The sequence below is a fragment of the Tachypleus tridentatus genome, chromosome 9 (assembly GCF_004210375.1).
Source record: "Tachypleus tridentatus isolate NWPU-2018 chromosome 9, ASM421037v1, whole genome shotgun sequence".
Lineage (NCBI taxonomy): Eukaryota > Metazoa > Arthropoda > Merostomata > Xiphosura > Limulidae > Tachypleus > Tachypleus tridentatus.
Window position 1 is genome coordinate 146,807,694 of NC_134833.1, and position 144,179 is coordinate 146,951,872.

At 35.2% G+C, this 144,179-nt stretch overlaps 1 protein-coding gene across 1 annotated transcript; it reads right to left on the reverse strand.

The window, feature by feature from the left end:
* Positions 1-10,403: 10,403 nt before the first annotated feature.
* LOC143226616 (uncharacterized) lies at positions 10,404-95,947 on the reverse strand. The gene is made up of 4 exons (XM_076457824.1): positions 95,833-95,947; positions 57,081-57,390; positions 12,934-13,102; positions 10,404-12,606 (listed from the first exon to the last, which is right to left on the reverse strand). Exons 2-4 carry the CDS (start codon positions 57,371-57,373, stop codon positions 11,437-11,439), a joined length of 1,632 nt encoding a protein of 543 aa, XP_076313939.1. The 5' UTR covers positions 57,374-57,390; positions 95,833-95,947; the 3' UTR covers positions 10,404-11,436.
* Between the last annotated feature and the right edge of the window lie 48,232 nt (positions 95,948-144,179).

A 144,179-nucleotide genomic window follows, 5' to 3' on the forward strand; every position in this document is an offset into this window, starting at 1 on the left:
GGGGGTTTGAAACGCTTTTCTATCTTTTCATTTAACGGGTAGTTCCACTTGAGTGAAGTTCTGAAACCTAAAATTACATACCCCCTAGTAACACCTTCTAATTAGAACTTGTTCGTTGGATGAAGTTTTCATTCAGCGGAAGATGAATGAACTCTAAGAAAAAAGGAAGCACTCTTAATTCGTAACGTGCAACCTAAAGTGCAACTAAAAAACTGAAAATCTTATACAACAAACCTTCTTATTATACATATGTAGCAACTGTACGTGTGCTACACAATCTAAATAACTGTCTAAAAACAACACTTTTAGAGCAACTGTACGTGTGTTACACAATCTAAATAACTATGTCTAAAACAACACTTTTAGAGTAACTGTTCGTGAGCTACACATTCTAAACAACTGTGTCTACAGACAACACTTTCAGAGTAATTGTACGTGTGCTACACAATCTAAATAACTGTGTCTAAAAAACAACACTTTTAGAGTAACTGTAGTAGACTACACAATCTAAATAACTGTGTCTAAAAACAACACTTTTAGAGTAACTGTTCGTGAGCTACACATTCTAAACAACTGTGTCTACAGACAACACTTTCAGAGTAATTGTACGTGTGCTGCACAATCTAAATATATGTGTCTAGAAACAACGCTTTTAGAGTAACTGTAGTGAGCTACACATTCTAAACAACTGTGTCTATTGACAGCACTTTCAGAGTAACTGTTCGTGAGCTACACATTCTAAACAACTGTGTCTATAGACAACACTTTCAGAGTAACTGTTCGTGAGCTACACATTCTAAACAACTGTGCCTATAGACAACACCTTCAGAGTAACTGTAGTGAGCTACACATTCTAAACAACTGTGTCTATAGACAACACTTTCAGAGTAACTGTTCGTGAGCTACACATTCTAAACAACTGTGTCTATAGACAACACCTTCAGAGTAACTGTAGTGAGCTACACATTCTAAACAACTGTGTCTATAGACAACACCTTCAGAGTAACTGTAGTGAGCTACACATTCTAACTGTGTCTGTAGATGATACCTTCAGAGCAACTGTACGTTAGTCACACATTCTAAATAACGATTTCTATAGCAACACTCTCAGAGTAACTGTAAGTGAGATACACATTATAAACAACTGTGTCTATAGACAACACTTTCAGAGTAACTGTACATCAGCTATAACTTTGAAATAGTTATGTACTTCCTACATAGTAAATGGAGAGACTGAAAAGTCAGTAAACATAAAAATAGGACTACTGTATTGTAATTACTGAGTGTATTATAATAGAGTTAGACAAAATGTGGACTGCTGTGTCAAGGTGATTTTGTTTTTTCTACTTTATTAGCGCTGCTAAATAACACGAAATTTCTATTTTAACTTAACCTGTAAATAAACACAAGTCTGAAGTACTAGAATGTTTCTACCGTTACGAAGTTTCCAAAGCGAATAAACCAGTGTATTTTAATATAAGTACCGGCCAGATAGCGAACGACAAGCAGACTAGGTTCACCATGAGAATCAAATATATTTAGAGGAATGTTCCAGTTGCACTTGGTGAGAATAATACCGTTCTAATATTTCCCACTTATGTGTTGTTTATTTTGTACCATCCAGTAAAACAAATATTTTAAAATCCTGTACATTTAGCGACAAGGAAAGCGTTATATTCCATCGACTTCAAGTTTCACAAGTTAGCTCAAGTTGTGTTCACTGACGGACCGAGGTTTACAGTAGAAGGTAATACAATATTGTTGTTATTTGCGAGCAGATTTTTGAATAATCATCAGTCTTAACTAACAGTAGTATATAAGTTCCTAAACATTCAAGTTCCTTATCATTCGGCCACGCCCATCGCATGACGTGTAAACTTTCTTCGGCTAAACAAATATACAAACGTCTAAATTAGACAAAAGTAGTCTAAAACAGTATTTACTTATTTATTGGACATTAATACTTAGATCCTGGTATATCTTCGTTTAGTCCTGAACTCTTAAATTCTATTTTATCTTAGTTTAGTTTTCAACGCTTATCCTACTTTATGTTCTGGCCTAGGTTCTTGGACTGTATTTTCTGCTCTTCACTTCTGGACATATTTTAATTCAGACGTGAGTAAACGAAGATCACAATCAAATGTTTAGAATTTCAATGGAAATTCGATGGTATTTGATTTATTAAACAGATATACTGTTTACTTACTTAGTACTGATTTTTGAAGACGAAACAGGAAGAAGTGATTGAAAATATTACGAGTACTTTTTTATCTTTCACCCAACGTTTCCTTTTGAGTACACGCAGTTCTGTTCATCTAAGAAAATTATTCTAAACTACCAAACGAAAATAAACAGTAACAAACAATTACTGAGCGTTAGGCACGAGCTTCAACAGAACTTAAATGGTAATAAAATGAAACGAGCCGTAACTAACTCGTGATTTTTGTTACAAATTCTTTAATTAAAGAACTTAAGCCTGTTACTGATTCACAGACGTTGCACGTGAAAGAATGAACACCGAGATATTTAACTAATGAAATCTTGGAAGTGAGACACGCTTTAAATAAGACAGGCGAATCACGAGCAAAAATGGAACTAATTAGCTCTGAATCGAGCAACCGTGGATTAATTTGATGTCGAAATTAGGAGTTCAGAAATTCCTGTCACCTCTTGCACTGACGTTAAAAAAACAGAGACAAAAACAAAAGATCAGAGAATTAATTAATGTGTCAGATATGCTGGCTGTAGATAGTCATGTGAAACATTGAACAATGTAATTAGAAACGAATAGTCGTTTAACAAACGAGAATGTAGTGAAAAAAAATATCCACTCACACGAAGAGCATTCAAGGAAGTAAAGTATGTCTTTTTAATTTTTCACATATATTAAAATAATCAGAGACATTTGCTTCTAATAAAATACAATATAAAACTCTTCTGTGAAACAGCGTGTGATAATTCATCATAGGTCTTACTTCAGGAAAACATATGATATAACATCAGAGATATAATTTTTTTTTCTGTGGGAAAGCGTGTTTGGTTTCGTTTGTTTTGAATTTCGCGCAAAGCCGCTCGAGGACTATCTGCGCTAGCCGTCCCTAATTTAGAGCAGCTACACTTTTACCAACGAATAGTGGGATTGACCGTCACATTATAATGCCCCCCTCGGCTGAAAGGGCGAGCATATTTGATGCGACTGGGATTCGAATCGCTGACCCTCAGATCAGGGCCAGGATAGCATGTAATATAAAGTTTGTCTCTAGAAAGAGTGTGGTAGAAATGTTTGTGTAGAAAAATATGTGGACAAATTTCCAATCTAGGAGAGCATGTGATATAAAGTTACTCTTTACGAAAGTATTTGGTTGAAAATTTCACACTAAGACAATATGCAATAGATAGTTTTACACTAAGACAACACGTGATAAGAAAGTTTCACACTAATTCTAAATGTGATAAGAAAGTTTCACACGAAGATAACATGTGATAGATAGTTTTACATAAAAACAACACGTGATCGAAAGTTTCACAGTAAAATAGGTGTACAAAGTTTCACACCACGAAAACATGTGATATAAAGTTTCACACTAAGACAACATGTGATACAAAGTTTTGTTGTAAAATTATGTGATATACACTTTTGATATACAGTTTCACTCTAGATCATGTGATATACAGTTTTCTTATAAATTATATGATATACAGTTTCACTTTAGACCGTATGATATACAGTTTCACGTTAGACCATGTGATATAAAGTTTCACTCTAGCTCACGTGATATAGTTTTGTTGTAAAATTACATGATATACAGCTTCACTCAAGATCATGTGATACAAAGTTTGTTTGAATTGTATTTCTTGGGTTTCAAATCGATAATGTGTTATATTGCCAATCAAATGTTATACGTGTAATAGAAAGAAGTTGTTGAATGGCTTAAAAGAAATCATATGAAAACAATTCTTACATGTTTAATCATATATTATTTAAACTCCTGTTATTGTGAACAGCCAGTGGCTAATACTATGATATTCTCATTGGTGGTTATTCCCATATAAGTACTAAACTAACATAATCCACAATACAGTGTAACACGTTTTATCTACCTGATTGTTTTCATGTTTTCTTTATGTTCTATTTACAGTTTAGTTTGTTGTTAAACACAAAGATACATAACAATATACTAATATTGTACCTTCCATGTGTATCTAAACCCAGTTTTTAGCGTCACTGATCACCCACTATTGTTTGTTCTTATTGTTTATATATCAGTGATAATTCTATTTGATGTATTTTGGAAGAATTCGGTATTATTATGAAATGTATCAAACTGACGATGCAAATAAAGTCAAAAGAAAAACCTTTTTAACGATTTTTAAAAGTTCTTTTGTTTTTCTATTATTTTTTTATAGAGTTGGTATCGCTGTTATCAGACCTTTCCCACATGAACCAGAGCTAAAGTGAAGGCTTAGACACTAAAGTTCGGGTTTCATTACCCGAAATAATCAGAACACAGGTAACCCGTGTTTAGCCTAACGCTGTAACGAGAAACAAATATTGCCATTATTAGCGAAATAAACCATGTTTTTTGTTTGTGTGCATTTTAGGAATACTTAAACTGGTGTATACGTAACTATAAGTCTTTAGACATTTTTCGGGTTTCGTGATTGGACGGTGAGACTTGGAAAAAGTTGAGATACTTACGACTGGCTCGATGTAAACCAGAGAGAAAGAAAAAGACCCACAGCTTCAGTGACGTCATTGATAGTAAGAGCCAATTCTAAACACAGGCTCTTTCAAACCATTCTAGACACTTTTTTTTTTAAATCACGACAGAAACCACATGAGCAAAGAAGTGCATTTTGCTAAGGTAATAGTGAATCGACAAACAACGATTTATAAACGTAGAGAATTGGTTAATTTTTGAAAATATATCAGTCACTTCAATAGATCCTTAGTCTGTATTCTTCACTAATAGATCAGGGCAATAGGTTTTGTCAAATATATCTGCTGGAAGGAGTTAGCTTGTACCCAGTGAGAGGCCAGCCAAGAAAAAGACAGCGTTAGCTTATGTGAGGCGAAACAGTATTAACTCAGAATTAATTTGTTCGTCGTGGACTTGGACCACTGATAAAATATTCAGTTCTAGCCCAGATATAAGATTCAGTGTCGTTTGTAAGTTTGAAAACTCTTGTATATAAATCATCATCTGTAATAACTATTAGTAATAACCGTTATTATAAATTGTATTGTTTGTATATTCAAATATATTTGTGTTAATGCAGTAAATAATGTGTATCAGTCTTGTTGGCAAATATCATATATTTGACACAGATTAATATTTAATTAACTACAAAATTCAGTTAATATTTCGATTATTTGAAATAGTAATACGTAACGTACGTAACATAATAAATCGGAGACTCATCCGAAATAAAGTATAACACGTAATGTTGCAGCAACACAAATCATTTATTGATACATTTGACAAACATTTGTTGTATATATAGTGTTTCTCTCATCTATCAATGGTTAATATAGCTACCCAAGTCATTTATTGATACATTTGACAAACGACATATATGCATGAAATGTTTGTCAAATGTATCAATAAATGACTATTGTAACTATAGCAACCATTAATACATGAGAGAAACTCTCTATATATATATACATATACATCAATTGTTTGTCAAATGTATCAATAAATGACTGTTGTAACTACAGCAATCATTACTACATGAGAGAAACACCATACACACATCAGTTGTTTGTCAAGCGTATCATTAAATGACAGGTGTAACTATATTAGCCATCAATAGATAAGAGGAACATCCTTTGTCAGGCAACCATGTATCACTTCCTATGTAAGGATGGCTTGGTTTGTTAATCAAATGTAATTTTAACCATCTTCTCAACAGGTCATCAGAACTTCACAATGCTATATAGTGTTTCCTTTTATAACAACATCTGTGTAATGACTCAGTCACAGGTTCTGGAAATGTCTGTAAGTATCACACCAACAAGTTTGATTTTTGAGTTATGTAGCAACAAAGAAGAAATAATAATAAAAAAATCAAACTTGTTGGTGTGATATTGACACCACTGAGGTGACAAAATGAACGTAGGATATTTCTGTGTTTTTTTTTATCTGGATGATCCTCTCGTGATTGTTGGAATTATCTGCAGAGGTCAATAGTGATTTAATAATGTATCAATACAGTAAAGTTTGTTACAAGGAGATTATCAGATTTATTTGAGTTAAAATCTCCGGTCTGAACAAACCCGACGGCTGTTCTTTCTCACTGACGTTTACAGTAACCAATAAAACTAGAGAGACGTAAACCATCTTTCCTTCGTTGATGACATGAAGGAGATAATTTGTTATGACGGATCTACGTTAATTCTGAACTGCAATTTTTACAATCCAACCTTAGAATCCTTTCTGGATAATTCCCGGTACATCAATACTAAAAAGGTAATTCGTTCATCGTGGTAAAGAATTATTATATTTATAAATGATTCATTTTATGTTATAACTAGAGATTGTGTCACATAGATGAAGGATGGGTTTGTTATCGTAGTAATATCGTTGGAGATTCTCGATAGTAAAACTGTGTTTCAATTGGACAAAGAATGTTTAAGATATTTTCGTTTTCAACATGTGTTCCTTTGTTATCACCCTGTTCATAAAATATTCAGATTCAGTTTTATATGTTAGAAGGTGTTTCATAGTGATTCTTGCTACAACTCTAATATAAGCCTAATTTACTGATAAGAATATTCCGTTGTAGGGTTACAATTTCAGTCTTAGATTAATTTAAAACGGGCAATAAAAGAATTATGTTTTTCTCTGCTATTAGAAGAAATGTATCGAAGAACATTTTAAAATAATACATGATAACAGTACAAGTTTGTATAAAGTAATGGGTATAATAAGATTATATACTGAAACTACAGTCAGTCTATGTTCAAATATTTAATATGGTATTAGCTTTATTTCCTACTTGATTTATACACCTTTTTGTGTATGTTCTCAGTTTCACGCTGTGAAAAACAACAGTAATCTCCCGTCATCGTAGATCGCCATCGTTCTTGATGTCACTGTTCCATTGTAAAACTATCTTGATGTGCTTGTGGAAGCACTCACCACATCACTCACTACCTCTAGATCATTTGCAAATGATTTTAAATGAGAGTATAAGAAGAACACATTTGGTGACATCTTATACCCCATTTTCCTGTAGTTTTTGAGCATGTAATCAATATCACACCACAGTTTTCATCTGTGATTTTTTAAAGAAAATTTTGACAACCGATGTGAATGGTTTCCATTTCTTTTTGACTGAATACTGTTTCAAAATAATAGTCTATCAGCACTTATTGAATGTGTGACAACAAAGACACCTCCTTTAATTTTTGTTGCATTGATTTTTGGAAACCTTTCAGAAAGATACCTGAAACCATTATCATCTCTGTTCATTCATTTAACAAAACTCTTCATGAGTTCCAGTTTAATATGAAGTGGAGGCAGAAACATATTTTTAGGATTCACTAAAGTTGTGGCTCTATTCTGCTTCCCTGGTATCTTATTTTATATTTCACTGGCTATTCGTTCTTTCTGAAACTATTTTTATGATCTCAATTGTCCCAGAGACGCACAAAACAACATTGTTTGGTATGCCCACTTGCAGGCCTAACAGGAGTATAATAACCTTTAGATAACCACATATGATGATCATATTTGATGTCCTCAAGTATAATCTTTGGTCTTTGATAAGTTTCTTTCATTTTCATAGCATGAGCAACAATAATTGATGGTTTAATGTTCCTGTCGTGTTGAAATACAGCTTTCAGAGTAAATTTAAATCAGTTGATAAAGGTCTTCACTGTTGAGGACGATGTTCAGTTCCCAGTTCCTCAATTAGTACATCAGCAGTTGTTCAGAGTACCTTACATGCTGTAGTGAGAATCAAGACTTTGATGGTGATTTCTGTAAATTTAAACTCTTGTTCTTGTAGATAATACATTCCATTACTGTTAATAACAACCAAGAGTTCCTCATGTTGCTTTGGTAAACAAATCACGAACCACAAGAGTCAGTTTATGTTGTGGTGTCACAGGAATGGGATTCGTAGAAGAAAAAGATGAAGATGGTTCATTGTCTTCACAGGATGACTCTTTTGTTTCCCAACTTGCTGATACCTGTTTCATTACAGACACAATATCTGGTTATTTAATGTATTGTTTAGTTGTGCCTAAATATCCAGAAACATTAGTAATACAAAAATAACAGTCAGATGATATTTGGACTCGCACCACGTCATGGGAACAACAAGTGACATACTTGTTCTCTTCATATTCAGCCAGATGTACAAACTGTACAACACATGTGGAGCACAATGTTTTTCTTGGTCACAAATTTTACACCCAAAATATTGATAGTAAGCTACCTTTACTTTGTGTGTGATGTTTGTACTTCATGAAACTGCGCTATATTTCCCACGAGTGTAGCAACTTTACTTGAACTGGAAGCAGCCAGCATTTCAAATGATTTTCTAAGAAAAGCATAAAAGAATTTATGTTTAAAGAAGTAGAGAGTGAAAGATTTAAAAGAGCAACAAACTTTTTGCAGAAGTTCATTATTTTATGTGTATGATGCAAGGAATAATATCAAACGTTATTTTGACTGTGCGAGGAGCGAGAAGAAGTGACCAACTGAGTGAGTGAGAGGCAACTCATAGAAAGGCCTCTGACTTCGCTCCTTTTATTCTCAGTCGAGGGACTTCTCGAATGTTCTAGCAAACTGAGCACGTGAGGATTTCGTGATTCCTAGGTAAAGCAGGTGAATTTGGGAATGAAACTAAAGTGTAGTATTTCACCACAGTTATATTGAGAACTATTATATCCGTAAACTATTTATCTTTCTTTTGTTTCATTTCAACTATCCTGATTAGACATGTATTTTATGGCGTTATTATTTGCTCTAAGTGACACTTACTTATCATAACCAGAAGACCGGTATCCGTGATCATAACCAGTACCATTGCCTTCAGTTTTCTGTAACAATAAAACATTCAGGTGATAATATTACAAGCGTAGCGAGTGGGGAACATTTACAGTTTGAAAAATCAACCTAGAGTAAGTTATTTGATAGTTGAACTGCCCCACTTCCATCTCATGTAGTATCGTTGTTAACGATACTGATCAAGTTAGGGTTGGTAGTTTTCTGTTTTAAACCAACAAACGCGTCCACCATCCTCAGACATCCAGTTGGAAGTGAACACGCAATTCTGCAATTATTCTGCATATCTCTGCCACCTAGTGGCAAACAAAATAATCTGAGAAAAACATTATCATAAATCTCTTTAAGAAAAAAAAAAAGATAGAACTAATGTCTTTGTAATGTTACCATAACGACTGTTTCTTCAGGGTCCTGTTAACGCTTTCTGTGACGCTAGTATGGCCGACGATAGTCGTCTTAAAAAATAATGGTTTTTAATTTAAGTTTGTTTGTTTTTGAATTTCGCGCAAAGCTACACGAAGGCTATCTGCGCTAGCCGTCCCTAATTTAGCAGTGTAAGACTAGAAGAAAGGCAGCTAGTCATCACCACCCACCGCCAACTCTTGGGCTACTCTTTTACCAACGAATAGTGGGATTGACTGTCACATTATAACGCATCCACGGCTGAAAGGGCGAGCATGTTTGGCGCGACGGGGATGCGAACCCGCGACCCTCAGATTACGAGTCGAGTGCCTTAACTACCTGGCCTTGCCAAGCCTACAACGTGTAAAGGTTCAGTTATGACATACAAAATAAATGTTAATTTTATTTGTATCTAATTTTATTACATAACTATAAAACTGCTGTTGTATTCGCTAGGACTATCGGAAACCGATTTTTAACGTCGTAAGCCTTCAGAAGTAATGAAAATAACCGATACGACTGGCAGCTCGAGACATTGATAAACGGGTTCTCATGGCCATAGTATGATTTCTCACAATATGACAAGTCACTGTTCGACATTAATTATTATTTTTCTCATATAAAACATTTTGATTGAAAGCCGTTAGATGGGGCACAAAACACTGACGAAAGCAGAACTATAACCCGAGTCGATAACTATTGAAATTGTTCTAGAAACGGAGTAATATACTGTGTTTTATTCATGTAAAATTATGATCGTGTGTAATACAGAGAAAACTGTGTTATCCATGTGGTTACCTCTGACGAAAATCAGAAAATACAGCCATTACTGTTGGAACTTAGACTCACGTGTTGTTTCGTGTTAAATTAGTTGATGTACGAGTTTGGTGTTATCCGTGAGGTTAGAGTTCGTAATGATGGTTTCTATAATTCTCTTACCAATGAGGAAAACTAGAACTAATATATTATCATACACGACGTTTTAAGTACGTTTTATTTACAAAATACACCATACTTCAAATACATTTACTTATTTACTTTCCTAATTTTTTTCCAGAGTGGCAGATATTGATGAAGAACCAATAAAAGTTTGAACAGTGATACGTCACTAAACTGAATGTTTCCAGTAGTTCACACATATTACACGAAGGGATGGATTTTCATAATTTGACCAATCACAGGAGGCTCACGTTATTTACGCAATGTTTAATTCACACACCTTACACGAGAGGCTACATGTAGAGGATTTGACCAATCATTGGAGGTTCACGCCATTTACGTAATGTTGTTAAAACGTATATAATTTTATAATGAAAATTATAATAACAGTAATATTAGATGCATTTAGGCTGATCTTTAAATTACATTTCAAATTTCAGCCACGGAAACAGGTCCATCTTCTGAAAAATGAAATACAATATGAGCTCCATTGGCATTCTAATAACTTATACGGATAATTGACACGAACAGACACATACGTTGAAAATACAAAGAAGTGTTAAGCAACGCTGCTAACAACAGATGAAAAACGAGACTAGTCCCCAACCCCCGTGTCTTGTACTTTAAATAATATTGGAATACTTCTTCAAAATTGAGCATTAATTCCGGTACAAAAATACAACCACGTGGTTTATGTTTCGCTTCCTAGAGTGTTTAGGGACTATAATTACAATAGAGAACATACACAATAATAAAGTATATTCCCACATGAACCGTCACCATCACAACACTTGCCCTACAAGAACTAATATTAATCACTCTAGGGCTTAAGCAAATAATACAATTAATTATCACAGTGCTTACTACGTTAGTGACAAATATAGTGGATTGTGTCGGGAATTTCCGCCTAAAGCTAGAGGGCAGTCTATAAAGTTGAGTCACTATGGAGCTAAAGGGATTCGTATCTGTGTACAAAAACAACGGATTATTTTTTTCACACCTACATATACTATCACAAGAATCACAACGAACAGTGGTGTTACATTACGAAGGAGGAACCCCTTCCTGCTGAGGGTCACGTACATAAGGTAATGGAATCAAAGACGGGCCTCATATCACCGTAGGATCCACTATCTTCTATACTGTGGAACACTGGAATGTTGGATTTTGGCACAGGATGTTTCTCGGTTTTATCCAAGTTGCGGACTGTGTCGTCCGGCACACGACTAGTTTGATCACAACGGTTTCGATTTCCATCTATTGTAAAAAGTCCTTTGTCCTCCGTAGAAGAATAAACATTCTTATGGACTGGAGAGGTAGAGGGCCGCCCTCTGCTTAGTGGGTAAAAAGTACAGAATTCTAATGGACTAATTTCTACCTGGCTTCCAAACCCAGGATCTAAAGGATATGCATCTTCAGGACCAATGGTAAAGACAGGCCCACAGTGATTGTAATCTTCTGATTGGATATCTTTGCCATTCACTTGATACAATAAACCTTCTGGTAGAAGACCTGATCTTTGAGTTGTCGCGTGTTGAACCGCGTGAGGGTTGTAAACGGATGGTAAAGTTCCAGTTTCTAACCCGGTTGAATATGGAGGGGACGATAAGGGACGAGTCTGTAACAGGACAGGTGATCCTACTGAAGTGAAGTAAAGTCCAGGAACCCTCCCCTTTTCCCGGTGTGAAGCCCCACGCGGACTGTGATGACCAACAAACCGGCGATGCGTTAGATCTACACCTGTACTATCGTCAGAGAAAGCCAGGTTTGGTTCCAGCATGTTTTTTCCTTTGTAGTAGTTCTGTTTTTTCTCAAATCCCTCATTAGGATATCCATCTTTGTTTCGTTCCAAAGATTGGGAATTATGTTTTCGCCCCACGACGCCATCATCGCAAAACATCCGTTGGATACCTTTATTTTCAACACTAGAGGTTGACTCCACGTCATGACAGAGGTCTCCTCCGGTGGACCCCAGAAGACTATTAGTTCCTGAACAGGGATGACTAGGTTGTCGGGGGAATTCCCCCAAGCTCAACTCATCTTCAGCAAACTCATCATCACTAGCCACAGTCCGAGGTTCTATTTCACTGTCATCAATGTCCGAGTCATAAGTTCGAGCTCCATCTGAGTTGAACTGTTCTTTGTTTTTAGCGGACCGTATGCTATCAGCTTCTCTACCAGAGAAAGAGAAATTTGTCTGGCTCACGTGTTGACGCCCATATTGCCCGAATTTCACGTCAAACAGCTGGAAAAAAAGAAACATGGGTTGAGAGTAGAAGTACCGATATAAAAAACTATGAACATCTTACGAACAAAAGACGTCGAAGTTCGTAATTGAAGAGCCCTATTGTTAAAAATTTTCAAAGCCAACAAGGAATTGAATCGATGACTAGGAAGTCATATTTCAAATACGTACCGAGACAAGCGCCTTTGTTTAGATCCTTTTAAAAACCATCGTTAATAGAACAATAACTTGCACTTATTTTTTCTTCTACCAGTCACTATGTGGCACTGAAGTTCCTCTAAGATTATCTTGAGAATTCATATATTGAAAAGAAAGCAGTACACCAACCTCAATGGGAGTGAGTGTCTGGGCAAGGGGTCCACGTTGATTGGGCAGTCTCGTCGGGTGGTGACTGATTAGCATGTCATCGTAAGGAACTCTGTCTGGTCTACTGACATCGCACCTGGTCTGGTGGTCACTCTTGCAAGGAAGAAAGTTCTGAACTTTCCTCTTGTGCCTACAAAAATAAACCACATCAGAACTCATCAAAACGTAAAATAGTGTTCAAGTAACTACATTAAACAGACGTGAGTGTGAAGTGAAACTTGAAATGGTATTCAGTGACAGTTCTTTACTGTATCAACGTTTCACCTTAAGACATTGCCAATAGGTAGATAGACACCTTGCTAAGCACCAACATACCCAGTCCGTGTTTAAAGTTCAGTGTGCATTGCACTATCTCTATTCTTGAAGATCTCGTTAAAAAACCACGGACTTCAACTCAATAGATTTATTCTTACCTTACATCTTACACTCACTTGTAAAATAACATGAAAAGATGATGAAAGATGATGTAAAATAACATGAAAAATGATGTAAAATAACATGAAAAGATGATGTAAAATAACATGAAAAGATGATGAAAGATGATGTAAAATAACATGAAGAGATGATGAAAGATGATGTAAAATAACATGAAAAGACGATGAAAGATGATGTAAAATAACATGAAGAGATGATGAAAGATGATGTAAAATAACATGAAAAGATGATGAAAGATGATGTAAAATAACATGAAATGATGATGAAAGATGATGTAAAATAACATGAAGAGATGATGAAGATGATGTAAAATAACATGAAGAGATGATGAAGATGATGTAAAATAACATGAAAAGATGATGAAAGATGATGTAAAATAACATGAAAAGATGATGAAAGATGATGTAAAATAACATGAAGAGATGATGAAAGATGATGTAAAATAACATGAAAAGATGATGAAAGATGATGTAAAATAACATGAAGAGATGATGAAAGATGATGTAAAATAACATGAAGAGATGATGAAAGATGATGTAAAATAACATGAAATGATGATGAAAGATGATGTAAAATAACATGAAAAGATGATGAAAGATGATGTAAAATAACATGAAGAGATGATGAAGATGATGTAAAATAACATGAAAAGATGATGTAAAATAACATGAAAAGATGATGAAATGGGCCAGAGATGCTCGTCCAACCTCGGAACTGAACGTGTTCATCACCTTGGTATACAGATGTTCTAATCAAACTCTGTAATGTATAAGTACGAAGAAAAAAATCCTAAATAATTTGTAGAAACACTCGTACGACTTGTTGAAGAAAAGTGGGAATCCGAACAACAATACGCGTGTAAACTGGTAACAAAAAGTTGACAGGCACTTACCTGAACAGAACGGAAACAAAAGGGAGTCCTCAATAGCAGCGAAACTTGAAATTCTTTTAGATAGAAATTACAGTACATTAATCTATGAGATCTCTTGTTCCCGTTTTTATTATCTGTAATTTTGTGCGTTAGTAATAACTAAGCGTGGAGCAGATACTATTGCTCATCGTGATGTCTATTAGCCTGACCTGAAACTGAAATTACTTCAGACATAATTAGAGTTAATTAATATATCAGGCCATGGACGTCGATGAGAAAGGGTTTGATCTTCTGAGCATAAAACTGTAATTAGATATTAAATGTCGCAAATTAAAAGTTTGTACTTGAAGAAAACAAAATCTCAGAGCCGTTTTATGAGTCGCTTTGGCGCGAATAGAAATGTAATTAGTTTGTTGAGGCGCTAATAACCGAACTAAGAAAAGGAAAAACATTTCACATATACTTCTCCACGCATGCCATGTTTAAATGTTCCTAAAACTTGTATCTCTTATTAAAGACAAAATTATAAATATTACTTTAATTGTGTCCAATCAACATGTAGCTAAACATGTTGCTTAACTACACCTGTTAAACGTCTACATGAGTGAAATATATTTTTTTGGCATTCTCTCCGCGTTGTTAATCTTTGTATGGATCTTTAAATAACATAATTTCTAAGTATTCAGGAAACATTCATTGATTAAATGTTTCTCTGTATGTTTAATTCTTTAACGTGGCCTGAATACGTAGCAATTACGTTATTTAAAGATCCACACACACACATGCACTGTGTATATTCTGAACGATACTTCATATATATTTCAACTTGTAAGAGTTTCATTATTCATCTAAAAACCCATATCTACCTCTTACAGTAGTGACTTAAAACCAGTCTCCACTGGTTACAGTAGTGACCTAAAAATCAGTCTCCACTGGTTACAGTAGTGACCTAAAAATCAGTCTCCACTGGTTACAGTAGTGACCTAAAAATCAGTCTCCACTGGTTACAATAGTGACCTAAAATCAGTCGTCACTAGTTACATTAGTAATATAAGAACCAGTCTCTATTGGTTACAGTAGTGACCTAAGAACCAGTCTCCACTGATTACAGTAGTAACATGAGAACCAGTCTCCAGTATTTACAGTAGTGACCTAAGAACCAGTCTCTACTCGTTACAGTAGTGACCTTAGAACCAGTCTCTACTCGTTACAGTGGTGACCTAAGAATCAGTTTTCACTGGTTGCAACAGTAATCTAAGAACCAGTCTCTACTGGTTACATATCACTGACGAAAACGTGTGTAGAGTACGGTGAAATGTACACGTCCTCACTAATATGGAAACTCACTGAACACATTTTCTGCAGCTACGTTTTTGAAAATGTATTCACATATTTTACCACACAAATATTTTTTCACCTCCATTAATGTAAGTTACTGAAAACTGTGGTATTGACTTACATAATTTAATACTTTGATATAACCGAAATCATATTGAGGAACTATGGGAATAGAAATACATTATCTGACGTGGCACACAACCATTGGCTAACCTACTTAATAACCTAAAATTTGTAACAGATACGCTGGTAAGTGGAGATAAAAACACTGATTCTTTGACTAGCCATTGGTTTACAGCTTTTGTGACAGAGCTGAGAAAAAAGAAAAAAGTATGATTACCATACACTGCCCAACTAATCACCAGGACGGTGGTGTTATCTTCTGTCTGTATATATTTAAAATCAGTGTGAAAGTCGGTCCCATCACTTTGATCATCGACTACAGATGTGTTTCTTTGTATGTGCACGAGACCCTAATTCTTAAATGGATGTTGCTCTATCAACGTTGACGGCTTATTTCACAAATAGAATGGCTTCTCACAAAAGTACGAAACTCCCTGAACTTCACTACTATTAATATCTCGACTATATATTATAGGCTGGCTCCATCTGCAATCGAGAAATAAGAATCCATCTTTTCTCCTCATAATTACACCATTTTTAAGTGACACTAGTTAAGTGTTTTATCAAACTATAAGATCTTGTCCTTTAACGCATGTGCAACACTCTAATACATCAGTAGAATAGAAAGGCTGAATTACAGAACTTTAGTGGTGGTGATTAGTGTATTTTCAATACTAAGTATGCATGCATACAAAGGTGCATAAAATTATGACTAAAGCAATCATGTTCATAAATATATACAGAAAACAAAACGTGTACACAGGCATATAAAGACAGGCAAAAAGTCACGTACGTGCACTCACATACATATACACATACACAGATGGACAAATCCACATACATAGAAATGGTTGTAAAAGTTCAACCTAACAATGTATTATGTTTATTTCTCTGAGGTCGTTTATGGATATATACTCTTCAAAACAAGAAACGCAAAAGGGATATTTTTTGTTATTTTAAAGAGAAATATATGTAATAACGTTACAAGCTCAGAGTATGTGATGTTACACGTGTTAAGACACTGATTGTCAGACCAAAATGACAATAAAAGTTGTGCACTTTGAAAACGGAGGAAAACATCGCATGCGTGTTCAATAAATTTGTTTGAGAGATCTGCATGTTCTGCAAGTGCAACATGTGCTAAGTCCCTATAAAAGTGACGGGTTCTCGGTTTCCATAGCTTAGTGTCAAGCCACTGACACGCAATACAGTTACGCCGAGACTGACTGAAGCACAACGCAACAACGCCATTGGTCGATTGGAAGCAGGCGAATCTCGATCAGATGTTGCCAGAGCTGTGAATGTCCACCAAAGCACCATCACAAGGCTATGGAATCGTCACCAACAACATGGATCAACTCGTGACCGTCCACGATCTAGCAGACCTCGTGTGACCACGTCCACACAAGATCGCAACATCCGGTTACGTCACCTTCGGGATAGGACCACCACTGCGACGTCTACTGCCTCAAACATACCAGGGCTGCGTAGGATTTCCGATCAGACCGTACGCAACCGTCTACGAGATGCAGGAATCCGACCTCGACGACCATCCTCACCCAGCAACATCGTCAAACACGGCTGCAGTGGACTCGGGCACATCGGGTATGGCCTCATCGACGATGGAGGCATGTTTGGTTCAGCGATGAATCACATTTTATGCTTCGTAGGCAGGATGGAAGGACCCGTGTTTACCGTCGCCGAGGTGAACGTTTTGCAGCAAACTGTGTGCAGGATGTTGACAGATATGGTGGTGGCAGCGTCATGATGTGGGCTGACATCGCCTACAATGCCAGAACAGACCTTTTGCACATTCGAGGGAATCTTACGGCTCAACGATACGTCGACGAGATTCTTAGGCTCCATGTGCAACACATCATGGTGAAAGTCAACGACATTTTTCAACATGACAACGCCCGTCCTCACACAGCCCGACTCACTACTGTCTTCTTGAGACACCACAACATCAACGTTCTTCCCTGGCCCTCCAGATCACCAGATTTAAACCCCATCGAACATCTTTGGGACGAGTTGGACCGACGTCTGCGACGGCGACAACCTCAACCGCAGACTCTACCTCAGCTTGCAGCAACTTTGCAGGCTGATTGGACAGTCATTCCACAGGATGTGATTCGTCATCTCATCGCTTCCATGGGCAGGAGATGCCAAGCAGTTATTGATGCTCACGAGGGGCATACTCGTTATTGACGTTGAGTGACGTTAAACTTCAACTAGTGAGCATGGACTTCGCCTTTGCAGACTTTGGATGTTCAGCAGTGAATGTGCAAAGTTTCACACATGTCATACAGAACTACCCGGAATAACCTTGTTAACAATTTGTCTCATATTTTGCCTTTTGCGTTTCATTTTTTGAAGAGTATAATTTAAGAAGCGAAACTGTATCTTACTTCTCTCTCCGCCTGAGTGTATGCATATATTGAGTTTTGCTAGATTCTGACAACACAAGTTGGGTGGTCACAGCGACACCTTACTTCCTTCGCACTTGCAAGTATAAATATTCAAGTGTCAGTAATAGACATAGAAAATATAAACTCGTTTGACTTATAAAAACGTCCAGATGTTGTACCTTGATATAAGCGTGCGAAAAAACAAACAAACTCATTCATAAAGGGGTGACCATTTTTGGAAAACACGATTAGATCCAATGAAATTCACGATGTGAAAGTATAGAAACAAAATCCCTTCAAGATTCACCTTGCAGTGGAGATTAGATCTAATGACAGACAATTTCACACCCTTTTCTATCATCCTTCGAGTAATAAAATTTATGTTTGCTAACAAAAAGTGGAAATTACTTGAATGAATAGCGTAGATTACAACCTTATTTAAAATAAAATAATAACCTTTGAGAGATGTTAGGAGAAGCTCCTATCTAGGAGTTTATAACAGTAATTAGGAGCCCTTAATTTTTTTTTTTTTTTTTGTAATTTCGCACAAAGGTACTCGAGGGCTATCTGTGCTAGCCGTCCCTAATTTAGCAGTGTAAGACAAGAGGGAAGGCAGCTAGTTATCACCACCCACCGCAAACTCTTGGACTACTATCTTACGAATAGTGGAATTGACCGTCACATTATAACGCCCCCACGGCTGAAAGGGCGAGCATGTTTGTTGCGACTGGGATTCGACCCCGCGACCCTTGGATTACGAGTCACACGGCTTAACACGCTTGGCCATGCCGAGCCCCCGGAGCCCTTAAAACAGATATCTTGTGTCTACACTCTGTAAACTTTTCATGAATTATTCGGTGATACCTATATTTCATGAATGACAGTGGTTTGGCCCGGCGTGGCCAAGCGTGTTAAGGCGTGCGACTCGTAATCTGAGGATCGCGGGTTCGCATCCCCGTCGCGCCAAACATGCTCGCCCTTTCAGCCGTGTGGGCCTCATAATGTGACAGTCAATCCCACTATTCGTTGGTAAAAGAGTAGCCCAAGAGTTGGCGGTGGGTGATGATGACTAGTTGCCTTCCCTCTAGTCTTACACTGCTAAATTAGGGATGGATAGCACAGATAGCCCTCGAGTAGCTTTGTGCGAAATTCAGAAACAAACAAGCAAAACAGACAGTGGTTCATCGAACACTAGCCAATTAACTGGACATCTGACGATACCCCAGTGACGCTTACGTCAGCTTAACTGCTATGTAATAATTTAATAACAAAACATCTTTGCTTTCTCATCATGGAAGAGCGATACGGATTAGCTTAGCATCTTGTGACGTGGTTGAAATGCATGTAATTGAACTGGCACACTTCGTCGGTTTAGTAAACACAGTGGTTTTCCTGGTGACACCACAGAGTCGAGGAGATATACTTCGTAAAGAACTACCAAACTTGTCCATGAATAAAAATGGACTTCATCACGCTCGTGTTGGAAGACCCATGTCAGGTCGCCTACCCTCACACAGAGATTATTTCTCCATTATTTTGATAATTATGGAAAGGAAATTAAAGCATAATGAACTGTTTGCTTAATTACGTACCGAATTATATTATAAGAGGTCTACAAGTTGGCGAAGGTGCTTAATTTAGAGTAACTTAATGACATATTTTCCGATTATCTTGCTTGTGCTTTATTAGCATGCCTCGACGGTAATGGCTTAGACAGTATTTGTAAAACATTTAAACAGCAACCTTTTTATTTTGACAGTTAGAAATGAAATCGAAATGACAAAAGCGTTTCGCTTAATACTTTAGGCCTAAACGTAACCTATAATAATAATGGTACATGTAGTACAAAGCTTTGTTCACAGGACTTGGTGGCTCGTAACAAACACGTGCTAGTTGGGGTTACCGTCTTCATCTGCGTTGGAACGCAAATCAGGAATAACATGTAATTACCTTCTTTCATTTTACTTCTACTAAAAACTAGCCGGTACATACTGAGAAATATTAAACTATCAGTGTTACAGCCGGTACATACTGAGAAATATTAAACTGTCACTCTTACAGCCGGTACATACTGAGAAATATTAAACTGTCAGTCTTGTAGCCGGTACATACTGAGAAATATTAAACTGTCAGTCTTACAGCCGGTACATACTGAGAAATATTAGACTGTCAGTCTTGTAGTCGGTACATACTGAGAAATATTAAACTATCAGTCTTGTAGCCGGTACATACTGAGAAATATTAAACTTTCCATCTCGTATACACTGATGTTTGTTCGTTCAGTTACGTAGGGTTTATTGTTGGGTGTTCATTCGTCAGAAATTGTCTAACAGGACGGTATAGGCTATAAACTGAACTGAGAAGGAAAGATATAATAAGACGGTACAGACTTTAGTGAATAGGAATAATCTAACAGGTCAGTACAGACTACAGACTTAAGACAGTAAGAATGATCTAACAGGTCAGTAAAGACTACAGACTTAAGACAGTAAGAATGATCTAACAGGTCAGTACAGACTACAGACTTAAGTCGGTAAGAATGATCTAACAGATCAATACAGAATACAGACTTAAGACAGTAAGAATGATCTAACAGGTCAGTACAGACTACAGACTTAAGACAGTAAGAATGATCTAATAGGTCAATACAGAATACAGACTTAAGACAGTAAGAATGATTTAACAGGACAGCACAGACTACAGACTTAAGTCAATAAGAATGATCTAATAGGATAGTACAGACTACTGATTTAAGTCAGTACAGACTACAAATTTAGAAAGCAGACTTCTTCATTCAGTAAAAATATCAGTTTCAAAAGAACAAAAATAACCGAATAATCTATATAAAAAATACGCTTGTATTTATCTGTCCAGAACTTTAGTCGCAATTTCCTCAATAAAACGATCCACATCTCATAGAATGGTCATTGTCCGAAAGGTCCAGCTTGTATATTGGTTTTTCTACTCAGAATTACCTTACCTCTTTTTTTTTTTGCTTAGTCAAACTAGTAAACTATGTGAAGCCACAGTGTCGTCAACTTTTGCTTTTTTTTTGTTTTTCTTTCACAGCGTTTCACACAAAGAACATTTATCCTTCATGTGATTTTCTATAGAACTACGTTACACTAAATACAATCGCTGTAAACTTTCTTGACTTAGTAGGTTCTGAAATACGAATGCGCAGCTCGTTCAAAACCATATACTTGTAACCTTAGGAACATTCATTCAGGTGTTTCTGCATTATCAGCTAAGTTTGCCTTCATTACAACTTTAGATGTATTTCACTATACAATAATTTAATTTTCATTCGTTTTATAAACTACTTTTAACACCTTTTCGTTACTACTGCTTTTATTCTTCGTTTTTCTGGATTCTTTGTTTCAACTTGTAAAATCGTATCATAAACTGACCACTCATAAATGTTTCATATTTCGTAACTATAATAAATACCATGACCTTATTCTTTGATAGATTGTTTAGGCAGAGTTTTCATGATGAAACTTTGTAGAATGGACGACAACTGTCTGTTGTGGAAACACAAGTGTAGAAGATGACGTTTCGAAATGCCGTCCATTCTACAAAGTTTCACCATTACCTTATTTTTTACTTTACGTTTCACTAAGTTACATGTTGTTCTTTTCTTTTCTGAGAAGACCATAATTATTTATTACAATAATTCCAGGGTCAGAAAGATCCACAAAACGTGGACCTCTTTAGGAGGTAATTTCAGGGTTGTTTTTAAAATCCTCGCTGAACTAATACACAGTCCTTGTTGTCCACAATGTCCACAAGAAATTTCTTCACTAAGATAATGAATGCTTTCTACTGAGTATTAATTAATGTGGATAAACTAGAATTATGCTACTTTTCAGGTTTAGTTATGTTAAATATTTTCCTATACTACAAAGTACAGCGTGCAGAAAGGTAAGAAATGTTTATAGTGAATCATATGATGCAGATTTAGGGCAAAATTACACGTTATAATACATTATACGAAGTTTGGTACTCTGATATCATTTATCTTGTAGCGATTTGCATGAATAAATTAGTATCTCATGATACTTATCATACAGAAGGAAGCATCTCAAGATACTTATCAGAAAGAAGGAAGTATCTCAAGATACTTATCACACAGAAGAAAGTATTTCACAATGCTTGTGGTGAAGAAAAGCCTGTCTTGTTGTGTTTATCATACGGAAGTCGTCCAGTAGGTCAGAGGTAAGTTTACAGATTTGCAGTAGTAAAATTTGTGACTTGTTTCCTCACGCTGGACATCAGATAGTCCACTGTGTAGCTTTGCTCTAAAACAACAATACCAAGTCTATTTACCTTGGTAGTTGTGATAAAGTTTGACCCTATGAATGTTAGCATGAAAAATAATTATCTACTGAGCCCATCGCGGAGAAACGAGCCCTGGATTTTAACAGTTTAAGTCAACAGAATCAGTGCTGTTCCATCGAGAGACTAGTAGATCTAACAGCTGTATTTATGTATTGGCCGAAAATAAATTTTAAAAATTCTACTTGTTTCTTTAGTAAAACGTTTCTCGTCTTATGTATCAACATTGTGCCGTCAGACTTTATTTATTTTGAATTTCTCGCAAAGCTACACGACGACTATCTGCGCTAGCCGTCCTTAATTTAGCAGTGTAAGACTAGAGGTAAGGCAGCTAGTCGTCACCACCCACTGCCGACTCTTGAGCTACTCATTTACTAACGAATAGTGGGATTGACCGCCACATTATAACGCCTCCACGGCTAAAAGAGTGAGCATGTTTGGTGTGATAGGGGTTTGAACCCACGACCCGCCTTAACCACCTGGCCATGCCGGGCCGACTTTATTTTAAAAAGTCGAATGTTATAGCTACATATTGTAACATTCCTTTCGTTTTTATAGCAACACGTCAAATGTTATAATTTAAAGATATAACCTTTTGTGCTTTAACCATCAAATATGTCACAGTTCAAAGATTAACTTCCACCTGCCTTCGTCAAATAAATGGAAAAGTTATGACGTTACCTCACACCTTTATTCAGTTCGTAATAAGAGGTGATAGGTTGTGGTGGCTTAACTTATATTTTAATTTATATACGTGAAAGGTCAACTTATATATTTCACGAAATACAAAGTACCAAAGCTTTAGAGACAACAGAATAAAAGGACCCTGGGTATATTAATTCAAAAACAATATAAGTTTTAGACTGAATCGATATTTTTACATTTGACTCTAGGTTAGGTGATCACACACTATGTCTTTATTTTAGGCTTATTTATTAATTTATTCATACAATAGAATAAACCATCCACTAATACTACTGTTTAATTTGCATACTAGTGATATCAACTTTAACCTAACTACCAGTGATATGGGCTTCATACTAGATACCAGTAATATCAACTTTATCCTAAATACCAGTGCTATTAACTTAACCTAGATACCAGTGATATCAGATTTAAACCTACATTCCAGTGACCTAAAGTTCAACCTAGATACCAGTGACATCAACTTTTAGCCTACATTCTAGCGAGGCCCCCGCTAGTACAGCTGTATGTCTCCGGATTTACAACGCTAAAATCAGGGGTTCGATTCCCCTGGGTGGGCTCCGCAGATAACCCGCTGTGGTTTTTGCTATAAAAAACACATATTCTAGTGAGCTAAAAGAGTAACCGAGATACTAGTGATATCAACTTTTAACCTACATTCCAGTGACTTAAAGTGTGACCTAGATATTAGTAAGTAAGTAAATATTACACCATACCCACTTCCATAGAGTCTTCACTTGTAAATAAAACCAAAATTAATAGTAACAAATATTTTTATTCATTTTCTTTTGAAGTTCCTATCTCATGCTATATTGTAGTCTGCAGATTGCAAAATTCTTCTTATGATTCATAGCATGCGCATATTTTACTGACATCACGACGGTACAAGTTTCAACCTTAAGCAGCGTCCCGTATATGACGTCCTTTTAGTGTCTGCTGAATAACCAACTGAACGACAACACACTACTGTATAATGGTGAGGGTGTTTAAAACAGATGACGGCCCGGCATGGCCAAGCGTGTTAAGGCGTGCGTCTCGTAATCTGAGGGTCGCGGGTTCGAATCCCCGTCGCGCCAAACATGCTCGCCCTTTCAGCCGTGGAGGCGTTATAATGTGACGGTTAATCCAATTATTCGTTGGTAAAATAGTAGCCCAAGAGTTGGCGATGGGTGGTGATGACTAGCTGCCTTCCCTTTAGTCTTACACTGCTAAATTAGGGACGGCTAACACAGATAGCCCTCGAGTAGCTTTGTGCGAAATTCAAAAACAAACAAACAAAACAGATGACCTCCTACAAGTGGCTTTCGGCATCCTTTCTGTGAACTATTCATTTAATGTTAGCCAATTCATTCAATATTACTACTGCTAAATGACTAGGTACATTGGTTGGCTGATTGTTTAGTGTTTTATGGTGAAAAACAGCTAGTCTATTTGCACCGACTACGTAGAATTATCAAGGTGTTGGTGACAAAGACTTATTTTCCGGAAAGCCTAAGAGTAGATACGGATATATTTAATGTGTTGTATTGTAAATGGTACTTTACTTCTATTTCCCGAATGATATCACGTGCTTATGAACAATATATTTTTAAATTCAATCACCTACAGAACAGAGTAAACCCTAAACATTTACACAGAAAAAATGGTTAACATAAACGTCAGAGAACGACTTCATACAATTTAGTGTTACATTGACAGATATCAACATTTTCCAAGTTACATAACAGAAGTGTAAAGGTTCGTGACTCGTGATGACGACAAATCCACTTGAGGTAACAATATATCTCAGGACTGCTGGTACGGGTTATGTTAACCTGAAGATGGCCCGGGTTAAAGTAACCTGAAGATGACTCGGGTTATGTCAACCTGAAGATGGCCCGGGTTATGTTAACCCGAAGATGACACGGTTTATATTAACCTGAAGATGGCCAGGGTTATGTTAACCTGAAGATGACCTAAGAAGATCAAAACGTTGTTCTCTGCTTTAGTAATGGAAGTGTTAACCATACCAGTCGTCCTGAAATATATATAAAAAGCGTAAAGGGCTCCGCAAAAGAAAAATCTTACAATTCCAACCAGTAATAATTCGTTGACCAGGTGGTTAAGGCACTCGACTCGTAATCCGAGGGTCGCGGGTTCAAATCCTCGTCACAACAAACAGCTCACTCTTTCAGCCGTGGGGGCGTTATAATGTCACGACCAATCCCACTATTTGTTGGTTTGTGTAGGTGTGTATTTTCACATCGGGCTATCTACTGAGTCCACCAAGGGGAATCGAACCCCTGATTTTAGCGTTGTAAATCCGTATATTTACCACTATACCAGCGGGGAACTATTCGTTGGTAAAAGAGTAACCAAAGAGTTGGCGGTGGGTGGTGATGACTACCTGCCTTCCCTCTAGTCTCACACTTCTAAATTAGGGACGGCTAGCGCAGATAGTCCTCGTGTAGCATTGCGCGAAATTCAAATGAAACAAACAAACAATAACTCATCGACAGAGACCCTACAATAGCAGTTATAACTTGAATTTGTCACGTCTAAACATACGTCATTTGTAATAATACATCACGTGCCTTCAGAAACCACGTGCTGTAGAGAACGTTTCGGAAACTGAACCAGCTCTTTCTTTACACGTTATTTTCAAACGGCATGACGTAAGGTTTTATACACTGTTTAGAAGTTCACACGTATAATCAACAAATAACTGACCTTTAAGGTTGTTGTTTATTTAAAAATTAATAGTACGTTCATTATGCTTAGAAACTTAAAATAATATTCATTCTCAGTTTTATAAGTAGCACAGTGGTTGTTTGTTATTAATCACAAAGCTACACAATAGGCTGTTCGCTGCCTACTGCGGGCATCTACATCTTCAACCACAATGTGGGGGAACAGATTAGAAATACACTCCAAGAACTTACTGATTTTTGAACTAAAGTAGGGCTGTTAAATCAGTGTTAATAATATTATACGAAAATATCCTGGCTTTCAGTTTTATTTACCTCCATTGTCCTTCAAAGAGGCAAAGTTTTCGTATCAAAAGTATAATTTTTAAACATCAAAATTATTTAAAGGAAAACTTTAAAAATGAGACTGAGATAGAGAAAAAAATGACATTCGACATGTTGGTTAACTCTCTGTTAAAATAACAACAGATTTCTCCGACTGTTGGTTAACTCTCTGTTAAAATAGCATTTCTCTGACTGTTGGTCAACTCTCTGTTAAAATAACAATACATTTCTCTGACATGCTGGTTAACTTTCTGTTAAAATAACATATTTCTCTGACTGTTGGTTAACTCTCTGTTAAAATAACAGATTTCTCTGACTGTTTGTTAACTCTGTTGAAATAACAACACATTTCTATGACATGCTGGTTAACTCTCTGTTAAAATAGCATTTCTCTGACATGCTGGTTAACTCTCTGTTAAAATAACAACACATTTCTCTGACATGTTAGTTAACCCTCTGTTAAAATAACATTTCTGACATGCTGGTCAACTCTCTATTAAAATAACAACACACTTCTCTGACATTCGATTAACTTTGTTAAAATAATTTGCTTTTATTGAATATTAAGTAGCCTTTTCTTAATATAAAAGTAGATGTTTCTAGAACTTTAGGTAGCCCTCTGTGAGAACAACAGATTTTTCTAAGGTAACCTTTAGTTAGAACAGCACTAGGTGTCTCTAGAACATAAGGCAACTCTTTGTGAGAACAACAACAGATTTTTTAGAACAAAAGGTAATCCTTCTTTAGAACAACATAGACCCCTCCAGTTCGTCTGGGGGAAAAACAGGTTTAAAAAGTATGTAAAGATACATAAATGTCTTCACCCCAACCTAAGATCACTTTCAGATATAACGAAAGACATTCATCGAACAACCTTTGCTTCTATTTAATTCAGTTGCATTCACTAAAGTATTACTGTTTCCGATAGATGGCGCGCATTTAAAGTTTATGACTACGAAGGCGAGGTGGAGCAGCAAACACTACATTCGACGTGCGACAAAACAAGCACGTCGTGATGACACATTTACTCTCAATTAACAAACTATGTCGTTTAATTTGGACAAATACTTTACTAACAAGCTACATTAAAGGACGATGACTTAATAATGCTGGTAAGAACTAATTTATCTACACAACGATAAAGGTTAATGTTAGCTTAGTGCTACTGAGAATTAATTAGCTATATTAAAAGGTCAGCGTAATTTTAGCGCAAATGATAAACATCTATATGTAATATCCAAAATAATAGTGTTGTAATAGTAAATAACACGAACAAATTATTAAGACCATTAGGAATTTCAGCGCTAAAAATCGTAAACCACGCTATCAAAAGTTTTACACAGAAGGGATTAAACAGTTATTTCACTGAACAAAGTTTCAAGAGAGGGCTAAAGTTGAAGAATTATTAGGTACACATATGTTACGTCACAGTAACCATCAGTTGGTTTATATGAAACTAACAGTGCCACGTCATGGTAATCATCAGCTTGTTTATATGAAACTAACAGTGTGACGTCACAGTAACCATAAGTTTGTTTACATGAAACTAACATTGTCACGTCACAGTAACCATCAGCTTGTTTATATGAAACTAACATTGTCACGTCACAGTAACCATTAGCTAGTTTACATGAAACTAACAGTGTCACGTCACAGTAACCATTAGCTAGTTTACATGAAACTAACAGTGTCACGTCACAGTAACCATTAGCTAGTTTACATGAAACTAACAGTGTCACGTCACAGTAACCATTAGCTAGTTTACATGAAACTAATAGTGTCACGTCACAGTAACCATCAGTTTGTTTACATAAAACTAACATTGATACGTCGCAGTAACCACTAGCTTGTTTACATAAAACTAAGAGTGTAACATCACAGTAACCACCAGCTTCTTTACATAAAACTAAGAGTGTCACATCATAATATCCAGTAACTTGTAACATAAAACTGTGTCACGTCAATACGACCTAATTTAAACAACGAGATCACTTGAGGAATTAGAAGGCCAACTTGGCTTTAATTAAACCTACATATTTAAGCCATTAGGGAAACAAAGTTAACCAGTGTGAAAGTGAAGCTAGCCAGTCTACACTAGACATTTGTAACAGTGCTTCTCAAATAATACAAATATTTTGAAGACCGATGTCGCCATGGTGTTATTTTAGAGAATCAATAATTTAACTGGTTGTTTTTTTATTAAACTTTCATGTGGAATTTCGCATTCTAGACACAGAATGCGGTCATTTTTGTACGCAACAAAGAAAACAGATGAAGATCAGTTTTTCAAACATTACCTTTTTAACAGGTTAAAAAATAAACAAAGAAACCGAACTAACAGAACGTTCGTAAAATATATGCACCAGTTTAAATTCATTCAAGTCCACTTTTGGAAAATTCACTAAGATTAATGGATTTATTAATCACGTCCAGAAAACTAACTTTGAAATTCACCAGAATCGAAAGTAACGTTAGAAGTGAAATCTAGATTGAATATTTTGTTGGTTTTTTTATTCGTTTTTTTATGCCCCACAAAAAACTTCCCAGTTATTTAGTAGAAATATCGTTACGGACATCAAATAATAATCTTTGAAGAACAACTTTGTTAGGTTTGTATGTTTTAAAGTTAAGCAGAAAGCAATACAATGGGCTCTCTGTGCTCTGCCCAACATCGGTATCGAAACCCGGAGTCAAGCGATACGAGTCCGCAGACATACCGCTGTTCCACCGAAGAGAAGGGACACTTTGTTTGTAGAAACCGTCTCTGTGACAATAGAAAACGTGCTGTCCAACAGTGTTTTAATGTTGTATTAACTTTAGAATAAACTTACTGGCTGAACGTATATATATATAAGGTTTTAATAACTAAGATCTTCGGGTTTTTTTTAAATAACCTGCTGTCAGCTAGAATTACAACACTAACAGATAAACGTGTTATTTCAGTCTGCAAATTTCTTACAAATGAACGTAAAGTTCGCTAATAAATAAAGCGTTGTTTTGAAGCTCCGTTGTTGTGACAAGATCTAGAATTGCCAAGAAAGATTTAAAACTGGACGGGCTTTCCCGTAGGAACTGTCTCTTATAAACATTTAGACATTAGTTTGGTTTGAATCTCGCGCAAAGCTACACAAGGACTATCTGCGCTAGCCATCCCTAATTTAGTAATGTAAGTCATCACTACCCACTACTCTTGGGATTCCCTTTTACCAACGAATAATGGGATTGACTGTCACATTATAACACCTCCACGGCTGAACATGTTTGGTGTGACGGGGATTCGACGTCAGACAAAGACTTCTAGAAACCTGGCTGTGTTCTTATTTTTAGCTAGGGCCTGGCATGGCCAAGCGCGTAAGGCGTGCGACTCGTAATCCGAGGGTCGCGGGTTCGCGCCCGCGTCGCGCTAAACATGCTCGCCCTCTCAGTCGTGGGGGCGTATAATGTGACGGTCAATCCCACTATTCGTTGGTAAAAGAGTAGCCCAAGAGTTGGCGGTGGGTGGTGATGACTAGCTGCCTTCCCTCTAGTCTTACACTGCTAAATTAGGGACGGCTAGCGGAGATAACCCTCGTGTAGCTTTGCGCGAAATTCCAAAAAAAACCAAAAAAAAACACATTTTTAGCTAAGTTGAGAAACAAAAAAAAAAAGAAGTGGACCTTTTAAAACTTGCAAGGAGATAAGATTTCTTACGAAACAAGGAAGATGAATACAGTTTTGTTATTTCCAACAATATTAACATCTAATCAGCTACATCTTTGTTTGTTTCGTTGCCGAACCCATCAAACAAAGGCAAGTTCTAAGTATCCAAACCTAGCTTTAGGAAATGATTGTTTTATTTCTAGAAATGGGTAAGTTAAAAATATATATATATTTTAATTAATAAGAGAAAAATCGAGTTAATTATAAACTGGTTTTGTTTTTCTATTAATGTCCTAACTATCCCTAACGTGGTCAATGCTTAACTAAACTTTGTAATTTGTCAACATGTGTTTCCTTTTGTAACATTGGTTGTTGGATTTAGTACATGGTTTAAAATTTTTAAAAGCCAAGTTTGAACCATAGTCAACGACATATTCACCCCTGAGTGTGTGTGTGTGTTTTTGTCAGCAGGATTTGTCGAAGACGGTTGAGTGGATTTGGATGAAAGTTTGTATATAAATTTATAGTAGGAACCTTATTAGAATTAATTAGTTTTGGAGGTCACAGCAAGGTCACGAAAATTCAAAACATTTCTACCTGTTAACACCAAGACTACGTTTATTCATTATTTTTATTCTATAACTTAGTCAAAAATGACCTAATTTTGATGAAACTTGGTGGACACATGCAGAACATTATTCCTTATTGTCCCGTAGAAAATAAACCGTGTCCACTGATAACGACGAAGATGTGGACACATTTTCGTATTGTTGAGAGCTGAATAGAATCAATGCTGCGTGGCAGTGATGCGCGCTCTAGTGGGTGCCTCTCTTGTTCATTACTTGATTAAGCTAATATAACAGCCAACACAGTAGGCCTTGATTAATTGGGTTGATAGTTCATAAAACTTCTGACTCATTATCAAAATAAAATATTAAAATCCCATCTTAGTTTCATTCTCAGTATTTTTAAAAACGACTATCTTTAATACCATTTAAACGTTAGATTTAAGATCACGCTAGTCCATACCCAAGTGATGATTATAACCGTCGGATACAGAATTACATTTGAACAAACACCGATGAAAATTATTTTATAACATTAAAGGCAAGATACGAACTCAGTACGTTCAACACCTCAGCCTGGAAAGTGAACAAAGTAAACTATATTTTGTTACCATTACACCACATTCTCCCAAAGTTCGGTTAGAATGATTGTCATGTTAATGAGACCAGCATAGAGACACATTCGTGATCGAATCGTATTTTTTCTTCATTCGACACAAATCGTATTAGAACTGTACAGGTAACTCATCGTCCTACTGGAACTGTACAAGTAGCTAGCTGATAGTCCTACTGGAACTGTACAGGTTACTGATAATCATATTGGAACTGTACAAGTAGCTGATCATTCAAATGGAACTGTACAAGTAGCTGATCATTCAAATGGAACTGTACAGGTAGCTGATCATCCAAATGGAACTGTACAATTAGTTGACCGTCTAACTTAAATTGTATAGTTAGCTAAGTTTAGAAGATCATGATAAGTCAATTGCACCTCCATTTTATCTATAATAATTCAATAATCCAGTGTGTCTTGCTTACATTTTTTATAGGAGAGAATTCTTTATATAAAAGAAAAATAATTATAAAATTGCTGTTTTCTTATTCCATAAATTTGAAAACAACAAAAGTGTGTTAATATACATTCTAAAACGACGGCTAACCAAGGTTGAGTTATCAACTGCCTTTCAGAAAAAGTCTAATACATTCAGACATCGGAAATTGTTAACAGAGAACAGATAAAACAAAATAGAGACGATTCTTTTTATCGCGACAGGAATCGCAAAGTCCTCTGAACAGACTGATCGAAGAAAGATTAGTTTAAGCTTGAAAATCCAGTGCAGCGATGATTAAGCGAGATCTCTGAGTGTGGATAATCAGTGATAACCGAGCTGTGGCCTTGTCTGTTTTCAGCCTTGAAACCCGTATGTGGTATTTCTCGTTCCTTTATTTGCCCTTCCCTTCTTGTGTATTACACCTCTTGTTATCCTAATGGCGAAGGGAAAATCCTTGGGTATTTGATGAAACGATAAGAAAACAATAGTAAGAGAAATCTGTTCCGCCACTGTTTACTAAAAACGATCGCCATCTCCCATCGAGCACTGACCAGAACGATTGAAGACACCTGACCTGACGGACTCACAACAGGTTTATCGAGATTTACTGAAAGAAAGAAAAGCTGAAAGAAAATCGTTCCAGCACAGGACATGAAAACAGAGAAGACAGCTGTTTCTTAAACTTGTTCCTCAACGGAAAACACCGGATTACAAAAAATATCCTACTGATGGTTAATACTTCCATTTTCAGTTCTACTGAGAATAAAGCACTAGATCTGTAGATAGTTTCACTTGACCTTTGGCCCCAAGTATCTAAGACCAGGATTTTGGATTCCTCAGACACCTAACGAGTGATAGCTGTACGTGTAACTTTACAAAAACTTGCAGCACCAAACATCTAACAAGTGATAACTGTATGTTGATCAATGACTGCTTCCAAGTTCGATCGCATTGTTTCTACACGATCTATCTGTAAACATCACTTCCCAAAGCGGCCATTTTTTTTTTTTTTTTTTCCAATTTCCTTCTCCTAACTTTCCAGACAGAATTCCATGCTATCAGCTCCGTATAACACAGTCACATTTTACGTTTCGTCATTATTTTACCCAAGTAAAAATGTTTTAGTTTTTAGTTTCATTGTGAGACTATCTATTTTACAACTTCGGTTCTGCATAGAAATATCCATAAACAAGAAGTGACTACATGATATGTAATAAAACGATGTATATTCTATTTCCAAAATACTAGTTGATCTAATACACCGGAAGGGTTACCATGCCCGGACTTAAAATAGTCCATGTACACTTGCCGCAAATATGTCATTCGCATTATGGGCTGATGGATATGTCATAAGAGTAACAGACAAATCCCACTATTCGACCGGTCAATTATGACCTAAGTGTAAGGGTGGGTACATCTTGATGACGAGAAACTAACTTGAAATAAAAATGTATCTCAGAACGGCTGGTATGGATATTAACACTTTTATTGATAAGGTGAGAACAACGTTTCGATCTTCCTATGTCATCTTCAGGTTAAGAAAGATAGAGCGTTTGAATATGACCGTTGACAAACACATGTCTTAGGGATGAGAGTACAAACAGCTACAGAATTGTAGGGGGCGTTGCAGGTGGATGTTAGGTTATTAATTAGTGTGTGTTCAGATGTGTTTTCTCACAGCAAAGCCACATCGGCCTATCTGCTGAGCCCACCGAGGGGAATCAAACCCCTGATTTGAGCGTTGTAAATCCGAAGACTGGCCGCTGTACTAGCGGGGGACTTAAACCTTTTGTGAACCTGACGATGACCGAAGAAGGTCGAAACGTTGTTCGCTCTTCTACGTAAAATATTTTCTCAATCCAAACAAGCCGTTTTTGCATATATATAGTTATGTTGTGTTTATTTGACTTGCAATGTTCAAAACGTGTGAATGTGTGTTTTTGTGTTCTTTCAATCTAGTTTCCATTTTTCTGCCTGTTTCTCCGATATAGAAATCGTGGCAGTTGTTGCATTGTGTTTTATAAATTATGTTGGTGTTGTGTTTGTTAGTGTAGTTTCTACATGGTATGGACTTTAGTTTTATACCTGGTTTTTGAATAAATTTGGTGTTTACTGGAATATTTTGTTAAGGTTTTTTCCAAGTGTTGGTTATTACAAGGATGGGTAATATTCACTAGCTAGCTACTTTACCTTTAGTCCATCAGTTCAAAATTAGAGACGTTTTACGCATGAAGCTGTTACGTAACTATTACAAACAATGAAATAACTCAGTTACAAAATTACCATCAAATGAAACAATAGAACTACCATCTAAAACTAAGTAAAACATACAATAACTGATATAAGCAAAAAAGCCAATCAGTCAATAGCACACACCGCCTAAGCAGATGCTATGAATCTTAATAGGAAATATGCAAGGCAAAATTATATCAAAGCTGAGCCGTAAATGCAAATGCGTTCAGCAGGATGTCAGAGATAGAATTTGATTATTACAACCCTCAGCCCGGAAGAACAACCACCAGGTCGAATCCGGACCTCCTACCATTTAGCAAAACAAGGAAGGAAGTAACTATTGTATAACTGAAAATATTTATAATTATTTTCTCTTTAAGATTACAAACCATCATATTTAAAGTTATTTACTGCTAAATAACCTTTCATTTTTAAAAACAACTAGTAATAACCGTTGATACCTTAATAACAACCTATCTCTGTTTGTTATAAATATTAAGAACGACCCACGTCTGTAAAAGATAAATATAAACATATATGAATGTTAGTTAATCATATGAAAAGATCTGAATTAATATCGTGAAAGTAGTAAACACAAAATACCACACAACACATTCATTGTAGAGGGTTTCTTAAGGTCTATCGCACATTATACCGTTATGGCAAATAAATAAATATTACTATAGCCCTAACATGTGGTATCTATATCACTTCATACATAACATATATACAATCACTCTGTTATCTGTATATCACTTGTTAATTAACCTATATACAACAACTGTATTATCTATATATCACTTAATAATTAAACTATATACAACCACTATGTTATCTGTATATCACTTTATATATGACATATATACAACCACTGTGTGATCTGTATATCACTTGTTAATTCAACTATATACAACAACTGTGCTATCTGTATATCACTTCATATGATATATATACAATCACTGTGTGATCTGTATATCACTTGTTAATTAAACTATATACAGCCATTGTGTAATCTGTAAATCATTTGTTAATTAAACTATATACAGCCACTGTGTTATCTGTATATCACTTGTTAATAAACCTACATACAGCCACTATATGATCTATAAATCATTTGTTAATTAACCTATATACAACCACTGAATAATCTGTATATCACTTGTTAATTAAACTATATACAACAATTGTGTTACCTGTATATCACGTGTTAATTTAACTATATACATCCATTGTGTGGTCTGGATATCAAGTGTTAATTCAACTATATACATCCATTTATGGTCTGTATATCACTTGTTAATTAAACTATATACATCCATTGTATGGTCTATATAGCACTTGTTAATTAAACTATATACAACAACTGTGTCATCTGTATATCACTTCATATGACATATATACAACCACTATGTGATCTGTAAATCACTTGTTAATTAAACTATACAGAGCCACTGGGTGATCAGTAAATCATTTGTTAATTAACCAACATACAGCCACTGTGTTATCTGCATATCACTTGTTAATTAAACTATATACAGCCACTGGGTGATTTATAAATCATTTGTTAATTAACCTACAAACAACCACTCTGTTATCTGTATATCACTTCATATATGACATATATATACACCTGTTGTGTGATCTATATATCATTTGTTAATTAAACTACATACAACTGTGTGATCTTTATATCATTTGTTAATTAACCTATATACAACCACTGTGTGCTCTCTAAATCATCTGTTAATTAAACTATATACAGCCACTGTGTGATCAATAAATCATTTATTAATTATCCTATATTAAACTGTATACAAGAATTTTGTGATCTGTATATCATTTGTTAATTAACACAGCCACTGTGTTATGTGCATATCACTTGTTAATTAAGCTATATACAGCCACTGTGTGATCAGTAAATCATTTGATAATTAACCTATATACAGCCACTGTATGCTCTGTAAATCATTTGTTAATTAACCTGTATACAGCCACTGTGTGATCTGTAAATCATTTGTCAATTAACCTGTATACAGCCACTGTGTGGTCTGTAAATCATTTTTAATTAACCTATATACAGCCACTGTGTGATCTTCAAATCACTTGTAAATTAATATACACACAGCCACTGTGTTATCTGCATATCTTTTGTTAATTAAACTATATACATCAATTGTGTCATCTATAAATCATTTATTAATTAACCTATATAAAGCCAATGTGTAATCTATAAATCATTTGTAAATTAACCGATACACAGCCACTATGTGATCTGTAAATCATTTGTTAATTAACCTACATACAACTACTGTTATCTGTATATCCCTTCATATATGACATATATATATATATATATATATACACTTACTGTGCGATCTGTAAATCATTTGTTAATTAACCTATATACAGCCACTGTGTTATCTGTAAATCATTTGTTAATTAACCCATATACAGTCTGTAAATCATTTGTTAAATAACCTATATACAGCCACTGTGTGATCTGTAAATCATTTGATAATTAACCTATATACAGCCCCTGTGTGATCTGTAAACCATTTGTTAATTACCTTTATACAGCCACTGTGTGATCTGTAAATCATTTGTTAATTAACCTATATACAGTAACTATGTGATCTGTAAATCATTTGTTAATTAACCTATATACAGCCACTGTGTGATCTGTAAATCATTTGATAATTAACCTACTATAACCTGCCATTGTGTGGTGAGTACATACTTTCTTAATTGACCTATATACAGATAGAGTGTGGCCTGTACATCATTTGTAACTAACCTATGTAACTATACATTTCTTAACTTCTACTGTGTTTCCAAGCTGTTTATCAGCGCAGATCAATAAATTAGTTACATACGCCGCCCATGGCTACAGAGCAGCGAGATTGTAAGAGTTTTAAACTAAAGAATGTAGCGTACTAACTAGCACGTTACAGATCGACTACTTTAACCACAAGCCCTCTACTGGTGTTCATTAATTGTAGCATCATAATTACAATGTATTTAGTTTGTTACTACAGTGATTCAGTTTGTGGTTTATTTACAACATTTTATTTGTTGTCAGGCTGACATTCCTGGCGACATACTGTTTTCCAGAAACTCTTACTCAAGTTGTGAGAACTTTCGGATTTTCCTCCGGTTAGCTCCGTTCCGTTTTGAATTCAATCTCTTATTCTACACGATCATAACGTGTTGAGATTCGGTTTTGTCGTGTTTTCCTAATCCATTCGGTTACACTGTATAAAGTCAGGTTTTCCTAATTCACACGGTTACACTGTATGAACTCAGGGTTTCTTTGCGTTTCCCTTATCCACACGGTTACACTGCATAAAGTCAAGTTTTCCTAATCCAGACGGTTACATTGTATAAAGTCAAGCTTTCCTCGTGTTTCCATAATCCACACTGTTACATTCTATGAAGTCAGGCTTTCCTCGTGTTTCCATAATCCACACGGTTACATTCTATGAAGTCAGGCTTTCCTCGTGTTTCCATAATCCACACGATTACATTCTATGAAGTTAGGCTTTCCTCGTGTTTCTATAATCCACACGATTACATTCTATGAAGTCAGGCTTTCCTCGTGTTTCCATAATCCACACGGTTACATTGTATAAAGTCAAGCTTTCCTCGTGTTTCCATAATCCACACGGTTACATTCTATGAAGTTAGGCTTTCCTCGTGTTTCTATAATCCACACGATTACATTCTATGAAGTCAGGCTTTCCTCGTGTTTCTATAATCCACACGATTTAACTGGATAATGTCAGGTTCTCCTCATATTTTCTTTATCCACACGGTTACATGTATAAAGTCAGGTATTCCTCGTGTTTCCTAATACATGCGGTTACATTATATAAATTCAGGTATTACTCGTGTTTCCTAATACATACGGTTACATTGTCAGTTTTCCACAAAACATGTTATAAAGCTATATTTTGTGTTATTTTGTAGTTTCCCACTCTGGAGCAGCTCTTACTGGTAACCAACTATCAAGGTAAACCCAGAAATAACATTTAACAATAAAATAAATTGTTCCACAAAATCCATTTACGGTACTCCTCGGTCATTACGAGACACGAATAAACTAGTTATACATAATATAAAAAGGAAATTCTTGTTTCCAATTTCGCGCAAAGCTTTACGAGAGCTACCCACCGCCAACTCTTTGGCTACTCTTTTATCAACGAATATTGGGATTGGCTCTCATATTTTCACGCCTCCACGGATGAAAGCGTGAGCATGTTTGGTGTGATGAGGATTCGAACCAAGGACCTTCAGATTAAGAGTAGCTTGCTTTAACCACCTGGCCACACCGGAAACTGTACCGAAAGATAATTCAAGTAATGAGTTACAGACTATAATTTGAAAGGAGAACTGAAGCCACGTATTAGCACAATGTTCAACAACAAAAACCATTTCTAAACAGTTTCAAGAAGTGTCCAAAGACTACCAGGTCTTCTTCGGATTTATAGAGCTAAAATCAGGGGTTCGATTCTCTTTGGTGAACAAAGCAGATACCCGATCTGGTTTTGCTATAAAATCTCACATACACACATTAAGTAGCAGTACTTATCACCATATGTTAATAATAGTACTCACCGACTAGCAGTATTATCACCATGTGTTAATATTGTACTCACCAACTAGAAATACTTTTCACAATGTATTAATATAATACTAACCGACTACCAGCATTTGTCACTATGTGTTAATACAATACTCACCAACTAACAGAACCTATTACCATGGACCCGGCATAGCCAAGTGGGTTGAGGCGTTCGACTTATAATCCGCCGGTTCGAATCCCCGTCGCACCAAATATGCTCGCTCTTTCAGTTGTGGGGGCGTTATAATGTAACGGTCAATCCCACTATTCGTTGGTAAAAGAACGGCCCAAGAGTTAGCAGTGGGTGGTGATGACTAGCTGCCTTCCCTCTAGTTTTACACTGCTAAATTATGGACTGCTAGCGCAGATAGCCCTCGAGTAGCTTTGCGCGAAATTTAAAAAAAAACAAACAAACAAACAAACAGACTATCACCGTGTGTTAATATAGTACTCACCGACTAGAAGTACGTGTCACCAGGTGTTATTATAGCCCTAAACGACTACAGGTGCTTGTCACTATATTAAGGCTTCAATGGAACATTAACCCAGTCTATTAGACGTAACTTTGTTCGTGAATTTAGCTGCTAAATCGACACTCCTTGTTTTACTAAAATTGTCTGAACTACATTTTATCAATATTCACAAAGGACCTCGTACAGAAATAACCATATCTGATGATATAGAGTTTTTCATAGAGATGACAACAAGGAGAAACACAGACAAAAACTCGTATTTTTTTCACTTCAAGAAACATTAACATCCACAAACACAACTCGTACTTGTCGTGTCTTTCTCTCTTCTTGTAGACAACGATTACCAAACACTTTGACAATAAAAAAATAGATATCTGCTAAACTAAACTACGATGATAAAAATGATAATTTCGAAACGTTTATTTTGTGGGAAGTGGTGTTGTTACGTAATATTTAAAAAAATGTTTGAAATAAATTAGAATAGTTCAATGGTTCCATTAATTCTTTAAAGTTATATATCAGTCCAAAAATGTTACAAATCAGTTGATCACTGCGACAATAGAATACTTTAGAACTAATCCATATCCTAACGTTTGTTTGCTTCTTAGGTTTAGGAAAGCACGTTACGTAAGGTCATATCTTTGTTGACCTTCGTATTTGGTTAAGGAAAATAGTCCTAATAACTTATTCATTTCGGTTACTATTCTAACAATATTAACAAGTAATCGATCGATCAATCAATACTCGACGATTTTTTTTCTTCATTGGATATAAGTTTTTTTATGTATATAACTAATTATTTACTTAAAGCCCTCGGTATCGCCACCTAGTGGCACAGCTGCATATCTGCAAACTCACATCGCCTTGTGTTTAATTTGAAATGAACAAACAAAATCCTCGGAAACATAGTTTGACGACTGAAGGCATAACCTGACATACGTTTATATTAATTGAAGTTATAAAATACAAATATAAAAAACATATTAAAAGAGTTTTTAACCCATTAACTCTCCTTAAAAGTGCTCATCAGTTCTGTACTGAAGAAAAAATAGAAAGAAACCACGTTTAAAACTATTATAATAATGGATGGAATGTCCTAATAAAACATAGCTCCCTCAGTGGATTTACTGCACGTCAGGCAAACATAGATTCATACACTGCACATGAGCCACATACATTAAACTTCTTTATATATACTCGAATAAAGTCAAAAGGAATGCGGTTTGAAAAAGAGCACACCAGCTGTGACTCAATAGATTTAAGATCAAAAACATTTTAAAACTTGGAAATACAAACGACTGAAAATCCACATATCGGAATTTCTTGTAGTTTTATTTCTTGTTAACACATTGTGAAATCTGTGTGTATTACACTACGCTACAAGAAATAATCCCTCTAAACGTGATAAGGTATTGTTATAACCGTTTGTGCTTGCTGTGTTTATAACGTGCCTCGTTATCTGCTTTTGAAATAATATAATGTTCATTTTGTAACGAAAAGAAAGACAGTAGTGTGGTACTAGTATCAACATTTTGTAACTAAAAAAGAGACAGTAGTGTGGTACTAGTATCAACATTTTGTAACTAAAAAAAAGACAGTAGTGTGGTACTAGTATCAACATTTTGTAACTAAAAAAAGACAGTAGTGTGGTACTAGTATCAACATTTTGTAACTAAAAAAAAGACAGTAGTGTGGTACTAGTATCAACATTTTGTAACTAAAACAGAGACAGTAGTGTGGTACTAGTATCAACATTTTGTAACTAAAAAAGAGACAGTAGTGTGGTACTAGTATCAACATTTTGTAACTAAAAGAGAAACAGTAGTGTGGTACTAGTACCAACATTTTGTAACTAAAACAGAGACAGTAGTGTGGTACTAGTATCAACATTTTGTAACTAAAAAAGAGACAGTAGTGTGGTACTAGTATCAACATTTTGTAACTAAAAGAAAACAGTAGTGTGGTACTAGTACCAACATTTTGTAACTAAAACAGAGACAGTAGTGTGGTACTAGTATCAACATTTTGTAACTAAAACAGAGACAGTAGTGTGGTACTAGTATCAACATTTTGTAACTAAAAAAAAGACAGTAGTGTGGTACTAGTATCAACATTTTGTAACTAAAAAAAGAATAGTGTGGTACTAGTATCAACATTTTGTAACTAAAAAAAGACAGTAGTGTGGTACTAGTATCAACATTTTGTAACTAAAAAAAAGACAGTAGTGTGGTACTAGTATCAACATTTTGTAACTAAAAAAAGACAGTAGTGTGGTACTAGTATCAACATTTTGTAACTAAAACAGAGACAGTGGTGTGGTACTAGTACCAACATTTTGTAACTAAAAAAGAGACAGTAGTGTGGTACTAGTATCATAAAAACAATAGAATTAGCTCAGTTTAATTATGATGTAATGTCACCATTATCTCAACAATAACAGATTGTTTGCTACAGTTTCGTTTGAGTTTATTTACTGGTTATAAGAACGAACTTTTATTTTACAAGTTACAGATTTTACAGTGAGAATGAACGTTTCTAACCGACTACAACGTTTCGATCACCCGTGCGATAATTTATTTCAACACGAAAACCTTTTTTACTGTTGTAACTTGTGTAGTTGAGAATTATCGCACGAGTAACCGAAAGAAAAACCGTAGCTGTTTAAAAGTATATTTTTCTTGCTCTCAGTTATGTAACTTGCAAGATATTTTAAATGTGTTTATATCGCTTGAACTTGCGAGACTTTGTTCATTTCACATCATTCAAGAAAGAAGCGATAACCGCGGCTTCCTCGCCCATTGCTTCTTCGTTAGATCAAATACGTTACACGCGCAAAGCTACCGAAGTATCTAGGCTTAGCTGTTCTGACACTTACGTACCCCTAAGTAAAGGCCAAACAACAATAAAAATGCAAACAGTCAGTACATGTGCTACAAACCTTACGCCTATTATAAACATAATGTATTTGATAATACAAGTTAAGCCTAATTCGTGCATCAACAGATACAGAAAAACAGTAAATCGAGTTTGAAGAAAACGTAATTGCTATTTATTTCACCGAAAGGGGATCAAAGGTCGTACGAAAGGATGACTTGTTGTCTGAAGGCATATTAAAACAGTTACAGAAAATCTGGTCAGAATGCACATGCGGTATAATAAAGAACAACATGAGGACAGTTGTCACGGTGAACCACGAGTTTTCCGTATTTTAAACGTAGATAAAATTTGTTGTTTGTTTTACAGCAAAGCCATTTGAGCTACCTGCTGTGTTCACCGCGGGGAATCGAACCCCGAATTTTAGGATTGTAATCCCATACGTTTAGCGCAATCCCACCGGGGAAGGACATATGAAAAGTTCATGATTTCACCAAGACTTACAAAAGTATACCTTGAACAACTAAAATAAACACTTGTTGACAGATGGCGTTTTTTTTAGTTCGTGCCGCCACATGAAGAGTAGGTAGATCAGCAGCTATAAAAGTTAAGTTAAAACTAAAACTTAAATCATAAGCTGACTGATTGCTACTTTTATAAAAAGTTAAGCCTATACCATAAACTGAAAGATTCCTGTTTTTACAAAAGTTAACCCTAAAACGTAAGTCATAAGGTAACTGATTGCTATTTGTATCAAAAGTTTAGCCTAAAACATAAGCTGAAAGATTCCTATTTTTATCAAAATTAAGCTTAAAGAATAAATCATAAGATGACTGATTCACACCTTTATGAAAGTTAAGCCTAAAACCTAAATGATAAATTGAATTTTTTTATTTTGAATTAAATATCGTAAATAACTAAGGTAGCTTTCAGAACAGTCGTCTAACAACGCTACAGTTATTATATCGTAGCCATAAATCTCAGCCTTAGGGAACTGTGTATCATTTAAAGTTACAACTTGTTTAGAAGCTAGAACGTGTCAGTTTCACCTCCACGCGTTTTCAGAATAACATAGCAGTACGTGGCTAACTCGCTTATTGCTCCTTGCTTAAATCAAATACGTTACACGCGCAAAGCACCACAAGGAGACAGGTGCGCTAGCCGTCCCTAGTTTTAAACTGATATCCCTGAGGATATAGCATCCACCGCCAACTCTTGGGTAGTACTATAACGCGCCCATCGCACCAAAGTGCGGAGAGTGAGTTTTGACCAACGGGACTCTGATCAGGGACAATATAATTTAATCTTGTTGGGTGGCCTGGCATGGTCAGGTGGTTAAGGCGCTCGACTTATAATCTTAGGTTTGAATCCCTGTCACACAAAACATGCTCGCCCTTTCAGACGTGAAGACGTTATAATGTGACGGTCAATCCCACTATTCGCTGGAAAACGAACAACCCAAGAATCGGCGGTGAGTGGTGATGACTAACTGCCTTCTCTCTAATTCTTCACTGCTAATTTAGGAACGGCTAGTGCAGATAGCCCTCTTATAGCTTTGCGCGAAATTCAAAAACAAACAGACAAAAAACATTGCTAGCAGGCTAGCCACTAGACCATGCCCATTTCTAAGTGTGTCATGATACATTAGCAATATCTTAGGTAGTAAAAACTCACCCAAAGGGCAAGATGTACGGGTTCGATCCCGAACCCAGTGGGTGAAGCAATGGTATTAACATGTTTATTTATTGTTGTTGAAATTTGGTAACTATAGAGACACCAGCTGATGATCAGAACGTTGCCTACAACTTCAGACATGAGTAAATCACAATAGAGCACGTGCTCACTCGAGCAAGATGCCTTAGCACAGCAAAAACTCGATAAATGTCGTTCAGGAACACGCAATAAAGACAAAGCTAATATGCTTTCAAAATAGGAAACTAAAAATTTAAGATAAGATTTGATTCATACATATAGTACAGGTTCAAGGGTTTGCATGTATAAACGTTACGGAATGAGAAGGTAGAGTCGATTCGGGTGGAAAGTAAAAGACTTAATTATATCCCGTATTTTCTGCTGATTATTTAGATATTAAGCGAAGTTTTTTCTTATAGGTCTTACATGCATGATTTTCCATTTAGGCTTGTTACATTCTACAATACAGGCCCGGCATGGTCAGATGGTTAAGGGTTTTGACTCGCAATTTGCACGTCGCGAGTTCGAATCCCCGTCACACCAAACATGCTCGTCCTTCTAGCCATTGTGACGGTCAGTCCCACTATTCGCTGGTAAAAAAAGTAGCCCAAGAGTTGGCGGTGGGTAACGATGACTAGCTGCCTTCCCTCTAGTCTTTTACTACTAATGTAGGGCTAGCGCAGATAGCTCTCGTGTAGCTTTCGCAAAATTCAAAAAAATATCCACAGTATAATGTTTTAAGTACTTTTCTCATGTTTTCCCCTCCGTGGACTCAGCAGATAGCACGACATGGCTTTGCTATAAGAAAGCACCCACACTCTTATGTTTTCAGGACGTTATAAGTGATCTTTAGTAATACAGAGTAAAACAAACTTTACCTAAGTTTACTACGTTTTGATAAGCAAAGCTAGCTAATTTATTAAAACATTGATAGTTTGTTATAAGTTTTATTTACAGTTCGTTTTGTTTATTCAGTTTCTGATGGTATCGAATGATTAATTATGTGTGTACAAGAACGCTTCAGCATTTTTTAAACTATCGGCGTTTACTGTTTGTTCTATAATTCAGCGCTCGCGTTCGCCAAACTAGGTTCCACGTACGTACACACTAGCACTGGTGCCAGACCGTTTTACAAATGAGAAGAAACCATGGTCTCACCTTGAAGTGCTTTCCTTACACGTGTTCTTAACAATTTCGACACGCCAAGCAGTTGGGATTGCTCCACAATAGCCGGAAATGGGCTAAGAAAATCGTAGATGAAAACATATCAATGTGTTTCAGTCACGTTTTCATATAAACTGCGTGGGAAAACTACAAATGTTTACACTTTGTTTTATGAAAAAAACGTCGCCCCATAGTGGCTCAGCAGTAAGGCTTATAGCAGTGAAAATCGGGCTTCGACGCCCGTGATGGGCATAGCACAGATAGCCCGCTATGTAGCTTTAATAGTATAACAAATGTAAAGACCACGATTATATTTTCTTCTTTCAAATACAAGACAATGCTCGTGTTTTTGTATGGTATCTTCTGTCATCATTTCCTTATAGCTCTAATACTTCGTGTGTTTTTTCCATAAAACTAACCAAATTTAGAGTTTTAGTATGATAATTTCCTAAGCGATGGCGCTGGTTAGTACGTGAATAGCGTGAAAAACGACAATATTGTAAACTAAGCTAATTAACCGTGTAAAACTAAACAAGTGGGAAGTCTCAATAGCCGAAGCACCCGAAATTATTTTAAGCAGGATTAGACAAATTAATCCGTAAGATCCCACCCACTTTTTATCAGCTATATTTTTGTGCACTAGCAATACCAAGCGTGGTCGGGCCTGTTACCTAATACATCAGGATCTCTACCAGCCTACCCTTAAATTTAAACTATTTCAGGCAATATTAGAATAAATTAATCTACAAGACCTTGGACGTGGTCTAACAGGTCAATCAAAAGAGTTTGACCTCGTTAGTCCAAAACTACGATTAGACCTCAAAACGTTCAAGAGATGATGGAACTACTAGATAAAAGTTTGTACTTAGAATAACTCAGAGCCATACTACGAGAGCCCCGGCATGGTCAGGTGGGTTATGGCGTTCGACTCGTTATCTGAAGGTCGCGGGTTCGAATTATCCTCGCACCAAACATGCACCAAACTTTCAGCAGTGGGGGCGTTATAATGTGGCAATACCACTATTCAGTGATGTCGAGAAAACCCACTTGTAGAAAAATTTATAAAAACTGCTCGTTTGGGTTGAGAAAATTTTTTACGTACAGGAGTGAACAACGTTTCGACCTTCTTCGGTCATCGTCAGGTTCCACCACTATTCGTTGGTAAAAGAGCAGCTCAAGAGGTGGCGGTGGGTGGTGAGGACTAGCTGCCCTCCCTCTAATCTTACACTGCTAAATTAGGGACGACTAGCGCAGATATCCCTCGTGTAGCTTTGCGCGAGATTCCAAACAAACAAAGCCATACTACGAGCCGTTGTGTTGCGGCTAAAAATGTAACACTGCTCTAGAACGTTAACAGTTCACATTTCAGAATGCTTTCAATTTATTACATCACTTTCTGTTATGACTCTCTTAAAAGAATTTTCGTTTCTTTCGCTCTGTCCACCATATTAAAAACAAATTTCATGCCGTTACTCCATCGTGGGGCAATTTCTTATGAAGATTTTACACAAATCGAATGTGTGAAATATTCAAACTGTTTTTAACACGTTAATTTTCGTCTACTTTATCATTTCAACATCACACATGCAGTGAAAAGAGAAACTTCCTCCAGTGGCTCATCCGTAAACTGAAGGTTTGTATTTCTAAAATCTGAAGTTCCGATTTTCAGTGGTAGGCACAGCGCAGGTAGCCCATTGTGTGAATTTGATCTCAACAACAATGGGCGACAAAAAGAAAATAAAGTACGGAACTTTTGATAGAACAAGAGAAACGAATATTAAAAATATTTACAGAAGCATCTTATGATTATTTTTAAAAACGGTCAAACAATTCTTTAGTCACGTGGTCGTTCTTCAAACAACCACGTACTACTCAATTAAGCAGTCTGCGGGAAACACTGGTTACATAAAACGGTTTTAACCTGCAATTCAGCGCCCTCACTGCAAACCAGAGAATAAGTAAGACTCATTAGCGCGTGACGGTATGATAAACAGTGCTAACAGCACACATATTTCACGCTCTTACTGTCGGCCTAGTTTTTTTATCATCTTTCTTTTCTCGAAATAATATCGCTAAAATTACAGCTTCGTTTATGAAAACAGATTACAGACAGATGGCGGTAGATACACTTTTTTGTCTGAAAGATAAAAACCGTAGCGGGTAGAGAGCCACCTAAACCCAATAAAGGGTTTTCTGTTGTGTACTAAGGAAGAAATAATTACCGGATACCTACGTCCAGCTAGGTTAACAAGTTACACTGCAAAATCACTCAGAAAAACTGGCGACAAACCATTTATAGGGAACGTTCAAAAGGACTATTTTTCTTCATGCGTAACTGTTTACTGAATCAAACTTCAATCATTCTCGTGTACTACCACTTTAAATATCACTGCTTTAGGTCAATGTACATAAATATATATAAGTGCCACTCTTAACAACCTTTTTTTTTTATTTTATTTTCTGCTTTAAACAAGTGATTCTAGACACCAGATACCAAGTCAGTTACCGCCTCTAGTAAGTAACACATTGCAATGCAACGAGACATTTCACTGTGTACTAGCTGAGACATTCTTTGCTACTTAATCGATAATGGGCTCATTCAGCGTTAACTTCATATCTTGATTTATGGAAGGTAAGAGATGAGTAAAAAAAAAAATGGAAATCTATTTTATTTCAGGGGGATTTATCCCCCTTCTTGGGCAAAAATTTGAAACAAAGTACTCCATGTACACTGTTGGAAGGTTTCCAGTTAACATACAACTCAGGATAACAGTGGCTCATGAATGTTGACACACACAGTGGACCTGGGTAATGAATGTTGACACACACAATGGACCTGGGTAATGAATGTTGACACACACAATGGACCTGGATGTTGAATGTTGACACACACAATGAACCTGTGTGATGGATTTTGACACACACAGTGGACCTGTTTGATGAATGTTGACACACACAGTGGACCTGTTTGATGAATGTTGACACACACAGTGGACCTGGGTGATGAATGTTGACACACACAATGAACCTGTGTGGTGAATGTTGACACACACAATGAACGTGGGTGATGAATGTTGACACACACAATGAACCTGTGTGATGAATGTTGACACACAATGAACCTGGGTGATGAATGTTGACACACACAATGAACCTGTGTGATGAATGTTGACACACACAATGTATAATATTTGTGACAAGATGGCGATTCATTCACCACCATGAACCTATATTCACAGACATGATGAATATACAACAGTGGTGACATTAATTTGGTTCTTCTGCATTACACACCAGTCGACTTAATTGAAATAAACATGAAAGCCACTCTTCCATTCGATATACCACTTCTCACTGAGTTATGTCGGTTTCATTCTTCATCAGTAACCCTCGCCAAAGACAAATCGATAAAAAACAAGAATAGGTTTCAGCTTCTTTACGTTCAATTACAATATGATATTTAGTTCTGTTTCTTTTTTTTCAATTTGATAGGAGGTGGGATTTCCCGAAACCGGTATAAATCGAAGAATAATACCTGATCGTATTTCTCTGTGTAATCTTCTAATGTTGGTTTATTCGTTCTTTTTAACCAAGACTCTACACTATTTAAAGATGCCAATAAAAATTCTTGTTAAAGTGTAATGCCTTATTTGATCACCATAATTTTTACACTACAATAAAAGCTGGTTATAGAACATATCATGTCACTGTTTTAAATTTATAAGCTTGGAATATTTCCCCTTTTCTCCACTAGGGTGTATGTTCTTATTACTTATAACAAAGTAAGTAAAGAAACTACAGTGACGACAAGTACAGGTAAAAAAAAATCTTTAAATACTTTAAGGGGAAGAAGTATTTTGCCAAATAAAGGAAAAGAACCGGAACCTAATTTGTACGTGGGCTAAACGGCCTAATCACAGGTCCCTGCGGGTAAAGCACAGCAATAACTAATAACCAGACAACTGTCAGCAGTACCCGACAACCAGGGCTTGTACGACACTTTGCACAAAGATAACAGAATGCAGTGGAATGGGTCCACAGAAAAACTGGTCATCAAATCTCGAGTCTTAACCCTTAAATCGGTATCTTAAGATCTAGGTGGCAAATAAAGACAAATAAAGCACGACGGGGTTCCGGCTTAGAAAAAATGTATTAGTAGACAGGCATGAGATTAGTGGGGGGGTTGAAGTTCAAAGGTTAAATGAATTGGGCAAATAAATGGTGCGTTACATGTTCAAATGACGTCACACCTCACTACCAATGACAACTAACATGTAAAAATTAATCACTCATCACAGCAGTTAGTCAATGTATACCAAATGTGTTATAACGAGGAAATAGTAATCACAGCTAATCAATAGGTGTTATATGTGTTTTAACACAGCCAGAGAGACGCTGTATATTGAAAGTGTGTTACGTTCATTCGAAAATAGCAGAACACCACAGACCCAATAATACAACTACAACTAATAACTTCAGTTAACACTAGACATCCAATAACATAACTACAACTAATAACTTCAGTTAACACTAGACACCCAATAACACAACTACAACTAATAACTTCAGTTAATGTTAAACACCCAATAATACAACTACAACTAATAACATGAGTGAACACTAGAAATTTAATAATACAATTACAACTGTTAATATCAGCGAAAACTAGAGATCTAATTATAATAATACAACTACAAGTATTAAAACCAGTTAACACTAGAGATCTAATAATACAACTACAATTACTGAAGCCAGTTGACAGCTTGTCAGTCCTACACTTTTTTAACATCTGACTTAGTTTGCATTCTTAAGCTACGAGAAATGTTACAACGTTCAGATCAAACAATAACCCCATTGTAATGATGGCAGCTTACTACATCTGTATAGCTTTTAGGCACCTCTAGTTCATGTTAATAGGTCGTCCCCAATAGAAAAGTTCTCGGTTTGAATTACAAGCGTTTCTTATCACAGACTCTTCTCAAGGAGCTATCAGCTCAGAGTGTTTTTCTGGAGAAGCCTCTCCAGATTACATTCCCGTCCTGTTGTTTTCACGCTCAGCTGATTTGATGACTAGCCGATAGGACGTGAAAAGAGCCAGTTCTCTGTCGATCAATAGTCTACGGTTGCGAACCTCACACAAGAGTAATAAAAAACAGAAAACAAACAAGACGAACAGAAGGGCCATCTTGAAATGAGGTCAATAAGGCAAGTTGGATATTCTTAGTCTGTGTTTCAAGAGCTGTTAGTTCCTCCTGCCTGTTTGTATGTTAAACTAAAGGCCATTGGTTAATTCAGTCGGTCGAATATCGACGGAACGGGAGAGGAAGACTCGTTAGGTCTCGTCGTATAAAGATTAGTTATCCACAGTTCTGTTTGTCAATCGTCTAACTACACTCATTGTACCACGATATTGATTTGATGTTAGGGTACGTAAAAATAAATACTTGGAAAGAATGATCATAAAACATTGGTGATACACAAATCGAGGTATAACAGAAGATATTCGTATCAAATTGAAATACATTCTAAGATACGAGGAAAAATATTCATATCAAACAGAATTGCTGAGATACAACAGAAGATATATAAACGGAAGTTCAACAAGAGATATTCATATCAAACGGATATAAAAAAGTTACTTCTGAAGATAATTAGATCAAACGGAAATACAAAGAAACAGTTTATTTATTACTATTTGTTCTTCATGGTCTATAATTTGTATGTCGAAGATTCTGAATTGTGTTATACCGCCTTTGAGAGCAGAGAACGATCCAATTAGACAGCAAAGTTTCCTTCTGTTGTGAGAACAAACCAAGCGCCACAAATGAAAGCTTAAATGTATCAGAAGCGAATCACAGAAAGAGAGAAGTCCTGGTCACATTTCATTAGTTGTTACTATCAGTTAAACACTGAGAACGTTATTTATTGTGGTTGACCTCTAAAATTCATAACTCTTCCACAGCATAAAGCAATATACCACAATAAGAAACCATCAGCTAAATTATTCTAAATGTGAATGATCAGTGGTGTAGATAAGATCTTAACTTTGTTGGTACACCACCAGAGGCGCTCGTGTTGCAACTAATACTTTGGTCTCGCGCCCTTGTAAGTTGGCATGCAGAACTTGTCCGAGTCTGTCTGTGATAAAAAAGATGTACAACGTTTTGATATTTCGTTGTATGTAATTACATCAAAACAACAACGTTTTGTATAATAAAATAATGGCCAAGTTACTCTTTCTACACAGGGCGTATCTTTCAACTCATAAATTAAATGGTATGGGTAATTATATACTAATAAATGATTATCTCTACCCCCCTCTTCATAATAACAGTTTCATTTGGCCCAGCATAGCCAAGCGCGTTAAGGCGTGCGACTCGTAATCTGAGGGTCGCGGGTTTGAATCCCTGTCGCGCCAAACATGCTCGCCCTTTCAACCGTGGGGGCGTTATAATGTGACGGTCAATCCTACTATTCGTTGGTAAAACAGTAGCCCAAGAGTTGGCGGTGGGTGGTGATGACTAGCTGCCTTCCCTCTCGTCTTACACTGCTAAATTAGGGACGGTTAGCACAGATAGCCTTCGAGTAGCTTTGTGCGAAATTCAAAAACAAACAAACAAAACCCCCTCTTCACACTTCGTACCACCCCTATTACTATAAATTAAACCTTTCCTTCTCGATTCATTTATAGATTTCTTCTCGATCATCGGGATTCGTTCCATGTTTTGGACCAGGGAGGGTGGGGTTCAGCGTTGACCCCTTCCTCCTTCTCAGGAACTGATATCCTGTTCGCACTGCTACAGGCGTTAATAACCCTTGTTACGTTGTGGCATTACTCACAGTTCGTTTAATTTTGTTCACTGACTGCAGTTTTTTATTAACATCTTTTTCGCGCCAAATCCAACTTCAATTATGTATGATCGTACTATTAGTTTGTGCTGTCAATGAGGTTCCTATTTTTACATAGAAAAACTTTTAAAACAGAGTTACGTTGGCATCTAGGTCTCAGATAACCTAGCACTGTTTGACCTGTGACATTTATGATGTTTAGAGAGGAGAGAAACTTAGCACTTGGTTCATCGTGTGTTACGTAACTCTGTAGTTCACTAATCAGTTAATTGTTATTAAAATTATTATAAATTGAAACAACTTATCCAGCAATCTGTCTGATAGCGATAGCATATTTTAATGATTGTGAAGAAATATTAAGTTTGTTGACTGTGAGACTCTCGTCATGATGTAGTTCTGTATTTGGCTCTGGTTTGTTGATGTGTGTTTTTGATACATTTATCCATGTTATACAAACATATATTCGGTTGTTGGTTTTATGTACGTTCTGTAAATGTTTAATGTTTCCTGGTGAAGCTCCTTGTTTGTTACCAGTCAGACTGCTTTTCTTTTTATGGTTTTTATACCATTAATGTTTAGTATTAAGTTTAATTTTGAATCAAATATAATATTTATAGATGTTGCTACCTGTAGGAGATTCCTGTCTAGATATAAATATGATACTAATTTTTACTTGTTTTGTAAAAAATACAACTTGTGTTTTGTGTCCCTTTAATTCTCTACTTACTACAGTACAGTTATATTTCGTTTACTCGTGGTCGTATATTGTACGTTACTGTTTATAGGTTTCATGCACTATTCCAGATTTAAACATTATCTGTGAACTGTGAACACAAACTGTAGTTAAGGTCTTTGAGAGGCATGTCGCTGACATATAATAAACAATGTAGGGCTAAGTACTCCTATTTGAGGGGCTCCTGTTTCCGAAATGTAGCAGAGTGGTTGCTCTCAGCTTTCACTCTAGTGTTCCTATCTTCCAGGAAGTTAGAAACCCAGATAATAATTTCACTAGAGGTCTCTGTTTGGTCAGTTTCTATGAGTCCACTATTCCATACCTTATGCTTTTCTCCAACATCTGGGTTTGGTTTGGTTTGAATTTCACGCAAAAATACACGAGGGCTATCTGCGCTAGCCGTCCCTAATTTAGCTGTGTAAGACTAGAAGGAAGGCAGCTAGTCATCACCACCCACCGCCAACTCTTGGGTTACTCTTTTACCAACGAATAGTGGGATTGACCGTTAATTACATAACGCCCCCACAGCTGAAAGGACGAGCATGTTTGATATGACGGAGATTTGAACCCGCAACCCTCAGATTACGAGTCGAGTGCATTAACCACCTGGCCATGCCGAGCCCAACATCTAGGAAGCATGCGACTGTTTTTTGTTAAAGCCATTTTTCTTCCGTTAATCTTAAGAGATGATCTATTTGTATTATTTTCGGAAGTATTGACCAAGTTTCAAGATAATTTATGAGTCTACCAACCACGACTTTTTCAAGTAATTTTTCTGGACTAGTTAAATTTACGGATCTGTAATTTTCAATGTTATTATCTGACTCTCCTTCCTTCTGGAACATATGAACATTGGCCCCTTTTCAAGCGGTTGGTATGTATCCTGTTACGATAAGATGTTCTAACGACCTCAGAGGGCCTTTCCTGAGTAATATGTTTTGTACTATGTCTTGTTTTGGTGCTTTGTTTCTAAAGTTTTATGTTTTCTTCTGTTACTGTGATTGGTTTGATAAGTTTTATTATGTAGTCATGTCTCACTTCTATTGTTGTGTTATTTTGTTGAGTGTCCTCAGTGAAGTGTGATGTAGAGACACTACGATCGGCTGAGACATAATTATTCACCATATTCACGAAGTGGTCCTTCATGTTTGATTCAGCTAGTGTTTTGGTTGTTTTTCAGTCTTTCTTTCTAAAACGTGTTCTTTCTGTTTATTCGAGTGTGTTAGTTTATTATTATGTTTAAGTGTAAGGGCAGGTGGTGATATTTGTGTTATTTGACGTCAAGCATTAGTCGGGTACGGATCCAATCAGACACGGTGTAGGCCACCGAACCTTTTTATCTTTTGAAACTTGTAAACCAATCAGAAAGAAGTACTAAAAGTGTACGCTAATCAGAGAGAACGTTGAAGATCAAGAATTATTTTTTTAAATATTTGTTAGTCGAGCATTCAGTCAGCAACTGAAGCAATCTCATTAAAGCTATGAATCGGGAATAGCGTGATTACTATTTTTAAACTTAAATTAGCCTAACTACTTTAAAATATATATATTTAGATAACAAGACATAATCAGTAATGTAGCTAATGATTTCAGTGATGTCGAGAAAACCCACTTGTAGAGAAATATATATATATATAGCCCCCCGCTAGTACAGTGGTATGTCTCCGGATTTACAACGCTAAATTCAGGGGTTCGAGTCCCCTCGGTGGGCTCAGTAGATAGCCCGATGTAACTTTTCTCTAAGAAAACACACACACATAGAAATATATATGTAAAAACGACTCGTTTGGGTTCCACGTAAAATATTTTCTCAACCCAAACGAGCCATTTTAACATGTATATTTAGCTAATGTTTTGAAACCAAATCATTTAACAGTAAGAGATCGAACTAAACTTATTATTGACAGGTTTTAGGTCTCATTTAAATGTTACTCGGGCCTAACCTAATTTTGTGATCAGAACGAGTCTTTACTAGACTAGTAAAATTTTAAGTTTGAGTTTAATTATGAGTTAAACATCAAAGGATGTTCCAGTAGCGTCTAGAACCATATCTTATAAAAATTTAGAAAGATTTGTTAAGGAAACACACTTAAACCTAACCAGAACCTAACAGATTTGGAGCTCCTTCATAGGGCCGCGTTAATACTTTTCAGATTCACCAAGTTACGCCATTCTTTTTTAACGTTCTCTCAGAACAACGCTACTGTTTGGACACACACACACACACATAATCCTTCTTAATTAACTTATAACACATGATGAAGGCCTTGGCACAAAGTCTGAAACATCTTGGACAGAAGGCACGACCGTATGATACATGAATTAAACAATGTAATCTCAGAACAGATACTGTTCAAAACACCATTCTTAGATTATGGTGTCTGATTTTGTTTGTTTATCCAGGACAAGCTCTTCTTAAGCAGGAAACATGATAGGCTGGTAAGAAAATCTGACGCTTCAGTATTAACAAATCAAATCATATTTACAGAATTAAATCGTGCTAGTAAATCGTGTTTGGTTGATAGATTGCTGTTGTTATCATCAAAAGAGTTTAACGAAAAGAAACGTATCAAAATATTTAATTAACTTTGTTTTTTATTCAGAATAACTTCTTTGATAAACAATTCAGCTTGAACCTTCACCCGTAAATTATGCTTTAAAATTGCATATATTACGTTCGATTACACAATATTAGGAGTTATTTAATAGTTTCAACATCACAGTAGTCATAGTTAGGAAAAACCCGCTAACCCTAAATCACAAAAGAGAAACCTGATAACCCAAAATCATACTAAGTAAATATCTATAATAAAAAATCAGTTTGAGAAACCCGACAACCTAAATCAGAGCACGAAAGACATGATAACCCTAAATCAAAGTATGGTAAACCAAATAAACCCAGCCCACGGTAACAAAATTCTGATAATCCAGACTCATAAACGAGAAACCCGACAACAGAAATTCGTATTATAATAGTCCAGATTACATAAGTAATATTACGACATTAAGTTCGTAATTCGTATGTCTATCACGTAATTAAACTAAAGAGTTTATTACTTGATAGCTAATTAATTGAGTTTCTGATGTTCATGGCCCGGCATGAGACGTTCGACTCGTAAGCCAGACATGCTCGCCCTTTCAGCCGTGGGGCGTTATAATGTGACGGTCAATCCCACTGTTCGTTGGTAAAAGAGCAGCCCAAGAGTTGGCGGTGGGTGATGATGACTAGCTGCTTTCCCTCTAGTCTTACACTGCTAAATTAGGGACGGCTAGCACAGACAGCCCTCGAGTAGCTTTGTGCGAAATTCAAAAAACAAACGTAATCTGAGGGTCGCGGGCTCGAATCCCCGTCGCACTAAACATGTTCGCCCTTTCAACTGTGACCGTCAATCCCACTATTCGTTGGTAAAAGAGTAGCCCAAGAGTTGGCGGTGGGTGGTTATGACTAGCTGCTTTCCCCTAGTCTTACACTGCTAAATTAGGGACGGCTAGCGCAGATAACCCTCGTGTAGCTTTGCGCGAAATTAAAAAACAAACAACCGATGTTCATAGCTAATCCTAATATATAAATTGGAAATTATTAATATTACAAATGAAGCAAAACTTCAAGGCATAAGAATATATATTTCTTGAATTACATTTAAGCGCCAATAGATTATAATATTTTATATCAAAGAAAGTACTCAGTAAACATGACATTTTAATGGGACATCAGGAGCACCTATCTCATTAGCCTATTCTCCCTTCTTAAAGTGTCACCGCCCAGAGCAACATCATGAAACTTCATTCCAATTGTAAATTTGCTTTTGTTATGCTTCCAATTTGGGTGGGCAAAACTGGCACTTAAACTAAAGTTAATTATGCTAATAAAAGAGCAATTTTTCTCTCTTAGATTTCGTTTTCGTCGTTTTGTTAAGGACGACAGCATTTTCGACAACTGAGGTATAAATGTTAGCGAGTGGGTGGTCCTGAGTTGCTACTCAAAGGATTTATTATTCTATTATAAAGTCTGACAAACTAATGTCTATAACATCTGAAATAACATGCTTCTTTTAAGTTTCAGTTTTCGTTGGAAGAAACTTGACATCCCTCAATCGTAGCAACAAAACATGAAGTTTTACGAGGATTACACATATCAAATGCTCCTTAAAAATTACGTTTTATGTAAACAGAAATTAGTCGAGCAAAACTCTTTATAGAGACGGAGTTGCACTCAAAAAACGAAACTACTGAACACGTTGATGTCAACTACACTTAGTTTTGTTTATTATCTTATTGTATTCACCAAGTCCACTACACTTAGTTTTGTTTAATAGCTTATTGTATTCACCAAGTCAACTACACTTGTTTCTGTTTAACACCTTATTGTATTCACCTATTCAACTACACTTTGTTCTGTTTATTATCTTATTGTATTCACCAAGTCAACTACACTTAGTTCTGTTTAATAGCTTATTGTATTCACCAAGTCCACTACACTTGTTTCTGTTTAATACCTTATTGTATTCACCTATTCAACTACACTTAGTTCTGTTTAATAGCTCATTGTATTCACCAAGTCAATTACACTTGTTTCTGTTTAACACCTTATTGTATTCACTAAGTCAACTACACTTAGCTCTGTTTAATACGTTATTAAACCACAATAAGCTGAAATCACCTAATCTAAACGTATATTTGACACTTACCCAGTCGTATGCGTTACAACAAACCAAAAGTAACATTGCAACAATATCAGTTCTGCTCAGTGTAAACATATCAAAAACACGCAAACACCTTATACTGCACTGCAGTACATTTCACGAACCCGATATTGTAAAGACAAATGCAAGATTATTCAGCTGTTCCGTTTGCTTCTGGTGAAGTGTTTGTTCACATTTTGACTCGTGTTTCTCTAAAATAAAAAAAAAAAATCTACTGTCTTGCAAGGAGCAAAATAGTTTATGACCTTCATTTAAAGTTAACCCTAACTGTCAATACTCACTTCCAAAGAAGAAAAGAAGAAACCAAGATGGCGACCAGCACCACTGAAGAGACTACAGCAATAACTGGCAGGGAATAAAAAGATGGATGGGTATATTCTGCTTCCAAAGCTTTCATTTCACAGTACTGCAGACCTGAGTGTTCTCCTCGGCACAGATCAAGAGACGGAGGAGGGGAAGGGGGAGGGATCACAAACTGAGGGGGTGGACCAGGACAGTCACAATAGTTATAATCCTCGTTCTCAGCCTCCCAGAGTGGGCTTAGATCCATGTGTCTATTTGGTTCTGAATCCATCGCTCCCAATGGCAAGCCTAAAGTATGGAAAGATAAAAATAATTCGTTAATTTGATAACATAATAATGGATTTAAAGGTTTTAATCGATTAATAATCTCGAATTAATAATAAGACAAAAACTTTAACGACTTCAGTGGTAGATAAATTGTAGATGGAGTTTACTGTTTTGAAATTCTAATTATTACAATATGTCGATGAATAGAAACACATATGAACGATGTAATTAAATTCACAAATTATATAAACAGAAAATATGTAACGACAAAAACGAAAGATTGAAAAACAGATTTGCAAAGACGTGCGTCACGCAAGAGGTAAAACAGTTTTAAAATATAAACAAAATGTTATAAAAATAAGCACATGTGATATGCTTCTTCTAATTTCACCAATTTCACCAAAAAGAAAATTGTTTTTTTATAAGGTTGAATAATGTGATAAAACATCACACGACTGAAAGATGTTCTTGTGGATTTCTCTTAACTAACCACTTCGGATCTCATACCATAAAGGGTGCAATTAAGACCAAACTTTCCTCTAGCACAGGTCATAACCCATGATTTTTTTGCGTTTAATACCACTACTCTTAAAAAATTTCGAACCCACGATAGTTAATGTGAAATTTTATTCTCACGAAACGTACAAGAAATTCAAATGTGTTGTGTGTTATTTAACTCGCCAACAACTCAAGTTTACAATATAAAAACTATTAAATTAAAGTCTCGTTTGAGGCAAATGTTTCACTACATTCTCTTCAATTACGTCATTGGAAAAGTTCTAGTCAGATAATTTGGAGGTAACAAAATCCATAGCTTTGTATAACCTTACAAATGTCATTAGACAGTGTGTATGTGAAGGTACTAAAGTCCATGCCTATCCATAACCTTAACACTGTCACGACCTTACCCTACGCACAGATCCATGCTGTTACGACCTCACACTAACGACGAATGCATGTTTTCACGACCTTACCCTAAGCACGGATCCATGTTGTCACGACCTTACCCTAAATATGAATCCATGTTGTTACGTTCCTAACATTAACCTTTGATTAAAGGAAACTACCTAAATATTTCGTCAAACAAAGGTCATTACGTCATTATACACTAGCCACAAGAGGCTCTGTTTCCAAATCACCCGACAAGTTCAATACGTGAAAAGTTAGTAGACTGTAGATTTATCCTTTTAAGTAGAAGTGTAGTTAGAGTAATAATGAACACCTTCCAAATGGACATTCAGTTCAAAGAGATCGCTAGGAGTCGCTGCAAGCAAGTAATGTTTGTTTGTTGAAGAGTGTATAGCTAGCTACACAATGGTATCGAAACACAATTTTTGGCATTATAAGCCTGTAGAACTATCTCTGAGCCACTAGTGAGTTCAGGTTAGAGAAGAGTTTCTATTTTTTGTGAAACACTCCTAAACTAAAAGTTGAAATTCTGGTCACAGAAAGAAAATCGTATATGTAAATTCTGCAAGTCATACCTGATTAAACAAACAGCTAATTTCACAAACATAATTTTTATTCTGAATAAAAAAAAGACAATTACTGAACATTATTCCAGAAATAAGTTTCTGAAACATCAATCGATATGTTTTGATTTAAGAATGAAATTCTCAAACGAAAAAACGGGGCATATTTTTGTTCGTGAAATAATGTTCTGACAAGAGATTGGATGATACTCCATTGTTCGCAAAATAAGGTTCTAAAAAATAATCATAAGTAATGCTTCAACTATTGAAAGAACGATCTGACATTCCCGTATGTGGTCAGCATCCTTGATAATACCAGGAAGCAACACAATCACAGCTCGAAGCCATCTTTCTGGGTAAGAAGGAACATTTCAAGGAGGGAGAGGATGGGCCCTAAAATTATACAGAGTGAAATGCCCATTCAAAGTAAAAAGAGATAAAACACGTTGTTAGTTTAATGGTTATTCTTATAGAATGTTTAACGTCAGATCTTCATGGCACAGCCTGATGTGTGTGAGGCAGAACGTTTTCAATGATATATGTTCAGTACACGAAACTTGGGAAAAGAGATGTATAAAAAATATTTATACTACATATCACAGTACGACAGACAAAAATACAGTATGAATAAAAATACGTAAAACTATGAATGTGATTCTCCGAAATCAAAAATAAATATCCAGCATCAGTGAATCAGAGATATAAATGTACGAACACATACAATAAGTATAAATATGTATATAAAGGAATATCACACCATTAAACAAATACACACCCTTCTAGTAAATACGAAGTTATAAAAATAACAATGTCACACCATTAAACAAATACACACCCTTCTAGTAAATACGAAGTTATAAATATAACAATGTCACACCATTAAACAAATACACACCCTTCTAGTAAATACGAAGTTATAAATATGTCAACAAAACAAATACACACCCTTCTAGTAAATACACAATGTCACACCATTAAACAAATACACACCCTTCTAGTAAATACGAAGTTATAAATATAACAATGTCACACCATTAAACAAATACACACCCTTCTAGTAAATGTCACACCATTAAACAAATACACACCCTTCTAGTAAATACGAGTTATAAATATAACAATGTCACACCATTAAACAAATACACACCCTTCTAGTAAATACGAAGTTATAAATATAACAATGTCACACCATTAAACAAATACACACCCTTCTAGTAAATACGAAGTTATAAATATAACAATGTCACACCATTAAACAAATACACACCCTTCTAGTAAATACGAAGTTATAAAATGTCACACCATTAAACAAATACACAATGTCACACCATTAAACAAATACACACCCTTCTAGTAAATACGAAGTTATAAATATAACAATGTCACACCATTAAACAAATACACACCCTTCTAGTAAATACACAATTTCACACCATTAAACAAATACACACCCTTCTAGTAAATACGAAGTTTAAACAAATACACACCCTTCTAGTAAATACGAAGTTATGAATATAACAATGTCACACCACGAAACAAATACAGTTAAGTATGCAACAAAGATATGAACTCGTGATCACGAGTTAAACACATCTGTCTTAAGAGATTATCAAACAATCACACACAACAGAATTCCCAGATGGAACGTTTCAAAATTATGAAAGGGGAAACGTTAACTTCAGTACCAGCGAAACGTTTGTATGAGATCTACAAAAAGAAATAGAAAAATTAAATGAGTTTGTTTGTAATTAGGTAATTAAAACCCCTGAAAAGTGATTACTCAGTAAGGTCAGTCAATACGAAAAAGGTGTACTCAACTTATTGAGTGAAGTCAAAGTGAATAGTGAAGGAAAAAGATAATTTCTTACACGATTACTAACTGCTCAAAACAATAACGAGAAATAAATTGTTTATTTGGATGTCACGATCTGTCAACATTGTATATTTGGAGGTCACGATCTGTGAACTTTGTATATTTGTAGGTCACAGTATGTCAACAAGGTGCCCAGACATTTAATGTATCTTAAATTATTCACAAGAATTAACACTATTAGTACTCACGAGTCAGCACTTTTCGACTTTCTGTTTATCGAACACTCTCAACCAGAAAGCTGTATTATACGATGTCACCTTGTAATGAGACAAGGAAATGTTCAGTTCTGAACGTGGTAATTCAATTAGGTGCGTTGACTGATGTGAGTTAGACAGTACAAATTAAACATGTCTTGAAGTCATGACTAAACGAAAAACATTGTGACACTAATCCAACAAAGGCGAGTTCTTTCGTTAGTAGTGATAACCTTGGAGATACAGAACCAACAACAGAACAATGGATATAGCCAGATCACTCAAGTCACTGACACAAAACATCGAAGACATTTAAAACACGTGTTAGGGGAATATATGCAGTTTATTCTTTATATCACCAAATAGTTTATATTCAGTTTATAAGGTTTATTTTGTTTATAATTTCGCGCAAAGCTCCTCGAGGGCTAGCAGCGCTAGTTTATAAGGAATACTTATAATAACAAGTCACCCTGAACTAACGTTTTTTTTTTTTACTAAAATACAAACACGTATTAGTTGAATAATAAAATGTTACTCTAAATAAAAACATATATTAGAATAATAATAAAATGTTTCTATAAATAGAAATATGTGTTATTAGAATAATAAAATGTTACCCCTAAGTAAAAATAGGCTTACACGTGTTTTCTAGTCAACCAAGTTGTCAAATGTCACAAGTCAACGGAGATGGATCGCATATTTAATTAATAAAAAAGTATTAATAACTAATTTAAGGAACTACAGACTTAAGTCACTTAAATAACTAAATCTGTAGTTAAATATTTACAGGATTACCATTTTAAAACGTAAGAATCACATTAAAACGTAGGTATGCAGATTCGTGGTATCACTGTGTTAACAGTGTCACGAATGTAAACCCGAGTCTGGAGGAACCCGCGCTACCCGAGCACTGTTTTCTCCCTTCATCCTTCTGTCTGCGAGAAACCTAAAGCAATAACTTAAGGTCAGAATCTTAAACGTTGTTTTATTACAGAAAAACAAGAAATCGTCTTGAACAAAGTGTATTCCCATACAATTATAAGTAGAAGACATGACAAAAGATATTTTTTGAAAAACCAAACCATAAAATCCATAATTTTGTTGTTGTTTTTTTTTTTATTCAAACGGAGACTTCGAGGATTGGATGTTGATGATAAGAACTTGTCTCTCGTGAGCTGAATGTTCTAGGATAAATTGTTAGGTCTACAACTAACGGTAAATACACTTGCAAAACTTGGTGTAGGTCATACACGACACTGACCAATTAAACTTTATTTGTTTGTTTTTTAATCGCTAGGTTCGTACCTAACAAGACATTTATTTGCTTGTTTGTTTTTTAATAACAAAACCACGTTGGTCTATCTGCTGTGTTCACTGTAGGGGATCGAGTCGCGGAAAAGCGTAGTAAGACCCCAGACCTACAGTGTCCTACCAGAAAACTTGACAAAGCTATAAGTTACTTCTTCTAAGCATAGAAGAATTTAACCCCAACATTTTTGTTTTCCTGTTAGCTTGCCCCCCTCGCTAGTACAGTGGTGAGTCTACAGGGGTTCGATTCCTCTCGGTGGGCTCAGCAGATAGCCCGATGTGGCTTTGCTATAAGAGAAGCACGAAACCCTCCTGTTAACTTTAAATCACACAGAGCAAGAAGAAGCAGTTGTGATTTCAAATGCCAAATGATCAGCTGTAAAAAAAATATATCGGTTCTTACTTTGTTTGAAATGCTGCGTTGTGAGATCCAATAGGCTGAACTATATTATAAACTCTGCTTATATGTTATACTGTGCAAATTATTATTTTCTCCACATACTTTACTTGCAAGTTTATTCGTGCACAGATTCAAGTCGAAAATGGACTGCTAACAGGCGCGTGAATGTGATATTGATCACGTCACGAGGTAGAGAGACAGGAGACTAGGCCACATCATCTATAGCAGCTTAGAGGACTCCCCACTGGATGATCTGTCATGGCACGTGCACTTATATTAGCTGATGATGAAAAGCGGAACGAGTGATTATTTCGTCGGTGGATCGTCCTATCGTAAGGAGCTTTGTGGATATTCCAGTGTCAGGAGATACGTGTATCTCAAATATCCTTTTGTTAAGACGATACAAAACTCCATACAAGTCGCAGGGGGTATGAGCTAACACTGATTTGATGGCTGGAGGAATCGACTACAGTTTATGAATATTTCGATAGAATAAAGCACGCGATATCCCGGTGTGAGGGCATAACTAACAGCCACTGAAATACATACGGTTCAGCTAATGAATAAATAAATGTGCTCTAAAAACACAACTTTCTTCATCCGTTAGCGTAATTTACGCTGTAGAAATAATCACACTGAAAATAGCAAACATTGTTTCTACGGCTTCCACCATTGTAAAGCTAAGCCTACATTTTACATTTTCTATTTTGAATAACAATTCTAACCATGCCCATTCAGCGGTTCATTCTGTTATTACTTAAATTATATCTAAGTAAGAGTAAAAAGCCGCTTTACACCTTAACGAAACAAAATAATGTTTTAAAACTAGTGCATCTCCACTAGGTTGTGTCTTTAATGTCTACAGTCGCCTCTAGATATTAATCTGATTTCACATCTTTAAATTATCCTCTTATCAGAAAAAAATCAAACTTCAAATCTCAAGACCAAAAATTTCTGTCAGAGGTAAACCGTGTTGAATAACCCGATTCAATATTCCATATCTAAAACATTGGTACAGTACTACGTGTTTAGTATTCCGGTTCAATATTCCATATTTAAAACATTGGTACAGTACTACGTGTTTAGTATTCCGGTTCAATATTCCATATTTAAAACATTGTTCAATATTCCATATTTAAAACATTGGTACAGTATACTACGTGTTTAGTATTCCGGTTCAATATTCCAGATTTAAAATATTAGTACAGTATTACGTGTTTAGTATTCCGGTTCAACATAATCTTAAGCAGAAGCTAAAGAACTTCTGAAACATTCATATCGTCCCTACAATGTTGTCACGTGACAGCTTCTTTGTCCTTTAGAGCATCATCTTTATCAATACTTGATGTCAAAACGTTCAAAGAATAAAGGCACTTATTTCCATGACTTCGTATCTTGTTTAATGTAATTTCCTAAAGAATGCTGGGATTAATTTGTTCTTATTAGTCCTTTAAATATTCACTGATTGGAAATTTGAGTAAGAACTAAATAATCAGAGTAAGAAAAGATTTGGTAAGAAGGTAACTAATTAATATATTGTTTGTTTTGTGTTTTTGAATTTCGCACAAAGCTACTCGAGGGCTATCTGCGCTAGCCGTCCTTAATTTAGCAGTGTAAGGATAGAGGGAAGGCAGCTAGTCATCACCACCCACCGCCAACTCTTGGGCTACTCTTTTATCAACGAATAGTGGGATTGACCGTAACTTATAACGCCCTCCACAGCTGAAAGGGCGAGCATATTTAGTGCGACAGGGATTCGAACCGCGACCCTCAGATTACGAGACGAACGCCTTAACACACCTGGCCATGCTGGGCCCTAATTAATAGAAGACTAAATACAAACAGAGTAAAATAACCAAGTAAAATAAGCAGGTAAAAGTGATAGTTAAAAGAAACCAAATAACAAGTGACCAAATAAAGACTTAATTAAAAGTGACTCATAAGAAACGATTACTTACTTTATTCACTCATAAAGCAAAAGGTGTACAATAATAATAAAGTAACGGGACATTCGTATGTTTTAAATCAGTTTATCAAACTTACTTTCAAAATAAAAAATAATAAAGACAATAACATGGACAAGATTGATTTGCATTAGTCAGGTTTAACTAGAGGAAACTTACAAGAAAGAATCATAACACCATATGGTGTATGAATTGTAACCACACATGAAGCTGAATGGAGGTAACCATATGCTTCAATATTAGTCTTTCAGCCGCACGCGACATGACAAAACTGGATTCGAGCCACGTCCCCTGGAGTATCCACCTTGATTGATCGCCTGGAAACATCAATGAAATTTACATCATGCATGAGCAAGGCAGCAGTCTCGCGACACACACGTGGTTTGTTTGTAACAGCCTAGCTAGCATGTGTGCACGCATCTCTCTCTCCGCAGATACCAGCAAAAGCTTTTCTTATTGCACTAAGTCAATATTCCATTGAGTCTAAAAAAAATTGAGACACTTACAACGTTTATGTTGCTTAAACGTATATTGTTTAAGCTACACTGTTAAAGTTTCTATTTTATGTGGCGTAATAATGACGTTAACATCGAACACTTTGAAGACAGAAACAAAGTTTTAAATATCTGACGTCAAGTCTTCTAGTAATTTCGAAATTAGATTATAAATACGACGTTCAGAGAGTTCTATGAAAAAGGTTAAGATAGTTCTAGCCTGTGGGGGTGAATCAGTTAAGAGTATTTTTTGTTTCAGCCAGGGTTTGTTTTCAATAAAGGATTTTGTAAGTTATCGATTTGTTTGATCGACCTGTCGAGAAGTTCAACTAAGTTTACCTTTCACCTTACTTAGTGTTGAGCGATTAGGTTCATTTGTAATCATAGAAATTACAAGTGTGAGGGCCCGGCATGGCCGAGCGTGTGAAGGCGTGCAACTCGTAATCTGAGGGTCGCGGGTTCGAATCCCGATCGCACCAAACATGCTCGCCCTCCCAACCGTGGGGGCGTTATAATGTGACGGTCAGTCCTACTATTCGTTAGTAAAAGAGTAGCCCAAGAGTTGGCGGTGGGTGGTGATGACTAGCTACTTGCCTTCCCTCTAGTTTTACACTGCTAAATTAGGGACGGCTAGCACAGATAGCCCTCGAGTAGTTTTGTGCGAAATTAAAAAAAAAAAAAAAAAACATGTGTGAGTGTAGAAATGTTGGTGAAGGAAATACACAATAACGTTACGTGAACTCCACGTTAAATTATTTTCAACAGAAAATTTTTAAAAAACAAAATAATTTAACAACAATATAAACACGTACATTGATACTCCGGAACGTCTATGAATGTTGTAATATATTCTATTACTGTTATATTTCTCATAAAACATTAATATTAGGCTTAATAAATTTCTAACAACTACATTCTTAACCATTTCTGTCATATCCACTGCCGACAACACGTTTCGTTCAATCCAGAACTCTTCAGGCTGGATGGGATACAACAAATACAGCAGCGGCAAAAGGGGACCGAGGGCCGCTTGGAAGGTTTACCTGTTGAAACCACTCGCACCGCTGCACAACAGTATACTGTCTGCCAGTCAATCAGTAGACACTAAAATGACGTCACATAAGAGACCCTTTATGTTGCAATTTGTACCTTCGTGGCGTCAGTAAAATGCGCTCTTGCCATGAACCGTAAAAAGCATTATGTGCTCTGTAGACTACAACACATCATGGCACAGAAAGTTCAAAAGCAAGAAATAAAATATTTGTTACTCTTAATTTAGGTTTATTACTCTTTAAAGAAATCATTTTCGGGGACCTTGCACAAAAACATATAGTTATATAAGCCATTTGATACAACAAGTAGTACTGTTAGAAGCCGTCAAATAATAACTACATATATATCTGTCTTGAAACATTAGTATTAAACCTATAACACTTTTAGATACTTCTTCTATCGCTCGATAGGTTTGTCAGGGTTTGTATATGTGCTGGGATTCTTCTACATTAGGTGTCTGTGATTTGTTGGCGATAAATTTGGGCAATAAACGAACAGTACACAATCCATGGGTTTTAAAATAATATATACATTCAAAACATGTCAAACGTATGTAAAAATATTCTTTACACTATATGAAATCACAATTTTAGCTAAAACTCTTGAATAATTTTATTTTCTTGTCAAAAATTCACACAGGCGGGTTCAATTACATTAGAACGCCCTTTCATATGAAAAATTATTTCACTTATTTTTGTTAAACTGTGTGTGTGTGTGTTTTCGTATAGCAAAGCTACATCGAGCTATCTGCTGAGTCCACCGATCGAACACCTGATTTTAGCGTTGTAAATCCGTAGAATTGCCACCGTAACAACAGGGGACTGTTAAACTGTAAAACTCGTTTTAAAATATCGCTCATTATAACGAAAGTGACAATTACGCCGGTTAACTGAATGTTTTATTTCATGAATTAACTTTCGTTGGTTATCACAGTTGTATCCAGTTTTACATCATTGTCTCTTTTTCTTCGTCAAAAGTTCAAACAGGTTAGTCCAGTTATTTTAGAACACAACTGATAAAACAAATTATCTTTTCCATATTTCTGTTGTTACAACGCATTACAGAAATAACATGTTAAGTATTATCACTCACACACCGGCTAACTTCATAAGTTCTTTCACTAACTAACGTTTCTGACTGAACTCCACTTAGCTTGCACTCCCTTAGTCGCGTACCCCGCTGGTACAGAGGTAAGTCTACGTATTTAAAACGCTAAAATCAGGAGTTTGATTCTCCTCGGTGGACTCAGCAGATAGCCCGATGTGGCTGTGCTATAAGAAAACACACACACACCTTTGTCGCCTATATTTATACATTTTCCAATTGAGGCCTAGACGTTTTTACAAATTAGGTGACACTATAATGTAACAATACTCACATAGTGAGAAACTTAAGAGGTTTGAGTAACACTCAAAACCACACACACAAAACACGACATTTAGTGAGTTCGATAACGAAATCTGTCATAACAATCGCTTTTAAAACAATTAACTTTTAAATCTCTTGTTATGAAAACTAAATATTCATTAAGTATTAAAAAATGCCTCCCAGTGGCTCAGTGGTATGTCTACAGACGTACAATGCTAAAAACCGGGTTTCGATACCCGTGGTGGGCAGAGCACAGATAGTCCATTGTGCAGCTTTGTGCTTAATTCAAAACAACAACAACAATTAAATATTATATCACTGAATAAAATAACAAGAGTAAGCTAAGCAGTCTTGTATGTCTGACAAGTTTCGTTTAGATTTCTTGTGAAAAAAAAATGCGGTGTACAGTCCACGTAACAATAACAAATTAGTCTATTTATCTTCTAACGTTTCTCTAGGTTGTGCTCTCCCATAGTATCTGGGGTTCCGCGAGAAAATTTTAGAATGTTAATATTTTTTTCCTAAACTATAAAATTGAATCAGAATATGCTGTACAAAAAAAAGTAAAATATATCTTTAATATAACACGTTTATCGCGTATTGGGTTTTTTACTATTTTATTCTGCCTAACGCCAGACGATTTTATTTAGCTTAGGGGAAGTTCTCGCGGTGAAAGTGTTAATACGATCTCAACTTCGACAGTAGCGCTACTGGTTGCTAGCAGATATTGCACCATCTCAAGATCGCATGCGTCATTGGAGATGCAAGATAGCCTTGTAATATTCGTATAAAACATCGGTCAACCATGGATACTGATGCCAACTGTCTTTTAAAAGCCAAATCTGGATTAGCAGCTAAATCTCGAACGAAATGTAACATGACGTCATAGCTGAAACTTGTCCAGATATGAAACATTGTGATGCAATTAGATACGGTATCAATTGTTTTAATTTCAAAGTATATTTATATGAAGTATAATTATATTTATGACAATTATAATTGATAATTGCTAGGTTAAGTAAGATTAGTTGTAGTTTAATTAAACAAACTTGGTACCAATGAGCTCTATGACGTCAAACGTCCGCGTGACGTCATGTTTCATTTTGTTTCCTTTCGTTCAAAATTTAGACGCACGACAGATCTGGCTTAATATTTTGTAATTTGGCTTAAATTTTCTATTAAAATTGTAAAAATAATAGGTTATCCTCCTTTTCCTTTAAAATTAAATTAAATTATATTATATTCTAGTAGCTGAGACTTTTTACCACAAATCTATTTCTGACTTCGTTATAGCAACACCAGTCTTATGTCAGCATGTCATTGTATGATGAAAAAACTCAAGTGCTTGAACGAGTTTTCATTAAGCTGTTTTGTGTCCGTGTAAATACTTTTGAAGTGCTAAAGATATAAGAATAGGTTTTAGACAAATTAATTAGTTGTCCCCCTTATAATAGATGTGGCTAAATATCAGTAATAAATCTGATACGAGTAAAAATCTTCCTAAGCCTAATAAGAATTCATCGGCGTTATTGTCGTGTGCAAGCACTTCAACGCAGGATGATGCAAGAAGTAGAGAAACAAGAAATAAAAGAAAGTGTGATGAAAGTTTTATTTAATATAGTTTTACATGGACAGGTAATGAAGATGGACCTAGTGTGTTGTGTGATGAATGTAGAATAGTGTTGAGTGGCAGTAGTTTGCATCCAGCAAAGTTAAAACGGCATCTAGAAATCAAACACTCCCAATTAAAAAATCCAACTTCCGAGTATTTCAAAATAAAGTGTTTGTAATTAAATGCAAGGAAAGCTACATTTCGCTAGTTTATCCACCAGTAGTATCCAACTTCTGAGTATTTCAAAATAATAAAGTGTTTGTAATTAAATGCAAGGAAAGCTACATTTCGCTAGTTTATCCATCAGTAGCATCCAACTTCTGAGTATTTCAAAATAAAGTGTTTGTAATTAAATGCAAGGAAAGCTACATTTCTCTAGTTTATCCATTAGTAGTATCCAACTTCTGAGTATTTCAAAATAAGTGTTTGTAATTAAATGCAAGGAAAGCTACATTTCGCTAGTTTATCCATCAGTAGTATCCAACTTCTGAGTATTTCAAAATAAAGTGTTTGTAATTAAATGCAAGGAAAGCTACATTTCGCTAGTTTATCCATAAGGACAACAAAGATGTTCTTATTGCTTCATATGTTATTTACTATTGCAAAAGCAGGTGAAGCTCATACAACTGCAGAAGATTTTATAAAACCAGGTACAAAAGATTTGGTAGAGTGCACGATTGATGAGAAATTAATTAAAAACATTAACTCTGTGCCGCTTTCTGACAATTCGGTTTTTTGAAGAATCAAGGATTTGTCAGCAACTTGCTTAACGGAGTAAGGCGAGTAAAAGTGAGTCCAACTTTTCCCCTTCAGATGGATGAATCAATAGATGTCGCAGGTTATGCGATGTTGCTTGTGTTCCGCTATATTCACGAAGCTAGTTTTGAAGAAGACATGCTAATTTGCAAACCTTTGTTTACTCAAACAGCAGGCGAAAAAATATTTAAACTGATCGATTTATTTATGGAAGAACATGAGATCGAATGGCAGTTTTGCTCAAGTATTTCCACTGATGGGGCTGTAGCTATGATTGGAAAATTTTCAGTCACAGTAGCATGCATAAAAAAAGAAATACCCGGACATCGAGAGTATTCAGTGCTGTCTTCTTCGTCGTGCACTTGCAATGAAACGAAAACAAGAATACTTAAAAGAGGTATTGGATGATGTCATAAAAACAGTTAATTTTATAAAATCAAGACCACTCAATGTGAGGATCTTCAGTTCACTCTGTGAGGATATGGGAAGTTTGCTGTTTCATACTGAAGCCTGATGACTTTCTCGGGGAATAGTGCTTGCTCGGTTTTACGAACTGCGTGAGGAACTAGGTTTCTTTTTATCTGAATGCCATTTTGAAATTGCATATAACTTAAGGGACAAATGCTGGATACAGAAAGTGGCTTACCTTTCATACGTATTTGCCTATCTGAATGAAGTGAATGCTACTACAAAGCTCAGAGTAAAATGGAAGCGCTTCAATACAAGCTAAAACTTTGGGGTGAATATATACTTATGGAAGAACTTGATTGCTTCGAAAATCTCAGTGTTCTTTTACTTATGAATGAAATTTCCTTAAGTGAAGATGTAAAAGTTTGTCTTGCAGCACATTTGTATACAACTACTGGGGTGTACTTCCCTCCTCATTTAGAAAAATTACTGTGTATTCAATATCTCTTTGTTGACTCTAAAAATACCAACGATTTGACTTTGAAAGAGGAAGAACAGCTTATAGAAATTTTAACTAATTACACCATATAAACAAAATTTCAGCAAGAAGAAATTACACAATTTTGGATTCAAATGACCATGAAATATCCTGAAATATGTAAGAGCTTTGAAAAATTTGATGCGTTTTACAACAACATATTATTGTAAGCAAACGTTTACACTGTATACAGCTACAAAGACTAAATTTAGAAACATTTCTATTGAAGATGATTTGCGCTTACAGGTAATAACCATAACTCCAAATATTGAACTACTTTGTGAATAAAAGCAAGCCCATCCGAGCCACTAGTAAATTAATAAGTACACTGTACTTTTACTGATATAAATTTTGTAAGCAGAAATTTTTAAACAAGTAGAATTTAAAAATTTTCTTTAAATATTGATATTGTTAATAAATTTATATTCTAACAAGCTTGAAATAAACTTTATCTGGTACTAGTGCTTTATTGTTTCTATTTTTATTGTATTTTTTATTAAGGTTCCGGAATGTTTTTTTCTTTCTGATGTGAAGCTCCGCAGGTCTGAAAAGTTTGGAAACTCCTGATGTAGACGCAAGATGTGGTAGGCCTAAATTCATTCTCCGCCACATCAAACATGCTCGCCCTTTCAGCTATAGGGGCGTTATAATTTACGGTCAGTCCCTCTATTCGTTGGTAAAAGAGTAGCCCAAGAGTTGGCGATGGGTGGCGATGACTAGTTGCCTTCCCTTTAATCTTACACTGCTACATTAGGGACGGCTAGTGCAGATAGCCCTCGAGTAGCTTTGCGCAAAATTCAAACGAAACCTCAGTTCACAAATAAACTATTCAACTTACAACTCTCGAACTGCTGTTGGCCCAATACACCAATAACAGAACTTTATCGACTGATTATAAACCAAACTTATTGATTAGTTTTACTCGTCCAACAATTATCGATCTTTCACACACTGAATTCTCAATCACAACTCAATAGCTTCTAAATAAATACTTCATTGACTAACTGACTCTACTTGAGGATTCTCCAACTGTCGTACTTATAATTAATGTATCCATATATAGATATTTACCTAAGTTACTAGAACTCAATAGGGTCCATCTTCTAGCTATCATCTGAGTTAAAACATTTCAAATATAGCTAACGATAAGAGAATCTCTACAGATTAAAAGCAAGTAAAAGAAACGTTTAGAAATGTTTCCAATTCGATCAGCGCGGATTGTAACCCCATACGACAAGACTAGTCCTAGTTCTTATGGAACGCGAATCTCCCAAACACAACTATTAGGTCGGAATAAATCAAACAACAATGGTTCAGGATATGAAAAAATGTCTTCTTTGTAATGGACGCACCTAGTCTTCGTATCATACTTAAATTTACCATGATGTTTCTTACATAGTTTGAAATCTTTCTTCAGCTCCCCCTACAGAGAACATTACAACGTGATTAAAGCAAGTCTGTGGATGTGTTAAACAAAATATCCGTGTAAAAAGAATACAGTTTCTTTCATTAACGCCTAATTGAGACAGCGGAGACTTCCAAGGCGCTACATGTTACTCTTGCCTTTGTTTCGGTGTCAGTCTATAATACAAGATAACGTGGGTTAAAAAATAAATTTAAAAATTGCTACCATAGTAACCAGTCGCTGCACTCGTACTTAATATGTAATTATTGAGACGTGCGTTACAAAGCGACTATAACTTACATTGTGTTCCTTCACATTGTCATACCTCGAGGTAACATGGTTACGTTCTCATGGATACCTCGTTTAGATCAGAACTTAACGCTGGACACAATGTTGCTTCTACTTTCTATTCGTATTGTTTAAAGGTTTACATCTGACCTTTCTTACCAGGAATCAAACGTTCTGATTTCAATAGTGTGTAAGAATGTTCCAACTCCAAAAAAAACCAACAATGTCTCAACATCAAGTGTGAGCAATAATTTGATGACTCCAAGTTTAATCAATGGTGTGAAAACTCCAAGTGTAAGTAAGTATGACAATTCCAAGTGTAACTGTCTCAACGTCAAGTGTGAGCAACAGTGTAACAACTCCAAGTGAAATCAACATTGTGACAATATAAGTAACAGTGTAACAGCTCCAAGTGTGAGTGACAGTGTCTCAATAAGAAGTGTGAGCAACAGTGTGACAATTTCAAGTGAAATCAACAGTGTGACCAGTAGAAGTGTAAGTAACAGTGTGACAGCTCCAAAAGTAGGCAACAGTGTCAATAACAGAATTGTTCTGTCTTCTCTTTTCAACTGAAAACCAGGATGCCACTTTGGCCTGTTTGATAGGGAAATATTCTAAACATTCCAGTATTCAGTGAAAAATGGTAATACCTAAAAGCATAACACAATAATGAGGTTTGAACTTTGTTATGAAAATCCTTTAACTGTCAGGTGGCAAAGTACTTCCAATATAAAACATTCCAATTCAACACATCTTCATCCTGAGCTTGTACAGAGTAGTTACAAAGAATAATATTCTAATTCAACACATCTTCATCTTGAACAGAATACACAGTACATCCAATATTATAACATTCCAATTCAACACATCTTCATCATGAACAGTGTACACAGTACTTCCAATATTATAAAATTCCAATTCAACACATCATCTTGAGCAGAATACACAGTACAACCAATATTATAACATTCCAATTCAACACATCTTCATCTTGAACTCTTTACATAGTAGTTACAATATAATAACATTCCAATTCAACACATCTTCATCTTGAACTCTTTACATAGTAGTTACAATATAATAACATTCCAATTCAACACATCTTCATCTGAGCTGCGTACAGAGTAGTTACAAAGAATAACATTCTAATTCAACACATCTTCATCTTGAGCAGAATACACAGTACAACCAATATTATAACATTCCAATTCAACACATTTTCATCTTGAACTCTTCACACAGTAGTTACAATATAATAACATTCCAATTCAACACATCTTCATCTGAGCTGTGTACAGAGTAGTTACAAAGAATAACATTCTAATTCAACACATCTTCATCTTGAGCAGAATACACAGTACAACCAATATTATAACATTCCAATTCAACACATTTTCATCTTGAACTCTTCACACAGTAGTTACAATATAATAACATTCCAATTCAACACATCTTCATCTGAGCTGTGTACAGAGTAGTTACAAAGAATAACATTCCAATTCAACACATCTTCATCTTGAACAGAATACACAGTAGATCCAATATTATAACATTCCAATTCAACACATCTTCATCATAAACAGTGTACACAGTACTTCCAATATTATAAAATTTCAATTCAACACATCTTCATCTTGAGCAGAATACACAGTACAACCAATATTATAACATTCCAATTCAACACATTTTCATCTTGAACTCTTTACACAGTAGTTACAATATAATAACATTCCAATTCAACACATCTTCATCTGAGCTGTGTACAGAGTAGTTACAAAGAATAACATTCCAATTCAACACAACTTCATCTTGAACAGAATACACAGTACTTCCAATACAATAACATTCCAGTTCAACACATCTTCATCTTGAACAATGTACACAGTACGTCCAATACAATAACATTCCAATTCAACACATCTTCATCTTGAACAGTGTACACAGTACGTCCAATACAATAACATCCAGTTCAACACATCTTCATCTTGAACAGAATACACAGTACTTCCAATACAATAACATCCAGTTCAACACATCTTCATCTTGAACAGTGTACACAGTACTTCCAATACAATAACATTCCAGTTCAACACATCTTCATCTTGAACAGAATACACAGTACTTCCAATACAATAACATTCCAATTCAACACATCTTCATCTTGAACAGAATACACAGTACTTCCAATACAATAACATTCCAATTCAACACATCTTCATCTTGAACAGTGTACACAGTACTTCCAATACAATAACATTCCAATTCAACACATCTTCATCTTGAACAGTGTACACAGTACTTCCAATAAAATAACATTCCAGTTCAACACATCTTCATCTTAAACAGTGTACACAGTACATCCAATACAATAACATTCCAGTTCAACACATCTTCATCTTGAACAGTGTACACAGTACTTCCAATACAATAACATTCCAGTTCAACACATCTTCATCTTGAACAGAATACACAGTACTTTCAATACAATAACATTCCAGTTCAACACATCTTCATCTTGAACAATGTACACAGTACATCCAATACAATAACATTCCAGTTCAACACATCTTCATCTTGAACAGTGTACACAGTACATCCAATACAATAACATTCCAGTTCAACACATCTTCATCTTGAACAGTGTACACAGTACTTCCAATAAAATAACATTCCAGTTCAACACATCTTCATCTTGAACAGTGTACACAGTACTTCCAATAAAATAACATTCCAGTTCAACACATCTTCATCTTGAACAGTGTACACAGTACATCCAATACAATAACATTCCAATTCAACACATCTTCATCTTGAACAGTGTACACAGTACTTCCAATACAATAACATCCAGTTCAACACATCTTCATCTTGAACAGTGTACACAGTACTTCCAATACAATAACATTCCAGTTCAACACATCTTCATCTTGAACAGAATACACAGTACTTCCAATACAATAACATTCGAGTTCAACACATCTTCATCTTGAACAGTGTACACAGTACTCCAATACAATAACATTCCAGTTCAACACATCTTCATCTTGAACAGTGTACACAGTACTTCCAATACAATAACATCCAGTTCAACACATCTTCATCTTGAACAGAATACACAGTACTTCCAATACAATAACATCCAGTTCAACACATCTTCATCTTGAACAGTGTACACAGTACTTCCAATACAATAACATTCCAGTTCAACACATCTTCATCTTGAACAGAATACACAGTACTTCCAATACAATAACATTCCAATTCAACACATCTTCATCTTGAACAGTGTACACAGTACTTCCAATACAATAACATTCCAGTTCAACACATCTTCATCTTGAACAGTGTACACAGTACTTCCAATACAATAACATTCCAGTTCAACACATCTTCATCTTGAACAGTGTACACAGTACCTCCAATACCATAACATTCCAATTCAACACATCTTCATCTTGAACAGAATACACAGTACTTCCAATACAATAACATTCCAGTTCAACACATCTTCATCTTGAACAGAATACACAGTACTTCCAATACAATAACATTCCAATTCAACACATCTTCATCTTGAACAGTGTACACAGTACTTCCAATACAATAACATTCCAGTTCAACACATCTTCATCTTGAACAGTGTACACAGTACTTCCAATACAATAACATTCCAGTTCAACACATCTTCATCTTGAACAGTGTACACAGTACTTCCAATACCATAACATTCCAATTCAACACATCTTCATCTTGAACAGAATACACAGTACTTCCAATACAATAACATTCCAGTTCAACACATCTTCATCTTGAACAGTGTACACAGTACTTCCAATACCATAACATTCCAGTTCAACACATCTTCATCTTGAACAGAATACACAGTACTTCCAATACAATAACATTCCAATTCAACACATCGTCATCTTGAGCTGTGTACATTTTCTTAAAACAAAAATTTACAGACGCTTGATTTCACCTCATGTTTAGAATGTTTACAGCTCAAACATGGTGCATTTCCAACGCGATCAAAGCTCTAGATTTCCCGTTGTACCTATCTAGTACAAACACTATAGGGTATAATATGTAGCGGGAATACACATATGTTTGGTGGGATTAGGTGTAATGTTACTAAAATATACTTTTCTCAGGACAAGGAGAAGTAACTTATAATTTAAAATTGTTTACAAAAGTACTCACAATATAGAAGTGAAACCTATAGCAGTAATACGCATGCGTATGACATAAGCGACACAGTCGTCTAAATTCTATCCATATTATATCCATCTCGCAAACACGTACGCATAGCAAGATATATTTGGTAATAGTACTGCTATTTTTTCGGTTATTATAGCAATATAACATCTTTCATTTAATTTAGTGAAAATAACCTTGTGTGCGCACTTAACTCCAAAATAGCATTGCTTGTAGCAGCTTTAACTTTATTCTTTAAGTTGTAGCAAGTACATTAGCGCTATATTACGGTTTGTTACCTAATGAGGTTTAATTTTTATATTTCACTCGTGTGATCGAACGTAGTCCAAGAGTATTTTTACTAGACCGGACGGAAAAGTCCAAATGATGTTCCGATACGGTTTGCCCCTTCGTGGCACAGCAGTATGTTTGCGGAATTACAACGCTAGAAACTGGGTTTCGATACCTGTGGTGGACGGAGCACAAATAATCCAATGTGTGGCTTTGTGCTTAAACTATAAACATTCAAACCGAAACGCTTTATTTTGCGAATATTTCCCGTTAAGAAGCTGTTACTATAATACGATATAATCATTTCATTCATAAATAGTTTGTTTGTTTGTTTTGTAATTTCGCACAAAGCTACTCGAGGGCTATCTGTGCTAGCCGTCCCTAATTTAGCAGTGTAAGACCAGAGGGAAGGCAGCTAGTCATCACCACCACCGCCAACTCTTGGGCTACTCTTTACCAACGAATAGTGGGATTGACCGTCACATTATAACGCCCCCACGGCTGGGAGGGCGAGCATGTTTGGCGCGACTCGGGCGCGAACCCGCGACCCTCAGATTACGAAGTGCACGCCTTAACGCGCTAGGCCATGCCAGGCCTCATTCATAAATAACTTGTATATAATTATTTGTTCCCTAATTCGCTATGATGGCCCGGCATGGCCGGTGGTTAATGCATTCTACTCGTAATTCGAGGGCCGCGGGTTCGAATCTTCGTCCCACCAAACATGCTCGCCCTTTCAGCCGTGGGGGCGTTATAATCTGACGGTCAATCTCACTATTCGTTGGTAAAAGAGTGGCCCAAGAGTTGGCGGTGGGTGGTGATGACTAGCTGCCTTCCCTCTAGTCTTACACTGCTAAATTAAGGACGGCTAGCACAGATAGTCCTCGTGTAGCTTTGCGAGAAATTCAAAACAAACCAAACCTAATTCGCTGTTACTTTACTTGAGGCATTTGTTTCTATTCCTAAGTTTTTTCTAATCCAGAATGTATCGTAAGTATTATTAATATAATAGGCCAGTGTTTTCATTTACTTACCGTGTTTATAACTTTTAAACATAAGTAACCTATCTTAAGGTATCGTATACGTTAACTTGTAAGTTGTTGTTCAGTATCACAATTTTTAAGGTATCTTATTCTATCCTAATTTTTTAAATGCTTAAAATTATGCTATTTAAATCTATTGTAATATTCATCAGAATCAGAAAATTGCAGAAATTTCTATCATTCATTCACATGCACAACGTGGTTAGGTTAGGCCTAGTACTTATAGTTGCTTTTTAATACTTTAAACTCATTGGTTAGTAACCTTATTTAATTAAAGTATATAAATGATACTGTTGCATGGTGTCGAATGCATTAATCGGTGTTGTATGGCGGAACAACTGTATGATGCCTAATGCATGTAGAACGTACTACAAACTTTCGATTCTGAGGAATATAATTATGGATGTAAATGGCAGAGACTGAGAAATTTAAAAATTGAGTTAGAATAAATAATATCTATTCCCTTTACAATATTTAAAATTTTTATTTGACTTACGCACAGCTGCTAGTTGGAAGAAAATGGCAGTCGGCCTAAAGCCCAGTATAGGTTCTGAGATACATTCCCAGTACAGGTAGGTTTTATCTTACTCTATATTCTGTACTCTTAATAACATGGTGACGAGTTTTAGGAATTATATACCGGTACTACAGACAAAATTTCAAATTAAAATTCATTGTAAACTCATCTTTTTCTTCTAAAATAGGCTTAAGACTAATTTGGAAGACAATAAATTGAGATTTGAGATTATGTTACGTCACATCAACAAGAAAGCGCACCCACTGTTTTCAGTACATTTAGAGCTCGAAAACATTAATTTTAACGAAATTTCTGATTCAGAAGAGTATGGTTGTAACACGATTATGTTAGTGGTGTTTAAAGTAAAAAAAAAAAAAAACGAATTTTAAATACAGAAAATACAAAATGTAAAACAGAAAGACTGCAACAGTATATAAAAGTTTGAAACAACATTTTTGGGCAGGAGTGAATTTAAGTCTAAATCATGGTTAGGTAAATCTAGAATGAGGCCTGGCGAGTTCTATTCATACCAATATTATGCATCAAGCAAAAGCATACAGGGGCCTATCAGAACGTTCGGCTAAAAGCATCTCAAACAGTAAAGATTCAGTTCAAACAAGTTTAAAACCTTTACTACTGACTGCTAGAAATTTACAGATAAAGACAAAAGAAAATCAAGTATTTTTAAGTTACAAGGAAAAGAAAATTTGTTAAAAACGGCCCGTTTATTATTATTGTTTTAGTTTTCTTGACAGCCTACAAAAAACAGCCGGTACATTGCACCAAAACCTTGGTGGAATACTAAATAAAGCACTGCGAAGGTCGTATGGTATTGAGAAGCTCATTTGTTTCTTTATTTTACATAAGGTTAAAAAAATAACATAATTCTAGTGTAAACCAAGTTATCATTATCTCTTACAATTAGCTTTCTTCAAATATCCGGTGTTCCTGTAAAAAGCTTTAGTACAGACTGAAACAGGAATTACCAGCCAATAATAGATGAACATTGGATGTCTGTAAAATGTAGACACTCAGTGCTTTGTACACTATACAATCGTTGTCTTCAGGAAGCCAACCTCTGTATTTCGTAAGAAGTGAAGTAAAAAAAAATCAGTAAACATAATATTAAATTTTAATGCACGCATTTGTAGAATAATTACTTTAAAAGACATAAATGTTTATTTAAAGTGTATTTTAGATGTATATGTAAGTTTTATTTGAAAAGGTTGCTTTTTTACTGATAAAAGTTTACACTCGCTTAAAAACGACTGTGTTTTAACCCAGGCATATATTAGCCCATTTATCTGCATTATCTGTAGAGAATTTAGTTACTCAAAAACTATAAGTGCTCACTACATTCTCAAACAAATCTGCATGACAATCTTCAGCTGCAGCTTAACAATTTAAATCTCCAACTAATGTGGTTAAGTAATCCATAGGTACAGTAAATCATCATGAACCGTGTCAGATAGCTACTAGCTATGTTTATGATCATTAAAATGTAAAAAGTTAACTACCATGTCAAATAGTTTTCTGCTCACAGTTAAGCACAAACAAGTTAGGGAACAAAATAACTAAAAAGTGGTAATTTAAAAACCTGTAAACACATAAACAGTAAGGAAACAAGGCTGGATATATTACTTACTCAAACTACAAATCACTACTTTGATTCTACCAAATGTAATACTAGATGACAGCTGGGAGCCGAAATAAGGGTTTGTAGTTGGAGTAAAGAATATAACACAGTCATGGCACCTCATAACAGTGCATTCCGGATTAGAGTTACACATGATTCTTCGGTCTTTACCACCATTAAAAACGGCTGGTATGAATAGAGAAAGCTCTATGTAGAGGAGCGAAGAACGTTTCGACCTTCTTCGGTCATCGTCAGGTTCACAAAGAAAGAGGTAACTGACCGATAGCTGACCACATATTTGAAGGCAGTTGTGTAACTGAGTGTAGGAATGTAGATGGCGTGCTTGGATGTTTGATTATATTTATTAATATAGGTATAAAGGTGTTCCTTTGTATTGGTTTATTTTGGGCTTGAGTTATTGCATAAGTAAGGCTTCTTTAATTTTGCGTTTGTTTATGTTTGTTTCTTTATTTAGTATTTGGGTGTTTTCTATGGTTATGTTGTGTTTATTTGACTTGCAGTGTTCGAAAACGTGTGAAGGTGACTTTTTATGTTCTTTGAATCTGGTTTCCATTTTTCTGCTGGTTTCTTCAATATAGAAGTCGTGGCAATTATCAAATTGTATTTTATAAATATTTTTGGGTGTTGTGTTTGTCAATGTTGGTTTTACAAGTGGGTTTTCTCATCATCATCAATTATCACAGCTCTGTTTAATCGCGTACACAATACAGTTCACGACACCGTCGTGGTTTGATTTGTTTTGAATTATCTGCACCAGCCTTCCCTAATTTAGCACTGTAAGAGTAGAGGGAAGGCAGCTAGTCATCACCACCTACCGCCAAAGCTTGGGCTACTCTTTTACCAACGAATAGTGGGATTGACTGAACATTATTACGCTCCCACGGCTGAAAGGACAAATACGTTTGGTGCGAAGGGGATTCGAACCCGCGACGCTTGGAATACGAGTCGAGTGCCTTAACCACCTGGCCATATTGGGCCTCACCATCTTGGTACTAACACTTTATTGTAACCCTTCTGCCACATGTTTTAGATGCCTCACTGGTACAGTTACGGTGGTAAAATCAAACGGCTGCACGTCTCGAACTATTTGTTCAATTAGTTAACAGTTTAAACTCTAAATTAGAGGAATCCGCCGAGTTTCTCAACCGAGCTTGATCTAAACAGTTCAGCCAGTTTATCAAAATAGCCTGTGATACTAAACAAATAGATACACATATCTGCTACCTACAGTGGTACCTGTTGTTATAGAATTTGTCAAGTTTTATTTCAATGCTAGACACAGACCCAGATCCAAGTGTTTTACAGGGGTATGTAAACAACTATTTGTTTGATATTTACATATCACATGTATTGAAATGCATTTTCTGTAACAATAGTCAGCCCTCCAGTGGCACAGTGGCATGTCGCTAGAAACCGGGTTTCGATACCCATGGTGGATAGAGCACAGGTGGAGCTTTGTGCTTAACTCCAAACAACCAACAAACAATAGCCACATACATGTCTGTTTATTGCTGCAGTTGTAACATTAAACTGGTGTTAAAATACATTTTCTGTAACAGTACACAAGTCTAGTTCCAGTTATAACACCAAAAACATATTACTTACATTTCTGTAACAACAAACAAGTGTAACGTTACAGAGGTAATATTAAGTTACAGCCCTAGGACTACAGGTGTGACGTAGTTTTTTGTAACAACACATAATTATTAGAAGCCTCATCTGTCACCCACACAAATAATGCTTTCTAATCAGACTTGCATACTTTCCATTTACGTTTCGTGGCTGAAAATCGAGTCAGAATTTTTTGTTACGACCTATTTAACTGATGTCACTATGTGTTTGCCAAATAAGGATGATTGTAATATCTTTCAAGTTTTCATTCTTTATATGCATAACACGATCATAGCAACACCTGATTAAAAGTGTTAATAAAACTAAAATTTGTTCTTCAGAGAAAACTGTGACAAGGCAAACAAAGAGGTTAAAACGTGGAAGAGCAATTATCCTGTTGAACTCTGGGTCTGTGCATCCAGTGTTTGCATCCTGCTAGTGCTAAAAAAACAAAATAATCGTTTGGCGCATTTTTGAGGCCATGGGTGCTTTATAAGGGTGACAGTCAAATCCCAGTATACTTTCAACAAGCTAAGCTAAGACTAGGCGATGAGTGCTGTTCACCAGTTGACTTCCTTCCAATCTAACAGTAAGGGACTGCTAGCGCAGATATGATTCAGTAACATGGGACGCAAATATCTGAAGAGAAAACAACAAATAGTTGTTTAATAAGTTGGACTGCTAACCAGTTCCACACATTCTGCCATTTAATAAAACAAATCAAATAAAACGGGGTTAAAGGACAAAGTGGCATAACTTCCGTAGATTGTATTGCGTGCTGGTTGCAACGTGTTAAACCAGATACTAGTAACAAGAGTGTAGTGCTACCTGGCTCAGCTTGGCTAATTACCATACACATCGGATATTGACATCTCGTCGGTCACAAGGGAGTATGTTAATGTCCAGATCCTGACTGATAGATAATACCCAAGGGTATCAGCAAAAGAACCGCCAATAATCCCAACAAAGAAAGTGATTTGTTCCCTTCCACATAACACTGAACTACGTCTTGTTCCACATAACACATAACACTGATGTAATATTCTCTCCAGAAAAGTTGATTAAACACAAAATAATGCAAGCAATTTGTTTAGAAAATTTAAAGGTCATATAAAGTCAAGTCGCTCCAGTTTTTTTTCATGAAAGTTGTTTAGGAAATTTGAAGGTTATATAAAGTCTCGTTGCTCATGTTTTTTTCATGAAATTATTTAGGAAATTTGAAGTTTATATAAAGTCTAGTCGCTCCTGTTTTTTTCATGAAATTATTTAGAAAATTTGGAGGTTATATAAAGTCTAGTCGCTCCTGTTTTTCTCATGAAAGTTGTTTAGGAAATTTGAAGGTTATATAAAGTCTAGTCGCTCCTGTTTTCTCTCATGAAATTGTTTAGGAAATTTGAAGTTATATAAAGTCTAGTCGCTCCTGTTTTTTTCTCATGAAAGTTGTTTAGGAAATTTGAAGGTTATATAAAGTCTAGTCGCTCCTTTTTTTTTCGTGAAATTGTTTAGGAAATTTGAATGTTATATAAAGTCTAGTCGCTCCTGTTTTTCGTGAAATTGTTTAGGAAATTTGAAAGTTATATAAAGTCTAGTCGCTCATGTTTTTTTCTCATGAAAGTTGTTTAGGAAATTTAAGAGTTATATAAAATCTAGTCGCCCCTGTTTTTTCTCATGAAAGTTGTTTAGAAGATTTGAAGGTTATATAAAGTCTAGTCGCTCCTGTTTTTTCATGAAAGTTGTTTAGGAAATGTGAAGGTTATATAAAGTCTAGTCGCTCCTGTTTTTCTCATGAAATTGTTTAGAAAATTTGGAGGTTATATAAAGTCTAGTCGCTCCTGTTTTTTCTCATGAAAGTTGTTTAGGAAATTTGAAGTTATATAAAGTCTAGTCGCTCCTGTTTTTCTCATGAAAATTGTTTAGGAAATTTGAAGGTTATATAAAGTCTAGTCGCTCCTGTTTTTCTCATGAAAGTTGTTTAGGAAATTTGAAGGTTATATAAAGTCTAGTCGCTCCTGTTTCTCTCATGAAAGTTGTTTAGGAAATTTGAAGGTTATATAAAGTCTAGTCGCTCCTGTTTTTTTTTCGTGAAAGTTGTTTAGGAAATTTGAAGGTTATATAAAGTCTAGTCGCTCCTGTTTTTTCTCATGAAAGTTGTTTAGGAAATTTGAAGGTTATATAAAGTCTAGTCGCTCATGTTTTTTCTCATGAAAGTTGTTTAGGAAATTTAAGAGTTATATAAAATCTAGTCGCCCCTGTTTTTTCTCATGAAATTTGTTTAGGAAATTTGAAGGTTATATAAAGTCTAGTCGCTCCTGATTTTTTCGTGAGTTGTTTAGGAAATGTGAAGGTTATATAAAGTCTAGTCGCTCCTGTGTTTTCATGAAATTGTTTAGGGAATTTGAAGGTTATATAAAGTCTAGTCGCTCCTGGTTTTTTCATCAAAGTTGTTTAGGAAATTTGGAGGTTATATAAAGTCTAGTCGCTCCTGTTTTTTCTCATGAAAGTTGTTTAGGAAATTTGAAGGTTATATAAAGTCTAGTCGCTCCTGTTTTGTTCATGAAATTGTTTAGAAGATTTGGAGGTTATATAAAGTCTAGTCGCTCCTGTTTTTCTCATGAAAGTTGTTTAGGAAATTTGAAGGTTATATAAAGTCTAGTCGCTCCTGTTTTTCTCATGAAATTGTTTAGAAAATTTGAAGGTTATATAAAGTCTAGTCGCTCCTGTTTTTTCTCATGAAAGTTGTTTAGGAAATCTGAAGGTTATATAAAGTCTAGTCGCTCCTGTTTTTTTTCGTGAAAGCTGTTTAGGCAATTTGAAGGTTATATAAAGTCTAGTCGCTCCTGTTTTTTCGTGAAAGTTGTTTAGAAAATTTGAAGGTTATATAAAGTCTAGTCGCTCCTGTTTTTTCTCATGAAAGTTGTTTAGGAAATTTGAAGGTTATATAAAGTCTAGTCGCTCCTGTTTTTTTTAGTGAAAGTTGTTTAGGAAATTTAAGGGTTATATAAAGTCTAGTCGCTCCTGTGTTTCTCATGAAAGTTGTTTAGGGAATTTGGAGGTTATATAAAGTCTAGTCGCTCCTGTTTTTTTTCTCATGAAAGTTGTTTAGGAAATTTGAGGTTATATAAAATCTAGTCGCTCATGTTTTTTTTTCTCATGAAAGTTGTTTAGGAAATTTAAGGGTTATATAAAGTCTAGTCGCTCCTGTTTTTTCTCATGAAAGTTGTTTAGGAAATTTGGAGGTTATATAAAGTCTAGTCGCTCCTGTTTTTCTCATGAAAGTTGTTTAGGAAATTTGGAGGTTATATAAAGTCTAGTCGCTCCTGTTTTTTTTCGTTAAAGTTGTTTTAGGAAATTTGAAGGTTATATAAAGTCTAGTCGCTCCTGTTTTATCTCATGAAAGTTGTTTAGGAGATTTGGAGGTTATATAAAATCTAGTCGCTCATGTTTTTTCTCATGAAAGTTGTTTAGGAAATTTAAGGGTTATATAAAGTCTAGTCGCTCCTGTTTTTCTCATGAAAGTTGTTTAGGGAATTTGGAGGTTATATAAAGTCTAGTCGCTTCTGTTTTATCTCATGAAAGTTTTTAGGAGATTTGGAGGTTATATAAAGTCTAGTCGCTCCTGTGTTTTTTCATGAAATTGTTTAGGAAATTTGGAGGTTATATAAAGTCTAGTCGCTCCTGTTTTTTTTCGTGAAAGTTGTTTAGGAAATTTGAAGGTTATATAAAGTCTAGTCGCTCCTGTTTTATCTCAAGAAAATTGTTTAGGAAATTTGGAGGTTATATAAAGTCTAGTCGCTCCTGTTTTTCTCATGAAAGTTGTTTAGGAAATTTGGAGGTTATATAAAGTCTAGTCGCTCCTGTTTTTCTCATTAAAGTTGTTTAGGAAATGTGAAGGTTATATAAAGTCTAGACGCTCCTGTTTTTTCGTGAAAGGTGTTTAGGAAATTTGAAGGTTATATAAAGTCTAGTCGCTCCTGTTTTTCTCATGAAAGTTGTTTAGAGATTTGAAGGTTATATAAAGTCTAGTCGCTCCTGTTTTTTTCATGAAATTGTTTAGAAGATTTGAAGGTTATATAAAGTCTAGTCGCTCCTGTTTTATCTCATGAAATTTGTTTAGGAGATTTGGAGGTTATATAAAGTCTAGTCGCTCATGTTTTTCCTTATGAAAGTTGTTTAGGAAATTTAAGGGTTATATAAAGTCTAGTCGCTCCTGTTTTATCTCATGAAAGATTTTAGGTGATTTGAAGGTTATATAAAGTCTAATCGCTCCTGTTTTTTCTCATGAAAGTTGTTTAGGAAATTTGAAGGTTATATAAAGTCTAGTCGCTCCTTTTTTTTCGTGAAATTGTTCAGGAAATTTGGAGGTTATATAAAGTCTAGTCGCTCCTGTTTTTTTCATGAAATTGTTTAGAAAATTTGGATGTTATATAAAGTCTAGTCGCTCCTGTTTTTTTTCATGAAAGTTGTTTAGGAAATTTGAAGGTTATATAAAGTCTAGTCGCTCCTGTTTTTTTTCGTGAAAGCTGTTTATGCAATTTGAAGGTTATATAAAGTCTAGTCGCTCCTTTTTTTTCGTCAAAGTTGTTTAGGAAATTTGAAGGTTATATAAAGTCTAGTCGCTCATGTTTTATCTCATGAAAGTTGTTTAGGAGATTTGGAGGTTATATAAAATCTAGTCGCTCATGTTTTTTCTTATGAAAGTTGTTTAGGAAATTTAAGGGTTATATAAAGTCTAGTCACTCCTGTTTTTCTCATGAAAGTTGTTTAGGGAATTTGAAGGTTATATAAAGTCTAGTCGCTCCTGTTTTATCTCATGAAAGATTTTAGGTGATTTGGAGGTTATATAAAGTCTAGTCGCTCCTGTGTTTTTCATGAAATTGTTTAGGAAATTTGAAGGTTATATAAAGTCTAGTCGCTCCTGTTTTTCTCATGAAAGTTGTTTAGGGAATTTGGAGGTTATACAAAGTCTAGTCGCTCCTGATTTTTTTCGTTAAAGTTGTTTAGGAAATTTGAAGGTTATATAAAGTCTAGTCGCTCCTGTTTTATCTCAAGAAAATTGTTTAGGGAATTTGGAGGTTATATAAAGTCTAGTCGCTCCTGTTTTATCTCATGAAAGTTGTTTAAAAGATTTGGAGGTTATATAAAGTCTAATCGCTCCTGTTTTTTTTTCGTGAAAGCTGTTTAGGAAATTTGAAGGTTATATAAAGTCTAGTCTCTCCTGTTTTTCTCGTGAAAGTTGTTTAGGGAATTTGGAGGTTATATAAAGTCTAGTCGCTCCTGTTTTTTTCATGAAGTTTTTAGAAGATTTGGAAGTTATATAAAGTCTAGTCGCTCCTGTTTTTTTCATGAAGTTTTTAGAAGATTTGGAAGTTATATAAAGTCTAGTCGCTCCTGTTTTTTTCGTTAAAGTTGTTTAGGAAATTTGAAGGTTATATAAAGTCTAGTCGCTCCTGTTTCTTTTTTCGTGAAATTGTTGAGGAAATTTGGAAGTTATATAAAGTCTAGTCGTTCCTGTTTTTTTCATGAAATTGTTTAGGAAATTGAAGGTTATATAAAGTCTAGTCGCTCCTGTTTTTTTTTCGTGAAAGTCGTTTAGGAAATTTGAAGGTTATATAAAGTCTAGTCGCTCCTGTTTTTCTCATGAAAGTTGTTTAGGGAATTTGGAGGTTATATAAAGTCTAGTCGCTCCTGTTTTTTTCATGAAATTGTTTAGAAGATTTGGAAGTTATATAAAGTCTAGTCGCTCCTGTTTTATCTCATGAAAGTTGTTTAGGAGATTTGGAGGTTATATAAAATCTAGTCGCTCATGTTTTTTCTTATGAAAGTTGTTTAGGAAATTTGATGTTATATAAAGTCTAGTCGCTCCTGTTTTCTCATGAAAGTTGTTTAGGGAATTTGGAGGTTATATAAAATCTAGTCGCTCCTGTTTTTCTCATGAAAGTTGTTTAGGAAATTTGGAGGTTATATAAAATCTAGTCGCTCATGTTTTTTCTTATGAAAGTTGTTTAGGAAATTTAAGGGTTATATAAAGTCTAGTCGCTCCTGTTTTTCTCATGAAAGTTGTTTAGGGAATTTGGAGGTTATATAAAATCTAGTCGCTCCTGTTTTTCTCATGAAAGTTGTTTAGGAAATTTGGAGGTTATATAAAATCTAGTCGCTCATGTTTTTTCTTATGAAAGTTGTTTAGGAAATTTGAGGGTTATATAAAGTCTAGTCGCTCCTGTTTTTCTCATGAAAGTTGTTTAGGGAATTTGGAGGTTATATAAAATCTAGTCGCTCCTGTTTTTCTCATGAAAGTTGTTTAGGAAATTTGGAGGTTATATAAAATCTAGTCGCTCCTGTTTTTTTTCGTTAAAGTTGTTTTAAGAAATTTGAAGGTTATATAAAGTCTAGTCGCTCCTGTTTTATCTCATGAAAGTTGTTTAGGAGATTTGAGGTTATATAAAGTCTAGTCGCTCATGTTTTTTCTTATGAAAGTTGTTTAGGAAATTTGAGGGTTATATAAAGTCTAGTCGCTCCTGTTTTTCCTCATGAAAGTTGTTTAGGGAATTTGGAGGTTATATAAAGTCTAGTCGCTCCTGTTTTTTTTGGTTAAAGTTGTTTAGGAAATTTGAAGTTTATATAAAGTCTAGTCGCTCCTGTTTTTTCTCATGAAAGTTGTTTAGAAAATTTGAAGGTTATATAAAGTCTAGTCGCTCCTGTTTTTTTCATGAAAGTTGTTTAGGAAATTTGAAGGTTATATAAAGTCTAGTCGCTCCTGTTTTTCTCATGAAAGTTGTTTAGGAAATTTGGAGGGTTATATAAAGTCTAGTCGCTCCTGTTTTTTCTCATGAAAGTTGTTTAGGAATTTGGAGGTTATATAAAGTCTAGTCGCTCCTGTTTTTTCTCATGAAAGTTGTTTAGGGATTTGGAGGTTATATAAAGTCTAGTCGCTCCTGTGTTTTTCATGAAATTGTTTAGAAAATTTGGAGGTTATATAAAGTCTAGTCGCTACTGTTTTTCTCATGAAAGTTGTTTAGGAAATTTGAAGGTTATATAAAGTCTAGTCGCTCCTGTTTTTTTTCGTGAAAGTTGTTTAGGAGATTTGGAGGTTATATAAAGTCTAGTCGCTCCTGTTTTTTTCGTTAAAGTTGTTTAGGATATTTGAAGGTTATATAAAGTCTAGTCGCTCCTGTTTCTTTTTTCGTGAAATTGTTCAGGAAATGTGAAGGTTATATAAAGTCTAGTCGCTCCTGTTTTTTTTCATGAAATTGTTTAGAAAATTTGGATGTTATAGAAAGTCTAGTCGCTCCTGTTTTTTCTCATGAAAGTTGTTTAGGAAATGTGAAGGTTATATAAAGTCTAGTCGCTCCTGTTTTTTTTCGTGAAAGTTGTTTAGGAAATTTGAAGGTTATATAAAGTCTAGTCGCTCCTGTTTTATCTCATGAAAGTTGTTTAGGAGATTTGGAGGTTATATAAAGTCTAGTCGCTCCTGTTTTTTTCGTTAAAGTTGTTTAGGAAATTTGAAGGTTATATAAAGTCTAGTCGCTCCTTTTTTCTCATGAAAGTTGTTTAGGAGATTTGGAGGTTATATGAAGTCTAGTCGCTCCTGTTTTTCTCATGATAGTTGTTTAAGACAATGAAATACTCGAGTAACGAAGCGCATTGACCTGACAAGTTGTCAAACAACAATCCATAATAAAGAGATAAATTAATTTATTTTATGGAATGGGTGGAGTGGGAACAAAACGTGACTTCTTCAAACAAATCATTTGATTATATTTATGTTGTTTGACAACTTATTAATAAAACAATGAAATGTTTTGTTCGTGGTTCGCGTATTATGTTCTTTTTTATGTCCTTAGCTTTCTGTAAAGCTTTATTAAATACTTTTGTGAATGAATATTTCTTATAACACCCAGATTGCAGGAAGTGACGTAGAAACCAGACATATAGATCTGTAAAACCGACCAAGCAGATTCGAAAAAACATAAAATACAAGTTTAGCCACTGAAACAGGCACAAAAAAAGAGACGAGTCGTAGCTACTTAAAGAGATACAAAAAGAGACGAGTCGTAGCTACTTAAAGAGATACAAAAAGAGACGAGTCGTAGCTACTTACAGAGATACAAAAAAGAGACGAGTCATAGCTACTTAAAGAGATACAAAAAAGAGACGAGTCGTAGCTACTTAAAGAGATACAAAACACAAGACGAGTTGTAGCTATTAAAGAGATACAAAAACACAAGACGAGTTGTCGCTACTTAAAGAGATACAAAAAAATAAAGAGTTGTAGCTACTTAAAGAGATACAAAAAAGAGACGAGTTGTAGCTACTTAAAGAGTTGTAACTATTTAAACAGACATAGAAAAGACGAGTTGTAACTATTTAAACAGACATAGAAAAGACGAGTTGTGACTATTTAAACAGATCATAAAAGAGACGAGTCGTAACTATTTAAAGAGACATAGAAAAGACGAGTCGTAACTATTTAAACAGACATAAAAAAAGACGAGTTGTAGCTATCGAAACAGACACAAGAAAGACGAGTTGTAGCTATTGAAACATACACAGAAAAGAAAAGACGAGTTGTAGATATTTGAACAGACATAGAAAAGACGAGTTGTAGCTATTTAAACAGACATAGAAAAGACGAGTTGTAACTATTTAAACAGACATAGAAAAGACGAGTTGTAACTATTTAAACAGACATAGAAAAGACGAGTTGTAACTATTTAAACAGACATAGAAAAGACGAGTTGTAACTATTTAAACGGACACAGAAAATACGAGTTGTAATTATTTAAACAAACACAGAAAAGACAAGACGGGTTGTAGCTATTGAAACAGACATACACTCATGTGAAAAAGTTAGGACACCCAGCGAAAGCCTGTGTATTTGTGTAACATTTTTTGATATATAGATATTTAATCTCAATTTCAACAATACTAAGAGATTTATAGGAATATAACTAAACAATCAAAACTGAAGAAAAGACTTTTCAAGATCTTGTGTAAATGTAATTCTACAAAATGTATATTCTAACTGAGGAAAAAGTGAGGACACCCTACCCCCTAATAGCTAGTTTTACCCCCTTTGGCTGAAATAACTGCAGTAAGACATTTCTTGTAGCCATTTACTAGTCTCTGACATTGGTCTGAAGAAAGTTTGCCCCACTCCTCATTGCAGAATTCTGTCAGCTGTGAGATGTTTGAGGGGTTTCTTGCATGTATAACCCGTTTCAAGTCATCCCACAACATCTCAATGAGATTAAGATCTGGGCTTGACTCGGCTATTCCAGGACCCTCCATTTCTTAGTTTTCAGCCAGTCCTTGGTGGATTTACTGGTATGTTTTGGGTCCTGTTCCGCTTCAGCTTTAATTTTCTTACAGATGGTCTCACATGATCTTCAAGCACCCTCTGATACACAGTAGGATTCATGGTGAATTCTATGATTGTGAGCTGTCCAGGTCCTGCTGCAGCAAAGCAGCCCCGAACCATGACACTTTCACCTCCATGCTTCACAGTTGGTATGAGGTTCTTTTCCTGGAATGTTATATTTGGTTTACGCCAAACATGTTCTCTGTTCTGGTGTCCAAATAATTCAATTTTGGACTCATCTGTCCAAATAACATTATTCCAGATGTCCTGGTCTTTGTCTACATTCTCTCTAGCAAACTTCAGTCTGACCTTGATGTTTCTCTTAGAGGGCAAAGGTTTCCTCCTTGCACATCTCCCATGTAAGTTAAACTTGTGCAGTCTCTTTCTGATTGTAGAGGCATGCACTATCACATCAACAGTAGCCAGAGCCTGCTGTACGTCCCGTGATGACATGTTAGGGTGTTTGGAGACCTCTTTTAACATCTTGCGGTCTGCTCTCGGGGTGAACTTGCTTGGATGACCAGACCTGGGCATGTTGGCAGTTGTTTTGAAAGCCCTCCACTTGTTGACTATTTTCCGGACAGTGGAAAGGCTGATTTCAAAATCTTTTGGGATATTTTTAAATCCCTTACCAGACTCATAAGCTACTACAATTTTCTTTCTGAAGGCCTCAGACAGCTCTTTTCCTTTCACCATGGTGCTCACTTTCACTTCAACAGTCAGGAACACACCAAACTAAATGTCTGAGATTTAATAGGGCAAGCCTCATTCAAAATGCTGAGTAACGATCTTCTAATCATGTGCACCTGGTGTGGTACACCTGTGAGTTGCGCCATTTTATAAATGTGGCTGTGTCCTATTTCCTCAGTTAGAATATGCATTTTTGTAGAATTACATTTTACAGAAGATCTTGAAAAGTCTTTTCTTCAGTTTTAATTGTTTAGTTATATTTCTATAATCTCTCAGTATTGTTAAAATTAAGATTAAATATTTATATATTCAAAAATGTTACAAAAATACACGGGCTTTCATAGGATGTCCTCCTAACTTTTTCACATGACTGTAGAAAAGACGAATTGCAGTTAGTTAAACAGAAAAGAAAAGTTGAAGCTATTTAAATGGAGACCGAAAAGACCACACGAGTCGTAGCTGCTGAAGCAGTCCTGACTCTGGTCTGTTTTTACTATCTAAAGAGACATGACAAGGAACTGTTGTAACTAGTCGAACATTACATCAGTTGATATTCTACAGCATTTCTAATGTTTGTTTTGTTTGCTTAGAATTAGGCACAAAGCTACACAATGTGCTGTACATGCTACTTTTACTGTAAATAATGAAATGTTAGTTTTCGATTTCTTAACTTAGTGAATTGTCTTTGTTTGTTTCCTACCACAATAACCGTTTATTTTTTACCAATGTTAAAGCTAGATCGGTTAAAGGTCAGCTCGATAGAATTTTTGTGCCATCTAAATAAACCTTTATTTTGATTTGAGGATACGGAAATAGAAGAGTTTCTCTTATTCAATGAAGTAATTGGATAAATATTTGATTTATTGATTTGTTTGTTGTATAAGACACATTTTTTTGTAAAACACTCAAGTTTGTTTAGCTACATGTATTTGTTCTTTTATTGACCGATTGAGAGTTAAAACAGTTTGCAGAGAATTTCCGAACATTCAAAATTATACTAAAGATGCAATTAAACGGTGTGTTTGTTTTATTTTCTTTTTGCAGTTTCTCACAAAGATAGCTGTCCACAGTTTAGAAGCAATGGACTACGAGGAAGGAAGCTACTCAACAACGCTCACCGCCATCTCTTAGGTTACCTTTTTCAAGAAACGGTGGGATCAACCGTAACTTTGTAACCTCCCGCGACTGAAAGAGCAATTATGTTCGGTAACGAGATAGATTCCAGCTCTCGACCCACAGACTGTGAGTCGAGCGCCTTAACCACTACCACCAGGCCATGCCTGGTTACACTTTGACTGTGTGGACTACTACTCTACGAAGCCATAACTTGCAAGTCTGACAACGTTAAACAAGTTTGTTTTACTTCACGATCAGGAATCAACTTCCAGACGATAGCGCATGTGTGTGTACACTTTCATTACCTATATTCACAATTCTCGCCAGGAATACAAGAAGAAATTTAAAATTTCATTTGTTACCGTGGTAGTAAGACTTACGTGCTCAGACTTCTAAGTTATTTGCAAAAATGTTACCTTATATTGCTTAGGCAAGAGGAATTACCCGATAACTCAAAGATTCCAGGAACACGACTTCAAACTGTTCTTTCGCAAGACAGATTGTAAGGAAATAAACTTTAAAAGGCCCTGAACTTAGTTTTCTATTTACCATGGGAATACATTTAAGGTTTTAAGGCCTTCCATCAGGGGGTTGCTAATACTCTACAGCAGTAATTAAAATTACTAATAAACAGTTTTAATAACGAACAACAAGCAAAAGATAAAAACACCTCTCTAACCAACACCTTGGGTCATCAGTTGGGTGCACCTCCTCCTAGCGGTACTCTTGATCCCAGACGATTCGCGTTTTTGGCTTTCATTGTAAAAATCTTACAAAATAAATAAATGCTACCTTCAAATTTTGAAAATTTATTACACAATAGGAGAGTTGTGACGAGTAATGTTGTTCGTTGCTAAACAAACGTAGATTGGTCTACGAAATGTTACGTTGTCAGCTTTACTTACTAAATTCTTATGTATTAAAACTTGGGAACATTTGCCGAGTTACTAACAACATAAACTGGACTACAAGATAAATATTCACTTTTACCGTATAATGTAAATAAATGCATATTTTTTAGAGAAAGGGTGTAAAAGTGGCGGTCAAACAACTGTCACGATGTTTCTAAAATGCGTTTTTTGTATTAGGACCATTTTTCCTTCATATATAATACAAGGATCTCTTCCTTTTCTCGCGGTATGGGTGTTAACTTATTAACATAGTGTTTTCTGGAGAGTTTACTTTTAATAGAACAAGTTACGAAACTAGCGTATATAAATATACATATAGTTGGCAAGAAGAGTGTTTGAACCTGTGTTGAAAATAAACATCCCTTTACAGGTGAAATTACTTACCTCAAAACCATCCGTTAGTTCACTGTTTCAGTCTAGTAGCTCACGGGGACTCACATCTAATATCTATCGAAGATAACTGGACCCCTGAAGACTTGGACGGTACTAAACACGCGCAAAGGATTGCATTCTCGCTTAAATTCTGCGTTAGCCCGCATCGGAGTTCAGCGATGACAATTCCGTTTCGTAGCCGCGATCGAAACTACCAAACTCACACCTTCGCAGACGGCGAATACCGTCGAATGACGACGTCGAGAATCAAGTCACGAGGGTCAATAATCCGCGGGAAGACCGGGAGAGTCTACTGACTGTGTGACGGGGGGAGAATCGTCTCTTTCGGGTGCGTGCTATGGTACCAGCGTTTCTTTATCCCCGAGCGGTTGGTTATTACACATTTAAGACCGGTCAGGCTGCCTAGATCAACAGCTTCAGGAAATACTGTCAGAAAGAGATTTGAAGGCAACATTTTCAAAACATAATTATAGAGTAATCTACAGCATGTCGTCTTCCAACATTGTTGGTGTCCAGGGGGTTGTTTCATGTGTGGAGAGCCAGCATTGTAAGTTATAAGAAGGATTTTAGCTAAGTCATTAAACGAGAAAATTCTCTGGGCAGCACTTTAAAACTCTAAGGTTGACTGCTGTAACAAAAAGTGACAAACAAATGAGGCGCTTTGTCCGTTAAGATAAAACCATTTATCAACATTAAATTTGTATTCACTAACTTGACATAATTTCAGTTATAGTCTATTGTTAACCACGTATTGTTTAGCTGGGTGACAAACTGACATGATCGAAAACGAATATTTTTCAATTTTTTGATGTTATACTTAATTATGTGTGTGTGTGTTTTCTTACAACAAAGCCACATCGGGCTCTCTGCTGAGATCACCGAGGGGAATAGACCCCCTGAATTTAGCGTTGTAAATTCGTTGAGTTACCGCTGTACTAGCGAGGGGCTATACTGAATTAAGCCTATATGTATATTGTTAAAGATTAGTTAGAACGAGTCTCAAAACTGTACGTCATATCTCTATCTAAGTATATATGTATAGAAATAGATACATAAATAAATATTGTAACGATAGTTTTATTTACAACGTAACATCACTCGATATGATTCATTCTTACTATGTACTCCTTGTTCTCTACGTGTTATCGCACGTGCAAACATCTAGCAATAAGCTGTCGAAACAACGACGGTAGTCGTACAAAGTTAAGCTTTCTCTTAACCTGCATGTAGGTTTCACTTGTGTAAACAACTACGAAGAGTTTAAAGCACCATACACTTAACTAGCCCATTACGGGCGATTGGGAAGAAAAGAATACAACTGCGTTTCAGTTGTGCATTAACCATTTCAGCAACTGTCGCCAAAACCACGATGTAACACACCCATAAGGAGCATCTAGAAACCGAACTACCCTTCTCTTACAGACAACAGGTTAAAATACAATAGAGCTTATTACCACACCTGTAACAGGAACAAAACGATACTCAGTTGAAATTTTTAAAACACCTGTACCAGGAACAGGACAATAGTGAGTTTAAACTGTTAACATACCTATAACAGGAACTGGACGATACTCAGCTGAAACTATTCCCACACCTGTAACAGGAACAGGACGACAGTGAGTTGAGGTTATTATCACACCTGTAACAGGAACAGAACGATACTCAGTTGAAACTATTACAACACCTGTAACAGGAACAGAACGATACTCAGTTAAAATTATTACTACACCTGTAACAGGAACAGGACGATACTCATTAGATGCAGAAATAGAATATTTTAAAACGTTTAGAATATTTTTTCTGTAGATTAACCATTTTCTATAAATATTGATAAAGTTTATTTATTTGTTTCTATGTGCTGTTTAATGACAATATGTGTGTTTGTTTGTTCCCGCGATAAACTAATGAAGGTTTTAATTTAGTTGCTATGCAACAACAATATTTGTTTATTTTCTATTTTTTTACAGCTCGCTCAAACAGATTTGAAAATTAGTTATGAAGATAAAACAGTAAACATGAATATATAAATATATACAATAAGGGTTATTATGGAGACAAGAGTGTACGGCAGTTTGTTTGTTAGTTACCGTAATCCGAGGGTCGCGGGTTCGCATCCCCGTCGCGCCAAACATGATCGCCCTTCAGCCGTGGGGGCGTTATAATGTGCGGTCAATCCCACTATTCGTTGGTAAAATAGTAGCCCACAAGTTGGCGGTGGGTGGTGATGACTAGCTGCCTTCCCTCTAGTTTTACACTGCTAAATTAGGGACGGCTAGCGCAGATAGCCCTCGAGTAGCTTTGCGCGAAATTAAAAACAAAACAAAACAAGTTTGAGCGCTAGTAATGAGGTTCCGATTATTTTTGTTAACAGAGCATAAATATGTATGTAGCTTTAAGACTTAACAACCAATAACCAGTAAGAACGATAATATTCTGTGCTCTGCTGTCTGCCATGGACAACAACATCTTGGTATTCTCATAAGTAACTTCCCTAACCCGAACGTACCAGCAACCCTGTCATCTAAGATTAAACATAGTACAAGAAAAACAGGACTTTAACGTTCGTGGAATGCTGTTTAATATCAGTTGTTGTTTTTCAACATTCAGTTTTACTATGGGTATGTTTTTACTCATAGTTCTTACAAATGAAATGAAACAACACAACGATTTGCTTATACCTCGACTGGAATAACAAAGACAAATCATTGTTAAAAATTGTTGTTGACTTTTCGAAAAATAAGCTTTATCGAAAAGCAAATAAACTTTGTTTGAGCATCTGTGTGGAAAACTCTCATCCACAGGTGTATTTGTCTTAGGTTAGTAAACACTTTACAACCTATTTGAAAACCGTTAATTTTTAATTAATTTAATCTTCTAAGAACGCTTTATAATCCTGACTTGTTTTTACAAAAACTGTTAATTAATAATGAACTTGTTGTTGTTTAAAAGCGTGTCACTAGATGTCACTGTATAAGTTTTTTGTCGTTTTTTGTTGTTTTTTTAATGCAGAACCTTTCAAAACATTCTGTATATTTTCTTTACGGAAAAAAAAACGTGATAAATTAGATTAACTTTTCAAAAAATCCTAGACTTATCAGACAAAAATTAAGTAACACATTTAATTATTTTAAAGTTTAAATTCTTTACAGTTTTCGTGTAAAAAAGGTTTAATATAACAGTATATAACAAGTGTTTGTTTTGCTGTTTTTTTTTCAATTTAGCGCAAAACTACATGTTAGCTATCTGCGTTAGCTGTCCGTAATTTAGCAGTGTAATACTGGAGGGAAGGTAATTAGTCATCAGCACCTACCGAATACTCTTTTACCAACGAATAATGGGATTGACCGTCACATTATATGCCCCCACGGATGAAAGGACGGGCATATTTGGTGCGACGGGTATTCGAACCCGCGAACCTCGGCTTACAAGTCGAGTGTCTTACCCACTTAGTTATGCCGGGCCTAGAAGGGTGTTATCTCAAGCTTCTGGCGTTACAATAATAGTCATTTTCAATTAAACACAAAGTTAAAGACACAACGTGTTTACTATTTTGATCTGTATGAAGGGTCTTGAAAATAAATATATATACTTTTGTTAACGCGATCACCTAATAGACATTTAAAATTAGTTGATATACAACACGATTGTTTTCTCTATTTCGTTTTTATTTTACAGTTTCCTAAAACAGATTTGTATTTGTATTTTGTTTTTCGCACAAAGCTACTCGAGGGCTATCTGTGCTAGCCGTCCCTAATTTAGCAGTGTAATATTAGAAGAAAAACAGCTAGTCATCACCACCCACCGTCAACTCTCGGGCTACACTTTTACCAACGAATAGTGGGATTGACCGTCACATTATAACGCCCCCACGGCTGAAAGGGCGAGCATGTTTCACGCGATGGGGATGCGAACCCGCGACCCTCAGATTACGAGTCGCACGCCTTAACACGCTTGGCCATGCCGGGCCAAAACATATTTGAAAAACATTTATGCAGATAGAATTGTAGGCATAAATATAAACAGTAAAGGTCATTATGAAAACAAGAGTGAACAACAGTTTGTTTGTTTGTGAACTTAAAGATACACAATGGCTAATATTCCCAGTTATCCCCAGTTTTAAACTATAAATGGAAGGAGGTGGTTAACTTGTGAACACCACCCAGAGACAATTCTTGAGAATTTTCTGTATGACAGAATGACTGGGTTTGAACATTATTCTTATAATTTACCAAAAATTATTATTAGAAACTAGACTATAGTCAATCCAAAAACTATATTTATAAACTAGATTACATTCAACCAGAAAATTACTCTTACAATTTAAACTACGATCAAACAGAAAGATACTGTTATAAAGTACAAAATAATAAACTTGTAAATTACCAGCATAAAATATAATATAATCGGCTCGAAATTTGCTGTTATAAATTATAATATGATTAGACGAAAACTTACCGTTATAAACAGTGTGATAGTTTATATAACATTTCTTACACAAATTGAGTTAATTTAAAATATCTAACAACAGTTCACCTGTACCTAGTTTAAAGTATCTAACACAAATAACAGTTCGTCTGTACCTAGTTTAAAGTATCTAACACAAATAACAGTTCGTCTGTACCTAGTTTAAAATATCTAAAACAATCAGCAGTTCACCTGTACCAAGTTTTAAATATCTGAAACAATCAGCAGTTCACCTGTACCAATTTTTAAATATCTGAAACAATCAGCAGTTCACCTGTACCAAGTTTTAAATATCTGAAACAATCAGCAGTTCACCTGTACCAAGTTTAAAATATCTGAAACAATCAGCAGTTCACCTGTACCAAGTTTTAAATATCTAAACAATCAGCAGTTCACCTGCACCTAGTTTTGTTCAGAGAAGCCTGATTTCATTAATAGACCACGTTTGTTAGTGTTAGTGAGTCTGTATGGACATAATTAATTCCAGAGATTTAAAAGTAAAGCCAAAAAAAAATATTTTGTAATGTGTTAACCATACTACGACCGTTGAATTCACTGACGACGAGGCCAGTCGCACAGTTCCAGGTCTCATCGAGTCGGCTGGGACGCAATAAAAACAGTAAGTAACCTCTGTATATTTCTTCTTCACGCAGAAGTTAAATGTATGTGATACGATTTAAGTAATTAGAATTATTAATGGTTTAATTAACTCAACTTTAGCGACATTCACAAAGCAGCAAGTCCGTGTTTTCGTTCTCGTGCAACAGATCGTCCACGAAAATAAGACATCACTGGAAAGGACTCGAAGATGCGAACCTTTCGACTAATGTGAACAAACTGAACGACCATAATAGCCGTAATTTGGAGGCTAGTTCAGGAAATGGGGCAGGGAGCATCTTTAACGACCCATGCGAGGAGTGCGGAACTCTTTCTGGACAAACCCTAGACGAAACGTTTGACGAATTACGCGTTTCTCGTGCTCTAATTACATGCTACTTATAGTCACAATGACGAGGCAGTTCCGGGCTCGCAGCTAATTCTTGCCGCTGAAAATATTCCTCACACAGTGTTCTACGCAGACAATAATTAATGTAAATTAAGTTATAGAGTTAAAGAGGAAATGATCGGTCCTAGTGAATGGGTCAGTTTAAAAGGTATAATAAAATATGCAAATTGAGAAGAACTCATGTCACATTAAAGTAGGAACGTTTCAATAACTGTGTAAAATATTTCCACTCCTAACTATAAACTGACCTAATTTAGACACACAACACTTATTACATCTGTAACCTGACCTAAGTTAGATACATAACACTTGATACATCCATAACCTGACTCAAGCTAGACACACAACACTTGATACATCTGTAACATGACCTAAGTTAGACATACAACACTTAACACAACTGTAACCTGACTTACGTTAGACATACAACACTTAAAACATCTGTAACCTGACCTAAGTTAGACATACAACACTTAATACATCTGTAACCTGACCTAAGTTAGACATACAACACTTAATACAACTGTAACCTGACTTAAGTTAGACATACAACACTTAATACATCTGTAACCTGACTTAAGCTAGACATACAACACTTAATACATCTGTAACCTGACTCAAGTTAGACACACAACACTTGATACATCTGTAACATGACCTACGTTAGACATACAACACTTAACACAACTCTAACCTGACTTACGTTAGACATACAACACTTAATACATCTGTAACCTGACTTAAGTTAGACATACAACACTTAAAACCTCTGTAACCTGACTTAGGTTAGACATACAACACTTGATACATCTGTAACATGACCTAAGTTAGACATACAACACTTAATACAACTGTAAACTGACTTAAGTTAGACATACAACACTTAATACATCTGTAACCTGACTTAAGTTAGACATACAACACTTAAACATCTGTAACCTGACCTAAGTTAGACATACAATACTTAATACATCTGTATCCTGACTTAAGTTAGACATACAACACTTAAAACCTCTGTAACCTGACTTAAGTTAGACATACAACACTTAATGCATCTATAACCTGACCTAAGTTAGACATACAACACTTAATACATCTGTAACCTGACTCAAGCTAGACACACAACACTTGATACATCTGTAACATGACCTAAGTTAGACATACAACACTTAACACAACTGTAACCTGACTTAAGTTAGACATACAACACTTAAAACATCTGTAACCTGACCTAAGTTAGACATACAACACTTAATACATCTGTATCCTGACTTAAGTTAGACATACAACACTTAAAACCTCTGTAACCTGACTTAAGTTAGACATACAACACTTAATACATCTGTAACCTGACTTAAGTTAGACATACAACACTTAATACATCTGTAACCTGACTTAAGCTAGACATACAACACTTAATACATCTGTAACATGACCTAAGTTAGACATACAACACTTAATACAACTGTAAACTGACTTAAGTTAGACATACAACACTTAATACATCTGTAACCTGACTTAAGCTAGACATACAACACTTAATACATCTGTAACCTGACTCAAGTTAGACACACAACACTTGATACATCTGTAACATGACCTAAGTTAGACATACAACACTTAACACAACTGTAACCTGACTTACGTTAGACATACAACACTTAAAACATCTGTAACCTGACCTAAGTTAGACATACAACACTTAATACATCTGTAACCTGACCTAAGTTAGACATACAACACTTAATACAACTGTAACCTGACTTAAGTTAGACATACAACACTTAATACATCTGTAACCTGACTTAAGCTAGACATACAACACTTAATACATCTGTAACCTGACTCAAGTTAGACACACAACACTTGATACATCTGTAACATGACCTACGTTAGACATACAACACTTAACACAACTCTAACCTGACTTACGTTAGACATACAACACTTAATACATCTGTAACCTGACTTAAGTTAGACATACAACACTTAAAACCTCTGTAACCTGACTTAGGTTAGACATACAACACTTGATACATCTGTAACATGACCTAAGTTAGACATACAACACTTAATACAACTGTAAACTGACTTAAGTTAGACATACAACACTTAATACATCTGTAACCTGACTTAAGTTAGACATACAACACTTAAACATCTGTAACCTGACCTAAGTTAGACATACAATACTTAATACATCTGTATCCTGACTTAAGTTAGACATACAACACTTAAAACCTCTGTAACCTGACTTAAGTTAGACATACAACACTTAATGCATCTATAACCTGACCTAAGTTAGACATACAACACTTAATACATCTGTAACCTGACTTAAGCTAGACATACAACACTTAATACATCTGTAACCTGACTCAAGTTAGACACACAACACTTGATACATCTGTAACATGACCTACGTTAGACATACAACACTTAACACAACTCTAACCTGACTTACGTTAGACATACAACACTTAACACAACTGTAACCTGACTTAAGTTAGACATACAACACTTAAAACATCTGTAACCTGACCTAAGTTAGACATACAACACTTAATACATCTGTATCCTGACTTAAGTTAGACATACAACACTTAAAACCTCTGTAACCTGACTTAAGTTAGACATACAACACTTAATACATCTGTAACCTGACTTAAGTTAGACATACAACACTTAATACATCTGTAACCTGACTTAAGCTAGACATACAACACTTAACACATCTGTAACATGACCTAAGTTAGACATACAACACTTAATACAACTGTAAACTGACTTAAGTTAGACATACAACACTTAATACATCTGTAACCTGACTTAAGCTAGACATACAACACTTAATGCATCTGTAACATGACCTAAGTTAGACATACAACACTTAATACAACTGTAACCTGACTTAAGTTAGACATACAACACTTAAAACATCTGTAACCTGACCTAAGTTAGACATACAACACTTAATACATCTGTAACCTGACTTAAGTTAGACATACAACACTTAATACATCTGTAACCTGACTTAAGTTAGACATACAACACTTAAAACCTCTGTAACCTGACTTAAGTTAGACATACAACACTTAATACATCTGTAGCCTGACCTAAGTTAAACACATAACACTTAATAAATCTGTATTGGGTAATTTATGAATCAGTAATTCAGAAATTACTGGTTTCAAGGAATAAAGAAAGTAAGTGAAACAACTGACGTTCATGACGGTGGTCTTAAGTGTCCATCTTAAACCAGAATCGAAAAAAGAGTATTGGTTCTGAAACCGAAACAACTGCTGTAAATAATTACAGATTTAGTTAGGTTCAGGACAAACTCCATGCGAGGGCATCGAAAACAAACATAGAATTCACCGAGGTCTGAGTGAACTTACAACCAGGTTCGTTTGTGTGTCTGTCTGTGTTTCCGCGCACATATCTCGGGATCTAATAGCCCGATGTACACGAAAATTTTATACAAGATTGGAAGTCAGTATGGGACAATTTCCCAAAATTTTGAACAATACTGGGGAGATTTTCTCGGTTGGGGGTTAACAACTGTGTAGAGTGTGACCGAACTTGTACCACATTTTATAGGAATATTAAAGTTGAAATTGTTGTTGTTTGTAATTAAACACAAAGATACACAAAAGGCTATCTGTGGTCTGCTCACCACGAGTTGCGAAACTCAGTTTTTTAGCGTTGTAAACCCCCTGACATACCGCTATGCCACTGGCGGGGTAGGGGGTCTTTAGGTTCAGATTTTCCACCACACTACAAAACACGATCTGGATCGTGGATTATTCTGAATCTCAAAAAGATTTTCTGAGTTCTCTAATGTGAGATTTGAGCTGTGGGGCGAGGGTATGTACTCTTGTTGATTGTTCTTGTTAATTATGTGAAATCGAAATTAATTATATCTATAATGCTAACGTTTATCGTGGTTCAGTTATAATTAATTTATTATGAATGAATGTAAATAGCTTAAATCACAGATTTCGTTTGCTTTCGTGTATGTTTACAATTAATTCCATTGAAAGTATAAATTACACTATGTAACATTACACTCACTAATTACACTATGTAACATTATACTCACTAATTACGCTATGTAACATTACACTCACTAATTACACTATGTAACATTACACTCACTAATAACGCTATGTGACATAACACTATGTAACATTACACTCACTAATAACGCTATGTGACATAACACTATGTAACATTACACTCACTAATAACGCTATGTAACATTGCACTCACTAATAACACTATACAACATTACACTTACTAATAACGCTATGCAACATTGCACTCACTAATAACACTATGTAACATTACACTCACTAATTACACAATGTAACATTACACTCACTAATTACACTATGTAACATTACGCTCACTAATAACACTATGTAACAATACGCTCACTAATTACACTATGTAACATTACACTCACTAATAACGCTATGTAACATAACACTATGTAACATTACACACAGTAATTACACTACGTAACATTACACTCACTAATAATACTATGTAACATTAGACTCACTAATAACGCTATGTAACATAACACTATGTAACATTACACTCACTAATAACGCTATGTAACATTGCACTCACTAATAACACTACGTAACATTACACTCACTAATAACACTATGTAACATTACGCTCACTAATAACACTATGTAATATTACACTCACTAATTACACTATGTAACATTACACCCACTAATAACACTGTGTAGCATTACACTCACTAATAACACTATGTAACATTACGCTCACTAATTACACTATGTAACATTACACTCACTAATTACACTATGTAACTTTACACTCACTAATTACACAATGTAGCATTACACTCACTAAATACACTACGTAACATTACACTCACTAATAACGCTATGTAACATTACACTCACTAATTACACTATGTGGCATTACACTCACTAAATACACTATGTAACATTTCACTCACTAATAACACTATGTAACATTACACTCACTAATTACACTGTGTAACATTACGCTCACTAATAACGCTATGTAACATTACACTCACTAATTACACTATGTAACATTACGCTCACTAATAACACTATGTAACATTTCACTCACTAATTACACTATGTAACATTACACTCACTAATAACGCTATGTAACATTACACTCACTGATAACGCTATGTAACATTACACTCACTAGTAACACTATGCAACATTACACTCACTAGTAACACTATGCAACATTACACTCACTAATTACACTATGTAACATTACACTCACTAATTACACTATGTAACATTGCGCTCACTAATAACACTATGTAACATTACGCTCACTAATAACACTAAGTGACATTACCCTCACCAATAACACTATGTGACATTACACTCACTAATAACACTATGTAACATTACACTCACTTATTACACTATGTAACATTACACTCACTAATAACGCTATGTAACATAACTCTATGTAACATTACACTCACTAATAATGCTATGTAACATTACACTCACTAATTACACTATGTAACATTACGCTCACTAATTACACTATGCAACATTACACTCACTAATAACGCTATGAAAAAAATTGCACCCACTAATAACACTATGTAAAATTACACTAACTAATTACACTATGCAACATTACACTCACTAATAACGCTATGCAATATTGCACCCACTAATTACACTATGTAACATTACGCTCACTAATAACACTATGTAACATTACACTCATCTATTACACTATGTAACATTACGCTCACTAATAACACTATGTAACATTACACTCACTAATTACACTATGTAACATTACACTCACTAATTACACTCACTAATTACACTCACTAATAACGCTATGTTGCATTACACTCACTAGTAACACTATGCAACATTACACTCACTAAAAACGCTATGCAACATTGCACTCACTAATAACACTATGTGACATTACACTCACTAATTACACTATGTAACATTACACTCACTAATTACACTATGTAACATTACGCTCACTAATAACACTATGTGACATTACCCTCACTAATAACACTATGTGACATTACGCTCACTAATAACACTATGTGACATTACACTCACTACTAACACTATGTAACATTACACTCACTAATTACACTATGTAACATTACACTCACTAATAACGCTATGTAACATTAGACTCACTAATAACGCTATGTAACATATCACTATGTAACATTACACTCACTAATAACGCTATGTAACATTACACTCACTAATTACACTATGTAACATTACACTCACTAATAACGCTATGTAACATTACACTTACTAATAACACTATGTAACATTACACTCACTAATAACGCTATGTAACATTAGACTCACTAATAACGCTATGTAACATATCACTAGGTAACATTACACTCACTAATAACGCTATGTAACATTACACTCACTAATTACACTATGTAACATTACGCTCACTAATTACACTATGTAACATTTACACTATGCAACATTACACTCACTAATAACGCTATGCAATATTGCACTCACTAATAACGCTATGTGACATTACACTCACTAATTACGCTATGTAACATTACACTCACTAAATAAACTATGTAACATTACACTTACTAATAACACTATGTAACATTACGCTCACTAATAACACTATGTAACATTACACTCACTAATTACACTATGTAACATTACACTCACTAATAACACTATGCAACTTTACACTCACTAATAACGCTATGTAACATTAGACTCACTAATTACACTATGTAACATTTACACTATGAAACATTACACTCACTAATAACACTATGCAATATTGCACTCACTAATAACACTATGTAACATTACACTCACTAATTACACTATGTAACATTACACTCACTAATTAAACTATGTAAGATTACACTTACTAATAACACTATGTAACATTACGCTCACTAATAACACTATGTAACATTACACTCACTAATTACACTATGTAACATTACACTCACTAATAACACTATGTAACATTACACTCACTAATAACACTGTGTAGCATTACACTCATTAATAACACTATGTAACATTACGCTCACTAATTACACTATGTAACATTACACTCACTAATAACACTATGCAACATTACACTCACTATATTTGATTTACATTACAGTCGCAAATCTCAAAAACTACTCACTTCTAAACATTTTTGTATAACTTTGGTATAAATACATGTAAATCTTGATTCATATGTTGTTTTATTCAAACCTTATGTAAATGAAAATGTGCAAATTTGTCCGTTTTTACATAGAAAATTGGTTAATTTCTAAATTTCATTATCCAGGTCACGAAAGCAAAGTTTGAAGGGAATAATGATCATTTTCTGTACTTTTACAACATAAGCAATTAAGAAATAACACATACTATCTGGAAACAAACTTTGTGTTACATTGTGTTACATTGTGTTATAGCTCTTATTTGGATGACAAACTACCTAAGCTTCTTTAACACATAACACTGTGATTATAGAGATCATAATAAATATAGAAGTATTATAATCTTTGTAAGTCATAAAGAAAGTATACAAGAAGTAATTACAGGATTTGATGAGATGAACTGGCAAGCATACGTTGTTCGTATAATGTCAACACTTTGAATAACACAGCAGTTTACATATCACGTAAATATTTTGTACAAACGTATACCACACAATTAAAAATACGTTTAATTGAAAATAACGTGAAAAATACGAAAACCGAAGTCAGAGAATAATACTGTAAAATAACACAGGGTGGCCCAAAAAGTATCTTTCCTATTTTAAAATTAAAAATACAAAGTTAAGGAAATACAACCGGGCAGTTTTGAACACCTTGTAACCCACCTGGCACAGTTCTTATTGTTCTGTTTTTTATGGATTTTTGTTACCTCATAAAATAGCAATTATGTACGAAAAGGCTAAGTATGTCATTTTGCTTGAAGAGACCAAGTCCATGATTGTGGTGGAGCGTGAATACAGGCGCCAGTACAAATACGAATTATAGGGATATATTAAGGATATCGTGTATAGCAAACATCACGGAACTATAAACCAGGATAATGGACGCCGTCGCCATTGTAACTGTGGACTTGTTGCATTAAATATCGGTCAGTCAGTTTGTTTCTTATGTTTGGAATTAAGTATAACTACGCAATGAGCTATCCATGCTCTGCCTGCCACGGGGATTAAAACTCGGTTTCTAGCGGTGTAAGTCCGCAGATATTCCACTGTGCCACTGGGGTGGTTAGACATGGTGGGGTCTACTAATGGTGCATACATAGAAATATACTAACATTTCGATAAAAACTGTTTTATTCGATCAAAAAATACAAAAATATTGAAAAAAATGAATGGTTCTATTTACGTATTACTTAATTATTAAGCTTTAAAATAGGAAAGATAATTTTGGACAACCTTGTACATAGATATGTTAACTGGTCTTGGGTTTTATTCGTATAGTATTGGAAAACAGTCATATTCATATTTTGATCGTATTTTTACTTGAACATATATATATATTAAACTCAACACAAAAACAGTTACAATATCTATAATTAAAGATCATTTTATAATAGCATTAAAACTTAATCTTAAACACAAACGTGTAGAATAATTATGAATAAATTAAATAATAATGAAATACAAAAAATAGCTCATGAAAATATTGTTAAATATGTAAGCTTATTTTAGTCATATTTATCAGTTTTATAACCCTAACATATCAGAAAGTTTTAACTCTCTGAATCATTGTTCTAGCCTTAATAAATCAAAAAAGTTTTAACTCCCTGAATCATTGTTGTAGCCTTAACAAATCAGAAAGTTTAACTCGTTGAATCAGTGTTGCAACCTTAACACGTCAGAAAGTTTTAACTCCCTGAATCATTGTTGTAGCCTTAACAAATCAGAAAGTTTTAACTCCCTGAATCATTGTTGTAGCCTTAACAAATCAGAAAGTTTAACTCGTTGAATCAGTGTTGCAACCTTAACACGTCAGAAAGTTTTAACTCCCTGAATCATTGTTGTAGCCTTAACAAATCAGAAAGTTTTAACTCCCTGAATTATTGTTGTAGCCTTAACAAATCAGAAAGTTTTAACTCCCTGAATCATTGTTTAGCCTTAACAAATCAGAAAGTTTTAACTCCCTGAATCATTGTTTAGCCTTAACAAATCAGAAAGTTTAACTTGTTGAATCAGTGTTGTAACCTTAACACGTCAGAAAGTTTTAACTCCCTGAATCATTGTTGTAGCCTTAACAAATCAGAAAGTTTTAACTCCCTGAATCATTGTTGTAGCCTTAACAAATCAGAAAATTTTAACTCCCTGAATCATTGTTTAGCCTTAACAAATCAGAAATTTTAACTCCCTGAATCATTGTTGTAGCCTTAACAAATCAGAAAGTTTTAACTCCCTGAATCATTGTTGTATTCTTAACAAATCAGAAAGTTTTAACTCCCTGAATCATTATTGTAGCCTTAACAAATCAGAAAGTTTTAACTCCCTGAATCATTGTTTAGCCTTAACAAATCAGAAAGTTTTAACTCCCTGAATCATTGTTGTAGCCTTAACAAATCAGAAAGTTTAACTCATTGAATCAGTGTTGCAACCTTAACACGTCAGAAAGTTTTAACTCCCTGAATCATTGTTGTAGCCTTAACAAATCAGAAAGTTTTAACTCCCTGAATCATTGTTGTAGCCTTAACAAATCAGAAAATTTTAACTCCCTGAATCATTGTTTAGCCTTAACAAATCAGAAAGTTTTAACTCTCTGAATCATTGTTGTATTCTTAACAAATCAGAAAGTTTTAACTCCCTGAATCATTGTTGTATTCTTAACAAATCAGAAAGTTTTAACTCCCTGAATCATTGTTGTAGCCTTAACAAATCAGAAAGTTTTAACTCCCTGAATCATTGTTTAGCCTTAACAAATCAGAAAGTTTTAACTCCCTGAATCATTGTTGTAGCCTTAACAAATCAGAAAGTTTTAACTCCCTGAATCATTGTTTAGCCTTAACAAATCAGAAAGTTTAACTTGTTGAATCAGTGTTGTAACCTTAACACGTCAGAAAGTTTTAACTCCCTGAATCATTGTTGTAGCCTTAACAAATCAGAAAGTTTTAACTCCCTGAATCATTGTTGTAGCCTTAACAAATCAGAAAATTTTAACTCCCTGAATCATTGTTTAGCCTTAACAAATCAGAAAGTTTTAACTCTCTGAATCATTGTTGTATTCTTAACAAATCAGAAAGTTTTAACTCCTGAATCATTGTTGTATTCTTAACAAATCAGAAAGTTTTAACTCCCTGAATCATTGTTGTAGCCTTAACAAATCAGAAAGTTTTAACTCCTGAATCATTGTTTAGCCTTAACAAATCAGAAAGTTTTAACTCCCTGAATCATTGTTGTAGCCTTAACAAATCAGAAAGTTTTAACTCCCTGAATCATTGTTTAGCCTTAACAAATCAGAAAGTTTTAACTCCCTGAATCATTGTTTAGCCTTAACAAATCAGAAAGTTTTAACTCCCTGAATCATTGTTGTAGCCTTAACAAATCAGAAAGTTTTAACTCCCTGAATCATTGTTGTAGCCTTAACAAATCAGAAAGTTTTAACTCCTGAATCATTGTTTAGCCTTAACAAATCAGAAAGTTTTAACTCTCTGAATCATTGTTGTATTCTTAACAAATCAGAAAGTTTTAACTCCCTGAATCATTGTTGTATTCTTAACAAATCAGAAAGTTTTAACTCCCTGAATCATTGTTGTAGCCTTAACAAATCAGAAAGTTTTAACTCCCTGAATCATTGTTTAGCCTTAACAAATCAGAAAGTTTTAACTCCCTGAATCATTGTTGTAGCCTTAACAAATCAGAAAGTTTTAACTCCCTGAATCATTGTTTAGCCTTAACAAATCAGAAAGTTTAACTTGTTGAATCAGTGTTGTAACCTTAACACGTCAGAAAGTTTTAACTCCCTGAATCATTGTTGTAGCCTTAACAAATCAGAAAGTTTTAACTCCCTGAATCATTGTTGTAGCCTTAACAAATCAGAAAATTTTAACTCCCTGAATCATTGTTTAGCCTTAACAAATCAGAAAGTTTTAACTCTCTGAATCATTGTTGTATTCTTAACAAATCAGAAAGTTTTAACTCCCTGAATCATTGTTGTATTCTTAACAAATCAGAAAGTTTTAACTCCCTGAATCATTGTTGTAGCCTTAACAAATCAGAAAGTTTTAACTCCCTGAATCATTGTTTAGCCTTAACAAATCAGAAAGTTTTAACTCCCTGAATCATTGTTGTAGCCTTAACAAATCAGAAAGTTTTAACTCCCTGAATCATTGTTTAGCCTTAACAAATCAGAAAGTTTTAACTCCCTGAATCATTGTTTAGCCTTAACAAATCAGAAAGTTTTAACTCCCTGAATCATTGTTGTAGCCTTAACAAATCAGAAAGTTTTAACTCCCTGAATCATTGTTGTAGCCTTAACAAATCAGAAAGTTTTAACTCCCTGAATCATTGTTGTAGCCTTAACAAATCAGAAAGTTTTAACTCCCTGAATCATTGTTGCAGCCTTAACAAATCAGAAAGTTTTAACTCCCTGAATCATTGTTATAGCCTTAACAAATCAGAAAGTTTTAACTCCCTGAATCATTGTTGTAGCCTTAACAAATCAGAAAGTTTTAACTCCCTGAATCATTGTTGTATCCTTAACAAATCAGAAAGTTTTAACTCCCTGAATTATTGTTTAGCCTTAACAAATCAGAAAGTTTTAACTCCCTGAATCATTGTTTAGCCTTAACAAATCAGAAAGTTTTAACTCCCTGAATCATTGTTCAGCCTTAACAAATCAGAAAGTTTTAACTCCCTGAATCATTGTTGCAGCCTTAACAAATCAGAAAGTTTTAACTCCCTGAATCATTGTTATAGCCTTAACAAATCAGAAAGTTTTAACTCCCCGAATCATTGTTGTAGCCTTAACAAATCAGAAAGTTTTAACTCCCTGAATCATTGTTGTAGCCTTAACAAATCAGAAAGTTTTAACTCCCTGAATCATTGTTCAGCATTAACAAATCAGAAAGTTTTAACTCCCTGAATCATTGTTGTAGCCTTAACAAATCAGAAAGTTTTAACTTACCAATCAGTGTTATTACCCTAACACATCAGAAAGTTGTATCAGTATAGGGTCTATTGTGTAACTGTAATACATAAAAAATATTATATTTTTCACTAAATGAATATACAAATTATGCTAATTTGAGAGTAACTACTCCATTTCTTACAATAATTTCTATTATTGTTACTTCTTTATCAAATGATGGTATAATACTAAGATTAAAATAATCGTCCTTTAAACCCCCCAGTAGCTCAGCGGTAAGCCTGGAGGCTTATAATGTTGAAAATTTGATTTCGATACCTGTGGTGGACAAAGCATAGATAGCTCTTCATGCGTAACAAAAAACAAACTTTTAAAACTGCCGGTTTTGAAATGAATGTAATATGTGCTAAATGTTATTTCAAAACAACTACAGGCTACAAGTCTAAACCATGAATATATGCTTGTATAGCTGAACATATTATAGGTTGTATTTCTTACAGCAAAGCTATATCGAGCTACATTTTGTGTCCATCGAGGAGAGTCGATCCCCTGATTTTAGCGTTGTAAATCTGGAGACTTACTGCTGTCACAGCGGAGGACGTTATAGGTTATCTGGTAAGGTATCACAGCTTAGCCTTTTTTTGTTTGTTTGTTTCCATGTAATTACTATAATTTCTTAGAGAGAAAACTGATTGAAACCCTGGCGTCCAAATATGAAAACAGAACAGATAGAACAGAACAGAAATGTTTAGGGTTCAAGGAGATCGTATGTTGATGAATTGTTATTGTGTTAAGTTGACATGCTCTCAATACAAAAAAGTGAAAAAAAAACAAGTTGTCAATTCCGCACGAGCACCACGTGACATTGAAAATGTTTGACAAGATCTGAAGAAAGTTACAGTGACAAAACCTTCTTCTAAACACCGTCGTCACCATGTAACAAAGGATTCTTTCTTTCTATTGTACTCTCCGTTCAGAGCTAACCTGCAAACCGTGGTATGAGAGAGAGTACCGAACACCCTCGATGTTCTTCCACCTGGACTTTATAATTGTTACCACACAAAAACCACCGAGTTTCTGGCTTTATCAAGCAATAACAACTGTTGCAAGAGCTTTCTTTATCAAAAATCGTAGCTGTGTCGAAAAACCACACGTTACTGTGGCTACACTGGGAAGCCCTGATTGAGATGCATTGATTGGTCCACATGACCGAGCTGTAAACAGCGAGCCTGTCTGTTCGGATTAAGCCCCACTGGGAGAACCCAAAAAATCGAGGGCGATTTGAATATGGTATTTGTTCGAAGAGGTAACCACCTTCCTCCAAATCCTGCCTCGAGGACCACTTCTTTGTTATCCAGGGTGTTGGGCGGTTTGCTGCCACACACTAATTTCACAGTTTGTTAGACGTGGATTTTACAGCTTGGTGCGTCCGTTCGAAGGCAGCATTCACGAAACCTTTGTAAACCAGAAGTGTGAAGAAGATGAACTGACCCTCAGCCCTTAACGTGTTGTTGGTTATGTATTTTAGTGTTAGCTTAAAAAAAATGATAGCACGCCTTTACTTCAGTGTTTAAATAATACATATATTTAGGACGGTTTCAACTCTAAATATTTCCTGCAACATGTTTTTTTTTATCACTTTCATGGCTACCTCTGTTTTACAGTTCCAGAACCCAGGTTTGCTGCCTCTCACACAAACACCATACGTGATAGGACTAACAAAGACCCTATTTTGAATTACAGGAAAGGTGCTAGGTGCACACATACACCTTTTACCTTCTGCCGAGTTTCGCTAAATAATGACGGTGAAGTATAGAACGTAAGAGTCGGTAAGGAACCGTCTTATGCCTTGTTAAGTTCTTTATAAACCGGTGCTGGGCTGGTTAATAACAGTTTTCTATTGTGTACGTCACATCTGTTCGCAGAAAGATAATCTCTAACAAGCCGATACGTCATTCAATAACCTTAATCCTTGAGGATTTTCTATTAATACTTATTTACAGCATCTAATTTCATGTAACTAACTAACGGATTCATTAACGGTCTCGAAACTGGAAACTGTTTGGACAGATTTTTTTAACAGTTTTCAGGAACCTGATTTTAACAAGTGTATTTGTTATAAGAATAGCAGTTTCTTAACTGGTTTTATTAAACGTGGTCGCTTCTCTTCGAAATTAGATCAAATCTGGTTATTAATATTTACTCTCTCTTTCTTATTTCTTCTGAATATCTGTTACCGACAGACACGAGACATTAATGAAACCTAAAACTACAAATATTGTGGAGAGAACTAAACATATTTTGTTGTTTATTATACAGAGATTAGAATGAGAAGGTACATGATACATGACGAATAGAGTCGAAAATCCCTGAATTGTGAATAACGTGAAATTCTCCGTTTGGTACCATATACTGACCTAGTCCAGGTCGGCCTTGTCCAACCTTAATGTAGCAGTAATAATCTACAGGAGAGACAGTTAGCAAACACCAACTCTTAGCCTACTGTAATTGAATAGCAGAATAGACCATTAGATAGTAACGCTCACCACGGCTAAAAGGGCGAATATATTTGGTGATGGGACTCGAACCTGAGACCCACAGGTTGAGTTCCCTAGCCATCAAACCATGTCAGACCTTCTTACCAATATATTTTGTGATGAGATTGGAACCAGAGACATACAGGTTGAGTTCCCTAGCCATCAGACCATGTCAGACCTTCCTACCAATATATTTGGTGATAGGATTTGAACCAGAGACATACAGGTTGAGTTCCCTAGCCATCAGACCATGTCAGACCTTCCTACCAATACATTTGGTGATGGGATTCGAACCAGAAACGTACAGGTTGAGTTCCCTAGCCATCAGACCATGTCAGACCTTCCTACCAATATATTTGGTGATAGGATTTGAACCAGAGACATACAGGTTGAGTTCCCTAGCCATCAGACCATGTCAGATCTTCCTACCAGTATATTTGGTGGTGGGATTCGAACTAGAGATCCACTTGTTCTCTCTAAGAATTACGTTTTCTGTACTTAACCCCTTTGACTCGTATAAATAAAATACAAAATCTCTCGAGGATCGCTTCTCTTTTTTAAAGCATCTTCCCTCACTTCTAATATCTATTTAGTTTAAAACACCATAAATATTGTCTAAACATTTCTAAGCAACAATTTCTGCTGCTGTAGTAGTCTAGATAGGTTTACAGGTAACATATCCTATTGGTTTGTTGTTCTAGATAGGTTTACAGGTAACATATCCTATTGGTTTGTTGGTCTATATAGGTTTACAGGTAACATATTCTGATAGTTGGTTGGTCTAGATAGGTTTACAGGTAACATATTCTGACAGTTGATTGGTCTAGATAGGTTTACAGGTAACATATTCTTATAGTTGATTGGTCTAGATAGGTTTACAGGTAACATATTCTTATAGTTGGTTGGTCTAGATGAAACGTTTCTAGGCAGAAGAGCAACATCTACATCCAAGTAAGCGATTCTACTCCAGTGTTATTAATAAACGTATCCAGTGTTGGGAATAATTAAAACAGAAATTCCAACTTAACGTATCCACATCCTGTAAGTTAGTGTTAAGGTTAACCTCAGTTAATTTTGCTGTCTCATGTGTTTAAACATACTTTTCTTCTGATAAATATTACAAACCCTTAATTAACCATTAATTACTTAACATAAACAACATAAAACAGCCATACCTTAGAACAATGGTGAAAATTAGTGAGAAATAGAATCCAGAAATATGGAATTATCTAACTATACCTTATTCCGCCAATTAAGTCTCTGAAAGTGTAAGTGAAGGCGACACTTTGGCGAAATTCATCAGGTACTGGGTGATCCACCGATAGTTTGACAGCCAATAACATTGTTGAACTCAGCTCCATGGTTACGTCAATATTCATAACATTATCATGGCGCCAAGAATCGGCACTCTGGGTATCCAATATTCTGATTTTTATGCTCACACAAGTTTCATTTGAAGACTAGTTTGCTTTTATGTCTCCAGATATCTAACCTCTACATGCTGAATTCGTGGAAATGAAACTAACTTCTTGATAACTAATAATAACCTGCGGTAGACTACACTAGCGATCCTACAGTAAGGAACTAAAACCATTTTATTCTATGATATAAAACCCGAAGTAATAAACTGAGAACATTTCACTATGCAGTAGAAATCCTAAATTACGAAATTAAAACAGTTTTACCTTGTAACATAAAACCTGAAATAATGAACTAAAACAGTTTACTGTGCAACAGAAAACCAGAATTAAAGGAAAGAAAAACATTTTACTGTGTAATATAGAACCTAAATTAAGGAAAGGAAAGAAGATAACTTATTCTGTAATATAGAACCAGAATTAAGGAAAGAAAAACATTTTACTGTGCAATATAGAACCAGAATTAAGGAAAGAAGATAATTTACTGTGTAATATAGAACGAGAATTAAAGAAATAAAATCATTTTACTGTGTAATATAGAACCAGAATTAAAGAAAGAAGATAATTTATTCTGTAATATAGAACGAGAATTAAGGAAAGAAAATCATTTTACAGTGTAATATAGAACGAGAATTAAGGAAAGAAGATAATTTATTCTGTAATATAGAACCAGAATTAAGGAAAGAAGATAATTTATTCTGTAATATAGAACCAGAATTAAGGAAAGAAAAGTCACTTTACTGTGTAATACAGAACCAGAATTAAGGAAAGAAGATAATTTACTGTGTAATATGGAACGAGAATTAAAGAAATAAAATCATTTTACTGTGTAATATAGAACCTGAATTAAGGAAAGAAAAGTCACTTTACTGTGTAATATAGAACCAGAATTAAGGAAAGAAGATAATTTACTGTGTAATATAGAACGAGAATTAAGGAAATAAAATCATTTTACTGTGTAACATAGAACCTGAATTAAGGAAAGAAAAGTCACTTTACTGTGTAATATAGAACCAGAATTAAGGAAAGAAGATAATTTATTCTGTAATATAGAACGAGAATTAAGGAAAGAAAATCATTTTACTGTGTAATATAGAACGAGAATTAAGGAAAGAAGACAATTTATTCTGTAATATAGAACCAGAATTAAGGAAAGAAAAATATTTTACTGTGCAATATAGAACCAGAATTAAGGAAAGAAGATAATTTACTGTGTAATATAGAACGAGAATTAAAGAAATAAAATCATTTTACTGTGTAATATAGAACCTGAATTAAGGAAAGAAAAGTCACTTTACTGTGTAATATAGAACCAGAATTAAGGAAAGAATATAATTTATTCTGTAATATAGAACGAGAATTAAGGAAAGAAAATAATTTTACTGTGTAATATAGAACCAGAATCAAGAAATGAAAATAGTTTCAGTTTCACAAAGGCCGACAAACTGATGTTAGATTCAATGTCTGCGAGCTGTTTTGTACACACGGGAAATTTCAAAGTTAATGAGCTAATTGTAAACATGGATTAATATACAGAATTATATTTAAAGGTGTGTGAAACTCACAGAGATATAATAAATTGATGTATATTTACACTATTCACTATGGTCCCTTGGACTAATGCGCACGTTGTGGAGGTTCTGTAACGCATGGATAGATAATATATCACCAGAGGGCTCGTTTTTTAATTAACTTAAGCTGTTAAGAAGTTGGCGAATCGTTCTGACTTAAAACCTATGTAGGCAAGTTCCGTCTTCTAGTTACGGTCTGTCAACCCATGAAGCTACGTTACGTATATATACTCCAAGAAACTTACAGTAGTACTTTATCCCTAGACATATCCTAACATATTCCATTAAGGAGAAACAAAAACGTTCAGTTATGGTTTGAAATGAACTTAAATTATTTTAACAGTTGCTTTCATAATTACATATTGTTCCATTACGTTTTGATAAAAATTATATATATGTTGTTGTTCTATATAACTTATGTTCTATTCGTTGAATTCAGTGTCAATAGTTGTTTCTGACATTATACACTGCATGGAATATATACACAGATAGTTGTTAAATAGAAGATATACACAAAGAGTTGTTAAATGGAAGACATACACAGAGAGTTGTTAAATGGAAGATATACACAGAGAGTTGTTAAATGGAAGATATACACAGAGAGTTGTTAAATAGAAGATATACACAAAGAGTTGTTAAATGGAAGACATACACAGAGAGTTGTTAAATGGAAGACATACACAGAGAGTTGTTAAATGGAAGATATATGTATATATAAATATATAGATAGTTGCTATTACTATCAATCTTACATAACATATAGCAGCTGTAAAGTGGAAAAAACAAAACACACACTAATAGATGGTGTTAGTACCAGTACAATGTTTACTGACTGTAGGCTTGAAAATAGATTCTCTTAGTACCTGGAACACGGACAGCAGAACCTATAGCTTTGTGTTTGAAGCAGATTAAAGAAAGGTCATAGCAACTATGCAAGTCAAAATGAGTCATTTTAGGTGCTATGAAAAGAGCCATGGTTACAATAACGACTTTTTATCACGAGTCTAAACCACTAACCGAAGCCTACGATTTAACTGGTAACGTTAAATTTTGGATAACTGTTAAGCTAAACGAAGTTCCAGAATGTATTTGTCACGATGATACACCAATCAGGATTAATCCCTGTTTGAAAAACACCGCTGATAACCAACCCTACCTGCACCTTATAATAACTTACTTCTTTACTTTAGTTTAAAACAAACAGCTTTACGAAACAAGCTAAGGACCTAACTCAACCAATGATTGACGTTGCCTGTGATAAAATACAGTTGTTCTTTATTCAGCCAGAGAAGCTTGCTCAAAAACTGCTGTGATAAAATACAGTTGTTCTTTATTCAGCCAGAGAAGCATGCTCGAAAACTGCTGTGATAAAATACAGTTGTCCTTTATCCAGCCAGAGAAGCATGCTCGAAAACTGCTGTGATAAAATACTGTTGTCCTTTATCCAGCCAGAGAAGCATGCTCGAAAACTGCAGTATTTGTTAAGGTGTCATCAAGCTGTTGTCCTCTCGTTTTTACCAGAGTTTCTGGTTCGAATTTGACCCGGTGTTAAGAAGTGACATGCTGTTTATACCAATGTTTCTTATTTGGACTTGACCCGGTGTTAAGAAGTGTCAGTCAGCTGTTGTTTTGCTGTTTATACGAATGTTTCTTATTGGGACTTGACCCGGTGTTAAGAAATATCCTATTTTTTATACCATAGCTTCTTGGTTCTTATAATTAAACCAAACACAACAAATGCTATTAGATTAATTAAACATAATTAAAAATGTATAAAATATAATATATATGTCAAGAATCTCACCAACTTCACCAACACTGTGCTAAGCCTAATTTAGTAAGCATACACGATGAATTAGGTAATAAGTCTTTATTTTAACATTCCCCGGTGAGACAGTGGTAAATCTTTGGATTTACAATGCTGCAGAGGGTGGACACAGCAGATGGCTCGATGGTATTTCACTTCAAAGAAATTATACACTCTATTCTAAAACGCATATTTTACTTCCAACTAATTATTTTAAGAACACAGTACGTAGTAAAGTATTCCCTTCAGTCTATGCTGTCAGTTTATTTCTTCCTGTTTTCACCATTTGTTAAATAATCTACCTTCTTTTCTGTTCTCACGGTCCGAACTGACGCACAGGAAGTGACATATTTTTAGTGAATAATTATTTCCATTTCTTTCACCGCCAAACCCCAGTGGGAGAGTAGTAAGCCTGTGGACTTATAACACTAGAAATCGAGTTTCGATACCCGTGTTTGGCACGACGTAGTTAGCCCATTGTACAGCTTTGTGCTTAACTACAAACAAACAAACCAGGTTCTACACAAACAACTCTTACAAACAAATTTAGTTTAAATCTCGTTCATTTACTTATACTGTTCTCACTCCAGCCAGTCATGAGTTTATCTTCTAATTTGTTACAAATAGGCCCGGCATGGCCAGGTGGGTTAAGGTGTTCGACTCGTAATCGGAGGATCGCGGGTTCAAATCCCCGTCGCACCAAACATGCTCGCCCTTTCAGCCGTGGGGGCGTTATAATGTGACACTCAATCCCATTATTCGTTGGTAAAAGAATAGCCCAAGAGTTGGCGGTGGGTGGTGATGACTAGCTGCCTTCCCTCTAGTCTTACACTAAATTAGGGACAGCTAGCGCAGATAGCCCTCGAGTAACTTTACGTAAAATTCAAAAACAAATTGTTACAAATACTCAAAACATCACCAATGTATATATTATTAATGTCAATTTCATGGTTAACAACTGCTTACAATTGTATAACGTTTTAAAGTTTACATAATCAGTTGATAGAAGACTGTAGTTCAATAAACTCATAGAAACTTCAAATACAATATACAATACAACTCTGAATTTCAGTACTTGCTAATTTGAAAGTTTTTCACGATAATGCAGCACGTGCCAGTGTAGACTAAATACATCTGATCAGAAAAACTCTCATGATTTGTTACATTTATGTGTTTACTTGTGCACTTGATTGTCAAACACATTCTATCTTTTGTCGAAAGTCAATTTGTAAAAATCACACAACGACAGAAAAAAACAAAAACATCAATGAATACCCCTTTATCGCTCTCTTCAGAGACGACATATAGTCGGCTAACAGTCCACATATCAACACGATGGGACAGTTTGAGACGACGACAGATAGTCGGCTAACAATCCACGTATCAACACGATGGGACAACACCGCACAAGTTACGCTGTGGTTCAGGTGCTTTAGCTAGGTGTCTCACGTGTACAGAACAAGATAAAATACACCCACGCTACATCATCACCTACTGCTGAAGAACATCCGTTACGATGCTGAAATGAATTTGTTTTTCAAGACCCAGAAAATGCGCTGGTTGATTCTATTTGCTGTTTTTGTCGTAGAAGAAAGACGAAACGTGCGGATGTTATTCCGATTGATTGGAATTTAGCACAGTGCTACACAATGGACAATACATGATCTGCTCGCCCGGTTTTTAGCAATCTGAGTTCGCAAACATACCGCTGTGCCATTGGTAAACGCGAGTGTTGTAAGTTCCAAACTTTTCCTTATGCACAAACATTATTTTAGTATCATCACGCTTGAAACAATAAATATTTGAACTGCCGAAAGTTACTAAAACGCGAAATTTTGAGACCTAACTTACATTATTAGTGCACAAAATCTAGAAATCTAAGTTGTATATTATTAAATTACGAAACTTTGAAGCTCAGCCTTGTCAGGTTTCTATATTAGTACTACAGATAATATAGTAACCTAATATAGAGATGTTTCAATATTAGTAATACACATAACCTAGTAACCTAATGTTGACGGGTTTCTATATTAGTAATTAATACACATAACCTAGTAACCTAATGTTGACGGGTTTCTGTATTAGTAATGCATAGAAAACTGTAAGCCTAGCATTGTCGGGTTATGTATGAATAATGCATAGAAATCTGTAAGCCTAACGTTGTCGGGTTATGTATTAGTAATGCATAGAAAACTGTAAGCCTAACGTTGTCGGGTTATGTATCAGTAATGCATAGAAAACTGTAAGCCTAACGTTGTCGGGTTATGTATCAGTAATGCATAGAAAACTGTAAGCCTAACGTTGTCGGGTTATGTATTAGTAATGCATAGAAAACTGTAAGCCTAGCATTGTCGGGTTATGTATTAGTAATGCATAGAAATCTGTAAGCCTAACGTTGTTGGGTTATGTATGAATAATGCATAGAAATCTGTAAGCCTAACGTTGTCGGGTTATGTATTAGTAATGCATAGAAAACTGTAAGCCTAACGTTGTCGGGTTATGTATCAGTAATGCATAGAAAACTGTAAGCCTAACGTTGTCGGGTTATGTATCAGTAATGCATAGAAAACTGTAAGCCTAACGTTGTCGGGTTATGTATCAGTAATGCATAGAAAACTGTAAGCCTAACGTTGTCGGGTTATGTATTAGTAATGCATAGAAAACTGTAAGCCTAACGTTGTCGGGTTATGTATGAATAATGCATAGAAATCTGTAAGCCTAACGTTGTCGGGTTGTGTATCAGTAAAACAAGAACATTAGAAGTCTTCCGTTAGTAAGGGACATATATTATTAAAATATGATATTTAGAATCCTAAAATGTTTGGGTCCTACGTTATTAATGCTAAAGCCTCTAAATCTTGTACATGTACAAGTTTAACAGTTATTTTCACTTGTATTTATAGCACACCTAATAAGCCTATTGTCGCAATTCCTAATTTCGAACTACTGATCGGAAAGAGAAACGTCAGTAGCACCCATCGTCCAGTTTTCTCACTAAGAAATTGGCTGTCACACCCGAAATATACCAAGTGATATCGCATTGAATCGACCCGGCTCCGAATTCCAGAACTCCACCAAGGGTCCAAACCACGCCCACTTGAAACGTTGCTATACTCTAGAGCTCAAAATGTCTAGTGAAAAAAATGTTTCCTTTTTTACAAAAAAAGTAGAAAGCTGGTATTGTGGGAATAGGGGGCGCTGATAGGGGTGAAGCTCTGCCATGTGTGAGGTCGTTTCTTCCTCTTCGTTCTAGGCAAGGATTTGAATGACGGTTTTATTTATAACACTGAATATTATAATCTCGATGTGCTTGACTGAGTTCCAATCGCTTCAAGAGCAATACTGTAAACGTCCCGCAGTCGAGTGTGATACACGAAAAGTTGTCCGCTGGGGGGCTTCACCCTCGTCATTTGGTAACATTGCTTAACCTGTGATTTTGCAGTGAGGGAACGTAAAAAATGTACATACATTTATTACATTTTAAATGACAGACGAATATGGAGACAGCATAAAGTACAGTTTGTTTTTAAGCGATAATGGACTATATGTGCTGATATCGAATCCCAAATTTTAGCATTATAAGCTCTAAAGTTTCCCGCTGAGCCAGAAAGAGAAGCTACAGATAAAATGTTTGTTTTCTGTTTTAGCTTTCATTGCTAAGCAGAAAGCCACACAATGAGCTATGTGCGCTGTGCCCTCCAAAGGTATCGAATTTCGGTTTTTAGTATTATAAGCCTATAAACTTAACCCTGAGTTACTGGGGAGAGGGACAGATAAAAATATTCCATTCAAGCCGATCGAAAAAGATAGAAATAATTAAATGGGAATAGAAGAGAAACGTTGCATGTTTTACTCTACCACAGCTTAAAGAAACGGTAAGGTGTAACATGTTTATTGTCATGTTCAAATACACATGAAGAAGAAAAAATAAAAATGTCGCCACACAATCTATATGGTGAGAACCATAAAACATGTCCTGGTCGGAACTGGAAAATTTGTTCTCGTATAGGTGATTAAGGACACCAAAGTTACACTTTAGTTTAACGAGTGTCACATGTGGATTTCGTACGAATTAAATTAGGAGCAGATGCGAGTTCCTCAACCTGCACGTTTCGAACTGAAATCCCTGCTTTCCCTTTAAGAAAGTTATGGGCAGGAGAAACTGATTGTTTGTTTGTTTCTTGAATTTCGCGCAAAGCTACACGAGGGCTATCTGCGCTAGCCGTCCCTAATGTTAGCCGTCCGTTATGTTTCAACCGGAATATCCGTTTTCATAAGTATTATTAATAACTCCTAGTGTTTGAAATAATCATAATTCTAAAGGATTTTATCATTATCTCTTCGAATGAGCGAAATGTGGTTTTCCTTTCAAAAGCTTAAATACAGAGTATTGTATTGTTTTGGAACTTCGCACAAAGCTACTCGAGGGCTATCTGTGCTAGCCGTCCCTAATTTAGTAGTGTAAGACTAGAGGGAAGGCAACTAATCATCACCACCCACCGCCAACTTTTGGGCTACTCTTTTACCAACAAATAGTGACGGCACATTATAACGCTCCCACAGCTGAAAGGGCGAGCATGTTTGGCGCGACCGGGATGCGAACCCGCGACCCTCAGATTACGAGTCGCACGCCTTAACACGCTTGGCCATGCCGGGCCTAAATACAGAGTAAAGGAGGAACTGCCGTACAATAAACAGATAAACAATAAATATAACAGTTGGAACCTTACTGTATTTGGAACTTGGTTAAAAATACAACATTATTATGTCTCTTAAAAAACAACCAATCAGATAGAGAAAAAACTTTCCAAAAAATGAAACAGATGTAGGATGACTAATATTAATCCTTCATAAGTAATGTAAACAGGATAGTGGAAATGCCATCTTTACATGTTACATCGTTTCACCAGGTTAACGTGACATCGTCAGCTACGACATACTAGTGAAACTTTGTAACCATAAATATTATAATCTGTATATCGATGGTAGTCAAGTTGTACGTAACAGACACTTCATTGTTATATTATAGAAATGTTTGTTTTGTTTCCACTCATGTCTATTCCAGTTCCATTACTTTAACAAAAGTAACGCATACTAAAGATTTACGTTTCTTTGTGTTAATGTCCGAGTTAACACTTTCCTTACGAGAAATGGTATAACAGACAAGTAAACTGGTTAATTTAAATCCTCGTTATTTCCGACTAGTAAAACAAATCTTCATTTGTTTCTGCGTCTCTACTTCTCATTCAAGCTGTGTATGTATAACTTTAATTAAAACAAGTCTTACACTTGACTGGAATAATATAAAACAACCTCACATAAGACACAAGAGAGATACGTAACAAGTACTACAGTTTATAAGCTTGGATCTCTTCTATTCTGAGCTGCTTCCTTCTACGCTGTTTTTATGTTTTCCGTTTGTTTATATTGCGTACATAAAACTTATGAACGAATTCATTTAGAGAAAATTTAAACTGCTCTAGGTTCCCCAAATGAAATATAAATCGAGTATTCTATCAAAAGCACTAAGCTGTTAAAAACATTTGATTTTCTGTATAAATACATACACAGCTTAGCACGAGTAAAAATGCCAGTAGCGTTTGTATAATTGTCGCGCACATCTCGTCGAGGACTGTCTACTCTAGCCATATAAGACAACTAGTCAACACCGTCAGCCATCAACTTATGTGTTATTTACTACCAACCAATATTAGTGGGATGGTCCGTCACATAATGTAACGGAGAGCGAGACAGATATATATAGGAATTATTCACATGTTATTAACACATTAATTACTTAAAACCTAATAGTGTTTTCTAAATAAACGAAGAAAAAGGCTTAGAATAACATACCTTCATAATATTTTTCAGGGTAAGAATTGTTATTTAATTACACTTTGAGTTAATTGGCTGAATCTTACAACTATTTAAACCTAGAGATAACTCCTAACATTCCTTCTTATTTTCAAATTGAAACATATGTTAATTTGAATAACATCACAAACACTCAATGCCATACAGTTTTATGCTGACAATGTTGTACATAATATCCTTTTTTCGTAAATATTTTTCGTAATATAAATAAAAATATCCTTTATTGATAATAATACGAAGAAAAAAAACATTTCCTATTTGTGCAAACGTAAATACAATTATTTTCTATTGTTGAAAATGTGACATCTTTTTTTGTTCATAACGAGAATAAATTTTGTCTATATTGTTGATAATGTAAAAAAAAAAAATTCTTGTATTGTCGTTAACCTGAATAAAAATATTTTATATTGTTGATAATATGACAAAACATCTATATTGTTGAAAATGTGAAAAAAAAAACATGTTCTATTGTTAATAGCGTGTACAACATTATTCTCTGTTGTTGGTAATGTGACAAAACACTTCCCAGTTTTGTTTTTTTAATGTCCTGTAAAGTCCAGTATTGTGGTTTGTGATTCGATGCAAAACTTTGCTCTTTGTATTATGTTATACATAACATTGTATTATAGATTTTGTGATACCAAACCCTGTGCTGTGGATTATGTGACACAGAACCCTGTACTGTGGATTGTGTGATGCTGAATTCTGTACTGTGGACTGTGTAACATAGAACCCTGTACTATGGACTGCATGATACAGAGCCCTGTGCTATGGACTGTGTGATATATAACCCTGTATTGTTAATTATGTGATACATAATCTTGTATTATACGTTATGTGATGCCAAACCCTATACTGTGAGTTATGTGGCATCGACCATGTACTATGAATTGTGTGATGCTGAATTCTGTACTGTGGAATGTGTGATACATAACCCTATAATCTGGATTCTGTGACACAGAACCCTGTACTGTAGACTGTGTGATAAAGAATCCTCAACTGTGGACTACATGATACAGACCCCTGTGGACTATGTGATATAGAACTCTGTACTGTGGATTATTTGATACAGAACCTTGTACTGTGGACTGTGTGATACAGAACTATGTACCGTGGATCGTGTGATACAATACTATATTTTGAAATGAGACGACACATGACAGCGACAATAAAAACTCCTTTACTCTGCGATGTTTCAGCCCTCCTACTATTGTGGTAATTAGATTTAAACATTGTCCTTTTTCAGTGTTGTAAGCATGGGCTATCTAATTCATTATAGAAACAAATTTACCCTATATGCATGGGTGGAGGTCAAAGTGCACATTGCATGATCTTTTACAAGTTAGCATTTGATGCCATAGTTATTAACCATTCATTTTATCCTGTATTGCTTACTTGGTAACAGTTAGTGGTAGAAGATATTAAAAGTATTTTTGCTCTAAACATGAATATCATCCCATTCGTACTTTTCATAGCCTGAGTCAAACTGACGTCATCAATTCATATACATCTCTCGAGCACATGCTCTTTTCTAACACGCGTAATTTGTTAACAGACTTATCAATTTCAATGAAAGCTTGCCATATTTCGTGTAGGTATTTGTAGTGAATTTTGAGCTAAAATCAACATTCCTTCTTTAATACAGAGTCGGTCAAATTGACCTAGCCATTTTATGTTAAGATAATATAAGGTGTAAATAATAACTAAACCTCCAATACCTTTATCAGTCTCAAGTAGGTTCCTTTATAGTTAGCAGTGAAAGTTTCATCCTTCACTAACTGCCTTTTTCAACCAAGTTTATTCAAATTACTATTTCTTCTTACCTGTATTTGAATTGGTATTAATGTATTAACCAAAGCGATGACGCATGTGTAATCGGTGAGAAGAAGTGATATTGAAAGTTACAAGTTATGAGCTAATGAATAAAATTTAAGTTTTAGGGGTTAATTTTATCAATCTATCAAGACATACAGGCTTGCATTAAACCGAACAGTACAAATTAATACGTTCGAGCCGTGATTTATGATGACGTAACAAAGGAAATGGTATTATTGACCACGACGAATTCGTTTTGCTGGAAGGGAATGTAGAAAAAGGAATGCGTGTCCATGCAATAGAATTGATAGTACCCTCCAAATGTCACACAGTTTCTCTAATGATTTATGTAACGATATGTCAAGTAAATGACTAGATAAATGTTGATGTCATTCTTCATCAGTCCCCGAATTATTTTTCCTTCTCCTAAAATGATTCTTATCCGCCTGCTTTGAAGAAATAATAAACTTGATCGTAAACGTTGATGCCAAGTAGTTTACTGCAAGAGAAATATTCTGAAACAGTGGGACAGTTATTCAACATGTTAATCAGAGAACTGAAAATTATTGATGATCTGATCAGGGTTTGATAGCATTTTATAACCTTACTGAATTTAACCTACATTAATTCTACCAAAACTAAGTCATCATTTGTGGCTCAATAACATATAACCTGCATTAATTCTACCAAAACTAAGTCATCATTTGTAGCTCAACAACACATAACCTACATTAATTCTACCAAAACTAAGTCATCAAGCAAACAAACAGCTCAATAACACATAATCTACATTAATTCTACCAAAACTAAGTCATCAAACAAACGAACAGCTCAATAACACATAACCTACATTAATTCTATCAAAACTAAGTCATCAAACAAACGAACAGCTCAATAACACATAACCTACATTAATTCCTGGCAAACAAGTTATTATAAAACTGTGTTTATAAGTATAATATTCCTCTAATGCCTAAGATCTGCTGTTCTTCTTTACAACTGCTGGAAAAAAACACTGATTAACACTTTTTAACTACTGAAATATGTGTCTATAAATATCTTAAACTCTGTGACCACTGTCTACTGTGTTAACAACGGGTTTAACATTGTTTCTGCCACCCAAAGAAATGTTTATACTACAAAAGTACAAATTTTCTCCATATCTATCATCCAAAGTTGGATGAAGGCACAGACAAAGGTGAACTACCTCTCCAAGAGTCACTCATTTCTCTGTTTCTTCTACACCTCATGTATTATGCTCAGTAGGTGTCTCCACACCTGATCAACATACGTACTAAAAATCGTTACTGTTTTTATACACTACCACGCGACCAGCTACGAACCACTAATATTCTACCTGTCCACTACGTCATAAACCAAAGATGGTTTCTCGTTACAATCATTCAATCGAATAGCCATGGTAATGTTTGTCGTTGCTAAGACATATTCAGAAATGAAATTAGTGTTAACATTTGATACTAGTGTAACCTTACTAAAACATATTCAGCCTTTAAAGCCTTCTACAAGTTCCATATTTTTATAGTATTCTAATCCTAGAATTGTCGATGTTACATAAATTATTTTTAAACGAATTGGATGTGAGTCCAAAATTTAAATATAATTACTATCATTAATGCCGTTAGTTCCACTAATTACCACCAGGGTCGCATATTTAGTTTAAACAAAAAATGAAAAATTGTGAAAGCTAAAATAAATTAAATATCTTATTTTCATCCAAGATGTGGAACATACCAAGAATAAATGTAGTGAAAATAAGTCGATACCGTCACTATTCATGAATAATGTGACACAATAATAGTTCAAATATAATGAAAGTTTTCTCTGATTTGTTGTTCGTAAAATACAACACAGGAATACCTTATTACAGCTGTTCTTGTTAAGATGAAAAATTCATTCAAGAATACAACTTTTGAAAAGTAATTTCAAGTAATGTCTAAACATACAGAACTTTCACAGTTTTAACGAAATCGTACTGACTTCAAATCATATCTAAATATAGAGAAATTCCACGATTGTAACGAAACCGTTACTAACTTCAAATAATGTCTAAACATACAGAACTTTCACAGTTTTAACGAAACCGTACTGACTTCAAATCATATCTAAATATAGAGAAATTCCACGATTGTAACGAAACCGTTACTAACTTCAAATAATGTCTAAACATACAGAACTTTCACAGTTTTAACGAAACCGTACTGACTTCAAATCACATCTAAATATAGAGAAATTCCACGATTGTAACGAAACCGTTACTAACTTCAAATAATGTCTAAACGTATAGAGCTTTCACAGTTTTAACGAAACCGTACCGACTTCAAATAATATTTAAACATACAGAAATTCCATGATTCGCCTCGCCTCGCTTCTTTATGGGTATTTGGGTATGTTGAATTTTTGAATACCCAGGAGGGTCAGGTGCACAAGACCTCTTCCCCCGTCCCTAGTTTTCATGTCGGCTACTATTATGTTGTAGTTGTAGTACTTTTGGGTCAGAGTATCCCACAATGCTCCGGCCCTTTTCAGGGCAATGTCCATATATTGTCTTGATTTGCCCTTTTTTTTTCCTTTATATATATTTTCTTTTATTTTATATATATATATATATATATATCCTTTTTCCATATATATTTATCGGGAAAATAGAATTATAAAATATAAAGAAACACAAGAAGAAGAAAAAAGATTAAAAAATAAATAAAAAATAAAATAATACTAGTTTTAAGATTTACTGCATGGTGGCCAGCTTGATTTATATTTCTTAAATACGTCTTAAATATGAATATGTATATATTCATATGAGAGAGGTACTTAGGACTATGTTCATCATGTACGTAGTATCTGTCGAGATCACACAATAACTCATTTTTATGCCAATTCTTATTAAAATAGTTTAGTGCATTATACAGGGTGTTCGAAAAGTCACTGTGCACTTATATATTTATTGACAGACATGTTTCAATACAGAATACAGGAGGTAACTATGAATGACAATTATAAACAATGTTGAAAGTGACCCCCGTTGGTATCAATACAGGCCTGGATCCTTCTTATTTTGTTTCTAAACACCGCTATCAGTTGCTGGCTTGAAATAGACTGAATGAATTGTGTTATCGCTGCTTACAAAACTGCACAGTGACTTTCCGAACACCCTGTACAAGAGTCTTTCAGATATTGTTTCTATGTTTGCACACTTATACATGAATGTGGATGAAGTGCTAGGTGGTACTTTGTAGGCTAAAGTTAAGATTGAATTTTGTATTTTCTGTTATTGTTTTTGTGTTATGTTTATCCAGGCTGGACATGCGTATTCTATTATAGTCTGATGTAAGTTTGGTAGATTTTTATTATATTATCAGGTGACGTACCCTGATTTTACTTGAAAGACTTCTTGCATAATTTGCTATTTTTCAATTCTATGATTGTAACAAAACCGTTACTACATTCAAACCATACCTAAACACAGAACACCCACAGTCTTAACGAAACTGTTGCTACATACAAACCAGAACCAAACATATAAAACTACACGCTGATAACAAGCGTTACTCACTCCAAAATATTTTCCCGTATTAAACAAAATTATTTCAAAATGGTTTCAATGTTCAGCATTTTAACAGAAACATCCCTGGTTTATAACTCTTTATAGTTTATCATATGTAAACACTGGCTTTACTGTGTCCACATAGTTTGTAATGTTTAAACACTGGCTTTACTGTGTCCACATAGTTTGTAATGTTTAAACACTGGCTTTACTGTGTCAACATGGTTTGTAATATGTAAACACTAAACACTGGTCAACATAGTTTACTGTGTAAACATAGTTTGTAATATAATGTAAACACTGGCTTTACTGTGTCCACATAGTTTGTAATGTTTAAACACTGGCTTTACTGTGTCCACATAGTTTGTAATACTGTGTCGCATAAATATGTAAACACTGGCTTTACTGTGTCCACATAGTTTGTAATGTTTAAACACTGGCTTTACTGTGTCCACATAGTTTGTAATATGTAAACACTGGCTTTACTGTGTCCACATTTGTAATATTTGTACATGTTTAAACACTGGCTTTACTGTGTCCACATAGTTTGTAATGTTTAAACACTGGCTTTACTGTGTCCACATAGTTTGTAATGTTTAAACACTGGCTTTACTGTGTCCACATAGTTTGTAATGTTTAAACACTGGCTTTACTGTGTCCACATAGTTTGTAATGTTTAAACACTGGCTTTACTGTGTCCACATAGTTTGTAATGTTTAAACACTGGCTTTACTGTGTCCACATAGTTTGTAATGTTTAAACACTGGCTTTACTGTGTCCACATATTTTGTAATGTTTAAACACTGGCTTTACTGTGTCCACATAGTTTGTAATGTTTAAACACTGGGTTTACTGTGTCCACATAGTTTGTAATGTGTAAACACTGGCTTTACTGTGTCCACATAGTTTGTAATGTTTAAACACTAACTTTACTGTGTCCACATAGTTTGTAATGTTTAAACACTGGCTTTACTGTGTCCACATAGTTTGTAATGTTTAAACACTGGCTTTACTGTGTCCACATAGTTTGTAATATGTAAACACTGGCTTTACTGTGTCCACATAGTTTGTAATGTTTAAACACTGGCTTTACTGTGTCCACATGGTTTGTAATATGTAAACACTGGCTTTACTGTGTCCACATAGTTTGTAATGTTTAAACACTGGCTTTACTGTGTCCACATAATTTGTAATGTTTAAACACTGGCTTTACTGTGTCCACATAGTTTGTAATGTGTAAACACTGGCTTTACTGTGTCCACATAGTTTGTAATAAACACTGTTTAAACACTGGCTTTACTGTGTCCACATAGTTTGTAATATGTAAACACTGGCTTTACTGTGTCCACATAGTTTGTAATATGTAAACACTGCCTTTACTGTGTCCACATAGTTTGTAATGTGTAAACACTGGCTTGGCTTTACTGTGTCCACATAGTTTGTAATATGTTTAAACACTGGCTTTACTGTGTCCACATAGTTTGTAATGTTTAAACACTGGCTTTACTGTGTGTCCACATAGTTTGTACTGTGTCCACATGTTTTGTAATGTAAACACTGGCTTTACTGTGTCCACATAGTTTGTAATATGTAAACACTGGCTTTACTGTGTCCACATAGTTTGTAATGTTTAAACACTGGCTTTACTGTGTCCACATAGTTTGTAATGTTTAAACACTGGCTTTACTGTGTCCACATAGTTTGTAATGTTTAAACACTGGCTTTACTGTGTCCACATAGTTTGTAATGTTTAAACACTGGCTTTACTGTGTCCACATAGTTTGTAATGTTTAAACACTGGCTTTACTGTGTCCACATAGTTTGTTTGTGTCCACATAGTTTGTAATGTTTAAACACTGGCTTTACTGTGTCCACATAGTTTGTAATGTTTAAACACTGGCTTTACTGTAAACACTGGCTTTACTGTGTCCACATAGCTTGTAATATGTAAACACTGGCTTTACTGTGTCCACATAGTTTGTAATATGTAAACACTGGCTTTACTGTGTCCACATATTTTGTAATGTTTAAACACTGGCTTTACTGTGTCCACATAATATGTTTGTAATGTTTAAACACTGGCTTTACTGTGTCCACATAGTTTGTAATGTTTAAACACTGGCTTTACTGTGTCCACATAGTTTGTAATGTTTAAACACTGGCTTTACTGTGTCCACATAGTTTGTAATGTTTAAACACTGGCTTTACTGTGTCCACATAGTTTGTAATATGTAAACACTGGCTTTTCTGTGTCCACATAGTTTGTAATGTTTAAACACTGGCTTTACTGTGTCCACATAGTTTGTAATGTTTAAACACTGGCTTTACTGTATCCACATAGTTTGTAATATGTAAACACTGGCTTTACTGTGTCCACATAGTTTGTAATGTTTAAACACTGGCTTTACTGTGTCCACATAATTTGTAATGTTTAAACACTGGCTTTACTGTGTTGCATAGTTTGTAATATGTAAACACTGGCTTTACTGTGTCCACATAGTTTGTAATATGTAAACACTGGCTTTACTGTGTCCACATAGTTTGTATTATGTAAACACTGGCTTTACTGTGTCCACATATTTTGTAATGTGTAAACACTGGCTTTACTGTGTCCACATAGTTTGTAATATGTAAACACTGGCTTTACTGTGTCCACATAGTTTGTAATATGTAAACACTGGCTTTACTGTGTTCACATAGTTTGTATTATGTAAACACTGGCTTTACTGTGTCCACATAGTTTGTAATATGTAGACACTGGCTTTACTGTGTCCACATATTTTGTAATGTGTAAACACTGGCTTTACTGTGTCCACATAGTTTGTAATATGTAAACACTGGCTTTACTGTGTCCACATAGTTTGTAATATGTAAACACTGGCTTTACTGTGTCCACATAGTTTGTAATATGTAAACACTGGCTTTACTGTGACCACATAGTTTGTAATGTTTAAACACTGGCTTTACTGTGTCCACATAGTTTGTAATGTTTAAACACTGGCTTTACTGTGTCCACATAGTTTGTAATGTGTAAACACTGGTTTTATCGTGTTCACAAAAGTTATAATACGTGAACACTGGCTTTACTGTGTCCACATAGTTTGTAATGTTTAAACACTGGCTTTACTGTGTCCACATATTTTGTAATGTGTAAACACTGGTTTTATCGTGTTCACAAAAGTTATAATAAACACTGGTTTTAATGCATTCGCCTTCAAAGTTTATAATATGTAGACAATGACTTTACTGGTTTAGTAGTTCACGTATAGAATTAACAAAACATCGTTAACAGTGTAAATATTTATGTGCTTTTCTGTATTTGATGAATATTACTTCTTCGTGATGTAATATGTGTTTTTCTGTATTTGATGAATATTACTTCTTCGTCATGTAACATGTGCTTTTCTGTATTTGATGAATATTACTTCTTTGTCATGTAATATGTGCTTTTCTGTATTTGATGAATATTACTTCTTCGTCATGTAATATGTGCTTTTCTGTATTTGATGAATATTACTTCTTCGTTATGTAATATGTGCTTTTCTGTATTTGATGAATATTACTTCTTCGTCATGTAATATGTGCTTTTCTGTATTTGATGAATATTAGTTCTTCGTTATGTAATAATCACAGAACAATAAATGATTCCAAATTTACAATTAAAGAGACACGTGGAAGCATTGATACAAACAAAGGGATAAACAGAGATAGAAAGACTCTTCAGTAGATGTTAACCGTTAAAACGCCAGCCAATAAAGCTCAGACAATATAGTTGAAAACTGAAAACAAAATTAAACAATTTCAGAAAGTTACCTTTACTCAGGTACAAACAACATTCCTCACTTGTCCAGTGCACAGTTGTAGGCCACCATTTGTGTCGGTGATGACAAGAGACGGTTCCAGGTAATTCATGTTATTTTCTAAGCCTTTCCTACTAATCATAACACGAAACTGGAAATATCACTTCCACTGTTTGCACAGTAAATTATGCTCTCGTGACAAAGCTCCGCCCTCTAATCCGCCATCCACAGACCGTCTGGTCTGTTTCACGTAACGGAACTGCGAAGGAAAAACTCGAAGTGATCATTTGCAGGCTGTCTCCGAGTTAGTTCTTGTGCACGTGAACCAGTAGATAGGTGACTTTAAAAGAAAGATAGTTCAGAAACGAACTTCAGTCTCTATGCGACGTTTTGCTGTTTCAAACAGATGTTAAGTACATTCTTTCTTTTTAACAAGCTATATAATAATTATCTATCCAGCGACTTGTCTACGGTTCATTCTATCTATCAATAGAGCTTAATTTAACCGTATGAACCTAATAAATAGGTGTATATATCCATTTGGCTTTCTCGTCAAAATGCTGAATTTTATTAAGTTAGAAAAAAACCTTATGGGCCTTAATACAACATGCCACCATAGAGTCATTATTAGCTGGTTCATAAACAGTTATGTTGTCATCAAGTTTTTACTCGTATTTAAAATTATACTGATATCAAGTACATAAATATAAACGCGTGTTTCACCCTTTCATCAGGCCTGTTCAAATGTGCTTAGTAAAAGAAGTAATGTTATTGTGGAAGTAGAAAGAAGAGCCTTCTAGTTTACTTTTGTTTTTGAATTTTGCTCAAAGCTGCAGGAGGGCTATCTGCGCTAGCCGTCCCTAATTTCGCAGTGTATGACTAAAGGGAAGGCAGCTAGTCATCACCACTTACCCCCAATTCTTGGGCTACACTTTTACCAACGAATAGTGGAATTGACCGTCACATTATAACCCCCCCCATGGCTGAAATGGCAAGCATGTTTAGTGTGAGAGACATTCGAACCCGCGACCCTCGGATTACGAGTCGCACGCCTTAACCCACCTGGCCATGCCGAACCTGAACTTTCTAGAGACAGTATTTTGTTTCTGTCATATTCGGTTCATATGTTAATGTAAACGATTCGTCCAATCTCTCCCCAGTTTAACTTTAAATCTTTATTAAAAATAGCACGATAGAAAAGAACCTTTATTATTAATATGTGAGTTTATTTTACTTTGTAGTTTCTTTAAATCTCTTTCTTTTATATTAAACCACATCTTGAAATCAATGGTCGTGATTAAAAATTCTATTTTTTTTTAATCTACTGTATTTCTAAACATCAGGTAGAGCGAAAGGCTTGAGTGAGTGAACCATGAGATTTGATGATACATAAATCTATTCATGGTGGAGTACCGAATAAATGAAGTCGACTATTCATGCAATTTATCTTTTTATGTTGGAGATCAATATGTTCAATCCCGAGTGAGCTGAAATTAAAAGACATAATAACATTGGGAAAGTCATCTTAAATTCATATTACATGCATACATATGCATGTATCTTATAGACCCGGCATGGCCAGGTGGGTTAAGGCGTTCGTCTCGTAATTTGAGGGTCGCGGGCTCAGATTCCTGTGGCACCAAACATGCTCGCCTTTTTCAGCCGTGGCGGCGTGATAATGTGACGGTCAATCCCACTATTCGTTGGTAAAAGAGTAGCCCAAGAGTTAGCGGTGGGTGGTGATGAGTAGCAGCTTTTCCTATAGTCTGACACTGCTAAATTAGGGATGGCTAGCACAGATAAATCTCGTGTAAGTTTGCGCGAAATTAAAAAAAAAAATGTATCTTAAAGCAGTTTTGGAACTTCATCACGCCGACACAGTTCAGGTCTTCTCGAATGATCGTACCTCTTGATAATATCCATGCAGCGTAGTTTCATTGCAAATAGCCCCACCATCGCTGCATTCTTTCTATAATCCATTTAGGATACGAAAATGATGATTCCCAGCATCTATTTCAACAATTCAACATTCGCACAGAAATCCACATGATGCTGCGCACGGAGTCTTGGACAGTACGTCTTTGTAGTATAAATACTCGCTTCATTTTCTAACTGTTTGAGATATGCGAAGGTTCAGTGGGCCGTGTGACTGGAAGTCTCATGTTCGTGACGTTGTTTTCAAACAAAGATCCTTTATGAGTATGTTGTTTGGGTCACGGGGACCGTATTTTCCAATGATCTTAGTTTTGGTGGATTCTCATATGTTATAAGGCGCCGCACTTCGCTTGTCATAGCCAAGGTACGACTTGTTGAAGGTATCTTTTTCGGTGATATTGATACCCCAAAGTGATCCATATTCCTCTGTTTCCAGTTGTTATTAATAGGTTCTCAGTTTCCGATCTTAACTTACCTTATAATTTAAATGTATGAATACTTTACTTGAGAAAGAGATGTTACATAAGCTTACCAAAGTGAATACATTTCGGGGGTATAATGTCACAATGCTGTTCTTATACATGCCATTCTAACGTAATTTTACATCGTATGTGGTTAACGTTTAACTTGTTGATTTCCATATTTGAATTTGTTTTAATATATCGTAATCGGCCCTCTGTATATTACGTATTATAAGATGTGATACTAACTTTCTTATTGTTTACAACTGTTACAATAAACACATATCTAGTTACCTTTTTTCACACAGCCAAGGATTATTATACAGATGTAGTGAGCAGGGTATGGTACAATGCACTTGAACATCGGCTATTCTGTCTTGTGAAACATTCCTGGTTCAATTCCAGCACTAACTTATTATCCGTGGGATAAGCAAATATCTGAAATAATTCTTTAAAAGGGTTAAAAGTAAAGTTTTTTTCATTCTGTCAAAGAAAAATATAAAAACGACATTTAAAAGAAACAACCGTGTAAAAACTGGTAGAGTATTCAGGTGAAAGTAAAATGTTATAACTTATATTTTAATAATTAACATCTGTTTGAAGTAATTGAATTTTCACACAAACATGTTGATGTTTGAAAAAAAGAATAAGAAATCAGGAGAACTACGTCTGGCAGCGCCATTCAGAGACTCATCTAGTACCATGGAATACCACTAGAAGTCGCACATAACAGTTCCGCTAGAAGGTTATATCCATCAGTGTTAGCCTGTACCATTAAGGACAAAAATAATCTGCACTATTTAATAGTAATTGCCCGGCATGGCCAAGCGTGTTAAGGCGTGCGATTCGTAATCTGAGGGTCGCGGGTTCGCATCCCCGTCGCGCTAAACATGCTTGCCCTTTCAGCCGTGGGGGCATTATAATGTGACGGTCAATCCCACTATTCATTAATAAAAGAGTAGCCTAAGAGTTGGCGGTGGGTGGTGATGACTAGCTGTCTTCCCTCTACTCTTACATTGCTAAATTAGGGACGGCTAGCACAGATAGCCCTCGCGTAGCTTTGTGCGAAATTCAAAAACAAACATTTAATAATACTAGGACTCATATCTATTAATGTCAATCACACCTACTAGAAGTCACATTCAGTAGTACCATCTGATATCACCAGGTGTTATGTACAATAGTACTAGCAAGTACTATCGAAATCTGATGGACTCAGCAGGTAGCGCGATGTGGCTTTGTTATAAGAAAACACACACACACACTACCGAAATCCTTATCTATTAACGTTATTTAATATTACTGAGAGTTGTATTTGATACTGAAAATAGTGCACAGAAAACAATAATAAAATGATTAGTAATCATGGGCATATGTGCATTTATTAACTTGAACGTTAATACGAAGCAACCTGAACTTGAAGGTAGGGGTCTATGAACCGGATTAACAAAGTTGGGGGATAGGAACGGACTAGAACATTTCCTGTCGGCGCTCGCGAGTTTGAACGAGTATTAGTTAATCACAAAGTTAGAAACAAATAAAACAATGGCATAAATTACATTTGTTTAGTAATAATTTGAAATAGGTGTTAATAGACTGTTTAGCAACTTGGGTCAAAAAAAGAAAGGTTTATTTTTTGGCTGTATATTTAACGGCGTATATAAACGTACGTGATTTGCCGTGTCCATTTTGTAGGTCTCGATACACCTTCAGTTAGGCTTATCCGCTTCAATTACGTATAGCAGCTGTATCGCCCTGCCCTCAATTCTATATATATAAAAAAAGCCTCTTTTCGTGTTTTCGCGAGAGCGTAGCTTTCGTTCAACAGAAGCGTCATCTGTCAGTAACGAAATTGTCGTTTCGCGAGAGAAGACACGTCATCGAAACGTGATTTACTGTCCAAACAAAACACGCCCACTTCTATGTGGAGGTTATTATTAAGAGTGAAGGTTTTGTAAATAATATGAATAAATCACAATGAGTACCATTGATCAGAGCCCGAACTGTAGGTTCACGTGCCAGTTGGGAGCACGTGGTTTCACGGTCTGCCACCAGAGCGTTGTTGGCACTAAAAATTAATGTTAGAAAAAAGATTAAAAAAAAACAAAAAACACTAACGGCAGAATCCAAAATCTACATGCAGTGGAACTGTTTATTGTAGAACACGAGCATTACTGTTGTGTAAATGGATAGCGTTTGTGTTAGGTATTGTAATATATATATATGTTTTATATATACAGAGACACACACAAACCGTTTTTCTATCTTCCAGCGTACCACTTTGTTAATTTTGTTTTGTTGTTCAGTACAAAGATGCCCATTGGACTTAAACAAAAATAAATACGTCTTTCAAATTTGCTTACTCTATTTCTCTCTTTATTATTCAGGCATTAAGTGTTAGAAGTAACCTGGTGAATTCTAAACTCCTTGTGGCGTATTATGTTTGTATACCTTTAAACTAGCATAATTTGACATTTAATAAAGATATTCTAAAACTGATTCAGTGTCTGCTTACGCTTCTCGATGCCATTAATTAAGCCATGGACGAGCTGAAGAACTACCAATTTAAAATTAGAATTCTATAAGTGCTCGAAATTTGTTGGGTTTCGAGCGAAGTTCCAGGTGAGTGCTTTTGCTCGCCCCTACAAATTTGTTTTTGTTTTGAATTTTGCGCAAGGTTACACGAGGGCTATCTGCGCTAGCCGTCCCTAATTCAGCAGAGTAAGACTAGAGGGAAGGCAGCTAGTCATCACCACCCACCGCCAACTCTTGGGCTACTCTTTTACCAACGAATACTGGGATTGAGTGTCACATTATAACGCTCCCACGGCTGAAAGAGCAAGCATGTTTGGGATTCGAACCCGCGACCCTCGGATTACGAGTCGAGTGCCTTAACTATTTCGAAGGGGTAGACTATAAGGGGGAACAGTAAATAGGCCATCTGCAGTCAACTCTTGCGCTCTATTCTAATCTGACTGGATAGTGGGATATGACAGTCACTCTTATAACTTAACAGCCCACCATTTAATACGGAGTACGAAATTTTTCATAGTCAACGGGACCCAAATCACAGAACGCTAGCTCCGTTCACTAATTACTGGACTATAATCAGCTCATGTACTTAGGAGCACAATTTTGTATTGTATGCTCCCTGGACATTGGCACAGCAGTATTTACAACGTTAGAAACCGTATTTCGATACTCAAATAAAAAAACAAAACACAAAATTCTATACAGCTTTACGAACTGTACATTATCTTTTAAACCAAACTATAATTAGTTTCCTTTTTAAAAGGCCCGTCACGGCCAGGTGGTTAAGATACTCGACTCGTAATCCGCGGGTTCGAATCCCTGTTGCACCAAACATGCTCGCTCTTTCAGCCGTGGGGCGTTATAATGTGACGGTTAATCCCACTATCCGTTGGTAAAAGAGTAGCCCAAGAGTTGGCAGTGGGTGGTGATGACTAGCTGCCTTCCCTCTAGTCTTACATTGTTAAATTAGGGATGAATTTTTTTTTTTTTTAAGTCCAATGGGTATCTTTGTGCAGATAACTTTACGCGAAATTCAAACCAAAACCAAACCTTTTTAAATATATTTTTCCGTTACTTAAAATTCATCTCTGACACATGTATTACAGTGTTTACCCTTTTAATGAACATATTTATGCCTCGCTAAAGATTTGTTGTGTAATTATTTTAACAAACAAAATCATACAAAAACAATAGTAATTTATTTACAGATATAACAAAATTATATACAGAAGCAAAGGTATTTCCACTACAGACTTTCAAAGGACAAAGAGATCGATACTTGTTCATAGTTTCAACGACCAACGATATAAAACAGAAAATATTTTGTTCACAATTTTTACTGTAAAGTTATGTACTGCCAAAACATTTGTTCAAACGTTTAATGAACAAAGTTAAACAAGGCCTAGAATGGTGTTTAAATTATTAAAAAACAAATAATTTTTCTTACCTAATTTTAAGGAACAAATAGCTATTCTTCTGTTAACGTAATGTTAAAACGCAAAGTTATTCAAAGCGAGAACTTTTGTTTGCAGTTTAACGAACAAACATGTGCAAGACCAAATATCTTGTTTACATGGTGGCCTAGTTTCATAAAAGAAAACGTGACAGAAGCGTGGGACCTATTTTATGTAATATTAGTAAAACTAGGTCTGTTACAACAAGACTGTAATGAGTCGATAAAAATTTATTAAACGTCTACTTATCAAAACTCGCCAGTTTCAACGTTTGAATACATTTATGTAGCGATAATATAGCACGTGACACACAGATGTTTAATAAGAGCTGCTACACAGAAGCAAGTTAACGTCACATCAGCCACTAACTCATGAACATATATTATATAAAGTAGTCACTCCTGATTAACATATGTTATAGAGAGTAGTCACTAGCTCATTAACATATGTTATAGAGAGTAGTCACTAGCTCATTAACGTATATTATAGAGAGTAGTCCCTAACTCATTAACATATATTATAGAAAGTAGTCACTAGCTGATTAACGTATATTATAGAGAGAAAGTCACTAGCTCATTAACGTATGTTATAGAGAGTAGTCACTAGCTCATTAACATATATTATAGAGAGTAGTCACTAGCTCATTAACGTATGTTATAGAGAGTAGTCACTAGCTCATTAACATATGTTATAGAGAGTAGTCACTAGCTCATATGTTAACATATATTATATGATAGAGAGTAGTCACTAGCTCATTAACGTATATTATAGAGAGTAGTCACTAGCTCATTAACATATATTATAGAGTAGTCACTAGCTCATTAACATATATTATAGAGAGTAGTCACTAGCTCATTAACATATGTTATAGAGAGTAGTCACTAGCTCATTAACATATGTTATAGAGAGTAGTCACTAGCTATTAACTCATTAACATATGTTATATAGTCACTAGCTCATAACGATGTTAGTAGTCACTAGCTCATTAACGTATGTTATAGAGAGTAGTCACTAGCTCATTAACGTATATTATAGAGAGTCAGTCACTAGCTATGATAGAGAGTAGTCACTAGCTGTTACAGAGCTCATTAACGTAGTAGTCACTAGCTCATTAACATATGTTATAGAGAGTAGTCACTAGCTCATTAACGTATATTATAGAGAGTAGTCACTGTTATAGAGAGTAGTCACTAGCTGATTAACATATGTTATAGAGAGTAGTCACTAGCTCATTAACGTATATTATAGAGAGTAGTCACTAGCTCATTAACATATATTATAGAGAGTAGTCACTAGCTCATTAACGTATGTTATAGAGAGTAGTCACTAGCTCATTAACATATGTTATAGAGAGTAGTCACTAGCTCATTAACATATGTTATAGAGAGTAGTCACTAGCTCATTAACGTATGTTATAGAGAGTAGTCACTAGCTGATTAACATATAATTAACGTTATAGAGAGTAGTCACTAGCTCATTAACGTATATTATAGAGAGTAGTCACTAGCTCATTAACATATGTTATAGAGAGTAGTCACTAGCTCATTAACGTATGTTATAGAGAGTAGTCACTAGCTCATTAACATATGTTATAGAGAGTTGTCACTAGCTCATTAACGTATGTTATAGAGAGTAGTCACTAGCTGATTAACACATGTTATAGAGAGTAGTCACTCATTAACGTATGTTATAGAGAGTAGTCACTAGCTCATTAACGTATGTTATAGAGAGTAGTCACTAGCTGATTAACATATGTTATAGAGAGTAGTCACTAGCTCATTAACGTATATTATAGAGAGTAGTCACTAGCTCATTAACGTATGTTATAGAGAGTAGTCACTAGCTCATTAACGTATATTATAGAGAGTAGTCACTAGCTGATTAACATATATTATAGAGTAGTCAGTCATTAACATATATTATAGTCACTAGCTCATTAACGTATTATAGAGAGTATACTAGAGAGTAGTCACTAGCTCATTAACGTATATTATAGAGATAGAGAGTAGTCACTAGCTCATTAACATATGTTATAGAGTCACTAGCTCATTAACGTAGTCACTAGCTCATTAACGTATGTTATAGAGAGTAGAGAGTAGTCACTAGCTCATTAACATATATTATAGAGAGTAGTCACTAGCTCATTAACATTAATATATCACTATTATTAGAGAGTAGTCACTAGCTAGCTGATTAACGTATATTATAGAGAGTAGTCACTAGCTCGTTAACGTATATTATAGAGTAGTCACTAGCTCATTAACATATATTATAGAGTAGTCACTAGCTCATTAACATATATTATAGAGAGTAGTCACTAGCTCATTAACATATATTATAGAGAGTAGTCACTAGCTCATTAACATATGTTATAGAGAGTAGTCACTAGCTGATTAACATATATTATAGTGAGTAGGCACTAGCTCGTTTTACCTATATTATAGAGACTAAATCCAACTCTTTAGACCTAACAGCCAGTACTAGTGAGTTATGTTTATTATTTTTCTAATCAGTTATTGGGTGAGTTTTTGGACGTAACTTCAAGCCGTGGAGAATTATTTTTATTGTTCCTGGAGTCAATTATTAGTGAATTTTTAATATAGACTTAAGTATTTGTAACTTGCGTTCATCATTGTTATAGATGGGTATTTAGGTATAGTTTCAAGTGCTGGTTTATGTTTATTATTATTGGAATCTGTTAACAGTAAGTCTTTAGTCTTTAAATTTAGACTCAGCTCCTGGTGAGTACTGTTTATTGTTGTTGGAATCAGTTATTGGTCAGTCTTTATACGTATGTTCAAGTAATTTTTGTTATGTTTATTACTTTTATAACAAGATACTGTTGACGTCTTTAGACTTATTTTCAAGTACTGGTGAGTTATCATTGGAATCAATTATTCGTGAGGCTTTAAGCATAGATTCAAGGTGAATAGTTCGATCATCAGTTCCGTTAATAAATAAATAAATAGGTACGCAATCCATAATACTTCATTGTTCATTGAGTGGTCCACCAACTTACTTCATTGTTCATTGAGTGGTCCTCCAAATTACTTCATTGTTCACTGAGTGGTTCTCCAACTTACTTCAGTGTTCACTGAGTGGTTCTCCAACTTACTTCATTGTTCACTGAGTGGTCCTCCAACTTACTTCATTGTTCACTGAGTGGTCCTCCTACTTACTTCATTGTTTACTGAGTGGCCCTCCAACTTCATCGTTCACTGAGTGGCCCTCCAAATTACTTCAGTGTTCATTGAGTGGTCCTCCAAGTTACTTCATTGTTCACTGAGTGGTCCTCCATTGTTCACTGAGGCTCCAAATATTATTTCACTGATAACTTAAATTGTTCACTGAAAATTACTTCATTGTTAGAGTGGCCCTCCAAGACTGAATCAAAGTTAGAAGAAATCCATTACATAAAGTAATGTAAAGACAGTAATGTTCGTCTTTGGTGTTAAAGAAAATGTTACATATTAGTAATGTAAAGGTAACATAATATAAAATTT

What these genes read in the sequence shown, in the direction of transcription:
- LOC143226616 (XM_076457824.1), bottom strand. Translation starts at nt 57,373, where the DNA reads ATGGATTCAGAACCAAATAGACACATGGATCTAAGCCCACTCTGGGAG. An exon ending in TCTTCTTTTCTTCTTTGGAA is followed by an intron (nt 13,103 to 57,080) that starts GTGAGTATTGAC and finishes TTATTTTTGTAG; the next exon opens with GCACAAGAGGAAAGTTCAGA. An exon ending in AGACACTCACTCCCATTGAG is followed by an intron (nt 12,607 to 12,933) that starts GTTGGTGTACTG and finishes CTTTTTTTCCAG; the next exon opens with CTGTTTGACGTGAAATTCGG.